Here is a 136,743-nt window from a genome sequence, read left to right as displayed (position 1 = left end):
GCATCACTGTGCGTTGTTCTGATTCACATTTGTGTCCGTCACCGAGGAAATGAGCATAACAGAATGGCTGTTTGGGATTTTTTCTCTTTACTTTTCTGTATAGTTAAAACAAGTGGACTTGATGGACATTACCTAAGACTAAAATAGGACAACTTTTGATCTGGATCCCTTGCACGTAGAGTGAAGATACCAACCCCTTTCTAAATCAATAACACACGACCGAGTCAGTCTGTTCCCTCAATCACAGATACTCCTAGTGTACAGTACACAACCCTGTGCACTTAAAACAAATCCCACGAATCCGTTGGTATATCCGTTGGATTGTGACCACATGAACACATGCAAACACCTAGTTGCGAGTACAGCAACATGCAATAAACATTGACAAAGTGCTCTGACTACATGTCCCAATCTACCCAGCTCTAAATTGGGTACCTCGTAAGGACGAAAGAGCCATAATGAACTCAGTGCGCCTAGTGGCAACAACAGTTGTATACTCCCCAGGAAGTTAAGATTGATAATACGATGTGACGTAGAGACTGACATCCAATGATCGAGGGAAACAAGTACCAGCATCTTGGGCAAGCACTAGTTGCGTGGATATGTGGGCTATATAAATATCCTATAACAAACACAAACAATAAAAAGCAATAACAGAAACTTCAGACAAATCTGAAAAAGCTTTTAAGAAGGATGCATCGAAATAGACCCCACAATCCCGTGTAGCTGGCGGCTGCCAGCTTCTAAGGTGACACCAAGACGCGGCCATGGTACTGCTGGGATATTGTTTACCGTTACATTATATGAACTGTGTCATTTGAATGAGCTGATGGATAAGATTGACAGGCCTAAACGGATTAACATGGCAAGTGATATACTGCATGTAACCTTTATTACCACACAGAATGACAGCATTAACTAAAATACACGCACAAGAATGGCGGGACCAGTTGTAAAATGCAGAACTATTTAAGATGCTTTCCCAAACTTACACCAGCTACAAGTATAGTGCATTTGCTAAAAGTATGAGATAGTTCCCATAAGCACAGGACACATGCTTGTCAATTTAATCATGTCACTGAAGCAATTTCAATTCCGAATTGACATGTTCTGAGTTTAAGGACTTGGTACCCAAATACCTTCCATCACGGTATAGTATTACAACTGTAATCTCACCATTGCTTTTCGGTTGTCTTCGGTGATGTTGGTGTAGTAACCCCATGCTGTTTCCTCTCCTCTGTAATACACCTGTTCACTCTCAGCGTTTTGACTCTCCAAAAACGCTTCCGCACGTGCAAGTTCCGAGGAGTTCTGCCCATTTACCCCGGGGGTGTACGTAATCTCCACGCCTAGCAGCGCAAGACACAAGAGATGTGCGCGCATGTCTGTGTGAGATGCAACTGACTTGAAAAGGGGGGCGTGTTGATATATATAGAGGATTAGGCTTTCCCTGTCATCGCCGAGGTCACAGGATATATCGTCCCAGCCAACTCTGACTCTCTTGCGACACTCGCACGTATTTCACCGGCAACATGATACTGTTAATTAGCTGGAGTTATGACTGATAAAAGTCTACTACCTGGCGAAAATGTCATATACATACCTGTATCGAGGTGTCACTGAAATGTTTTGTCTCCTTTATGAAGTGTATGTTGTGTAAGTTACACATGTTGTCATATACTTCTCTTTTATAGCTGTTAATGTTGTTGTATCTGTAGTTATTGTTGTGGTTGTAGCCGTTGTTACTGTTGTTCTTATCTCCGTCATAAATGTTGTGTGTTGTGAGTGGTCTTTTTTAAAATTCTCTGCTCAGCTTGTTGATAAGATTTTAAACATGTCGTTGATGTTGCTGTCTCTGTCAAGCATGTCGTTGGTGTTGTTTATGTTTTGCATGTTATTGATGTTGTTGTTTATGTTGTGCATATTACTGACGTTGCTCTTTCTGTTATGTATGTCGTTGATGCTGTTTACTCTGTCAAGTATGTCGTTGATGTTGTTTCTGTCATGCATGCTGATGTTGGTGTTTCTGTCATTCATGCTGGTGTTGTTTCTGTCATTCATGCTGATGTTGTTTCTGTCGTTCATGCTGATGTTGGTGTTTGTCATTCATGCTGATGTTTCTGTCGTTCATGCTGATGTTGTTTCTGTCATGCATGTTAACGTTGTTGTTTCTGTCATTCATGCTGATGTTTCTGTCGTTCATGCTGACGTTGGTGTTTCTGTCATTCATGCTGATGTTGTCTCTATCATGCATACTGATGTTGTTTCTGTCATTTATGCTGACTTTGTTGTTTCTGTCATTCATGCTGACGTTTCTGTCATTCATGCCGATGTTGTTTCTGTCATTCATGCTGACGTTGTTTCTATCACGCATGCTGATGTTGTTTCTGTCATTCATGCTGACGTCTGTTGTGTCAGTTTACAAACTCACAGACGACAGCATATTTTAGCCTAATAATACTTTAGCACTATAATAACATACAACTGCTAACCTCACGTTGTACACCGTTAATACTGTTATAAAAGGTGGCGGATTATTTACGTTGAATGCAGTGTGTCGTCTTGATAAAGCGTAATGCTCCACCTTGCATCTATCTCAGGAGGTTGTTTTATTGAAATACGTGACGGGTGAGTAATGGCATGTTGCTAATGAGCTTTGACCCAGATATCTCGAGTTTCGCAGTAGTCCTATCTATTCAGTTTCACATGGAGGCATTGTCTCCAAATGGTGGAATATGCCATGTACATCGTTTTAAGGGAGGATTTCACTGTGTCACCTGTATCCTGTTCGGATACCTATTAATGCTTTGCTGTATTTTCTGCTAATTGTTTTGAGGAAATGTCGAAAAATCTTTCTCAAACGCGTGTAAGGACTATTTAACAGAAAACCAAAGTTATGCTGGGAAGCACAACTACGTACTCACTGACCTTGCCCCTTTTAAAAACAATGCCAGCTATCTCGCCTTATATTTTAAGGATGAAGGTTTCATCCGATCATTTTCTTGCACATGACAATAAATAATTATTATTGACACTCAGGAATTGAAGTGACGCACTTATATACAAGAAACAATTCAATTCTTAAACTGAACTGACGGGGAAAAAGTGCTTACATTTAAAAATATCTTCTTTGCTGCTGTCGCAAAACAAATATCTTCATTTCATTGCAGGTTACGTAGAAGGAACTTTCAATGGACAAGGAAGTCGCTGACAAGATCAATTCACTCGCTCCTTTCGCAATCTCTAAGAAGGCTTCTCCGGGAGTACCATGAGTTGGTCACGTATGAACCAGAAGCCGGATAATGACAGTTGAACTGTGTTAACTCGGGGTATACCGTGCGTCAGTTACGGGTTGAATGACTAATTCCGTCGAAATTATCGTCTGTCTCTCACTTCAATGGGATACAAATTGGAACAAAACTGACTGAATATCACGTAGGATATACTGCCACACAATTTCTGCATTCGTGTAGACATTCCAGAAAGTTTTCTTACTTTCAAATTCCGTATAGAGAACAAATAAAAATATTGTCCTTAGTGAAGTCTAAGTTTACTGAAAGGGACAATTAGTTACGAATGAGACAGTTGCTGTACAGCTCGAGAAAACTGCTTCCTGACTGGCTAATATCGAATTTTGTTAGTGATTTCATTGGTCGGTCACATTCGTCAAAGGTTAGACGTAATTCCTCATGGGATGTCGTCTGATGTGTATTTAGAACTAAGATCTGTTGTTATCAATATTGAAAACACTAAATATCTTCATCATGACGGGAGCACTGGTATGTTTGCTCTTAAAACAATTGGTCGCGCGGAGACCATTCAATGGATCCATATGCAGCAGGCACAGTAAGACATGCATATCAGGGAACATTTCGTGAAATATTTGACATACATTTCACTGATTTTAATACACAATGACAATATTTACAAGTCGTCCAAGTGCCACTACTCACTCCTCCCGCTTAATCCCTCTGACATTAATCCCACTTCTTATGCGAAGAGTACCTCTCCACCTCAGTCATTACCTGACCAGGAAGGTAGCGGCCTGATTCGACACGGACACCTTACCTGCTGTTGGCGCGTTCACACGCCCTTTGTCGTATACATTGTCAAAGGGGGGTTACCGTCGATGTGACCTTTGTTTGGAGGAAAAGGAATTGCCATGCTGTCCCATAAGACACGCCTTCAGCTCGTTGGAGGGCGGTTTTTCCCCAAACCCATTTTAAACCTGTTTAAGCTGGGTTTTTTTCAGTGTTTGTTATTTAGGAATGAACAGCTAACACTTTCGCATTGTTCTTCGCGGCGTCTCTCTTGTGACTGACGTGACACTGGGAAGTTGGTTTAAGTACTGGTTAACCATTTTCGTTCGATGCGTATTTTATATGAGGCCTCGGTCCCGATCCACAAACGGTTCGTAACGTTACGTCAGATCGTAACTCCATACTCTACTTACGAATGACATGTATTTATTATCTATCATTTGCATTTGAACAAGATACGTTTCCTGATTAAGTAATCTTGTTTGAAGTTATGTCCCGTTTCCTGCATATTCCTCAGGTAGAATCGCTCAGCGGTTGATCGCTACGACTGTCTGCACGCGTTGTCTGTGTGTGATATGGTCACGTGGCTGTGTGCTCTACGTGAGACAATGTATCCTGTGAGCACGATTCTTAATTGCTGCTCTGCGTGTTACTTTGTGGGATCCCAATAAGATCATGTAGGAATGTTTCTCATCATGTCCTTCGCCTGTTCCAAACTGTATTACAATATGATGTGTCGTGGTTGGTTATTTACCTCCGCGCTCAACAATATTTCTGCTATTCGGGACCGTTTCTAAAGATTCGAGCTTCCAGTGTTCCACATCATGAGTTCAGATCTTAGCAAGTTGCTCCCACAAAGACAGCAAAATTGGCATTTACAACAGAACGACTTTAATCCCCATTTTCAAGAGACTTAACATGACGTACCAGTGTTATTATCGGCAAGTACTACTGTGAATGCTCAGAACGTAAAGGGGACGGAGGGGTAGCCAAGTGGTTAAAGCATTCGCTAGTCCCAGGTTCGATACCCATCATGGGTATAATGCGTGAATCCCATTCTTAATGTCCCTCACCTTGATATTCCTAGGATATTGCTAAAAGCGACGTAAAACCAAACCCACTCACTCAGACATGTAAATACTATGATGAGAGAGAGAAGGTGGGGGTGGGGTGGGGGTGGTAGTTTCTGTACGACAGAGGAGCTCTCTGAACGAGGCTAAGGTCACCTATAGATGTTCGTACCTGCGCACATGCGCTACGATATGACATTTCTTTAAGGCTAACATCCTTGTATTTCAAAGGCTAGGGGTGACTGTGAGCTGACTTGATCACATGTAGTCCTTTTGATGGTTTTCTTCAGAGACATGGTGAACATGTGAAGTAAAGGTTACACAAGGCGCAATACCAACATGTCAGTTTCATAACCACGCTGACAGGAACACATAAGATTCCATATGAGGCAATGTGGCATCGGTGTGACTCGGGTACTCCTAAACCCCCTTCACGTGCTCCTGTATCTATCCGTGTCGATTTGCAGGGAAGAGGCATGCATTATTAAGATAATGAAATACTCGGGATGCGTTGGGCGAGCTGTCAAAGGCGCCAGGCTACTAATCCAGCGACCATGGAGGTGCCGGGACCGAGCCTACCTGAGACCGGGTGTAAAAACCTTGGAGTCAACTTTGTGTGCAGACTCTTTCAGTGTTGTCACAACCCCTAGTGTGCAGTACACAACCTTGTGCAATTAGAAGAACCCACGAATCCGTTGGTAGATGACCAGATGGTGGCCACACGAATAGGTGCAAACACCTAGTTGCGGGTACAGCAACGTGCGGTAGACATGGACAAAGTACTGTGACTATCTGTCCCAGTCCATCCAAATGTGAATGGGTACCTCGTAAGGATGGGAAAGCCACATTAGGTAGGCTGCAAGAGTTGTATGGTCTCCAGGGAACTGAGATCGAAAATACCATGTGCCGTTGTGATGGGCATCCAATGATCGAGGGAAAAACAAAGCGCCCTTGAGCAGTTGAACTAACTGGATATCGGCGCTACACAAATATCAAGTCGTATCGCAGTCGTATCGTGTTCCGTCGTTGAATAAGATGGCTTGAAGACTGTATTAAACTATTTTGCTTTCTCATTCCCCGCTGTGTTGCATGTTTCTTAGGAAAACAATAGGCCGCGACTATTTTACGAATTGGACGTTTTTCAGAAAGCTGCTGACAATATTTGTAATAATTAGAATGAGTGAGTGAGGAAGACGGACTTCCAGAAATGGTTTCACGCACTGTGTCCATCCTGAGGATCAAACCCAGGAATTCAGCGTAACGAGTGGATGCGTTGATGGATATGATTTGATGAGTGAGTGATTGAATGTAACAAGTCGGGCTCTAAAAGAACCGACCCAAGACAAGATAAACCATAAGTCAGCATTATGAACATCACCAACACTGTCGACAACGACAACACGTAGTATCCCTGTCTCACGGACAACCAATTAACTTAAATCACCTTCCACGGCAAGCACCACACAACAAGGAACTAACAGTAACCCAAGTTAGCTTGACACGCGCACGTTGTAACCGCTTAACAATTTAAATGTCCCAGTCAAGGCTGCCAGTTTAATATCACATCTTTTATAACAGAAACACATGTCTTGCCAGTTTAATGCAACAGGTGGGCTGATAAACGATGAAATAATCCACGCACAATATCTTGAGGCAATCGGAACAAGCGAAGTGAGGAATGCATGGGTTGTTATTAGGTCGACATTGTCTTTCACTTTTGAAACCAACAGTGTCTGCATTATCAACACAAAATAAACAGAGTTAATAAATTTTCTTATCGGTGGTACATACGTTTTAGATTTATAATCAGCGACGTGTTGCCGTAAATATCCCGACTATCTGAGAAGACAGGGGGGTCATGCCTTAACGTTGTCTGTTTGTCTATGGAGAATGACGCAGTAGACAGTAGTTCGCTGTTCTCTTAGTTGGAAGAAAGTATCTTTATCACAGACAACAGACAAGCATTGCATTTTATTTGTAAAGCAATACTCGTAAGTTCTCAACTTGTCCCAGAGCCAGACTGATTAGAACGGAGGCCATCACCTGAGCCATTCTACTCTCTCTAGAGACGCTGAGTGAGTGAGTGAGTGCCGCATGGAACATTATTTCAGATTTATCACAGCGAGGCATCTTGGCGTGGGGTCTGGAGCCACGCGTGATGTCAGAGTCTGCTAGCATAGACAAAGTGTTGACAAGCCCTGAAAAGTAATCAAGGTTTATACAGTCTCAAAACGTAGAACAACCAATGACAGTGTAGTAGTAGTAGTAGCAGTAGTAGTAGTAGTAGTAGCAGTAGCAGCAGCAGCAGCAGCAGCAGCAGCAGCAGCAGCAGTAGTAGTAGTTCATAAAGATGGGTTATGCATCTTAGAGACTGGTAATCCGGTAAATGTTGCATGTCTCAGCTGTTTCTAACATGTTGAAGCCATGGTGCAAATGGCTGATATGGAAAGGAACACTACTCTAGTCCCCTACGCCTAGAGAGAAACGAGGAAATGAAGTTTTAATGGAGAGGGTGGGAGTAGGGGTGGGGTTTCACCTGTTGTGTTCTGGGGAGGTAGGGAGGTCATCCATTATGTACACATGTACTAGAGGAGTAAGGTTACCAATTTTGTACATAGAATATTAATACTTCATGCTTATAAAATATGGGAAAAGGAGGGGGTGTCATTGATTGCTAGCATAGACAAAGTGTTGACAAGCCCTGAAAAGTAATCAAGGTTTATACAGTCTCAAAACGTAGAACAACCAATGACAGTGTAGTAGTAGTAGTAGCAGTAGTAGTAGTAGTAGTAGTAGTAGTAGTAGCAGTAGCAGCAGCAGCAGCAGCAGCAGCAGTAGTAGTAGTTCATAAAGATGGGTTATGCATCTTAGAGACTGGTAATCCGGTAAATGTTGCATGTCTCAGCTGTTTCTAACATGTTGAAGCCATGGTGCAAATGGCTGATATGGAAAGGAACACTACTCTAGTCCCCTACGCCTAGAGAGAAACGAGGAAATGAAGTTTTAATGGAGAGGGTGGGAGTAGGGGTGGGGTTTCACCTGTTTTGTTCTGGGGAGGTAGGGAGGTCATCCATTATGTACACATGTACTAGAGGAGTAAGGTTACCAATTTTGTACATAGAATATTAATACTTCATGCTTATAAAATATGGGAAAAGGAGGGGGTGTCATTGATTCTGTACATGGCATGCAGGGGATGGGGTTGGCTGGGGTGGGGGTGGGATTGCACATAACATCAGCGATTGGTTTAACGGGTTAAATTTAGGTCCTCCGTCATCTACCTGGAATGCTGCTAAACAACAAACATATTATTATTATATGTCAATTTATGATACGGATGCTTGGACACTGTGGTAAATGAGTTCAGGCCAAAGCATAATAAGGAAAGTCGGCTCGGTAGGAGGCATCTAGATGGATCAGGTCGTCAGGCTCGGTGACCCAGCTGATGGGATTCCATCGTGTCCTAACTGCTCATGACATCGATCACTAAAATATCAGCAATCTGGCGAAAACCGTACACTGTGGACAGAATGGTATTATCTAACGCAACGCGCATACAAACCTTTCTAAGTGTGTTATTTCTATCGTACAAAGTAAATACCTTTGTGGAAGGGATGCGATGATTGAATAATATTATCCACCGCCGTCTCCTCTTCTGCATACGCTGACACAGTACGTCATGTCCCAACGTCATCAATTTTGCGTACTACGTCATATGGCATCATGTGCCGTCACACACTCCGGCGCAGCGATGACTTCGCATAACATCACTGCCACAGGCTAATTTGCATATCACGTGACCGGACTTTCCTCTTGTTTTTAAACAAATGGGCACATTCATTGATAAGCTGAGACTGGCATAAGGCAAGCGATTCGACGACATTTTCATAATGTTTTAAACTGTTATGTAAATATTTTGCTGCAACTGCGTCAGTAAGGTTTATGACAATACGTATTTATATTTCAAAACGGCTGCATTGTTTGTTATCCATTAGGCTTCGATAACAGCACGTGGAGCTTAAACAGCTTACAACAAACTTAAACAAAAGGTCGCTACGCAAATCGAAATAGTGTTGCAAGTTTTAGGATAATTTCTCCGTGAAACTGAACCATTTTCACAAAGATGTTCAATTAAATGTGTAGACTCATCAAAAATAAAACAGTTATGAAATTCGTACATTATGTTGACTGGACTGTGTAGTATGTGAGGAATCGTCACATCTTTCTGGCCTGTGGCAGAGATACTATGCTGGCTCGCCGCATGGAGCTCTGGGTATGAGAGTGGTGCCGTCAGCTTTCCGCCCGAAAGGCCGCCATCATATCTTTCTGTTGACGCTGTTCATCTTTCAGTTCATCCTTCAAGTTCCATCTGCTATTTCATCCTTTAAGTTTCGGTTACGTTGTTCGTCCTTCAAGATTCGACGGTGTATATTGTGTGCTAACATAATGAGAAAGTCATTATCTTTCTGTATTAAGACGTCGATGTTTTGTAATATTTGTCCACAAAATCAAATAAGGTTGTTATGGGTATTTAGGCTCAATCTCATTTGCTATGTTTTCAAGTGGATTTGCTGATTCATAGTGAAGTCTTTGATGCGGTTAATTATTTTTGCTATACGTAAAATGACGCGAAATGGCTGACCCTCTTAGTCATTTCAGCTATGTCACGACAGCCTTACAAAAACGGAAAAACAGGCTATCCAGTGATTGACAGTCTCGAGTGTCTGTATAGACTGGGTTGAACAAAACAATGGCCAATAGCACAAGCGTGTCGATGTTAACAGGCCACAGAAAGATTGGCCATCAGACATCTATTTCGGTTGACTGTTACAAGCATATGAACTGCGAACCTAGGCTTACTGAGGCCGGGAAGTCACGACCCTAATCTGGATACGCTGATGTTGTTTTGGCAAAATACCGTAAAAATGTACACAAAACAGTGACTTCTGGAGCACAGGTGTATTTGCAGCTTTGTGGTCATGGTCGGAGAAGAAACTGCACGTGGAGACGAGCGTAACATGAAAGGGCATCAAAGCAACTTCAAAGTGGCTGTAGGCACTGCCCTAACGGTATTGGAAAGGGGTTAATGAATTAATGATGTGAAGTGAAGTTGTTAATCTAGTTTTGATACGGAAATGTCAACAACCCCTCCAATACCTGGATCTTCCATCAACAAGTGCGCGTTGGGGAAAGATTTCTCTTCATACTTGACATTCGTAATATGTGTTATTTCTATCCGAAAGCAGCATGAAATATGTTGATATAACCACGCTGGTGGATAGGAGGTGTATAAACAGAATAAAGGACATTCTATCCTTACAAATGCGGTAGTTTAGTAATCAGGCCCCCCTTAGTAATTGAAGGAATTTCAGCAAATTTGAAGGAATTGCATCTCAAATGTAAACAAACGCAGCCCACTCGCGAAACAATTGCAGCGATATCGGTAGTTTAGCGGTAATAACAGAAACACATCGGCCCTATCGGAAGCAATGTCGGTAATACTGGAAACACGATCGGCCATCTTCGGAGATTTTTCGGTCGCGAGCGGAAACTCACGCAGCAAAACATGGCGTCGTTGGAAGAAGCGCCCGTCTCGGTGAGATTTGTTTTTAGTTTCTACGATTACATTGTTATACTTATCCATCTTTGACCACCCGTGTTGAATGCGTTTAGGTATGAGGTGTTGTCGGGGCAAAAGCTTATGTTTTTAGGAAAAGATTGTCACTGCAGAAGAGTGTCACAAGTCATGCCCCTGTAGTTTGTTTACATCTGAACATCGAAGTCGTGCCGATGATTACGAACGTGCGCCAGATATAACATCATTTTTTTTTTGTAAAATGTGTTTAAATTTGTCAATTGCACTTCGTAGCAAGAAAAATTATGGCTCATAAACTTCTTCATGGCGCACGTTCATGATGTTCGTAATCATCGGCACGACTTCGATGTTCAGATGTAAACAATCTCCAGGGGCATGACTTGTGACACTCTTCTGCAGTGACAATCTTTTCCTAAAAACATAAGCTTTTGCCCCGACAACACCTCATACCTAAACGCATTCAACGCGGGTGGTCAAAGATGGATAAGTATAACAATGTAATCGTAGTAACTAAAAACAAATCTCACCGAGACGGGCGCTTCTTCCAACGACGCCATGTTTTGCTGCGTGAGTTTCCGCTCGCGACCGAAAAATCTCCGAAGATGGCCGATCGTGTTTCCAGTATTACCGACATTGCTTCCGATAGGGCCGATGTGTTTCTGTTATTACCGCTAAACTACCGATATCGCTGCAATTGTTTCGCGAGTGGGCTGCGTTTGTTTACATTTGAGATGCAATTCCTTCAAATTTGCTGTAATTCCTTCAATTACTTAGGGGGGCCTGGTAATAACTATACACAGTTTTCGCGCGTTCACCGTAACGTAGATGACTGAACCTACTCGAGTGCCATTTTGACGTTGGTGTGATGAAACAACAAGGTGAGGTCTATGGAATCATGGATACACAATATCAAAGAAGTTGTGTATCCATGGAAATCTCGTTGTTTCAACGGAGAATTTCTAACGGAAAAGTTGGGGTTTTTTTCATTGGGGTGACAGCATATATTGTATATTTTACGACGCTTCTCTCGCACGAACATACGAACACACACGCATCACATGTACGTGACTTACTATTAGTGAGTTTGGTGGATCATTTAGCAATATCTCAGAAATATCACAGCAGACAACACCAGAAATGGGCACCACACACTCTACCCATGTGGGGAATCGAGCTCGCATGAAGGGCGTAGGCTTTAATGTTTTACCACAGTCAGTCAACACTTCAGTTACCATCTAACCTTGCAGATTTGTACAAAAACATAAAACAAATTGTTCAATTTAAAAGTACTATTTATTATCAACACAGACTTTATATACACATGTTAAATAAATAGTATACATGAACAACACTGATATCTTATCATACAAGGATGGTGAAGATGATGATAACAACAATGAGGATCATGACTTTCAATATATTCAGTGGGACTAAATCAAATCTTCTCTACAGAAATGTCGAATTAAGTCTATTCAACACAAACATTCCCTATTCATTCAATATCTTCTTTAACTAATGCCCAAATAAAATTCAAACTTCTTGGGTCACAAAAGGAAATATTTGAGATCCAGTTTACACATCAATGAGGTCTTTGAAATCAGTCTGTCAGATAAGTGTCGTATGAAAACGCTGAATCATGTTAATAATACATCAGGATTGATTCCCAAAACACACCTACAACAACAACACAAATACATCCTTCTGATCATGGCATGAAATAGCACTATGTAGCTCTGAGACTAGTTAAAACCTACAATGCATCTGTAGATTTATGATGCCACATGAGCCAGATTAAAAAACACTTTAACCGGGATCACCATAACATGTCTGAATTATATACTCAACCAACAAACATGCTCATCCTCACATACAGAAAGCACCTGTAACGGTGTGAACCTCCACATCCATCCACATCCATCTGTATAACATAGACATCAATACAATTTGTTTCACCCGGTAATTCTTCTAGTCTAGAAACAAGTACCAGGTTTCACAAATGGACTCACAGAAAGTATGCATGTTCATGTAAATATGTTTCAAATTAATCTTGCTATATTCAATCAGACTGACAAAGCAGGTAGCTAAAATGTCAAGGTCTCACAGCCAAACTTATACTTCACCTTTGCTTTTACATAAAAATAACAAACAACAGTAAATGTTTTATTGAAGATTTTAACCAATCACAATATTCGTAACTGTATTGAGTACATGGAGCACATTAATACCTCGTAAGACTGACGAAGCCAGTAACACGTTACATAGTGTGTAACCAGTGCATGCATATGTATCAGTTCTACAAAACAATACGAAATTAGACGAGTCAAGCATCACTTCAAGGCACACTAGTACTGAATATTGATCCTTCTGCTAGCTTTTGAAAATTTTACATTTGGTTCAACACTACTAATCAACATTTAATAGAGATGCTTACTTTCTGTCTTAGTTTCATTTCTCAATGTGTATACGTAGCATATGTAATTTGTATATCTCTAGCTAAAGTCACGTGTCACTCTGAAGTTACTAGTAGAAGCAAGACACAGTGGTCAGTTCTGTCTTATTTTCAAGGACCTGGATACCAATGACATCTTTCACTGAGTCATCTTATCATTATGGTTTAATTTCTAAATACTTATGATAGCTGTAGCATTAAGATCACTTTGTGTGCCAGGATTGGCCAGAATCAGCCAGGCTCCACTACCAGGTGATAATCACAGGTCCATTTAATGTCCTGTTGATCAGACACAACACATCTCCAGCAACAGCATGAACATCTACTGCAACTTCTTCTTGCCCTCCTGCTTGGCACAGTATTCCTTGTACTGTGAGTCGGTGCCAAATATCTTGTCCCACCATGTAAACGTTGAGCCATAGTTGCCAATGAAGTTCTTATGGTGGAAGTCGTGAAACTTGGCACCTGGCAAAGAGACATAGTAATTCTGTAATGACTATTGCCTAACACAGCTTTAACAATTTGCAGAAATTCATGTCTGTGGATGCATTAACACAGATGTGTAATGTCCTTTAACACCACACTCAATAACAACTGAAGTATAGCCAAGATGGCCGAAGTACTGACAATGACAATGACAATGACAATGACAATACTTTATTACCCCGAGGGGAATTCTTTTTACATTTGAAACTGAACACATAAGAGATTGTTAAAACATAAATAACTACATAAAGATTAAGATACGTAAAACGACAACAAAGACTGACAGTCAACAGTCATTTAAATGGCGGATACTTGATGGAATAAAAGAATTTTGAACTCTTTTAGTTTTAAAACGGGGCATTTGGTAACGCCGGCCTGAGGGTAAAAGATTGTATTCTTGGAATAACATGTGACTTGAATCTGATAAAATTCTCTCAGCGACATTAACAGCACGATCATTAAAGAGGGAACATAAAGATGAAACAGAAATTCCAGAAATCTTGGTTGCCATAAGAACAATTTTGTTAAGATGAGATTTGCTTTTGAGATTAAGAGAACCGTACCAACACTGAATTGAAAAGGTTAAAATACTCTCAACAAAACAACGATAAAACAACATTACTTTTTGGTTAACATTAAAAGATCTTTACACATAAAATGTAATCTTTGTTGGCACTTCTTGAAAATGAATTCAGTATTTGGGCCCCACTGAAGTTTGTCGTCAATAATCTAGTGATTGATAACATAAGCAATAATTCAGGGTAATATCCTGTGCAATGAAACATGTCACAAAACCTGACTCCCCTGTTTATTTCATTTATGACCATCATTGGTAGCAAGAACCAGGTCTATCCTGAAAGCTAGTGATAGTTCATGATGGTTCCTTCTTAATGACTCTGGCCTCTTGCAACCCCTTGTTATTATAATGTTAACTATCTCCAAGGTCTAACTTTCTTCACAGATAACAGAGCTTGTTCGGCTTGACCCGATCAAGTGCATACTTCTGCATTGCGTGACCCCGTCACAAATGGTTTGGGTCTACTATTGTGAAGGGGAGGGCCTCTATCAGTTGACTGTCAACATCAAGAAGAGCTGAGACAAGGTTGCCGTTTGAGATCAAAGTGTTAAGAAATAGTTAACAATGTCTTAAATTACTTTAAAAGAGTTTTATGAATGAATTCTTTGCATGAACGCAACATTAACAGCATTCTCTACTCCCTATTTAATAAAGTTAACTTTGCCTGCTGTTTGTGTCATTCAACCTCCCGGGCCATGCATATGTAGAGTAGCTCTTGTCAAGCTGAACAAGCTGTACTGATGTTTGCTCACCTGCGTAGAAGGGGAAGAGATGGAAAGGGTTGAGGTAGGGAAAGTAGTAGCCGCTATGGACGTCGATGGTCTCCATCAGTCTGACTGTCACCCATGCCCACATAAACACCATATGGTTGGTGAAGGTCAAGATGCCAATGAAGAACCCAAATCCAAGAACTGAAAAGGGACACAAATCGCATCTTTCATTCCTTTCATGATTCTGCAATGAAGCAGAGAGCAACACACCCCATCTTCATCAGTTTTATGGTTTTACCAGCTAAATCTGTAAATATTCAAGTCTTGACCACACCATCACATGATCAACATCATGAGTATTGATTTACACAGCTGAGATATGATAACATGTGTCAGTCAGCCTTACCAGTCTGTCCCGTAAGTTGCCACTTATGACAAACATGGTTTGTTGGAGATCCATTCCAGCCTGGATCTTTATGGGTAAATGTTGTTCTTCACTCTGTAAGTGCATTACAACAAAGAAGAGATATCTGCTCACCTCTTAAGGATGAGTTTAGTCCTGGTCAAAATAACATTGTCCGTGCTTGGCAACCCATGAATTCTTACAAAATACAGTGTCAGACTCCAACACAATTCCAGTTGTGTACTTACTGATTGTCTCCAGTGGGTGTGCATATTCAGCAGTCATTCCAAATGGAGTCTGGGGACAAAAAGGACATTCTCATGATGCCTAAATGAACCATGGTATTAGTCAAAAAACCCTTCCCCACCCCTCGACCCTCATCTACATAGGAACCAATGACCCCACCACAGATTCTGAATTTTGTTCCCTGCTATCACAAGCAATGGGATTCTGGGATTCCTTCCTATCCTAGGTCCCAAGGTTTCGCTAACACTGTGAGCAAGCTTGAAGCCATGCTTGCTGAGAAAGTATTACTGAATGTAAACTTCAAAACACCTAAACACAAAAGGTGAAGTTTTCAGTTTAATATAAGCAGACCCATATAACAGAAGGTCTCTGATATAAGTTACCATATTCCCCATGAAAAGCACCCTCAAATTTTAGAAAATTGACAGATGTAGCTTTGTCTCTTCCACACTTGCAAGGATCAGTGAGTTAATTACCACTCTTACCTGGAAGTAATGGTGGACTTTGTGGATGTACTTGTAAACCCTTCTGTCATGGAGAGCCCAGTGAAGGAAGAAATGCCAAGTGTCCTCTATGACAGCACAGCCGAAACAACGCAGCGCCAGATTCCACCTGAAGTACAACTCATGGCTCATTTCCACCATTCTGGGTAAGAATGTAGTCCCAGTCCTCCACAACTGGAGTATAAAAACACACTACCTGCATCGTCACTTAGCATGACTAAAATGTTTAAATGTTAATGACCAGCATGCCATAATGAGGACATTTGTAAATTCACTGGGTCATACAAAACTGTTCCGCCATTATGGTATGATGTCATACTAACTACATGATTAATATCATTTTCTTTCAAGAAGATGGCCTTCCAAATGCAGCTTTTCCTTGCCTGGTCCGGGTTACCATGGTTACCATCGTGTGACTTGCATAAAAACTTCAAACAATATCAGGTTGTTGGATGTTCTGCCTGCAGTTAACATGATTAGATTTACTAAAATAACTTTGTGTCCTGTACTGTGACCAAGTGTAACATCTGTACATACCATGGAGGCATGCTGTCCCAGTCATATGGAATGTTGAAGTACTCCGTGAAGAAGTATGTGCCACTCATCATGGGAAGCTGAAACCAATACACACAGTCTTGTACCAGTACACCACTATCGAATTAAGAACAACCCTATTCTACATCGACTTTCAGTTAACATGCACGTGTATGATAAGCTTGTCTGATGCATTAAACTGTATGTGTCTAACTGATTTCTAATTGTCAGTGTAAACAAATGACATGAACAGTTGCGAACTTTGTCTTCTCATATTCCGTCACTCATATTCAGGACTTACCTCGAGTTTGGGGGGCCCCTGGGACTTGTACTCTTAATTTTCAGGAGTCCTACACTATGAAAGGGGACCCCAGAAACTCAAATATTATCACTAACACTATGTTGTAACACTGTTGGACTTCAGTTACCATGTTGTATTGTGTATCATGATCATCACATTGTTACAATTAAACTGCAAAAGATACTATAACCCGGCTACTAGCAAACTTATTGTTACTTGATCAAAATGTTTACAAAACACATATGGACTTTTGAGTCCAAAAGTCTGTACATTACATGAATGCGCTTATCAATATCACTGCATCCGTTGTCAATTCTTACACATACAGGACACATGAATTCATCTCCTATAAATGCCTGTATGCCTTCTGATGCGGTCTTTGCTGAGGGGCTTGATAGGACTAACACTGGCAACTTTGCATTTTACTCAAGTATTTGGTGAATCAAACTATATACCTGCATGAATCAATTCAATGATCACCATCGCCAAAATCAAATATGCATCATTTTAATTCCTAAAAGATGTGTTTTACTTGAATATGAATGTTATTTATCAAAACAAGATGGAATGCATCCATGTCAAGTAGGATAGTTGTCAACACTTCTGCATATTTAATTTGGCAGTAATGGCCATATTTCAGAACTACTACTATTTAAGCTGTCAGCATAGTAAAACATGAAAACATATTCCTGCCTCCTACTTTGGGCCATGGAAATGACTGATATTGATGTATAATGTGATAAGGATAAGCAGCTCTACAAGTCTTTCTCCTTGACTTTACTAAACTTTACCTACATGTCAGATATTAGTTTTGCCATGTACTGATTACAGTAATAATTATGGAAACATTATTTTCTTTGTGTTTTCCGAAGGAACAGAAAAAGAACCCCAAATTCTGAAAAACTTCAAAAGAGCAAAAGGCACAACATGTATGTGAGGTTTGGTGAACCTAACACGTAAACTTTAAGAGATAACGAGAAAACGATCAAACACAAAACACCAAAAACATTCTGAAAAAACTTCATAGCAGCAAAAGGCACATCTATGGGTAATGATCAACATGTACATGAACTTTGGTGAACCTAGCATGTAAACTTTATGAGAGATGCTCTGGAAAAAGTTTCAGGACAGAATGAACGCATATACTAAGGCTGTTGTGATACACTCACATATTCGGTGAATCGAACCATAGCCCTTCTTGAATTCAATTCGTTATTCATGGTCACCAGAACTGAATATAAATGAATATTTACATTTTTTTTAATTGTGCATATTTTACTTGAGTCCTTATTAAAGTGAGATATGCAAGAATGGAATAAGTACTAGCCTTGCAGTAGTGCAAGTAATGTTAGTTTGCAAAGGCTGCACATGGTACTGTGGACTAGAACTGATAGTCTATTACATACTTAATTTGAGTGTCATGTCAGATCACTAGTTATCACTATGTCAACATGTCAACACACAGGGGTTCCATATTGTGCATCAACCAAATAACTACAATATTGTATTCGTGAATAATTATTCATATTAATTTTTTCTCTGAATAATACATCAACCGGAGACCTGTTATTATATTCATCAGCAAATATTAATATTTGTTACCTCCTGTTGGTGATATGTATCCTATTTGTATGAATATCAAACATATATTATTAGAGTCAGTCACTGAGGACACTCACCTGTATACAAAAATGACTGAACAAAATAAGCTTTAGACATGTCCACTGCTTGTCAAATGTCTCTGGTTTGTCCTGCAAAGAGAATAAAAGAGTACGTCAGAAGGGCATTTAAGAATAACAATGTGTTACCATGATTATTCCAACAGAAAGTTATCATACAGAAGATGTTGTGCATTTGTTATTCACATGATATTGCAACTTCACAATCCAGTAAATGTGATCAACGACTCACACTGTAAGGGTACATATTGGGGTGGGTGGGTGGGTGGGTGAGTGAGTGGGTGAGTGAGTGAGTGAGTGAGTGAGTGAGTGAGTGAGTGAGTGAGTGAGTGACAGGATGAACCCAACAGCCATGAGCCTGATACGTTCGTGATGAACCAAAATGTGGTGATGTATGGAAGGCACTTACTGACTGGATCTTGTATCTGTTCATGAAGGGAATAAACTGGAAGATAAATGCAGGTAGACACAAGCCAAAGTACACCACCTAAAAGAGACCATCAAAAGTGGGTGTTAACATTGATCTAACCAGATAATGCCAACCTAGAGCCTAAAACCAACACTCCAGGTAAAATATCTCACAGAGACTTAATTCACTACTTGTATCTGAAGTAAAACCTAATATTAGCAATATTTATCTTTGTACATAATAATAATGACAAGTTTTCACAGAAACATAAAACTCTTATATTTATGTGGAGGGTTTTCACTATTAAGTATAAAGATTAATGTTGCTAATATAGTTAAACATATGGAAAAAGTTCATTCCGTTCCCCTATACTCTCTCTTCCTAAGATTAGCAGAGGTAACACTAAGTGGTTCAGCCCCATATACTGTATTTAGTGACGTTTTTTTTTTAACTATTTTATTTATTTTGGGGAGTCCTCTAGTAATTGTTGTGTTACACTTCGGCGATATATGACTATGAGTTTATAAATATTATTTGAGATGAGGGAACGGGAACTGTTACCATAATGTAAAGCATTGAGATTAATATTGCTAATACAGATATTGTTGCTATTTTTGATAATGACTTTATCTGCTGTCAGATACGTGATCAGCGTGATACCATATAATCCATCTGCTTCAACCCAACTCAGTCGAGATCGCACGATCAAAATGACATTCTGTTTCTAATATAGAAAAATATCAGCATTTGGTTTGAAAATGTAACACTGAAGAAAAAAGACAACCCTATGATGTCATTACCTCGTGGACAAGCAGAGATCCCCATGTCGCGATTTGAAACTTTGTGTAGTTGTCAGTCATGTGCACCCATGCCGTTCTGAATGGGTCGCGGAGAGGATTGTTCGGCAAGTAATCAAAATATTCACTTCCCAAAGTCTCGTTTAACATTTTGAAGTGTAGGTAGCCGGCCGAGATGAAGTGTCAGGGTACCGATTGTCCACGATCGCTATAAACTGTTAATGAACCGTAATAGTGGCCAGTTCCTCTATATTTATCATGGTTGTCAGCTGATCAAGCCCTGATCAAGCAGCAGACAAGTGCGTAAACATAACGTCCACTGTGATTAGCTTGTCTTTATGGCATGAATATACAACGCCCTCTCTGATTGGTTCACTTCCGTGGTGCGATTTACTATCAGACTGCTGTTCGCTAACAGAAGAAGACTTTGCTAGGGTGGCCTGTGTTGATGTGTTATCGTGAATGTTTTACGTGACGAATGTTGGAAACAATATGGTGACAATTCACGAATATTCAACAAGCACGTCAGGAACTCCGTGAATACTCTGGTGCCACATGTGGAGTTGATGTTTTGGAACATGCAATTCATCTCTTAAATTAGATTAGTAAGCATGCATGCATCAAGATTTCTCTAAAAATGAATGTTTTCAAACAAATATCAACATTATTAGACATATATGATTTCATGTCAACTACAAATTACACCCAAAATCCACGTATTGGTATGAAATATTAGAATAAGTATTGGATTACGATGGTAACTATGTTATCAAACTTTCCCTGTTAATATATTTTCATGCTGGTAACATATCATAATGTCAAAAGAGGCACTAAGTTCACCTTTATGATATGACGAAAATCTCAGTGACAAATTAAACTTTCTTTGTCCTTAAACCATACTGACCATTATCACACACGTGGGAAAATGTTAAGTAAGCAACACTGTTTATGTTTAGCAATAGGTATGGTCACACAATCTGAATGGATAACGGCACATCACTGACGCCGATGAAGGGGTTGTTGTACCGACTTTTGATGGCCGTCCTCTGAACTCTTCCAGGGAGATCATCAATCCCAGACGTCATGGTTCGCAGAAAACGAGTAAGTTTAGTTTTACACCGAACTCAGCAATATCCCAGCTATATAGCGGAGGTCTGTAAATAGTCGAGTTTGGACCAGACAATCCTGTGATCAACAGTATGAGCATCGATCTGAGCAACTGGGAACCGATGACATATGTCCACCACGTCAGCGAGCCTGACCACCCGATCCCGTTAGTCGCCACTTACGACAAGCCTTTTATGGCAAGCATGGGCTGCCGAAGGCCTATTCTACCGCGGACCTTCACGGGTCCGCAGAATACGACACAGACATACAAACTGATGTACTGGAACATGCCCCATCAAAAATGGAACGCAATAGGTTAACGTCAAATTCATCGTCTTATGGAATACCGTCAATGGGGAGAAGGGTCAGGCGTTTACTGCAGATGGCGGAGGTTAGTTACACCAGGTATTGACATTTTTTGCCAGACTCCTGAAAAGAACCACAATTGTTAAGGTCCTACAATCACAGTTACCAGCACTACAAAGTGAGTCGTTCTTTTAGGGGTTGAGGTTTGCCATTTGATTATTGCTTAAGGGCCCAGTTATCCAGATAGTAAGTACACTTGTTTGGGGTAGCAACACCCTGCTATGTTCATCCACGTGACTTTCTGCAGAATGTAAAATCGTAGCTAATAAATAAATAAATAAAGTTCCAAAGATGTAATCTCTGTGTCGCATGCAGCCTGAAAACACTTATGGGCCGAAACTGTTTTGAGGATACCAACGGAATTTCGTTACATAAGGAATACACACAGGCATTTGCTGTGTACTTTGGTAAATAAGTGAAATAAGTTTTTTTTTACGTAAGACAATTTTCAGAATTCTCTACCAAAGAGAAGGTCATCGTTTTTTTTTGTTTACGAATTCAAATAAATCAACTGTGTGTTTTATTATCATAAATAATAAACCATTGTAGCTACCATAGCTACCAAAATTTACGTATGCTATTTGCTATCACAGCTCAACCAACACTCAAACTACCTAAATATAAAGCTTTGCAATCTTCCGTACTGAAACAAATGGCTTGCTACGTGCCTGTAGACATCATATTTTCATGTGACATGATTAAATATCGAGGTTAAAAACACAGAAATAGGATCAAACTGGATCAGTAAGCATACTATCCAAGCATCCGAAAAGAACTACACTGCTGGGATATTTGGTTACGATCAGACAAGGAATACCATGGATATTTTTAAATAATGGCATATGATGGGCATCCGGCCTCCTGACTGTTTAGGTGAAGAAATTCTGCTAATATGGACAGGAGCCCAGTTCCCTTGTCCGTCACGGTCGAAGGAGCGGGCCCTGACCAATTTGCGGTTTTGTTTCGTAATTTGACCGTTGGCGAGAAACATTATTCGCTCCGCATCAGTGCCCCTTTAACACTGCACTCGGCAATATTCCAGCTAGGTGGCGGCGGTCTGTATATAATCGTGTCTGGACCCATCCTCGATATCTCCAGGGTATAAGTTCCGATATGTCTCCACTATACCCTGGACGCATCTACGGCTCTGTCAGATAAATTTGTTACCTCCCTTGACTGTCTTTTGATCCACTCAGGTGTCTACGCTGGGAAGTTCAGCGAACCAATCACAACTCACTTTCGTTTTTTTGAATTATCTAACCGATTATACTTGGCAACACAAACCATGCAGAGGTTGTCTGGAAGAGGTAGAAGGCGTTCTTGCATATGCCGTTTTAAAGTTTCGGACCTGTCAATTTGTTTGTATGATTTCTCTAAAATGTGGGACGCACTGCGAGCAAACCTTCGCAGTTGCGACCGGTGCCTTTGTTGACACTGGCAAGCTCGGTTAACGGCGGCCTAGCTGATTGGCTACTGTGAGAGGGCGGAGCCAGCGAAGGGAGGTAATAAATTTATCGGGCAGAGCCGTAGATGCGTCCAGGGTTTAGTGGAGACTTATCGGAACGTATACCTTGGAGATATCGAGGATGGTCTGGACCAGACAATCGAGTGATCAACGATGTGGAAAAACTCGATCCAGTTAGTCGCCTTCTTTCTGATGAAAAAATATGCTTACGTAGATCTTAAAGGGTCTCAGCGGTTTCATCACTTGCATGGGGAGCACTCATCTCTTGGAACACACAACACCAAGGATTTTGCCTCATTATGCCCTGCAACGCGTTTTGCGGGGGTATTAAAACGCACCCCGTTCGTCCGTCCGTGCACAGTTATCTTTTCCGGAGCAGAACTTAAAAACCATTCAATATTTCTTCACCAAACCTGGCACATAGATAGATCTGGTGGTGTATTAGTGCCCTTTGATAGTTTGGATACTCTTAATAAAATATTTCCTGGCAACAAGTGTGACTTAGACTGAAATTGGAGGCAATGTGGGGGATATTGATGACTGTGCCTTCTTGTTTGTTTTCGAGAGTACTACCTTCACGTTACTAAAGTTCTTCTGAATCCCAAGTCTAATCGCTTCATTTTCACTGGCAAACCGGACCTGTAAAAGGGATTGGGTTCGGTTTGGGGCTGAGAAATACGGACGTTTCTGTCGCTTAGGATACCGGGTAGGCTCATGTATTTTGACTGTTTGTGATACATCTCTGCATACAGAAACGTACCAATTTGTAGTACCCAATTTTTGGTTAATCACATATATACACTACACCCTAGGATTTGATAGTCATATAGAAACTTGAACTTGTTAGTTCATTTATACTCTAAAGTAAATGCATGATTTTTTTATACTTAATGGGCACTTTGAAGGACATGTTAGAACATGCAGCGAAGCCACTGATTCAATATTTGTCCAGTTTGAGTCCAATGGAACCTTGTCAAAAACAGCAAAAACAAGGGAGCTGAAACACCGCAGCAATATGTTTGATTGAAAAGACCAAACACAACTGCTAGTACGTGTCAGTGCATGTGCAAGGCGGACTTCCCATGCAGCTTGTGGCAACGTTTCCTCTAAAAAAGGCTACAGACAGTAGCTGCATAGGGTGTTTCAGCGCCCTTGTTTTTTTCCCGTTTCAGAATCAGTTTCATATCACTCAAACTCAAAGAATATTAAGTCAGTTGTTTCGCTGGATGTTCTAAGATGTCCGATGAATGTCCATTAAGCATACAAACATTTGCATTTACCTTACAGTATAAACGACCTCTCCACGTCTGAGTTTATCCATTACACGACTAGCAAATGTTAGAGTGTTCCTATACTTTGTTTTCGTAGTATATATGCGATACCTGAAGTTGAATAGAATTGTGTTGTTCAGCATTATTCAATACACCAAAGCAACAATGGGAACCATTTCAACACATCGGTTCAACGCAACGGCTCCGGAAAACAGCTCTCATTTTCAGCTGCACTCTTAGAATCATAATCTGCGCCTAAGCTGTTGGGCAACCGTGGTTCTCGCTTATTTCCATCTGTACATACCAGTCAGGTCTCAGGTGTCGTATTAAAAACGCGGCTAATGCCGTCTGAGTATTAAATATTGAATAAACCGACGCCAGTACACGAAATCAGATCTAAATATCCTCTTTGTCTCGGTTTAAAGCAGATACGTAACAGTCACATGAAGGTCTGACCTGATGTCATGTCTCCATGATCTTTCTGTCTTTCCAGAAGCCTTTTAAACTAACATTACGCATTGATATTGGGAATAATTACAATCAAAATCACATATATTTCAAGCATTTGAGTTTCCTGTGTCATTCTTTATTATATTCAAAATGTTTTGAATGTAAGCTACGTACGTACTATAAGCAGTCTACACGTATGCAAGATGTAAAACTAGGTTTTAGGTCGCGTTCACGACGTCTTTGCCTACGTGCGTGCGGTTGTGAAAATGGATAACATGGATACCACACACAAAAACAGTGTACCATTCGGGACAAAGGTCGATCCATCAGGGACTACAAGTCTCAGGACATATATAACGCAAATCGTAACAAAGAGACCATTTGATCTTGCCGTTGGCGTCCTTTCAATTTATATCTCTACTGTTTCAGAAAACAACCGGTGTGTGTGTGTGTGTGTGTGCGTGCGTGCGTGCGTGCGTGCGTGTGTGTTGAACATTTCCACACTGAGTGAAAGACTGGCAATTTAGCTGAATAATAAAAAGCGTCGAAAAATAGTTCTATTTACTTCTTTGTTGTATCACTCTCACTCAGCAATATCACAGCTATATGATGGTCTGTAGCGTCCGAACCAGACAATCCAGTGATAAACACCATGTACACGGATCTAATCATTTGAGATATGATCACTTGTGTCAACTAAATCAGAGAGCCTGACAACCTGATCGCCTGAGATGCCTAAGACAACAAGTATAGGTTGCAGAAGGCAGAAGAGTCTGGTAAAACAGTTTGAACCTGACAAACGATAGATGCAGTGCTGCTTCTAACAGAATTTAAACAAAGGGAAATATATAACAGTCAAGAAATAAATTTTAATAATTCTTTGTAAACAATTTCAGTTCAGGAGTTCATCAACATAAACCATCTGTGGTTGTATCACCTTGAAATAAACTGCTGCAGTGTCAACAACTCAGTGCTCTCAGTTCATCTCATGAGCACAGGCTGTCATCTCACCTTGAAAATAGACATATCATTGTTGTGGTTAAAACGTCCTTAAGACTCCACAAGATATACGAAGACAGCAAATGTGGTATGTACCTATGTTGAACATGGCACTGGTGGCAAGCTACTAAGACTGAGAGGCCTTGGGTCCCTGACTGATCCTGTCACATCATGGAGTTAACCACCTCTAGATGGCCATTATTCTGTTGGCTTGTCGGTTGATTTCTGTTCCTGAGGCACAAGTCCTCGAATTGTCAAGTCATACACTACTTCTTCAGATTTCTTCAAATCATATTTCAGGGCATCAAATCTTTTACGCAAACTATCATTTTTCAAGTTCAAAAGTCTGAATCCTGAATCGAGTTCTCCCACAAATCGGGCAATTCTGACAGGCCTCCCATAATCTCCTGCAGTCACCGAGTTCACTGCTAGTCGAGACTGAAAGAGAGCAGTGAGTGTATGATGTAAAACAATGAAGAAAGTGGGAGAGTGTATGCTATCCAACATTTCCATCAGCAATATTCCAGCAGAATCACAATGCCCATCACAAAGTACATCTTTCTCTGCTACAAGAGATGCGAAGCTAAATCCCGAACCACAACCAAAGTAGCAGAAGGCAAGCCAATTTATCTTGGCATCATGATGCACCATAACTCAAATCACTGAATACATTCAGACTGATGTGACTACAGACCCTTAACCCCTTCTTCCACTCCAGGAACCCACCACTTCTCTGGCCAGCTCAACCAAGCAAAAGGTCAGTGTGGAAGCCCAGACGCCCTAACCCCCTTCTCCAAACGCAGGAACTTACCATTTCTCTGGCTAGCAGTAGCATGCCAAAGATCAGTGGGAAAGCCAGAGACCCCAACCCTCTTCTCCCTCCCCTGGAACTCACCAGTTCACTGGCCAGCTGTAGCAAGCCCATGAGGTAGTCGTCAAGGTCTATATGGAAACCATCACCTCGCTGCATTTTAACTGAAACAAGAATACTCAACTTGTGACACACAAAAACCTAATGCCTTGACTTGTCATGTTTCCCTTTATTTAATGTACCAACAAGCTGTGTATGAAACTCCTACTAATAGACAGGGAGCCCACAGGGCTGATAACTCAAAAATGTTGCTGGCCCTGCTAACATATTACCAGTCCTGTATTAAATGTAGGAAATTGAGATATGGCGTGAAAAGAAAGTAATTAAGGAATTACTTGTAATAAGGTTAACTTAATCGTGTGCAGAAGCAAATTTAATGAAACCATGACTTGATGGTCACTGTTTATTCATTAAGTGTTACTGCCATCAGAAAAAAGACCTTATTCATTGGCTGAAAGCGTTCTCTAGACCAGTCACGTTTAGTGTTGGATAAATGGGTAGGTTGATCCATGGAACTTTGATTGATCATGAACTATGCAGACATCATCTAGTTACCACAATTGTAAATCATTTCCGAAATATTTTCTGTAGTCAATGACATGGTAAAATACTTGGTAAATGGTCAGTGTAGCCTTGGAAAATGAATTGGCACACAGGGACAGCTATAAAATAAAGATGTAAGCCCGCCACATAACTAGCACGCAGCGGGCCGCGAGGCAGACGCTATTTCATACACTGTACAAGTACAAGCAGACAGAAAGCTAACAAACAAAAGAATTTGACAAGCAACTTTATTCATCAACAAGCATACAATATTTATGTTTATGTTGTCATTCATCAATAGATCCATGACTTTTGTTATCACAGCAGTGAATACCTGTAATAATGCTGATGCAGCCATATTATTAATTGTTATGTCAATGACAGGACTCACCTCCCAGCATGGCTGCAGAGTCCTCCCTGGATATCAGAGCTTCCTTCTCCAGATAGACAACATATGCTGAGAGACCAGTCAGCCTCTGACTCACAAATCTCCAATGGTCATGAAATCTGAAACAGGCAGGAAATCTATGCTCAAAAACACAGTCTAAGACATAAGCGACTGACTTATTGATCTAGCTGAAGCGTTGAAGCTATCTGTGCAAGGGTTGGAGACTAAACATGTAACTTACCACCACTAGATGCCTAGCCTTTGTTGTGACCAGTCACAATATGGCTGAAATAATACTTGTATGTGCCAACAATTTTTCCTTTAACAAGCCAAACTCTAACTGATGGTGCATGATTCAATGATGATATTAAAAGCAGAAATCTATCATTGTTATGCTAAGATGAGACAGTGAGTGAGGAAGCTGAGTATAATGCTGTTTTGAACAATACTCAACTTTTATAAAGTTTGTTACTTTGTTATGGAACAAAAGCCTGAAATGTTGCACATATGAAACTAGTGTTGGGAATCAGCAACAAAATCCACCATTGATTATCTGAAGACTTGTGGTGAACGATTACCAATAATAATCGAAAGAAATAAATTTTTAATGCAATCACCAATTTTGAGGTGTTTTCCTCAGGGTTTTTTTATGATTAATGTTTTTATAACCAATTCTGTCATGCAATGAAATGCAAGAAAGACACTGGAATTATAATCAAACAATACAAGCACTTACAGTTTTACAAAGCTTACAGTCATCTTTCATTAACTGATTACTTACTGATATATACCACAGTGATAAATTCAAAACTATGAATACAATGCACACAACTTTACGCTGTATGGTCATGAATATTCATCAAATTTTATGGTTAGTTTACTTCATACAAGTGTGTTAAACTAAAAAAACAAAATTCTGATTAAGAAAAATATTTTTTTACAAACGATAATTAAATTTAATCCTTCTTTGGAATTTTCATTATTTTTGATCATCGGAACACAACTTTCAAATTCATTGTATTGACTTACAACTGAGATTCCAATTCATAATCACAAATTTCTAGCATGACAAAGGGACATGTTGAGTATACAAACCGATAATACTGATCTTGAGGCACCTTCTTGGACAGCTTACTGAACTGTTCTCGAACACTTCCAAATCGCTCCCTTGCTTTTTCACATACTGCTGGGACTACATGGCAACAATTACATCAGAATTACTGACTACATCAACACATGAGTCACATTCCCATTTTGGATTTGTGAAGCATAAAAAAGAACACTCTTCAAATTCAGATGAGTAATAACAGAGACAAAAGGCATCATGAAATAATGATATCACATGAACTTACTTTATTCTTAGGCTTCAGTTAAAAGTGGGATTGTTACTATACATTTTGTCCTTATTACTTCAGGAACAGATATTAACTTAAAAAACACACAGGACTAGAAGGTTGCCAAAGGTTACAAGTCCATATAAATAAGATGACTTTTAACATCTCAATCTTTAATGTGCCATAACATACATTCCAATATTTAATACCCATATATCAACTTACACGTCCCTGTACTGACTTCCCAAAGCAGTTTCATGGAAAAGCCAATTTACAATGTATGTCAAAATGCAAAAGGGTATATAGAATCATAACTTCATTTGCTCTGAGTAATTTCTACCTGCCTAAGGCCTATGGGTTTTAATTTCCATCCTGATGGCACCATGTGTTACCTTATACCAGTCATTTTCAGCACCACCATGTTATCACATGATATATACAATCATATTATGATTGTCTGTCATGGCTTGCTTACATCAAATAATATGATCCACTGACACCTTGTTGAATAATTACACTTCTAACCTTCAGTATTATTACTGCTCCACAGTATAGCATGTCATATAACAAGAGGAATTTATTACCAGTTTTCTTCTGATCACAACACTTACTGCTTTTGATACCATCTTGTTGATGGACAGACTGTAATAAGGTCTGAATTTCTCTGGCTGTTTGTTCAATATCCTTTACTTGAGATCTGATGTCCTGTAAACAAATGCATTTATCAGTACCTAAAATGTAGTGCTTGTAGACATTGATTAATTGTGAATAATTCATATTAGTAAGAATACCCAAACATACCATGATGACATAACACAAGTTTTGAAATTTTTATCACAATGGGAACTGCGACTGACACACAAACCCAAACAGAACAAGTTACAGCAGATTATGTATAAGAATAACATATAAACAGATTAAAATTAACTGGGTTTTTTTTTTAGTCGCAAATATTTCAGTCAAAAAGCTTTTAACTATGCATCCCAAATGTAGAATTAATATTATAAGTGTCCATGCACTAACAAACTAAAATTAGTGGTTCCTTGGCATTCCGTTTGGAAAGATTTTGGACAGTAATCCCTTATTTTTTCAGCAAATTCAATTCCTACAGCTATAGGCCTATGTTTTTTATGTAAAAAAACCTAAACCTTAACCCCAACTATAATGTATAGAATACATTTCAAGTAGGGATTACAACTGGATGGTACCAAAGACCATATAACATATCTACTATATATCAGTGTGGTAAGAGTTCCTCCCATACCCCAATCAAACGCCAAAATTACGAACTGACATGAACCTGACCCTAAATATATATTCAACAAACTAGAACAGGTATAAAAAACCCAATCAATACACTTATTTCAGTGTTGAAATTTTGTACCGGGAAAGGGGGACATACTCTATGTGAAAAGAGACTGGCACGGGTGGAACTCTTTCCATGGACTTAACCAGATCTGACACCAAGACACTGTGAATTTACTCAGATGTATGGAACATAGAAACTTCTTATCAGACCATTCGATTGGCTAGAGGTAAATTTAGACCGTCCGTCAGAAATTTAGACCGTCCGTCAGAAATTTAGACCGTCTCGAGGTTTAGGACTGGCCTTGTTTCATACATTGTATACTTTGACTCAAACTGAACAGACGAGAAAGGTACAAAAGCTGGGAAAGTGCATGTGCACTGCCAATTCATACTATTTACTAAATCGAATTTTCAACTTCAGCAAACAATGAAACAATTCATGTAATTTGTGTCATGCCTCGCGAATTTCTTGCTCTTCGTTTATGTAATCTTGAAATGAAGAAAATATCTGTGAAGTTGCATCTTGTGTCATGATTCACCAGTTCAAGCTCTCGATAACAAACACCAAACAACGCTTCCGGAAAACCGGAAGTAAACTACATGTGCGTGACCGCTCCCGTAGAAGAAATGTTTTTGTTGTTATTGTCCTTATTGCATGCTTTTGTGGACGCAGTTATATTCAAATCATATTTCCTGAGAGGAGAAAAACTATGTATGTCATTTACTATTTGAAAGAATAAGTTGCAGGTGGATATTGAGTGCCGAGCGTTCAGCTGTGACTTCCGGTTTGATGAGCACCTGAATCAAAACGCAGAAATAATGGATTTGAAGTCACACAAAACGTCAAAGGATCGCCACACAAAGGTTTTTCGAAGATCAATATAACTGAAATTACTCTCAGTCAATCTGTCGCATTTGCCATAAACCCTAAATAGTGATACAGACATTATTGTTGTCACAATTACCATGGAAACATCTCTAGCAGACGCTAAAAGTTACAATGAAACTTCCATTGTAAGAAATGAATGAAATATGGGGCAATATATTCTCACGTCATGTTCACTTGTACATACTTTTTAGGTGACTACTTTCTAGACATTGAGGTGATCTTTCATTGCACGAAGTCAGTTCAATCTGGCCTATAACTGAAAACGCGTATATTATTCACCTTTCCCTGTATATCTGGCAGAAATAATAGCAAATACAAAACATTGTTTTAAGTTTTCCCAAGGTTAATTACTAATGCATCAGTGCAAGAACTTAAACCTACTTGCTTAGATATTGTCAGTAGTAATACATTGTGAAAAAAAACACTCATTTTGTTAAGAATATGAAAGACCTCTTGCTAAGATGTGACTTTGTGGAATGCATCCTAATGTATTCGGATGGCCTGAAGCCTAGCTCCCAAATAAACAACTTCAGATTTGCATAGTTCTTATTCTGGTAAAAGACACTGCAATATAGCTGCCATGTTACCAACTGTTCTATTATACATCACTCGGTCGAGTCTTAACTCATTCATCTACTTAACTTTGTAGAGTGGTAGTGACAGTCTTGCACTGACTGCTGTAGCACTACAAGATCACTGGTCAAGAATGCTGTCAATAGGTGTAACCCGAGGGCCCCGCAGTGTAGGGCTAGGTCCAGCAGCGAAGGCCAAGCAGAAGAAAGATGTCAGGCCAGTAATTGACACTGGAAGATGTAAGTCAGTGAAGATCTTTGATTGGCATTAGAAGTTGGAAGTGCATGTCATTGTTGTATATGCACAAAATGTCAACATTGCAGTATCTGTGCACAATATTGCAATGTCCATATCCTTTATGTGCAACATTGCCGCAACTACTGAACCTGATGAATGGCTTGACCAAACTACCAGTGGCATTGATAAGTATTCACTACTTTTTAGTTTCATTATGGAACTGATTTATTTTTGTAATATGCTGTGGTCAAACAGTTTCTTTGTTTGGACCTTGTACAGGTTTTCTTGTGTTTGGTCTGTATTTCTTAAGCATTATATAATGTAATTTTAAGGATCCTACATACTGTAACATGTTTGCTTACATTTGAATTACATTTGAAACTATGTCAGTTGTATACTTTAGTATAATATGCTGATAACTATGCTATCCACAAAAAAAGTTAATACATCTCATACCTTCAACAATTATCTGTTTTAGTTCGTCAAAAAGCGAAGAAACCCACTGAAGCAAAAGAGGAAGTGGAATATGTCTTAGATTCCAAACCTCCTCCACTGACCTTGGGTATGTTTCTATGAGTTTATGTTCACATCTTCTAGAATATTTCAAAGCCTTGTGTTGCAACACAGTTCACCATGTTAATTTCTCGTAACATAATCATGTGTTTTCCCCAAATAACCCCTAACTGCTGATGATTTTGTGTTCAAATTTTCTTACCCACTCATATTCAAGTTCATATGGTGTGATTTGTATACAGTGTGGTTCAGGGGACTGCCTGAGACAGACTAGTTGCTGACTTGAATGATGCATATTATCATATCCCATTCTAGTAGCTCAATTCATGCCATTCACAGGATTCTTTGGAGTGGACTTAATTATTCAGAGACTTTTGTAACATAGCAGGAATATTGCTACGTGTAGCATTATGCAACAAATATGTAGGGTACATCAGACATTGGTTTCGCCTAAGATGGAGGATAGTTGCTGTACTTATTTAAGCAATTAACTATCATTTTGTTGGGGCATTACTACCTGCATTGTGTAACGAGTGTAACTCATTCTATTGTTTGTTTACACTTTATGCCAGGGTTGTAGAGAATAGCAAGACATATCTCCAAATATCATACCATTTTTTTAATGATTTGTCAAATAACTGTAGTATTTTTTACTGATACGTGTTAACTCATTATGTCCTCAGCACAAAAGTTTGGTCTCGTTGATGCACCAGACCAGCCACTGTCAGAGGCTGAGTGGAAACAAGTCAAGGAGAAATCTAACAACCGAGATGACTCTCACCAGCCCTGTGTTATCTGTAAAGAGGACTTTGGACTTCAGGAGCAGGTGACTTTTACTTATCATTTCATTCAGTTAAGATTCACAGGGTTGTACGGAACATATAAATGTTAGTCCAGTACACACAGTGTAGAGAAGGGATGTCCTCACTTTGCCACCCCTATTGTTAATGATGTGTGATGCAGTTAACACGATGATTTGCATAAAATAGAAGTCTCCGGGGGTCATCAAATTATCAAACATCAAACTAAATTACATAAATATTAATTTACATGCTTTTTCAGTACATATGTTCTATGCATATGTTCAATATATATACACAGCTGTATAATATTATGGTTTAAGATTTTAAAATATTTCATATTGACACATTAGTCTTTATATCTATACTACTATTATATAAAAGAAAGTATACCAAATACTTGTGCTCTTAAAGGTCTAAATTTTGAACCTAGATCCAGGAAAAGCTCAGAAACACGTGACAAGGTAATGGCTATGTAATGACAAATTTCCCTTCTTGCGAATTGCCTCACTCAAATGATCATTTTCTGAAAAAGTAACATGCACATGCTCCACTAAATGCATGTGCAGAAAAACTGTGTAAAAGCAGCTGGTGACACAAGGGATTGTCACAGAATGAAATGCACACAAGAAAAATGCCATGCCAGCCAGACAGGGCAGACAGTAGGTAGGTCAGACCGCTGGTGACCATACCTCTGTAAGGACAGCTACATCTGGGTATTTGGGGCATCCACCACACGAACCACTTCATCCCAACAACAGCAATGGCAGCAACTGCACTTGAACATGGTATCAGTCGACAGACAGTATCACGACAAATGCGTGAACATGGCATTCAAACATGACGTCCATACACAGAAATCATCTATAACTTTGTTAAATGTTTGGTTGTATCTTTCAGGGCGATTTTGTTCACATGATCAGTGCTTCATTTTTGGCTCTAAAGAAATAATCAAAGCTCTCTGCACTATATCTTAGTAACACAGGACCCTCGTAATACCTGCAAGGACCCTGAAAAGTAATAATTATTGGTCCCCAGGACCCTGTGTTTTTGAGCTGGGGTAAAATCATAATTCAGTTGCAAGAACCTATACAGAAATTTAACAGGTTTTTGTCAGATTTGGCTTCTTCATAACCCTTGCTGAAAGATGGGTCAGATTTACTAAGCTGTGTCTGACAACTTAGACTGTTGTGAGACCATTTTCATGACATAGTAACCCTCACAAGGCATCACCATACATGGCTGTATTTCAATCCAGAGGTATGACAGATGATTCTGTATGAAATCACAGTGAATGAAATTAGTCCTGTTTGGCATGTAAATGATTAAAACCTACGACAAATACTGACAATCTGGAATTCAATTATCAATATCTCAGTTTATTTCAAATCTAAGATGTATTTCTGTATTTTGCAGGTTTTGCTTTCCTGCACCCATGTATTTCACCGAGTAAGTAGTTTAATAGCAGCATATTTTGTATGGTAAATATTAATGTTTACAAGCAATATTTATCATTCTTGTTGCTGTCTTGAATATTGTCATCAGTTTTAACCATGTAGTAAGTAAAAGTAAATTGTTTGTGTGCCATTTGTTGCACAACATCCCCTATAATGTTGCTACATGTGACTACAGAGTTCAGGTGATATGTGTTGGTGGAGAGATTGGGTAGCCTAGTGATGAAAGCATCTGTGCATCACACTGACGACCTGGGTTTGATTCCCAACATGGGTACCATATGTGAGGCCCATTTCATGTATCCCCTGGCACAGTATTGCTGGATTATTGCTAAAAGCAGCACAAAACCATACTCACTCAGGTGATATGTTCTATTGTGAACATTCTAGGCATGTCTACAAGCTTTTGAGAGGTTCACTGGTAAGAAGACCTGCCCCATGTGTCGGCGTGAGCAGTACCAGACTAGGCTCATACATGAAGGGGCCAAGCTTCACAGAGTCACCTGCGCAGTCAGGTGAGAACGTGCCAACAGTTATTTTTTTCAGTGGAATCATTTCAGTGTGTTGAACCAAATTCCACAAATATCATTATGTTAAATGTGTTACACAATTTGTGAAAAACATGAAGTTGATACAGTGTAATTAGACCATATTTTCAGCATTGTCACTCATAAAAGCAATATATAGTGAATTGTAATAGTTTATTTAGCAATAACTGAACTGTCACTTTGATGTTTGAAGGCATGTTGCTAACCAATGACTGTCATTTTGTCTTCAGGATTCAAGCGGCATGGCGAGGATATGTTGTTCGATGTTGGTATCATAAGCTGAGGGAGACACATCCACCAACTGATCCCAAACTCAGGAAAAAATTCTTCGAGGAGAAGGTACACAGAAAGCTGTTAAAAGCCCTTCCATGATGCTTGATCACCACCACTAAGATATTGGCACCATTACCCTTCAATATTGATTTGAATGCTGAAATACAACCTGCTCTACATTACAGTAATGAATTATTATAGTTAAAGTGCGAAGATGCTTTGTGAAAACTGTACTGTTTCATTTATTTGGGGATAGCACAGACTAACAGTACTTCTTTTTCTAAGATGCCAAGTTTATACTTACTGACAATTAACCTTAGACACAAAACAAATAAAAAACATGATTCTGTCACTGACTTCAATTGACAAACCTCTTCTGGACAAATTCGAATGTTGTTCTACCATTCCATTGATGTGACTCACTGACAGTCCACAGTTGATGTTCTCATTACTTTTGTAAACCACATGGTCCAGTACGAAGATTGCAGTTTTACTTCCACCATAAGTATAAACATTTGCAGATCCAGAGGAGGGGTTTAAACCCCCTTTTGAAAATTACTTATGATGACACTGAAGGTTCTGAAATGTGGATCTATGTGGATTAGTTGCACAGGAGACTGTGCAAGGCATTGATAACTGACATGCATTGTAACGTCCATTACCACAATGAAACAATTTTGATTATGAAGGGACAGACTAGAAACTGGCATAGTGATGTCAATTCAGTGTTATTTTATCACTAGTAACTATAGCACCTTTGAAAACTTAGCATCTTGGCAGGTTTTTGACAGTTCCAACTTTTCTACCCAGCTACCCCACCCCACATTACCCTTAATAACCTGGATACCTGTTATGTTAATTCCTGGCATCAAACTTGTAAGAAATGGCAATATATTCCTCAGGTTGGGGGGCTAAAAATCTTAACCATATCAATAATCATCTGCAATATGAGACTTATTTACCATGAATCACATATCCAAACAGGTAACCATAAATTAATGACTAAATCTGCAAAGTGAATACAACCTTTTAATCTTTTAATGAAATATAAAGATACTACATTGTTAATTTATTAGTCACATGGTCATAAAAGGTCCAGGTATTAAGACACTGTGGTAAACCCGGGGTCCAAGTCATTGCCCACCCATCTCGTATATCCGGGTTTACCATCCTAGCCCTATTTTCTCACAGTATTCATTCATCTCCTGGACCCATTCACAACTACACTCTTGTGTAAGTCTAGGTCAGGGAGTGGAGCCAGCACACAGGACCTATATTTTCAAAACATTTGCAGCCCAATAAACCTCTTATTAGCACCCATTCTTAATACATAGGCCTGTGATGATCAAAATTCTTTGGTCTAATGTTTCAGAAATATGATATCTGGATGATACTGTGAACCAGCAGTGCTCAATAATCTCCAGTGCCTTAGCAATGTGAAAGAATGTTGCAATAAAATACAGACTGTTATGTCAGTCAGTGTATTACTTTCAGTTATTCTGTGTGTTCTGCACAATGTTTACATGGGTTACTTGGTCCCTCTGTGCACATAGATACTCTCTTGTTTGACAGGAACCCATTAATATGGATAGTGTAACATGAAATGGTTCAATTTGATGTATGTATTATGTTGATAAATGCTTCTTGAGGGGAGATTTACATCAGATGTAGGATCGTGCATCTTCCAATCATCGAAGCAGCCTTAAAAGCACTGAATTAACTCCCTTGATTTGAGCCTCACTTTGAGCAGAAGTAGGTCACAGTGGGTTCAGTACACAAAAGATACAATGTTTGTTGTGTCCTAGCAAGGTTTGAACATGAGGTCAAAGAATGAGTTAATGCTACGAATTTCCTTTATGACAGTATAAATATATATGAGCTAGTTTGTTCACTATTATTTAATAATATTTATCAAAATGATTATTACAATCATGTTAGATAGTAAGGTTAGATTAATTTAATTAGAACATATGTTGATCATATGCAGATTTGAAAAACCTCAAAGATGTAAAAATTATTGTTATACATATTTGAAAGATGATCTGTTTCAGGGCACTCTGGTTTCTCTTCACCTCGCATAAATCTTTCGCCTTTTACTAAAGATTTCCGTGGGGAGGAACAACTCAATGAGTCTATAGACCTATTTTTTCAGCCCTACCTGGTAGGGTACATTTACTTAAACAAATAATTAGAAAACACTCAGAAACTACACACAGCGTGTAGTCTATAGTAGGATATTTCACTCTAATGATGAAAAACAGCAAAATATACCCTGCCATTTTCTGTGAAACAAATCTGCAAACTACACATACATTAACTCAAATGTTAGAACACAACAACAAACTATACACAACATGTAGTCTTTAGAAGGGTATTTCACTTCTAAGATGATAAATAACAGCAAAATGTACCCTGTCATTTTCTGTGAAACAAATGTGCAGAATACACACGAAGAAATGTGGACTGTTGTGTAAATTCAGTGTTAGCAGGTGGCTCATATAAAGATTATTTTCAGACTGATGGTCTTTACAGATCATGAAATCAACATATCCATAACATGTTTCACAGACTGTTATTCAAGGAGATTGTTGTATAAGTTGGTAACAGGACAGTTACTAAAACAGAGCACTTATTATGGTTCATGTGGGACTATTAACTGAATTCATGGCATTTACATATTCACAATAAATGAACCAATTTACACAAAATGGTGCTAAAATATATATGTTATATTTGTTGTAATTTATTTTATTTGTATTTCAGCCTACTCCAAACAGCTGAAAAACTTCATCATCACTAGCTTGAACCTAGTTTACAAATATTGATAATTTCAACTAAATTCAATAGCAGACAAGTCATGGAAACACTGGGGGGTAAAGTTCTCATGTGATTGAAGAAGCACACAAATTCAACTGTTTATTATTCTCCTTGTCTTCTCTAATAATTGTTTAAGTCACCACAAGGCTGATTCACTGCTCATGTGACTCCATATTATTGTTTTTGTTAGTGGAGAATGTGTTGCTTATTGTAATACTAATCTTTTCCAGCTGCAGACAATCACAGACCGAATGGTGCGATCATGTGACTTTAACATAGGAGACTTCCTGTCAGAGATTGACAGAAGTCTGAAAGCCAGTCGTGATGTTTTCCGCAACTTTGATGCAATGTTCACCCAGATCACAGAGGAGGAATGGGACAAGATACAGCTGAAGGTACAACTGGTGTATTTTCCATAATTAATGAATGTGCAGGGATGCTGATGATAATTTTTATAGAGAAGTATGTACCCTTCTATAAATGGCCCTTCCTAAAATGTATGGACAAAGTAAGTGATCCCCCTGCACGTCATGTACAAATCAATGCCATCCCCAACTCCCTTCCTATAACTTTTTTAACAGTTTAATGTACAAACTCCCTAGAATAAAAGGGGTGACCCCTCTGATGATCTTTAGAGTTATAGGATATATCATCACATTGATATCAGTTTATCTTCACTTATCAGTGATAGACAATGTATTTCATTTTCAATCGATTTCACTGCCAGTTACAAGCTATGAGCTAATGGCATTAATGGTCTCATACTATTATAAACAGTAAGTTTATGTTTTTGTACAGGCTGTCGAAAGGGGTCATGGTGACTGTCCTATCTGCCTGACATCACTCAAGACCAAAGGACTTACAGCTGAGATTCAAGAGGCCAAAAAAATAACACCAAAAACAAAATCTCTGAGAAAAAAAGAAAACCCATTACTGAAACTTCAAAGCTATTCCTTGTCAAAATCAAAACCAGGAAATATTCAAAACAGCTTGTGCATGAACAGTGTTGACAACCTGACTTCTCCTCGAGTGCCCAATCTTTCCCAGGCTGATCCTGAAACAAATCCTGAAGGTGACAGGAGCAGTCGAACCACAGTGTTGTTGTCCTGTTCCCACGTGTTCCATGAGACATGTCTGGACATGCTGGAGCACCTGGCGATGGGGGAGATCAAGAAGACATGTCCAGTGTGTCGTACAGCGTACCAGAAGAAAGTCATACATCTTGCATGACAATGGGCCAGTCGGGGTGGACAACTTGAACTAAGTCCACTTTTTATTTCAGACTAGTTATACCATTCTTTGAGGATCCTAGCTGTCAAGCCATACTTAAACTGAACAGCAAAAAAAATGCAACTCTGGTTTTATGTCAAGTTTTTAAATAGGAGACATACACATGAATGCTTACTTTTAAGAGGTTTCATTTTTTTCCAAACTTGTGTTACTTTTACTGTTCAGTATATTTCCAGGAATATTATTTGCTCTGTTGCCAAAGCAGCATAATATAAATACATGTATATACATACACAGTTTACAGAACAGTCAATATTGACTGTGTGATATTACCTGTCATGAGGGTTGCCATACAGACCTGTACCCTATCTACTTTATAGGGAACATGAGATGAGAACAGTACCCTGTGAGTTTATACATGTTGATTACTGAATGTGTGATATTTATTGTCAGATGACGGGTTGCAAAACAAAGTCTGTGTTTGATAAAATATGTCTTTCATTCTATTCCAGAACACCACAGATAGAGCAGTCACTAAGAAATCTCAATATGCAAGAACATCAGTAAAAAAAATATTATTTTATATGCTTAAATTCAACTACAGCTTTAATAAAGTGAAGGTTCTTAGACATATATTTTATTGCATGGTGTCTGTTGACCCATTATTCATCCAAAAAAAGGTTAATGTGTGCTGTTTCTCCTTACAGAACAAAGTCTGTGAAAGTGAAACTTTATATTGATGATCCCAGAATTTGTGTATGTGATTGTATTTGTGATATCCTGAACAAGGCCAGAAGGAATAAAGTGTGAATGAATGATCCAAACTATGTTATCTCTAAAATAGTCACAGAATTGATGAACTAGGTATGTCCTAGATCTTCACGAGTAGACACTGACAGGTCAGTTAATTATGTGTACTGAAATAAGATGGAAAGACTGTGTTATCAATATTTCATTACTTTCCAGGACTTGAACCGAAAGGAAAAACTACATGACTTGCCCGATAGGAAACATGAGCATGGCCTGTGAGCACAGCAGTCATTGGATATCAGATTTAATTGGGTTGCAACAGATGTATCAATACATAGTATCTAAAAGTATGGTAGAACTGCATTTCACAAAACAGATGGCTGTAAAAGATAAAAAACAATACATGATGGACAAAAGACATTGTGATAAACTCTGTTTATTATGTTTCAGGATGCATTAAATATGTATTAAATATATATCTTTGTTTTATTGGATTTTGCATCAGTTGCTATTATCATTTGTATCACATTATACATCACCCAGGGGCTTGTATCACTTAGAAACTTTAAAAGACATACAGGTGTATAGACCCTACCCTAGTACTATATACCTTTTATATAGTACTAGGGTGGGGTCCATACGCTTAGAAACGGCGTTCGAAAGACATATAGGTGTATAGATCCTACCCTAGTACTATATACCTTTTATATAGTACTAGGGTGGGGTCCATACGCTTAGAAACGGCGTTCGAAAGACATATAGGTGTATAGATCCTACCCTAGTACTATATACCTTTTATGTAGTACAAGGGTAGGGTCCATACACCTATATGTCTTTCGAACGCCGTTTCTAAGGGATACCAACCCCTGTGATACATCATATCTTTCATGTAAATATGTATGGAGTGGGTTCTGAATGATAGGCAACATACTGGCATACACAACCTCTACATGCTGATCCTCTCAGCTTGAGGATTATAGCCAAGGGAGCATTGGTCATACGCAACAAGTCAGCAGCTCATTTCAGGTTAGCAGTTCAGTAAAATACCTAGATTCTGAGAGCAGCTGACTTGTTCAGACTGTCACTATTCCTGGACTAACAATAGACAACTGGCTTCAGGGATGTCACTGTTGGAAAATCACATAGACACAAAATTGATCATGCATGCCTCTGAATTTGTCAACTTCAGCCACATTTTCATACTTTTATGTCAGTAATGACTCCAACACATGTATGTGTGAATATTGTGTTATACCTCAGTTAACAATATCCCAGCTACATCATGGCAACAAGGCGTCATCGTTCCTATAACCATTCGATCCTCATTCCACTCTAAACAGTAAGCATGGGATACTGACATCTGTGCTATACCACAGTCAAGGGTTTGAATCTTAGTTAACAGACTCTGTTGAAACCTCATGGTTCCATGATCAATGTTGGCAAAATCTTGAAGACCTTTTCAGTGTCTCTGGTGTAACTGTTTATCATCTTAAAACTGCTGGAAACCACACCTTGTGATCTGACTGCATTAGGTTTATGCAGGTTATTCCATGGAAACATCATTGAAAATGTTGTCTATTGCTTATGCAATACATGAAATAGTAGCTATGGTGACCTCATGAAAAATATTTTATTACTTGGCCTTTACTCCTTCTTATATATAACAAAAGTGTCTTAAAATATGGCAGGTCTTCAATGGACCCCAAGGCCAGAGTTATGGCAAGGGATAACTGTTGTACAGATAACACATCTGAACATTATCAGTAACACTTTCACAACCTATGGCATATGTAGGACATTCTCCACAACACTATACTATCAGACCACTTCACTGTCATGCCATCAAATAAACCACAATCAACAACAGCATCATCTGAACCCACAAAACAAACAAACAACATTTAACTATACAAAAAAACAAAGAATATGCAACAATGCTTTGTAAAAGCATAAGGTTTATTGATATATTTCTCTGCATTTTCAGATAAAGCCTTGAGATTATTTGTGAGTATTTAAGTACACTCATTCAAAGGACGGATAATTGATTAGGCATCAGGAAGGTCTTTACTCCATGGCATCAAAATGCATTTCTCAGGCTGGCAGGACATACTTACATACATATATATTGTTGTCAAATTTGGTTACACAAGGTTGAGGAAAAATATTGTCGTCTGTGTTACACATCAGGTTTACTTAAAGTATGTTTACTCTCTCTCAAGCTATACAAAACTGCTTGTGACAAGTGTATATTTGTATGGTGAGGCCTCAACAGAAGGGAGTATGCAATACATGTCTGTGGTAGGTACAAGATAGCAGTAGGACCTTGACAACTCTATTTTGAATTAAGTTCCTCAGAGTAAAGAACCTACCTCATCCCTCAACAAAATGGACATATAAATGGCAGCAACACAACCAAGTTGAAAAGCTCTGTAACAACTCTACACTATCACAGGAAACTTAGATATAAGTATACAAGTAAAAAAACCTGGGGCTACAAACACAAAAACCATAACTACTTCTCACACAATAACAAAGGACCAAACACATTCTACAGTAGAAAACATTATACAGTGCTAGGCAAGAATTTGATTTGAAGATATTGCGCTTTTTATGACAGCACTGCACTTTCAGGGCAACATTGCTTAAGGAGTAGGGGATGAAATATTATACAAAAAAAAACTGTCAGAAAATATCAATAACACTTTTAACACATATCATGCCCAAAGCAAAGTTCTGGAGTTCAAACATGCATTCAAATACCAGCATATTTCATACATATATTGACGTGTATGAGTAGTCAAAATCAAGATCATAAATGTTTGAGTTGAGTTTGACCAGAAACATAAAAATTCGATATCATGTGTTGCGTGTGCAACACATAGTATACACAGACTTCATGTTTGGCCTACAAGTTGTCTTATTTACATGGAAGAATGAAGAAACAGAGAAAGACAAAAGCACCTTCTTGATGTTAATTTAATGTCAGGAAGAGGCACTTTGGAATGGATGCTGACTGCACCTTAAAAAACTATCGATGTCATTTTGACATTTCTGTGTGAACATTCTATCTCAAGACTGAAGTAGTGGTAACCTCTTCAACATAAGGGACGGGAGACTATGTGCATCATGGTGGCCCACTACAGTAACACATTAATATTAGCTCCTGTTGCTTTTAGGGGCTGGCCCTTTGATATTCTGGGGGTGGGGTGTACTTGATTGGAACAGATTGAAAAAAACACCCTAATTTGTTCAAAATGATACTGAAAAGAAAAGATAATGTTTACTGGATAAGTTGTATTGCCTGAAGAAAGAACAGATTGTAAAACAGATTCTATAGCTCTTTCTTCTACAGAAAAGAGTTGTACAGTATAGAACTGATAAAAAAATACTTTCTCAAAACAAATCCCCTGATCCCTTCCAGAATGTTAAATTGTTCAATCCTTATATCATATTCCATTTAACACACTGAGGCTCCTGTTCTGCAGTTGGAAAATGTTGGTGTGCTGATTTTTATAATGCCTCCATTCGTGTTTTGACTGCAGAGTGTACGACCTCAAGGCTGTCCCTGTCAAGTTCCCGGACCAGTAACAGGACAGACTGCAGGATGTTAGCATTCTGCAACACATCACCATAAAACATGACATCATAAGGCTGACAACAATAATTAGAACAATTTGTTAGGTCAATGACTAATGTTTGTGTTTTACCAGAAGCAATAACAAATCATTTTTCAAATTCATTTTTAACTTGCTTTATTAGGACCAATCCCCAAGAGATTCTGGGATAGAGTTGGTCCTCAAAAACAAATTGATTGCATAGTCAAGCTCAGGGACTTGATTGATTGTTTCAAATCATATCCAGAGGTATTGATTATTATTCACAAGATAAATCACTTGATTATCTTGTGAAAACTTGATTACTTACCTACTACCTTCCTATGAACACACAATGCCAATTAAAAAGTGGTCAGATGTAACATATGTTGTACATGGATTACACTTTCTGTAAAGTACAGGTTCTAGTGATTCAGGTTGTGTCCCATTGGAATTTGGAGCCATACATTCACGCATCTACCGGTAATCGCCAGCAAAGCCTGTTGTCTAAGCCACTCATCCACCACAAGATATGGAGGTCTGACCATTTGAAGTTTAGATTACATACTGTATCCCTCTGACAAGTATATATTAGCATATAGAGCCATGTAGTATGTGTGACATTCAGGTTCAAGGTTTTACAGCAGCCTCCTGAGGAAGAACGCCTCAAGATGGTTTCAGACTGGCAAAAATCACTTCTCAAACACAAGCTGACATACACAAAAAGTTTGTGATTAAACTTGACAAAAACGTGTAGTTGTGTGGCTAGTCACAATACCAACACTTTATTGCAATAGATGTACGTAGAAAGAGTATGTTTCTGACAAAAGCAAGGCCTGAGCAGACTACTTACCCTGGATTTGGTGAGACTTGTAGAGGATGATCTTGGTGTGATTATCTTAGCTTTTGGTAATGGCTTCAGGCCTAGTTGCTCCCGAATTCGACTGAATAATAGGAAAAAACATTGAAATAAAATCCTGCATCTGAAGTGCATATGGCAGACACACAGCTAGTCTGCCTAACACACAATTCTCACTAACCAACATGAATACAAAGCACTGCATACAAACCTATCTATCTGAATGCATGAGGTTTCACACCACTTTTAGCAATATTCCAGCAATATCATGTGAGTCCATAAATGGGCTTCAAGCACTGTACTCATGTCAGGAATCAAACCTGGGTTTTCGTCATGACAAGCAAATGCTTTAACCACTTGGCTATCCCCAGGCTTTTACCCCTATACAGTGTTATTGGTAGTAGAGATTACAGGTCACTGACAGAAGATTAAGGACTTATCCACACTAGATCACCCTGGCAATACTGCTGAATACTGATGTGACAGAGCATTCTTCCCATGTTTCCCTGTGACAATAAAATTTAACAAATGATGTCATAGGGTCATAGACCTTCATATGAACTTTGTGGTACTGTTTTTGTAGATTTGGATAACAACAACAGAAAACTTTAAATTCAGAAAACATCTAAGCCTTTAACCTTGCATTCTAACACAGCAAGCAGTGGTTGTATATGAACTGCAACTGAGGTCTGATGATTGATTTAAGTTTTGTACCCTACCAGGTAGGGCTGAAAAAATAGGTCTATAAACTCATTGAGTTGTTCCTCCCCACGGAAATCTTTAGTAAAAGGCGAAAGATTTATGCGAGGTGAAGAGAAACCAGAGTACTGTACAAAGGTTATAGTAAATAATATGTATATCAATGTTAATTACACTACAATGGTTCTCTGAACTTGCATATAAAAAGTAATTGTGTTAACTAATTTCATTTTATATTTAATCTTAAAATGTTGATAATGATCATATTGAAATATATTATGTAACAAATGTGAAATAATTATTTTATATATTTATACAGTCATTTAGCAAGAATGCTGCATAACGTCATTGTTTGACCTCCTTTTAAACCCTGCCAGACCACGACCCCTTTGTGTGACTTCTGTTCACCCATGTGTGACCTACTTCTGCTCTTACAGTGACTCCAGACAAGAGAGGTAATTCAGTGAAATGATTTTAAGGCTGCATCCTTCACTTGACAATATATGTCCTACATTTGATATTTTACACTTTCCCCAAAACTCTGTTGGTACTTGTTCAATTGTCAGAAAATCACAAACAGTACAACTGTACATGTACATGCCAGTTTAACTATGCCAATAACCCGCATCATCTTATACTTAAACGCAACCAAAATATACTCAAGTAAATCATGACTATAACTAGCAGAATCAATAAGACTGACAGAAATAATGTTCCAGAGAAATAAATCTTGCTTCCTTGAAAGTGCTAAAATCAGAAAGGACAACCCACATGTGTGCAGCACAAGCCAAATTATCACAAGCGATTCAGACAAAATGTCTTGCTTAGCATAAATGTCTTCAACACTTTTTTCTAAAACTTACTATAAATTTACTTTCTCATAATAATGGTGAGTGAATTTGGTTTTATGCTGCTTCTAACAATATTCCAGCAATATCATGGTGGGAGGCATCAAAAATGGGCTTCACATGCTGTACCCTGTGGACAATCGAACATGGATCTTCAGCATGACAAGTGAACACATTAATGATGAGGCTATCCCACCTCCCATTCTGTTACACAACCAATGAATGGAATCATGTAAATCGCAACTGTTTGATGAGCCGAATCGATAAGACTGACAGAAGAAATGTTCCAGAAAGATAAACAATTCTATCCTGAAAGTGTCAAAGTGTGAAATGACACCACACTCACTTGTGGCACTACTGTGTGCAGCAAAAACATACTATCGCAGCCTTTCAGACAATTGTTGTTTGTTTGTTGCAAGTTTCTTTCCAACACTTCTCCTTGTTCTAATACTTAGAATCAACATTTATCTTTCTATAACAGAATATCTACTCACTTAGTTTCTTCCCAGCTGAGTGTGACTGCTTCCTCCTTGGCCTTGTCTCTTGATGATTCCCCACACTGAGCAACCTTTTGTGATGCTGCAGAGTTGACACTGTCTCGGGGTGAATCTGTGTCCTGAAGGTCCAGCCTTGTCGTAGTCACTTGGTCAACAGGCTTGTCTGTATCATTATAATCACCAGACTCTGTCTGTTGTGAGGCTGTCTCTGCAGCAGCAACCTCATCGACATGTGCTGCATCTCCACATGCATCACCATTCTCCAGCATTGAGTCCTTATCAACAGTTTCGCTTGGTCTTGATGCAGATTGCTGCACAGGTTGATCCGATAGAAGTGATTTGATTGGTTGAGTTGCAGGAGGGGTCAAAGGTAAGGTGTGAAGGTCCTCTCCTTCATCTAGTGCCTGGTTGACTTCCTCTTCTGTCACAGCTACATCAGACACAAACATAATTATATAAAAGGAAAGCTGTATCTAGGCATGTTCAAAAAGCAAAAACAAGTAACATACTTTTAACAAACTTTAATATAGCTAATGAAAGCAAAAAGGTAGTCAGAGTTCGAGTCTATATCCTACGACTATTCTGTTGATCAGCTGTTTATTTTGAATAACAATATTGACTTATATAGACTATATATGGGTTTGCTTGCAGTTTAAATACATGTACCTACCTTTGTTATCAAGTTTCTGTAAGTTTGGCAGAGTTTTCAAGACAGTCATGCGATAGTTGTCTCCTGTTGCACATGGATTCTCAGACAACCATAACACACGCAGTTTGGGTAACTTCTTTAAATATTTGATATCTGTTAGACTTTTTACATTATTTTTTCTAATGTACAATTCTTGAAGGTTTGGACAATGTGCAAAATCTTTCAATGTCTCGACTTCATTGACACTGAAAAGTAAAGATATATTGTACAAATTTAATGGTTGGTTGATTTGTTTGAAAAAGACAGATGTAATATAAGCATATTTTCATTTAAAAATTGGAATGAATACGATTCCTTTTCTACATTCTCATCTGTAACAACAATTTAATGTAGAATTAATCACATAACCATATAACTTTACTCATTTAATGATAAATGACAAAGCTCAACCATTGGAACCTTAACCTACAAAAACGCAATCAAACCACTATTAATATCTGAAGCCACTTTTAAAGTCTGAGAATTAAGATAATCTTTATACAGATCTGTGAAGTAAGGGCACGGCCCCAAAAATCATGAGCCATACATGCATTAAGAACAAGTAGATGTATTGAAATCAGGAAAAAGAAGCACCTCAAGCTGCAGACTTCCAGACTTGGCATCTGGCGGACAATACTGACATCTTTGATGCTAGAGCCCCTACAACAGAATCAACAGAATCATAACACAGTGTCCATCTTGTTGGTACAACTGTAACAACTGTCAGTAATCCTCCAAACCTGGCTTCACATCTTTCATGTAACTTACATTTGAAGCCATACTTCATGTAATGCCATAGAATATGCCCAGGTAATGTAGAAATGTTTTAATACCTGCTTACTAAATACATCCTACATTTACTCATTTTGTTAGGTGCCATTTTTTAGCAGCCATAGACACCAATCATGCAAACAAATACACTTCTTGGGGTATTCTCATTTATCTTATTGTTCTCACATTTCCATATGCATTTATTCTGAACTTTCTCCCCCAAATACAGAGTGAGCAGAATGAATTTGTTTCATGTCAAATTTTTGGACACAGGAATTTAAAACCAAAACAGTTATCTCACTACACTTCATCATTAATATTTGAAAGCCAGCTAGTGTTGGGTGATTGATCAAATAATCTATGGGCTCATAATCTATATTAATACAAAATGAAACATCAAATCAAACTTTAGGAACTAAATGTTATGTTTGTTTAATCAAGATGTAATCACCTGGTCCAGTTTGTATTCTGCAAAGAAACAGCCTATTCATATTTCTTAGTGTTGAAAGTTGGCGTTAACTTTCCTTTAAAGACAGTAACCATCTGAAATACTTATGAATAAAGGCATCTGATTAACATAAATCACTCCTTTTCATTTTGTATGTTGGGTTAGATTAAAGAAATTAATTTAACATGTGCCCTTTGGTGTGCATGTACATGAAATACTGTATACACTCAATCAACATTTATGTCTTATCTCCTTACAGGTGGCAGCTAATGAGTCCTTCATGTCGATGTTAGACAACCAAAGTAAGCCACAGATCAATACTGGCTAGTGAACAGCTATCACTGCATAACAGTTATCGCCAGTACATAAGTATCACATGTGTGCAGTTCCTGTCAAGTATAATTCTGGAATTTTTCCCCATGGTATTTGACAACGCTAAAGGACAGCAAAAGAAAATTCTTCGTGGCAAGTCATGTAAGAGAAACTTAAAGACCTATGTAATACCATGTTCAGTTTCACAAGTCATTAATTGTTTCATTCCCTATCAATCTACAGTAAAAGAAATACTCAAATAGTCACACAATCGATTACTTGAGATTATTGTATGATATATATACATATATTACTTCATGCATGGCATGAGAAATTCGAAATGGTGATAACTGTTACTGAAACATCAACTTATACTGCTGTGGTTCCCATCTGATGTGTTATATAAAAACATGTCAGCAGTAAATGGGCTGGACACATGGGCGAATAGCTAATTACGCATCATAAATAATTCTGTTTTACTGATTAAAAAAAGTGGAGTAGTTTTGCAAATATCACTAAAATATGGCGATAACTGTTCACTAGCCAATACTCTTTCACTACATCAAATACTACAGACCAATGTCATTTATATTTGGACACTTGACATAATTTCCACCGACTTATAAGGCCGTCTCCTATTCTCACGGTAAACACATTTTCTGCAGAGATCACTGATGCATGATACTCAGCAGTTGTTTACATCACTGACCAGTAACTAGGAAGTGCCCCAAGTCTGTGAATTATCAAAATGTTACAATGTAAAGAATATTTGTGAGTTTTAACCAACTTGGACAATCATAACTTTTCCCCACCCTTTCTGACAGGATTCCCCTGCTTTACAACTAATAACGTTACTTTCTCGTTATGTCGAGAGACTGGGAGACAACTCGAAATGTCAGCGGTGGATGACCATGTTTTTCATCGAGCTCAAGTGTGATAATACACCTGATGGATCAAGCAGTTGATAGATGCAGATGTTAGAGGGGGAATCTCTTCATTTAAAAACAACAAGCATACATATGAAAAGAACTGTTTGTATTACTTTTTCAGCCGATATCCACAAGTACCACGAGAATAGGAGACGTCAGCAGATATATGTTATTTCAGTTAAGTATAAATAATTTATCAGTCATAGATGAACAGTTATCACCATATTTTAGAGATATTTACAACCCTACTCTGCTGTCAGTTAAATGTTAACTGGCATGGGTCTGTAGTTCTGGTTGTTCTTACACTGAGTGTCTATATAGCACCGTCTGACCTATTCTCACTGGTTTCCTATTTTCTCGGTAAACACATTTTCTGCCGAGATCGCCAATGTGTGATTCTCGCGGTAAACACATTTTCTGCCGAGATCGCCAATGTGTGATTTTCTCTGTAAACACATTTTCTGCCGAGATTGCCAATGTGTGATTCTCGCGGTAAACACATTTTCTGCCGTGATCGCCAATGTGTGATTCTCGCGGTAAACACATTTTCTGCCGAGATCGCCAATGTGTGATTCTCGCGGTAAACACATTTTCTGCCGAGATCGCCAATGTGTGATTCTCGCGGTAAACACATTTTCTGCCGAGATCGCCAATGTGTGATACTTAAAGGGGCACTGATGCAGAGCGAATAATGCTTCTCGCCAACGGTCTAATTACGAAAGCAGACCGCAAATTGGTCAGCGCCCACTCCTTCGACCGTGACGGACAAAGGAACTGGGCTCCTGTCCATATTAGCAAAATTTCTTCACTTCAGTCAGGAGGCCGGATGCCCATCACATGCCATTTGTTTAAAAATATCCATGGTATTCCTTGTCTGATCGTAACCATATATCCCAGCAGTGTAGTTCTTTTCGGATGCTTGGATGGTATACTTACTGATCCAATTTAATCCTATTTCTGTGTTTTTAACCTCGATATTTAATCATGTTACATGAAAATATGATGTCTACAGGCACGTAGCAAGCCATTTGTTTCAGTACGGAAGATTGCAAAGCTTTATAGTTAGGTAGTTTTGAGTGTTGGTTCAGCTGTGATAGCAAATAGCATACGTAAATTTTGGTAGCTATGGTAGCTACAATGGTTTATTATTTATGATAATAAAACACACAGTTGATTTATTTGAATTCGTAAACAAAAAAACGATGACCTTGGCTTTGGTAGAGAAATCTGAAAATTGTCTTACGTAAAAAACACCTTATTTCACTTATTTACCAAAGTACACAGCAAATGCCTGTGTGTATTCCTTATGTAACGAAATTCCGTCGGTATCCTCAAAACAGTTTCGGCCCATAAGTGTTTTCAGGCTGCATGCGACACAGAGATTACATCTTCCTTGCTGTAACTCGCGCTTGATGGTGTAAACCTACACGTGTTATTTGTCATCATTCTCTGGATGGTCAATTCATGAATTCATAGCAGGTATAATTAGTAGCAACACCACTCGGTTACTCAACAAAGGTTCCCATTTGGCATTTCTCCTGTCTGGAGTAAATACTCAACATTATAAATTAAGGTCTGTAATGGCAAATGTATTGTATGTTATGTAATATGTGCATGTAAGTGATGCAAGAGGGTCTATCAGCTGAGTTACAAAAACAAACATCGATCAAAGGATTAACCGATAACACACTGATTGATTAATTACTTTTATCTTCTAGCGGATTTGTCAAAAGGCAGTGTGTGTAGATGACTACACCCTGTCGTAAAGTGTGAGTGCAAAAACAACATCCTCCCTTCAAAGAATTAACCACCCTTGCGTTGATTGATTGATTGCTCAATATTGGTCAATTAAATTACTTAGAATAGTGGACATCATACAATTAGTTGCCAGGTGTGCTATCTTGGGAGACCAATGAGAGGTTTATCTAGTTTTCACCAACGAAAGACGTGAAACGATGTGTTACTTTTTCGCAAATGAGACAGTTGTAAGACACGCGACACAGAGCAGGATTATTTACCAGCTGCAGATGAATGGAATACGATTTCTTTTACGTGGATATTGATGGATACATTCCTGAACAAGGTAGTAGCCTGACACTGTTGTTATAAAATTAGTCTGTTTTACATTCATTATTTGCATTTTGTTTTAATTTATTTGTTGTAGCATTCAGCAGAATCTGTATGACAGAAAACACACACTAGATCGCATATGTGTGTGAAATAGGATCCACATTGGCAATCTATACAATGTATAAATGTTGCTGTTATGTTAGAAATTTACTATGAGTATAAGCAAATCGTGTGTTCTTTTATTAATTTTCAGAATCATACAAATATGACAATAAACTAATTAGGGTTATGAGACAAAATATAGAGACGTACATTGGCTTCGTTATTTTTCCGTCCTAATAGTTTTTTACCATTTCTACCACTGGCAGATGATTAACCTTCAAAGTGTTTCATTTGTTTTCATAATACATTTGTAATGAAGTACAAATGACTTCACCTCAGTTGATCTGTCTATAATTAAACTATCAATTGCGCTTACGGACTGCGCAGCAGAGGTCACGAACCAGTCACGAATTCTGGGATATCATCCGGGTACTCACGGGAAAAAAACAATAACAAAAGTTTACACCAGTCCACGGAAATTGCTCCGCATCAGTGCCCCTTTAACGGGTGTTTACATCATTGACAGCTAACTAGGAAGTGCCCCAAGTCTGTGATTCATCAAAATGTTGCAACAGAACGAATATTCATGAGTTTTAACCAACAGGGGCTGTGGATACCAGATGGCAGGGAGGATGGACTCAAGACTGGGAGCTAGAGGTTCGTCGCTAGTGTCAGTACTGTCACTTGTTGCGGATTGACAGGAACGTTGAATGCATTTATAACATTCGGAATGCCAGTCCACTTACCAACAGTTAAGTTTGCATACGCTCTCAAGATCTGTGGCCCGGGTTCTTGCTAACGCCAATGCCTCAGTCAGTTTCCCTGTGTACTTTTCCGTAAGTGCCATAATGTGTGGTGAGAGGCACTGCAAGACTTGTCAAACGATAGACCGGAAGTTTACAGTGTTTTCCGCACCAATTTACAGGCCGAGGCAACTGCAAATGCTTTAAAATATGGAATTGTTACTGTTATTTATAACTATATGCTACAGAATATATACAATTTATTCCGTTCCGAAAATAATTGCTGCATTATATTGCGTTATTGCGTTCGATTCTGTGAATATGTTTATGAAACACCGGTGTTGCATAAACAAAATGCCCTATAAAATACTGACGTATTTCCTACCTACCCACCCTCATGGAAAGCCGTTTTCACATTTCTAAAGCAAATACAGATATCTTCAATTGTTCTAAAGATAACTGTATTTTATTTAAAGATATCAATAATTCTTTAAAGATATCTGTAAATAATTGAAGATGTGCTTAATTTATTTCACATATCCAATATAGAATTACTGATACCTCAAAATGTTATAGAGATATCAAGAACATATTTCGTGATGTCTTTAAATGCGTTAAAGATAGCTATAAAATAAGTACGATCATAGTGTACATAAATATATTAGAGATTAATTCAATATATATATATATATATATGTATGAGTGTGTGTGTATGTGTGTGTATATATATATATGTGTGTGTGTGTGTATATATATATATATATATGTATGTATATATATGTATATATATACACACATATACATACATACATACATACATACATACATACATACATACATACATACATACATACATACATACATACATACATACATACATACATACATACATACATACATACATACATACATACATATCACGGTAGTCTACGGTACTTTGTGTCACGGCCGAAAACTATGAATACAAAGGGCCATTTAGAAAGTGGTCAAATGTAACAAATGTCATATATGGGGTGCACTTTCTTAGTAAAGTACAGAATCTAGTGCTTTGGGTTGTGTCGCATCTGAGACTCAGTGGTGGAGTGTAACGAAATACACTGAGACTAAGTTTACTTAGACTGGTCAGTAATTGCCTTTGATAAATGCAAGTTCGACAACTGGGAGTCCACGGACAAAGTCCTTGGGCTTGAGTACCATTTGTCCGACTTTCATTTCTGTGGAAGCCGCGGTGGTTGAGCGGGTTTGGCGCCTGACCTTCTGTGCTGGCGATTAGGTGCCTGAGTCTGAGGGTTTAATTGGGGTCTAATCCCGGATGGGGCTCAATCCAACAAAAGTACTATAGTAATAATATATGTACTTTACTGAAAACGTGTAATCCCAAATATACCATAGGTTAAAACTGACCACTGTCTGAATGGCAATGTGTATTGATAGGTTTTACCATGACCAACAAAATTCGGGGTAAACCGGACCCTAGAATTGCGTAATTCTCTAAGCAAAAAATAATATTTTAAGTGATAATTTCTTTTTAAAACATTAAATAAACAACAGACTTGGATAATTTTAAAGCAAACCTAAAACCGTGCCTTTTTCCTATGCTTTACACGTGACTAAAATCTATCTTGTCTTCGATATGAGCATGCTGTCGAATGTGGTTTTAGAGGAATATAAATGGACTAATTATAATTTACTGTCCGTTTATCTAGACTTTCCTCTTTAAAGGATAGAATTACTATACATCCACGGGTTTAGAATTCGGTATATCCTTGGAGCAAGGCTAACAGGACCCTTACAGACATAATTCATGAGTCCGCAGAAACGAAGGCCATCTAGATGATGTTGTAGCCTGTACTGTAGGCTTTAATTATTATACTTCAATTAAGAGAAGTGTGTATATATTTCTTGTCACGGTTTTTTAACAGTGAATATTATTGTGCGTCCCAGGGAACACAGTGGGTTTTTGGTGGGTTTTGTTTATTTATGTATATTTATTTATTGTTTTGAGCGCCCATTCTATACATTTCTGCGTCGGGTAATCTCCTGCATGTCATATGACCTGGCTTGATCAGGTAAAACCAACAATGCATTGGACTGGAATTTCACAAAATTCAGTATGCTTATACTCTTTGATAGAAGAAACTGAGATTCATTTTACATCTATCTTAGAAGGTATGCATTCATGTATGGAGCAACGTTAAACGCACATCACTCATTCACTTCACTGAACAAGACCTACAAAACATAGATTGTGAATGCTGAATTCATACCGTCATACATGTGTGTAGGGCGGATGGTCCATGTTTGAAGGTACGTTTATTTTTTCCTGTCATTGAAATTAAGCGTGTAATTTTCTAAGGGTCCATTTATTAATATTTTCTAAACAAAAGCTGTTTATTCAGGCAAAGACATCACGGGGATTTTTCAGGATCCAGTCTCTTTAAAATATATCCTTTTTGGATTGGGTATCTCTCCGCCAACATACTTTTGTTTGTTCTCGTAGAATAAATACCACATTGAAATCGCTACCAAATGTTTACACAGAATAATTTAGTAGTCAATTTAACTTTTTCTCTCTGTACGAGAGGAGTCAAGATGTGTCTGTCAAATGAGATAATTTTGTATAAAGTGGGTTGGTGGTGAGCGGATAGTATTTCAATGGGCTCCTTTTCGGTTTACACCGGTCAAGCGCGGCCATTTTAAACCTTCATGGCGGTACTTCTTCGTGCTCGATGTTGTGATTATTGTTGCCCTGCCGATGATTCCCTTTGATCAATGAGAGAAAAGTCTCAAGGATGGCTAACAGCCAAACGATATTAGAAAATATTACCAAAGGGAATTTTGATGGTATTCTTGGAGACACAAAGGTAGTTCTCGGTAGATTTCTTATGCCATTAGTGATTTATCACTTCAGCCTAAGTTCAGGCAGTTCAACTTTCATGTGGAAAAGCCGTCTGGCTGTCACGATATACCTGTTAAAGACAAGAACAAAACTGCAGCCGTTTGGACGATTCATATATGTCTTTTGCCTTCTGATATTGGTTCCTTGATTATATTTTTGTGAAGCTGCTGCTTGAAGTTGTGCCTCGTTATGGATGATACGCCACTCAGATTGGTTTAGTGATATCATAATAGATCTATTGAATTAGACCAGAGTATCAGATATCACAACAGCCATGTACAAATATACATCATGAAAGTAGAGAAACATTTTCTGGAGAGATTTCCACCCACAATCCCTTTTGTTTGTGTTTTTTTGTTTCTCTTTTTGAATCAGAGACCATATACCGATCATTTTTAAAATAAAAATGTAAGAAGCCTAACCTAAAGCCTAAACCTTACTTTAAACATGTGAAACCTTAACTCCTCAAAATATATTAATAATGAGAAATGCGCTAATCTCCATGCAAACAAGCATGTTCAAAGTGCTAACACTCTGATAATTATTACCCCAGATAATTCAAGCAGCCTGTTAGGTGCTAGATGGTTATATTCACATGAATTTATCCAACTGGGTACCCATTTTAAAAATTAAGAGGTCAAGAAAAACTGTTATTAACTGAAGAGGTAACACAATTCCTTTCAATGAACCATCAGAGGTGAACTTTACTCTGTGACAGAGTTTGATTTTTTAACAAACCCACCTACAAGGTACATGAAACAGTCATGTTTTTTTGCCCAGTGTCTTTCTAAAATTATTGACATTGTTGAATCAGGTTACCTTTCCGGTGTAGTCTTCTGTGTCTGTTTGTGCATACATTTTGAAAAAAGATTAATTTTAATCATGCTCATGTTTACACGAAAATGGTAGAAAAAGTCACTTGTGGGTATTAGCAGTAATTGCTGATCAGTAATTAATTTGTGACAAAATGTGTCGAGTCATGTTGTGTTTTTTTGTATTGATTTATGTAATGTGATATATATTATGAGGGCAAGTCAAGCAAGTAGAAACATAAATTGTTTGTTTTTGGAACAATGAAAACAGTTGGCCTTTGATCATGTTGATTGAAGACTTTTGTTTAGCAAACAGTTGATTGAGAGTAACCATTGGTGATGGCTTTGACTCACATTCAAGAGAATGTTTGCATATTTCATAAAATGTTTTCCTGTAGTCCATTAAAGGTTGTTTCAACTTTAGTGTGAGGTGTTGATTATCATGATTATGTTAATGCATGTTGTTTGCTCTCATGATGTCACTTGTTTCTTTCTTATATCCAGTCTTTGGTATGTCCCAGCACTGAATCTATTTTTTCCATAACACTTGTGTTATAGGAATACCTGTCAAGTATACTTACGGCAAAGGGCAAAGCTAAAAATGGTGACTTGAAAGAGAAAGGAATGTTTGCAGTTAAATTTCTGCATTCTGCTGTTGCTGTTCTTGGAAATGATGTTCCTGAAAACCTCATCGCAGCGGTGCATGTTTGTTGTCACGGTTACGAGACTGCTAGGGACAGCATTAAATTACAAGATGAACTGACTGTACCAAAACTTTTGTACCATATCTTGAACAAGCTTGTGCAAGAGGTGAGCCAAAAGAAAAACATCTTACTGTGCATACAAAAGTCTTTATTACATTGCATCACGTTTATATATTTACTTTCATTCTACATGTTCTATGCTGCTAAATGTAACTCGAGAATTCTCTTTTTCCATTATTTACATGAAACATGTTGAGTTGTTGGTTTTTGACAAAAAAAATGTGTCTCTATTATTTTTATGAGGTATTTCCTCATGGTAACAGTAGCTTAGCTAAAAAGATATTTCCGTTTCCATTGCTGTAATATAATTAGTGTGTTTAATTTGCAGTCAGTTATGGTAATCAGGTATTTTTTATATTTTTGGATTATATCCATTTGTGAATGGTTGTAAAGTAACTCTTAACATAAGTCTGACAGTTGTTTATCAACCAATTTTTTTAAATGACAGAGTCACATGGACAACCTGCATCAACTTGGAGTGTTTCTGTACAGCTGCCTCCATGATGTGTCAGCTGAGACACCTGGTTTTAAACCCATCATAATGAACACCTACAGTCGGCTCTGGAATTCCTCTGTCAAACATGAAACTACCTGCAGCAGTTCAGACTCCCTTCTAATCACAACCCAGTTGAGGTTCCTTGCTATGAAATTCCTCTTCAAGAAGGAAGTAATTGAAGATTCAGATGTAGAAAAAATTGAAATAGCTCTTGGCAGGTACATCCATTTAGCAAACAAATTGAAATTGAAAAAGTCTGCAATTCAGACTGATTTGAGAGAAGTTTTATCCATTTTTGTCACCATGTTAGATAATGTTGTTACTTTTAATAAGGAAAAGTTTGGTTTGAGTGTTATTAAGTCAGTGATTCGCGCTGTGAAATATCTTTCCCAAAATAAGCTGTTGGTGGATGTACAACGCCTCCTGGAGGTGGTCAGTGAATCAGGGGAAGACAATGACAGGGTTGACAAAGGCTTGATTCAAATTGTGACCAGTATATTGACTGTGGTCAAACAGATGGACACCTTGCTACAAGAAGAATGCAGCAATGATGTCTCTTATGATGAGGTAGCCTCTGTGTTGATGTCTGCCAATGAGGGTTTGATGACAGCCACCGATGAATGTCAGGAAGATGGTGGTCATCAGTTGGTCATCCTGGAGTTGTGTCAGGTGCTGATGATGCAGCTCAAGTCTGTGCCTCTGACTGTCAATCTGTCTGTGGGTCTGATGGAGGCGGTGCGTATGACCATGACCTTGTATCTACACTTTCTCGAGTCAGAATGGCGGCTGATTGGGGATGCAGGAGCAGCCTCTACTGGACTGAAACGAGATCAGATTGAGAGGAACATGCTGGATGCTTTCCATGTCAAGTTCCAGATGTTTTACAAATTGTCTCAAGCTGTTACTGGTAAGAGTACTTAAGATTCACTTATGTACTAATTGTTACCCGCTGCAATGTCCTTTTCGGTGGTATTTAAATGCACCCCGTCCGTACATCCATCTGTGCACTGTTATCTTTTCTGGAGCAGAACTCTAAAACCGTTCAATATTTCTTCACCAAACTTGACACATAGATTGGTGTACTGGTGCCTTTTGATAGTTTTGGAATTCTGAATAAAATATTTTTGGCGTTTTTTGGCCAGGGCATATATCCATAGGGGCGGTGGGGTAGCTTAGTGGTACAAGCATTCACTCATCACACCAAAAACCCTTTACAAATCCCCACATGGGTACAATGTGTGAAGCCCACTTCTGGTATCCTGCCATGATGTTGCTGGAATGGTGCTTGAAGCGGCATAAAACCAAACTCATTCTCTCATTCTTAAGAGATGGAGATGTTGCTGAAGATCAATTCTAAACTGAATCTTCTCAGGGAGGTTCAAACACATCTATCCTGAATGTCTGCTGGAGATGATAGTATAATTGTCAACCCTCTTGTGTTTGTTGTTTTCAGATGATGAAGAGCTGGAGGCATTGTTAGATGAGTGTCTGGAAGCTGTTGGTCTCTATCTCAATGTGCTAGGAGTTGTGGAGTCAGATAAGACACACTTTGATGACAAATACTACTTTGGTATGTTGACACTATTTCAAAATTGAATTGATAATTATTTCAAGGAAATGTGAAAATGAAATGATTATTGATTATATGTCATGTGCATATCTTATGCAAACAGCATTTGCAAGACTTTGATTTGGCAAGTTGCTATCAGGGCTTGCTGCCTGACAGATCATTTAAACTGCGGGCCCGATACAAATTACAATAACAACAGGCGCTGGCGCTATATGCAAGACATGTTTAATAGTAACCTCATTTCAGAGTCCAGTTTCATAGAACATTCAGTGGGTCTCATGAATGCGATGTACATAGAGGAACAAAATTTATACAGCCTATTACATGTCACCGAAGAATGAATTATGATCACTGAATGGGCTACAACTGTTGTCACCCAGGGATCAGGGTTGTTGGGGTAGCCTAGTGGTTAAAGCATTTGGTCGTCATGCTGAAGACTCGGACTCAAATCCCCACATGGATGCAATGTGTGAAACCCATATCTAGTGTCCCCTGCTGTGATATTGCTTGAATATTGCTAAAAGTGGCATAAAACAAAACTTACTCCCTTCCAGACATGGTACAATCATACATTTGTGGGTTGCAGGCTACCTGATGGTGAAGTTTGGCCACTTCTGCTACAACCGCAGTCTGGACAAGCAAGCCACAGAGTTCTATCGCAATACTTGTCAACAACTCACGGAGTGGTGCTTCTCGGACACTGATAAGAAACAGGCTCGCATTGAAGAGGTAGGTTGATATTTGTTATCTGTTCTAAAAGTTTCTATACTGTCGAAGCCCTCTAAATCGGCACACATTGGAACCAGCAAAATTTGCCGATATAGTGAGTATGCCAGTTTATCAAACTTTTCTCTTTTCAACCTGACAATGATATTCCATGTGCTGTAAAATACAACTGAACAAATTTACCTCACCTTCTCAGGCATAATCCATAACCATATTCCACCATATTTAAGTGTAATCAACTTTGTTGTTAATGCACTTTCTGCTAATCTTCAAAACCATCTTGACATGGCAAGTGAGCGACAAATTGGGAGACACCAATTAATTTAATTTGCCAAGTGACACATGCCGTTCACCAGTTTACCTCACCTACTTATTCTTAACCACTGTACTTAACTGTAGTCCAATGTATTGTTCATACATGTTCAGCCATCAACAGGAGAGCCAAGATAACAGATGCTGGTTTTGTGAGCGTTAGCTACTGTACAAACAGCCAATTGGGTGGTCTTTATTGTGTCAAAGTACGGAGTAGGCTGATGCCGGATTAGAGGGAATTCAAATAATCGGTCAGAACATAATTCTAGTGACGATATTGAGAGCATGTCAGATCGGAAGGATGCCAGTTTTGAGGGTTCTACTGTATTATGATCAATCGACAAGGAAAGGCTTGATAGAAAACAGTTAAATACTGATGAAACATACATTTCTGCAGAAGTATAAAGAAACTTACAGACATGTCCTTACTTCTGAAAGAAACCTATTGGTTTTATGTGCTCCAGGAAACATGTCTTCTTGCGTTTCTTGGCTGATAATTTGAATTTAATGAAAAATTGTTTTTTAGAAATTTAATGTAATGAAAAATGATCGTTTTTGAATTTAATGAAAAGTGATTTGTAAACTTATCTTATCTCACAGTATGCACTTCATTCTGTTGCTTCAACACTGTGCTCCCAAGGCATCTCTTGTCGATTTGCCCAAGCACTCCATGCTACTCTGCTTATTAGACAGCTTCCTAGTTGTCAAGAAAAGCATGCAGCATACCCTACTATCTAACCACATGACCACCTTTGAATGATCATTCTCCTTCTTGTCACAAACCCAGTGTGGGTATGGTTTACATTACTCATCCTTTCGTCAACCATTCTAAGAGAAAAGCATCTTGGGGAAGACAGACCAGTCCAATAAGAGAGAAAAATGTCCTCTGTACATCAAGGTCTTTTCTTTGAGTGATCTGCATTCTTCCTGTGTTGATTTGTATGGGACAATGTAAATTGGATAATCGTTGTGATAAATGTAAGCATTATACCTTTAAGGCATTCGGGAACTACTCAAGGATCCCTTTGCTCATTTTGCTGAATGCTTCCTATTCTGCAAATAGGAGAGTTGTCTCCAGTGTTCCCATGCCTAGTTCATCCATTTAAATTTTTGCTGAAACCAACACTTTCATTGACCACAGTTCACCAGATCATATTTCACCAGACCGCACCTCTCAGTCCAATTTTCTCCAAACCATCAACCATCACTGAATTAGCATCAGTCGAACCAGCTTTCGCTGAAACGGCATTCGAAGAATTAGCATTCTCCAATCCATTTCCTGCAAACCATTTTTCTCTGAAACAGCATTCCATGAATCAGCTTTCACCGAACTGGTTTCTACAAACCAACTTTTGCCCAAACAACATTCTACAAATCAACATCAGGCAAAGCTCCACATAATTTACTCCTATTCCAGTTTATCTATGAGTAATTGCATGTTTTGAGGAGTAACTAGCATTTTATGTACTCCCACAAGTTGAACGTATTGAGTACTTTCAGTGTTTCAGCCAGAGCATCTTATCCTTATTGGGTAATTAACACCGATAAACATGTAAATGAAACAGCCTAAGTAAACTTAGTATCAGTGTATTTCATTACACTCCACCACTGAGTCTAACAAAACCTAGTAGAAGGTTGCGTCAGATAACCAGTTAAACAGATTTAACCAATCAGACAACGGCTACTATTTAGGAATCTGAGGGACTTTCAAAATATTCAGGTCACTGACACAGATCTCTCCACAAACACAAATCCGCATATAACACAATTATTTGACCTGCAGTATGTAAGCTTTGGGGTTTCTGTTGACATGGTTACCATTAGCTAATATTTCTGCAAGGTGACATCCTTGAATATTGTCCAAAACACTATTTTCAGCAACTGTTTACTCTGTTGTACATATGCCGTGTGCATCACCCGGAAGCGAGCATACGCTAAGCAGCATTCGGAATTGTTTGGTTCGAACCTTTTCGAAATAAAAAGTTCCAATGGTAAGTGCAAATGTGCACTGGCGAATGGACAGATCTGGAGCATGATTCTATATCATGATGTGGAAGGGTTCAACCATTCACTGGATTTTCTTCATATTCAGCACCAAGCTTCATTCAGTGAAAGCACAGGGCCCATTTGATTTTGCTGACCATCACATAATTTTCAAGGTCATGGTGACATTTTGAAGATTTCATTAACATTTTATTAATAACAAGCATGTTAACATGGTTAACATTGTCGGTAAGATATCTCAAGAACCATTCACTGGACTTTCTTCATATTTTTCATATTGAGGAAAGGTGCAAGACCCAATTGGTTTTTGTAACCTTCACATAATTTCCAATGTCACAGTGACACTTTGAAACGTTCAGCATATTTAACTGCATGTTAAGATTGTCAGCAAGATATCTCAAGAACAGCTCACAAGGCTACCCTTGAATGTTTTTTGATAAGCAATGTTTTTGCAATTTTTGCATATTTCATACACTAAGACATTCACTTGAACAACGACAGAGCAAGATATCCAGAGATGTTGATTGGTCATGTTTTTGTTGACATTTAACTTCATCTTGAAGTATTACTTTCAGGTTCGTTACTTTTTAGGCTTGATTTGATAAATTGTGGCAGGGGATTATGTCACCTTTGAGACAATGCTTGTTTTTGAAGCAGTAACATCAGTACAGTTTGTCACTCCAGAATTCCAGTGGATTTAATTGCATTCCCTGCTCCAAAGTTGCCAGATTCATCCCTTGACTAAGCTTATGTAAAGGAGTGAGGGTAATTTGATGTAGACTGGAACTGAACGTACCTTGTAAATCTTGGCAAGGTGAGGCCTCACTTGCTACGTTGCATCTTTTTATTCTCTGGAGGTTGTAGCTGAACTCCTGTCACTCGGAGGCACCCATCTCCCTGGGAGACATGCTTTGTAAGCTAAGGAGGAAAAGTCATCACAAGCTTAGGAGTTGCACTAGTTCTAACAGGCTTCCTTTGTGCATCTCTATCTATGGTTATTTCCAGTCTGCATAGTTTCTGCTGTTCACACTGTGAAGACCTAGTGCATTTGCATGCCAACGTCTGACCGTGGGATATGTGCATGCCGTGAGATAGGTAGTTTAAAAATTTGTACATTTTAAGTATAAATTGTATATTTATATACTTATCCTATCTCATGCAATGGATGCCCACCCAGCCTCCTTGCAGATTATTTTATGTTTCCAAGAACGAGAATGATGATTCAAAGGTCACGTGGGTAGATAGTGGACTGCATGCTTTTCTTCACAACTAGGATTAGTAGGAAGCTGTCTTAAAAGGAGGGTAGCATGGAGCGCTTTGACAAGAGAGGCCTCTGGAGAAAAGTTTGCATTGTTCCACTCAGTGTTAAAGGTCACATGCAACAAAAAAATCAAACATAATTAAAACACATTTATCACTTATTCATGACATATAATATACATTGCTGCTTTTAAAAAAACAAATAAACAAAATTATAGGCGTACAATCGCGATTCAAAAGTGCAATATTTTGTACTTGGCCTTACTTCCCCAGAAACGAAGCCCTCGGGAGACCAAACCCAGTCATAGTGGGTGGATGTGCACTCAAGTGTAACGACGGCTTCCAATTGGCTGTTTCATTTGCTGATATGCTGAGGGTTCTTTGTGTGTACAGAAAGATCATCTGTTTCATGGGCATTTTAGCAGTATAGCGTCACAAGAAAGTAAGAGTCTTTATGGATAACAACTTATTTTTGTGTACTTGATGCGTCGTTTCAGTATTGATTCATATACTGTTGTCAAACAAAATCACATACACCAAAAGAAGTCGTTATCCATGAAGAATGTATATAGAGATGTTGCATTTTGAAAACACATGTTCTCTGAATTTGCGTTCGATCCAATCAAAAATCATGTCAGTAGAGATGGTAAACTACTGCGTGGCTGGAATCTGTCCACATACAAAGCAGGACTTGAAACTGACAAGAGTTTGCACCAGTTTCTGTCAGATCCAGTCATGCGAAAAAAATTAATGTAGTTTGTTTGCAACCCACAGACGTAAAAACATGTCATGTGTATCACACGTGCCTAATTACATAATGCGGCAGAGACGGGACTCTGGTGCACGAGTCATAAATCAACTTATTTTCTTTATGTCATTTAGTCTGGTAGGTGTTAAGTTCAAATTGCACGTGGTCAATGATTGAAGCTGTGTTCTGCATGTTGTCTTTGGCAGACAGGCAGGCAGACATAAAGGTGTGAATAAACCAGACACTGAGCTTTCTCTGTGACAGAGACTGCTTACGACAATCAACAAGTTTTTTACGTAACGAATAGATAATTTAATTGTTTGTGTATACAACCAAGATTAGACTACTGCTCACAACCTCAGATGCTGGGCATGCATACTGTTTCAAGCTCCGCGAACCTATTCACTGCGCATGCGTTATGGACGCAGCGCAGCACAGCTGTTGAAACCAGTTTTCCCCCCAGCGCTTGGGGGAATTTAGTGAAACGTTTGAACTCCGATTTTGCTGGCTTTTTTTTTTCATCGCGTTTCTTTTTTCAACTTTATAGGTTGAATTGGCATATTTTATGATTTGTTTCCATAAGTGCATACCGAAAGGTACCAGAATCTGCAAAGTTGTGTTTTACGTTGTATGTGACCTTGAAGAAATTATGTTCTTCATACATCATGTTAGCAAGGGTATCAGTGCAACCATGTCAGATAACACCTGTGTTTATGTGGTGCTTGTAGTCGTCTCTGTGGAAGATCTACAACTGCCTGACAGAATGTTACCGACGCCGTGGGATGTGGAAGGAAGCCATGGAAACCATAGCGATGTACTTGCACATAGATGACAGTCACGTGAACACTCTGGTGCAGCTGTGGGTGCGCATCAAGCGGGATGCTTCCAGGGAGGGGCAGCAAGACTTTGTGGAAAAGTAAGGGTTTGTCAGACAGCTTGCTGAAAGGCCACAGAAGTTCAGTTTTAGTTTTTGGAAACAAATGTTGAAATATTTTAGAGAACAGTGTTACGTTATATTTTTCCTTATCCTGACTCATGCTTAATTGCTTACTCTCCTCTTCCTGGGCGAAGGTAGTGGAACACCTGAAATCCCTTGAAGTTTCCTTCTAAAAGAAGTGGACATAAAATCACACTCACCCAAGTATTGCCTCCCCTTTCCCGCTCACACGGTCAGCTGACCGCCTGATGAGGGCGGCTTGAGGCAACTTGGGTCTTGTACACCACATTTCATTCTTTCTATTTTTCTAGCTAAATTTGTGCTGTATATGGTTTTTGGCTTGTATGTAAGTGTTATATTTGTTATTATGATACAATTTGGTAATTATTGTGTCTATTTCTAACACATATTTAGTCAATGACGAAATTGTGTTTTCAGTGCAGATTACGGCTCTCTTTGGTTGACCCGCACGTACTTTGCCTGGCGTGTAAATCTTTATGTTCTGCTCACATTCATTGTGTATTTTGCATTGAATTGTCTGAAGCAGAATTTTTATTATATGTGCGCTCTAGAGACAAGCAGCGTCAGCTCGCATTACCCATGTCTTAATCTAGTGAGATAAAGTCGGGTAACCGATTAATTGTTGAAGCTGAGACTTATTCCAGCAAGAAGCCAGTTGTATCTCCAAGATCATGTCCAAGGTCGGGCGAGTCCCCTCCCAAGACTCAGAAGAGATCGTCTGTTGAGACAGGACCGTCTCAGACTAAGAAAATTAAGAAGTCGAAGTCGTCATCTGCTAGATCATCGCAGAATCATCTCTCGCAGATAAAGAAATCATTCGGGGAGGAGATAGTCCCTGTAGAAGAACGTCAGTATTTTGACGAGTCTCTGTTAATGATACGGAGTGAAGACACCAGGCATCGGACTTTGGCAACTAGATCGACGCTGACAGCATCTTTAACACTTCAGAGCGCATCTCATCTACAACAGACATCACAGATGTCAAATCTCATCTACAACAGACATCACAGATGTCAAATGCACTCACGAGCATCGTAGACAACTCTTCAACACAGTCGAATGCATTAATGCATTCCTATTTATAGAAAACTTAGACTCACGCAGTTGGGATCATCGGCGATCTATGAATTCATCTTTCATCAGTGTGAATTGTCACTGGAGGAAGTCTTATTTTCGGACTCGGAAATCACATCATGGATCACAGATGGTTTAAACCTGGCTTCTCCAACTAAGGGTACCAATGAGTTCAACACATACGTGATGAAGAATGATGACATTGATACAATGACATTGATACGATACTTCCTGTATCTACGATACCTAAGACTTTGTCTACAGCTTTCAAGACAGCAACCAAGTTTCAACAGCAATATGTGCCGCCTTTTAACGCATGTCGTTTCCCTCTTCATAATATGGAGCCATTCATCAGAGCACCGGAGGTTGACAAAGGCTAAAAAGTCAACAACCCAGCTCGTAATAGATTTTACAAGGTGGAAGACAAAAGATTGGTGCAACTGTACACTACTACGAGGCAAACCTTCTTTGGATTAGCTCGATCTATAGCCATCAACGAGACTCATCGCTAAGTTTAGCAATCCAGTAAACGAGGAAGAAGGATGATCCTGTCAGTACTCATTACACAGAGGAAGGATCAGCAATTTATGTCTGAGCATTTAGATTCTAGCACTGCTGGAATTAATCTGCTTCGTAGGCAGGGGCTCCTGTCTGCCACCTCATGGAGTGAGAACTTCACAAAGCCCTTGTATCAAACCCTATGGTCTGCACCTACAGTATTCGATGGAAGGGTTTAAGGGGTAGCAAGATCAGTTACTCAAGATTCAAGGGAAGTTATGATGATAAAATCCATCAACACTTTGACTTCTGTCCTTAAACAGACAAATCAGCGTTATACTAGCAAGTCCAAGTTTTCCAGGGTTCAAAGAGCAAAGGGAGAAATTGTCTTCTTCATTTCGTCGCCCCTATGGAGGAAATAAACGCCCTCATATATCAGGAAGATCGTCTAGGGACGGAGGAGGAAATAAACGCTGAAGATTGGGTTCAAAACGACTGGAGTCTTCTACCCCCAGCCTTTCCCATACAACCATCTCAAGTGGGTGGACATCTTCAATGCTACTGGGAAATTTGGGGAATCCTCAACGACAACTGTCATGAATATTCTACAAGACTGCTTCAAGATCCCGCTGGAGGATACAACACTGCTCACAAAACAACCAACTCCCATCATCTATGCAAACAATCAACTGGACAAGTTGACCGATGCTATATCAACACTGTTGCAGAAGGGAGCAGTAGAAGTAATACAGCCACAGAATCTAATGGCTGGATTTTATTCTCCAATTTTCCTAGTACCGAAGAAGAATTCCAGAGAGAAATTCCGTCTCATTTACAACATGGAGGAATTCAACACAAAGTTTCTACGAAGCCAGGAAGCCAGAACATTTCAAGATGGTACGTCTTCCTCAACTAAGACTCCTCATCAGACCAGCAGACTATCTAGCCAGTATAGATCTGCAAGATACATACCTACATATCCTGATACATTGAGAATCAAGAAAATATCTACACTTCCTTTTCAACGGTTAGCATTATCAATGTCCTACCGTTTGGAATATCTTCGACTAATGGCTGTTTACACTGGTAACCAAGCCCATTGTCAATTATCTACACCTCAGGGGGCTATGCAGTGCTTTTCATCTTGATGACGGGATACAAGCGCATCAACGGAAAAGTCAACTCCGACTACAATTAGACTTCACGATCAGGCTACCAACACATCTGGTTTGGTTAGTAAATCACCTAAAGTCAGAATTGGAACCTGTGTCCACTAGGCCTCCTCACATCACATCACATCACATCCCAAGATATGACCAAAAGAGGAAGACTGCAGTTGTGTCCCTTACATCGATTCTTGAATCTTTATCTCAACAACAGAGGACAGATTCCGCTCCCAGGCAGCCTGAAGCCTTTTCTGATGTGATGGACTCACCGATCGATTGTCTCCGCAGGAACCTATATGTTAGAGCCGGTATTCAACAACCACCTTTATGTAGATCCATCCCTACTAGGATGGGGATCTCATCTGGGAAACGCGGTAGCAGCAGGAATCTGGAACAAAGAGGAACAAGTTCTTCACATCAATCAGTTGGAAATGAAAGCCGTCATTCATGCCATCCACCACTGGTCAACAGCATTGAGAAACAAGTTATTAATGATCCACATGGACAACTCAACAGTAGTGTTTTAGGGATCAACAAGATCACTATCTCTGCTACGCCTAACATTTCAACTGTTCATCTTCAAGTAAAAGCATGTCACATACCAGGAGCCTACGCCATATCTCGTCCCCTACATACATCTGCAACAGAATGGATGCTGCATCGGGAAGCGTTTCAACTAATCCGTCAAACTTATGGATCCATTTGCAACGAGATTCAACAAACAGACAACAACCTTTGTGTCGCCAGTACCAGATCCCCTAGCCTGGGCAACAGACGCTCTCTGCATTCCATGGGAAGGACTAAACGCATACGCGTTTCCCCCTCCAGTACTGTTACCAAAAGTCATCACGAAAATCAGACATACAAACAAGTTACAACTGATTTTGGTTGCGCCTTACTGGCCAAAGAGAGATTGGTTTCCAAAACTTATAGAAGAGCTAGGACAACCAACACTACAATTACCAGAATGGAAGAATCTTCTCATTCATCCCCACACAAAACAAATACACTCCCAACCATCAGTATTCTGTCTTCACATATGGACCGTATTAAAACTTGTTTGAAACACAGAGGATAATCCAGTGAGAGCAGCGAAAGCAGTCACTTTAGCTTTACGGAAATCCACTCGCACACTTTATGACAAGTGGAAACAGTTTGAGACATACACTAGAAAAAAGGGATTTTCGGCAAACAAGGCATCTCATCCTCAAATAGCAAATCATTTATGCTATTTACATCAGTCTAAAGGTCTGAAGGGTGCTACATTAACTACGTATTTAGCTGCTTTCAGCTCAGTCATCACCATGGGAACAGGGACCAAACTGACTAAAGTAACAGAGCTCATTGCCTTATTACGTTCGTTCAAGTTGGAAGATCAACAACACAGATTTAGAGCTCCAGCGTGGGATCTAAATATTGTACTCCAACATCTCACAAGTGATGCATATGAACCACTTGATTAAACTTTAATTGAAATGTTGACTCAAAAGATGCTATTTTTACTTGCCTTGGCTACAGCTGCAAGAATATCAGAAATTCATGCTCTAGACTTTAATCAAAAGAGTTTCGACACAAGTCACCAGGAAACAGCTCATTTAGGTCTAAGATGGGATTTCATAGCAAAGAATCAACTGCCAGGTGAACCGGATAGACAGTTCCATATACCGGCTTTGTCTTCAATCTTAGGACCACATGATACACACGATTTATCATTATGTCCTGTGAGAGCATTGAAAATAAACATCGTGCGTACCAAGTCAAGAAGACAATGGTTCAAGCGCCTTTTTATCCCTATATCTACTGAGACACCCATGGAAGTATCCTGCAACACTATCTCAGTGTGGATCAGAGCTGTTATACTGAGAGCGTGTAAAGCAGCAGGATTAAACTTTCCATGAGCCTCTAACCCACATGAAGTCAGAGCTCTACCCTCAACACTAGGGCTACATGGTAATAACTGCTCGCTATCTGCTATTATGGAAGGCTGTTTTTGGAAGTCAAATACAGTATTCCATAACCATTATTTGCGAGACATGGCCATGGAGGACGTCACTGGCATTCATCAGTTTGGACCACTTGTTGTTGCTCAGCAACTAACAGTTCCCCGACAACTCTGACTTAACTCACCCGATTTATCACGTGACTTATGGAAGCCAGACGTTCTGCGGTGTATTTTGGTGGAAAGTCTATGTGCACGTCTTGAACAGACTAGCATAAGTGATTATGACCTTGCATTCATTATGAAGATAATTATACATGAAGAAAGGTCACAACTAGTTTCAATTGTTATATCGTGATTTGCATCAGAAACTAACAAGACACTAGCTATATTAGTGTCATCACGTACAAGTCAACAAAATCTTCTTTTTGACTGGATGTGATTCCCCTGACCCACTGCCATTTCTGTTGAATTCTGTAAGCAATTAAGCATGTGTCAGGATAAGGAAAAATATGTAATTTTCTGCATAAAATTGATATTTTATACTTATCCTGACTGATGGTGAAAGCCCTCCCTGCCACCCCTCACAGACACGAATTCTGAATTCTCGCATTCTCATGTGGGGCAACTACAGGAGAGAGTGAAGTAGCATGGCGGTCAGCTGACCATGTGTGCAGGAAAGGGGAGGTAATGCTTGGGTGTGCTTTTACATCCACTTCTTTTAGAAAGGAACTTCAAGGGATTTCAGGTGTTCCACCACCTTCGCCATGAAGAGGAGAGTAAGCAGTTAAGCATGAGTCAAGATAAGTATAAAATATCAATTTTATTCAGAAAATTACATATTGTTTCAAGTATTTACCCAAATACATGTTGACTGTTAACCATGAGAATGGTTTAGGGGCAGTTCAAGTTAATTGTTATAGCATGTGTGTTAAAGAGTTCATATTTATGTCTTCTGTTTAAGATCCTGACAAAAAGCCAGAGTTGCATTTCTCTTGCCATTCAGTTTATGTTACCATCTGAAACCTCTGTGTAATTTCTTGAGCACATTCTCACTTCACATGGAATCTTTTCTGAAAGTAAAGACTTTTTTATGTCATTGTTGGTAGCTGAACCTTTCTGACATCTTGACAAAACATTAGACCAAACATGAGAGATACCTAATGGAAAATTGCCTCTCTGACACAATGTCTTCAGCTCTAAATATGCTGTAAACGGTGCAACATCATTTTCATCCCAGGACAATGAAAGATGTGTTTGACACTGAGGGTGAGGAGAGACCGCCAACAGATGGTGACAAGATCCTCTGTCTCCTGCAGTCAGAACTAGAGGCCTTCAGGGGCATCAAGTAGGTAGATTACTCATTTTCACAAACCTAGTAAGTAAGGTGTAAGATGAATGACAAAATACAGCTTGAGATTAGTAACATGTTATATTGCAAATGATGAACAAATTTAGCATGTTACAGTGTACTTGTGATTCTTTGGAGTAGTGTATGTCTTTATAGTTGAGGGTTACACTCTGTAAGGCGACAAGAGAGACACAGTTCACTGTGCATAATTAAACCTTTCAGAGAAGCTTGGTCTGTTCCAACACTGACTCAATGTCAAGTTCATACACATACTCATTATTGTAACCAATGTTTCAATGTCTATGAACACACAGACACAGGGTTTTCTTCCTACAGGCTAGTAACTGAAATGCTGTACTAAGTCTGTTAATTTTCTGACAACAAATGTCCCAAGATGATTAAATCAGTGTTTAATAGGACCTAACTACTTTTGAAATATCATCAAGACTTTTTTTGCTGAAGTAATCATTGTCCAAGGAAATGAAATGATTGGAAACCCACTGTCTAAAACATCCATGTGTTTAGAAGAGTGATAAGATATGAGTGTGCATGCAGGAAGCGCTGGAACGAGGGGGAGGCGGTGGTGCTGAAGGACCTGGTGTCTGTGGTGGGGGACTCTAGCACAAAGGCTGGCTACCTTTTGTCTCTCGCCCAGATCATGTGGATCTCAGGGATAGAGACAGACAGGTGAGAGTAATGCAGCAGCAGACAACTGACTGGCTGAAGACATTTACCATATGATTATGTTCCTGAACATTTTTGCTATCTTATTACCAACTTTGAAAAGAATAAGTAGGACATTTTACATAACAATGAGGCATAGCATATGAAGCTATGTAAAACCCAGTGTGCTTAATCTGAAATTTAAAATATCCAATTACATGTCATTCTCATTCTTCATTTAGCTACAAATGTGATTCACAGGGATATTAGAAATTCAAATATACATTATCCATGTTATTTTTGAAAATAGCTGTAATTTTATGTTCACATCTTAATAACTAATACTCTTTATTCAGTGCAGATGATTGTATTACATCAATAAGCTCAAAAATTTCAGGTCTGTTAGAGAATGTGTGGATGATGTTCTGGACTTGTTGGGCAAGACAACAAGTTCTGAAGGCTACCTAACCCTTGCTCAAGGACATTTGTGGCGCTTCATCATCACACGGGAGGATTTGTGTAAACAGGTTTGTTCCTGACCCAATTTTATACTCCAGCCTTGTTACAGGTCTGGTATTGAGAAATGAGTGACTGACTGATGGTGTTCACTGAAACGATCAATATGCCAGGCGGTGCTATAACCAACTAGTGCAACAGGGGTGACACACCATCAAGGCTAACCTACTATATCACTACCGCCTGAATGTTACTGTCACCTTGTGTTTAGGTGCATTATTTTTGGCTCAAGGGACCTAGTCATGAGAATTTCTGGGGAATGTGTTAAGAAAGAAAACAAATGATTTTATGTCTCTTACATTTCTGAGAATCCATTGATGACATAAGGGGAATTCAGACAGACAGACGATGTAAGCAGGTGTGTTTTAGACTGATGTTCATAACCTGAGATATCTTAGACAGCCTAGTTAGAGTTCATCTCATATGAAACTGCACTTGTGTCCAGTACTTGCTGCCAGCTGGGGAGAGTGAGCCTGACCCGGGTGAGGAAGAACCCTCAGCCAGGAAGTCACTGAAGGAAGGGGTGAAAGAGGTGCCTGCACCAAGCAAGGTGTACACACTGCATCAGTGTGAGGTGGATGTGGCGGACATGGACCAGGCTGTAACTCTCATGATGCAGGGCATAGAAGCAGGCATCTCTGATACTTCACAGCTGGACTTGGCAGCTCTGACACAAAACCTTATCATGGCAGCATCTGTCTTCAGGCTTTTGCGAAAGGTAATACCATTATAATGTCCATGTTTGTATATGTTTAAAAGGAAATGTTGTTAAAGTGATCTCATGAATTTGTTTTTTTATGAAAAATGTGTAGTTATGTAAAATTGATTAATGAAAGAACATATAGATTGTCTGTCACAGATCTATTAGACTGACTGACTGAGTGAGTGAGTTACTTCAATGCGTTTTTAGCAATACTTCAGCAATATCATGACTGGGGAACACCGAAATGGGCTTCAGACATTGAACCCATGTTGGGAATCAAACCTGGGTCTTCAGCATGACAAATAAACACTTTAACCACCTGGCTACACCAAAGTCCAGATCTTCTGGCCTTGTACAGCTCCTCTAATAATAATAATAATGATAATAATAATTTATAGCGCGCCTGTTTCCAAAAAGTATTTGCTCAATGGCGCTGAAGGAGAGAGTAAGCAAAACCTATGAGAAGGGTAATGTAAACAGATGGGTTGTTAGGGCTTTTTTGAAAGAGCTCTACAGTTAATTTCTCTGATAGAACAATTATGAGTTCTCCGCATGTGAAACTTAGAAATTTCTTTATCAAAGCCTTTATAAATCTGGGGCTCCAGTACCTGGGACCTGTTCGACAAAGCAGTCCTACCACTAAACGATGTTATAGTACTGCACACATTTTGTAGACAGAGGTCCAGATTAGTCCTTTATAGACTTATTTGAGCATTTATCAATGTCAAACACAGATTATATTATGTTACATATGCAGGCACTGTACTGTACAGGTAGGAGTCGTTGTTATGTTGAACACTGTCTTGTGTGTTTCCACAGCCTGTACAAGAACTGCAGACACTGTGCATGGCACTTAGTGTATGTCCATCTACTGATGCCACCACGGCAGCACGGGTTCAACAGGAGATATCGCGGGTGTTGATGGAGAGTGGACAGTACCACATGGCAGAGATGCTGCTACCTGCTGTGGACACAACTGTTATGACCGAGGACTCCCATCAGAAGATTTTGTTGCAGCTCCTCAAGGAGAGAATAAATCTTCTCAATCAGAAGGTAAAAATCATCATAAGTCATTGATTGAATGAAAATCAGGCTTCTCGTTTCAATCAGTTTGACTTACAATTTTTTTTTATTTATTATTCTGTGCAGATTTTATGTTTGCACATACAGCTAGATTTTTCCATATGCTTATTATGCTTGCCTCCTCCTATCCAAACAGTGGAACACTTGAATCCCTTGAAGTTCCCTTCATCGAAGAGGACATGAAATCAAAGCTCACCTATGAGTAGCCTGTTGGCTATGTTGGATCAATGTTGGGCTTACAAAAGAGGTGCACATCTGAAACTAACGATGTCAGATAACATCCCAGAAAGTATCGAAGTTGGATCCTTATCACACAGGCTGTTACAAATGCCATGTTTGTATATGGCAGACAGATTACATGAAGTTATCCTGCTTGAAAAATATGGTGTCAACTTTGCAAGATTGCAGCTAGATACAGATCATTTTCATTTACATTATTCCTGTACAATGTACAGACATCAAGAGGACAGTTTGGCAGTCGTCACCAGCCTAAGATTGGACTGACAGTCTTTGATGAATAGTTGTTGCAGTGAAGATATCAACTCTACAGTAACTTTTTTGTGCATTACAACAAAGTATGGTTGTTCGAGAGGATTTCTTCTTTGTGGTTTCTACAGTCAACCAGTAACAACATTAAGGAAGTGTGGGAACCTCATCACATCATCTGTATATGATGGCAGTCGCATTATTTCAATAAAGAATAAAATGTGGAAGAACAGACTCAACTGCCAGGGTGACATTGATACGCGGTTTGGGGGTGGGGTGGGTGAGCTGGCTAGGGCACCAGGCTAGTGAACCAGGGAGGTTGAGGTGTCGGGATTGAGCCCACCTGTTACCGGGTGAAAAAACCTTGGAGTCAACACTGTGTTCAGACTCTTTCAGTGTTGTCAAAACCCCTAGTGTACAGTACATAACCCTGTGCACTTAAAAGAACCCACGAATCTGTTGGTATATGACCAGATGGTGGCCACATGAATACGTGCTAACACGTAGTTGCAGAGACAGCAACGTGCAGTGAACTTGGACAAAGTACTGTGACTATGTGTCCCAGTCCACACAGCTGTGAATGGGTACCTCGTTAGGATGAGAGAACCTCAACAAACTCAGTGCGCCAAGTGGCTGCAAGAGTTGAATACTCCCCGGCTAGTTGAGATTGAAATATTATGTGCTGTTCAGATTGACATCCAGTGATTGACGAAAAAATGCCATCGCCTTGAGCATGCACTAGTATGTGGATATGTGCGCTATATAAATATCCTATTTCATATCATATCATACTATGCTTTGAAGTTTTTTTCCAAGCACTTCCATTCAGCTTGTGTAACTCTTGGACAGGCTGTACAGTGAGATTACAGACAAGATCGAGTGTTGGCAGAAAAAATCAGTGACTGCACAAGGTTCCATGATGATCATTTGACTGCAACACCGGTGATGTCACTCGTCTGGCATCTAACTGCTCTGTTGTTGACAACGCCTTGATTGAAATTGGTATTTTATCCGTATCCTGACTCATGAGGTCAGTCCTCCCATCCTCCCCTCTCATTGCATTGTGGATTTCACTGTATGTCGGACTGCTTGATGCAGAGAGAGTGACAAGCATGGCCTCTCATGTGACCGATTTGTGTGACAATGCATAGGCTAAAGGGAGGCTACTCGTAGGTGAGTGTTGATTTTACATCCTCTTCAATGAAGGGAACTTCATGGGATTCAACTGTTCCACTATGTTTGGTTAGAAGAGGAGACAAGCATAATAAGCGTGAGTCAGGATAAGTACTAAATATCAATTTAATCCAGAAAATAATATTTTTTTGCCTTTTGCTAAATGACGTAAGTCGATAACACTCAAATGAGGTAGTTGCTGTGGTTTTGCGACACCAAAGTTCCTATCTATAACTCTGTATATCATATTTGCCTCAGTGGATTCATTTGCAGCCCTGATAATTAATATAGTACTATCGTCCCTTTCCCTGAGTAGATAGAACCAAGTCTGACGCGGATACTGAGTCTGACGGAGAATCTAGTGAAGGCCAACAGCAAGAGCTGGATGGCAACTCTCACAGAAGGTGTGGCCAAGAGACTGTTGTCCATGTTCCTCATCCAGCCGTTGCAGTCGGAGACCCAGGTGTCTGAGTACGCCCTTTCCCTGGCCCAGGAGGCGGTAAAACTCCACACAGCAGTTGTCCACTTCCTGATGGGCAGAGACATGGAGTCTGTCACCATTCTGTCTGGAAAGGGTATGACTGTAGACATACCCAAAGATGACCTTAAAATGTTAATGATTACCTTCCTGAAGCAAAAATCCACAATCAATACTGTTGGAATGCACAAACTACATGCACTGTATTTACCCTGCAATATTTAGCTGTTAACTAAATATCCCTTTCTGGTATATACTGTTTTGGGATTAGATGTCTTTTAAAAATTTTGTATATGATCATTAATTGGTAACTAACATGTTTTGGGGCAGCACTTAGTTGTCAGCTTAAGTTGTGGTTCTTGATAGTATTGACCTGTGCAGACATGAATTCCATATAAATGTATGTTATTTATGCGAGTCCAATGCTTGTTTTCTCAATGTAAGGTTTTACTACATCATTGCCACATGATCTTATTAACCTATGATTTTAGTAAGTTGTTGCTTTGATTGAGTAGTTTTATGTAACATGTTAGTGTTACATCATGTCTGCAGATCCACATGTACTGGACAAGTGGATGGTGGTGAGCGAACTCCTGGAGTCGATTCTTCATCTTTGTCATCTGTATCGGCATGTTGGAGATGTCAAGGATGCCAGAGGATACCTCAGGGAGGGTCTCAAGATCTCCAAGCGACTCTGTCTACCAAGATGGTAAATGCATCTTTGTGTTGTGGCGGTGTTGTCCTGAATTGCCAGAACACTAGTAGCTGGAGTGTTTTAGTTTAAATTTCACAGTAAGTTATTTTAATATCAGGTGCACATTTTGGGTCAGTGGGGTCACCTAGTGATTAGCATTTGCTCATCATGCCGAAGACCTGGGTTCGATTCCCCACATGGTTAAAATGGAAGCTCATTTCTGGTGTCCCCTGCTTTGATGTTCCTGGAATATTGCTAAAATAAAAGCGACATAAAACTAAACTCACTCACTCACTCACTCGGGCACAGTTGGCTCAGATACCTTGGGTGCTTCAATATGCTTTACGGAGCCTTGGACACACCGAATTGTTGGCTCATATGTCAGTGTTTCATGATTTATCAGCACCATAATCATCTTTAACAGTGATGTCAAAATGGCAAACATCTAACAGCTGTGTCACTTTATGCACATCAAATCACATGTAGTGATATAACTGGAACAATGTTCAAAGTGGCATTTAGACTCGCTCGCTCACTCACTCACTCAGTCACTCACTCACACACACTCAAGCACTCACTCAAGCACTCACTCAAGCTAGTGTTTGGTTTGCCTGTTGTTCTTTCAGTTATTACATTTCATGCACATTTCTTGTTTAGGACCACAGAGTTTCTGCTTGAACTTGGAAGAATTAACTCAATATCTAGCAATGAGAAGGAGTGTCTACGGCTGCTGAAGGAGACTTCTATGATACTTCGACAAGTCCCTGGTAATGAGGAAGTCAGTGTGCTTGATCAAAAGCACCAAAAAGTCAGCAGCAACAATAAAACTGCCACTGGTAAGAAACCTCGGGCAACACGTGGCAAGAGTGCATCAACAAACAAGAAGAATGATAAAGTGAAAGATGCGGAGCTTATTGATGATTGTTTTGGGTTTGAGAGTGTCCGAGATGCAGGAATTAAGAGACCCTCGGAGAGTGATGTCGCCTCCATTCTAGGGCCAATGAGCTCTCTGTCTTTGGATGTAGAGCTGCCTGGATTATTACCACATAACACAGACTGTTCCTGCTCCTTGTGTCAAGACATCATAGTACAAGGACTTGACCTCCTCTTCTCAGAAACTCTGGGTGAGTTCTATCAGTATTCAGGATCTCTTGAAAAGGGATGGGATGAACTCAAGAAAGTTGAATCCTCTAAGTCTGCCCTAGAGAGACTGACAGCTGATAACACAGCTATTATACACAAACATTTAAAATCAGCAGAATTGATCTCAAAGTCTAACAAGAAGTCATCCATACAGCTCCAACCAGTGCTATTGCCAAGTCTCCGACAGCTCAGTATTGAAACCTACTGTCTCCTAGCTCAAACAGCTTTGAAGAAATGTGAGTCAGAGACAGCGGACTTCCTGTCTCAGTCTGCCCTGAAGATGATCAACTCGGACACCAGTAAGGATCTGCTTCAGCAGAGTTTCCTCAAGGCCCAGCTGCAGCTGGTGCGGATACAAGCTCGCCTCCAGACTACGTCGGATGTCTTCGTGGCCAGCGACAAGGCACCGTCAGCCAAACCACCGCCAGCCAGAGCTCGGGCTCGCTCCACCAGACAGAAGAAATGTTCTGCCAGTAGGAGGGGCAAGTCAGAGATCGAAGAAGAAGGTACATTTCTGTCAAGTGATAGGACTTAATGTATTGTCATGTATTTACTGACTTGACTTCTTTTGCATTGAACATGTTGACTTTAATGTTGATTCCTTGTTTTCTCTAGTCTACTAGTTCATCGTTGAAAATTGTCATTTGAATGTTATGCAGCGTTTTTACATGTTCATTTCACAAGTTTGGGGTTAAAATCCTGAATTTGTCAGTCATAAATACCTGAGACAGTGTCCAGTTAGTGCTGCTAAATGTATTCAAAAGATTTCACTAATGAAGACCTGTTCACTGCAGTAGCCTATCCACAATCATGGTTTGATAATTCAGGCTACTGTATGCAAGATACAAGTGTATGTGTAGCATGATAGTAAAGCCTTCCTTGTATCATGTATTCAATTGTTAATAGATACAGATACACCTGCTGCTGTGGACCACCAGAACACCACTGTCAAGGACTCCTTGACCTCAGCCTTCACCAACATCTCTCACTTCCCATCTAGCGATGTGTACGGACACTTGTGTCGCATGTTAGCCTGCCAACATCTCAGCACAGATGAACTGAAGACAGCGTACTACCTCAATGAGGCAGTTTCCATTACGTTCAGGCATCAAGCTCTTGCAAATACTAGTCGCAAAATTAGGTAAATTCTTTGATTATTGATCCTCGATACCATATATCCTCAAGGAGGGTAATGACACGTATGTAACAGTATGGAGTAGTGGGTGGTAATAGCTGCTGACCAGAATGCTTATATGACTGGTCATCTGGAGTGATGAGGGTGACCTAACTGATTATGTACCTTTACACCTTTATGGTGCAAATAGTTGCACATTATTGACAATCCTGTGGCCTTACTCTACCACCATTGCTTTGATATGTAACTTATGTAACATTGTTCAAAAGAAGTGGTGATTGAACCAACAGTATACGTATGTTTAATCCACTCACAACGCTCAATGTGATAAGCAATATGTCCAATTTTGGCCATCAATCAATCCATTGGTGGCCATCTTGGATTTTAAAATGGCCACAGCACCATTTAATTATGTTCTGTCCATTATTCACTTTTATGTTCTCTCTATTTCTTGTGTGACTTATACATGAAAAGTATATATGCTGATAGGCTTTGCTAGTAAAACCCTTAAGAACCCCTAACACTGTTATTAACTATACACATGGTTAGAAGTTGATTATCATGTACTAAATTTGCACTTCTTACGTTTCATACCAGCTGTTTATGATAAATATCCATACATGGACTCCCACAGTTGATCATTATGAATGTTGTGATAACCCATTAGATTAACCATTTAACATGTTGATCAATGCTGTTATGAAAAGTTTGAGGATATATGCCGACAGTTTCAGAGGATGTGTTGATCAGAGATGACAAGGGCATGTAACTCTGTTACATTGATACTGTTTCTGTCACAACAGGAAGGTTGAGAAGGAGCTGGCTGTATGTGATGGGGAAGTGGGAACACTACGTGAAGACCTAGAGGACTTATGTCGAGTGCGGAGTCTGCTGGCATTCAACAAGGAAGTGTCACACTTCCAGCAGATGATGCAGCATATACCCACAGGTACAGAGTTCTCTCCCTTGACCAGAGATAGGGTTGTCATGCCAAAGGCTGATCAGTATGTCCTTCTTTTACGTTTGTGATTGGTCATTATTGAATATATTGGTCATTTTTAATATCATGCAGATAGATTCATTGCAGTATTAAACTGACCATGAACTTGTTTACTTTATTTATAAGTATATTTAATTCTCTGTACTTCAGTTTCAAGTAACAGTTTTCTTAAATTTTAAGCTTGATTTGTTAGCAGAAAATATAAAAATGTAATTAACACATTTGATAGGGGATTTGCCATGCTATTGTTTTTCCTAATTCTGACCTTGAAATGTTCATGTTGTACTTGTTTGTCTGTCAGACTGGACAGTGTGTCAAGTAACGCTTGCAAAGTCAACACCTGATACCAACCGCCTACTGCTGACTCGACTCACCTGTCACACTGATCCAATAACAGTGGAACTTCCAGGTTTTGAGTCTGTCCAGGTGTGTTTCATCAGCGTTATCTTGTTAATGTAAAATGCCCATGATTTCAACCACTGCTTTGTCTGATCCAGATTCATTTATCAACAAGCTACTGATCTATGAGATGGGAGAGTGTGTTAGTCGGTTTTTACGCGACTTTTGGCAATATTTCAGCATCATGATGGCGAGGGACACCAGAAATGTACTTCACACATTATACCCAGATCTATAATTGGAATAGCATTCATTGTTTCAATATATCCTAACGTTTGGATGTTTTGGGTTTTTTCACTGCATCATTTTTTCTAAAACTTATGTTGGAGGCTACTTTTAAGGGTGTGAAGGTGTTGATTCTTTTTACCCAGTATTTGTTGTCTTTCTCTAGTACTGTATCAGTTTCGACAACCATTACTCACAGAATGTATTTCGTGATCCTATGTTGTATTTGGTCTCAGATGTATGATTTGTGGATTTTCACTACTATATAATTCCGTATAACAGGGACGGAGTATACTGCCCGAGTTCAAGGCAATAATACAGACCAGCAGTGAGAGCATGAGGCTGACGGACAAGAATCAGTGGTGGCAGACTCGAAGGGACCTCAATGACAGAGTGCAGGTAGACAAATTCAACTTTCTGTCCTACCAGTGCACAGTGCACAGTGAACATTCTATCATGCAGCATTCTGTGTCGCCTGTATTGTTATGCAGGAGGCATTTTCTGTCTTAATACAACAAGAAAGATGTTCTAAAGTAACGACAATGCAGTAGAGTACTTTATGTTGTTTGTCTGTTTCAGTCTGTAGTAGATCTGATGGAAAAGTACTGGCTTGGGAAATGGGTGTCTCTACTACAAGGTCAGCTGTCCTTGGGTCAAAGGTCAAAAGTCAATGAAGTTCTTACACAGCTGCAGAAAGACATCAAAAAGTCATGCAAGATGGTAGTAGAACCACAAGTTCTAGAGGTATGTATAAAGGCACTTTCTTTAAGGAGCACAAGTTCAGTCAAGATCTATTTCAAAAGATGGGTTTGTCAGCACTCCATATTTGGTTGTTGGATTATGTCCATTATCATGCCCAAAAGATGTACAGCTGTTCATTTTTTATACAGTGTGGCAAAATTGTTTTGATGATCAAGTACTTAATTATTTATTGAGTTGATCCACAATAGCATAAAGCCTGAATGAACATGATTTGGTCAGACAAAATCCACTGTTTTTTGTGGACAAATGACAAAACATTTGAATTTTGCCATGGTGAGAGTAACAAACATTGCAGGATGATGTTGTATGTGTTGCAGCTGTTGCTGACCCTGTGTATCAGCCTCCCTGTAGACAACCACAGTGACATGGTCACCAAGATTGTGAAGGTCAGCAATGAGGCTACCCACAAACTCGCCACTGCTGTGTCCAAGTGCTGTGAAATTCTTGCCTCCGGTATGAACTCTCCGCCTTCCAGACAGCCGGTTCTACTCGTCCTAGATAAGGTACCCTATTTTATATGATAATGGTACTCTGATCCTTGCATCATGCCTTGCATCGTCATGTATTCGCCTTACTGCTATATCTCAACAGCACATTAGTAGTTGGTTCACAGACCCCTTCAGCAACCCATACCTGTGATAAGAATCAACTAACAGGGTATGTTGGTCAGTCTTACTGACTTGGTTGACACATGTTATAGTATTCCAAATGCTTAGGTCAGTGCTCATGCTGTTGATCACTGGGTTGTCTGGTCCAGACTCGATTATTTACACCATATAACTTGAATACTGCTGAGTGTGGTGTTAAACAGTTACCACCCCAACGGGTTTATACAGTCTGCCCTCATAGATGCAGACATGTTGTCTTTAGAACTATCACATTTCGCTATAGCAGCATGCTTCTTTAGATTCCCAACACTTATTTCAGTCTTAAGACGCCAGTCACCCGTAGGCACACACATACTATTTATCTGATGGAAATTCATTCAGACATTGAATCAACCTTCAAGAGTTACTTTTGTTTCATCAAGATGCTATGACAATAATGTAATAGTTCAAGTAAAATGTGTTAACCGTTCTGTACTTCCTGTAACTCTGTTGTGAAGTCCCATGTATCATGGGAAGGGTATCCAAACATACGACTTTGTGTACAGGATGTCCAGCACCTGCCATGGGAGAGTCTACCCAGCCTCCGCAGCCACCCAGTCACCAGGATCCCGTCTCTTTACCACCTCCACACACAGCTGTCGGCGGGACACATGTCAGAGTCACATGCCTGTGTCCGCGGAATTGATATTCAGAATGCCTTCTACATACTCAACCCTGACAACGACCTCATGTCAACACAGGAGTCCTTTGAAAACTTGTTTAAAGAGTAAGATATCTTTCATTTCCAAAGTGGAATTAAAAAAGTGGAATTAAAAAATTGTCTAAACAAAATGTTTCAAGAAAATTGGTATGTTTTGCAAATATTTTCAAGATTTGTTATGTATGTTGGACCAAGCAGGATTTTAATCAGTGTATTGTTGAGACAGTGTCTGAAACAGATGTAAAAATGACAACCGTCAGTTACCTTTCAGTTTTGAGGTCTTCAAGATCAAGTCACATTGATCCGAAGATGTTTTTCTCAGATATTTGTGATACTGCCTTTAGTGATTTATGGTTATTTTGTTATTTGATTCCAGGCCATCTGGATGGACAGGACTAATAGGAGAGAAGCCTACCCCTAGTCAGTTCAAGTCAGCTTTGACCGATCACGACCTCTTCATGTAAGTCTCTGTAAGGTGGTTGTGATATCTTTTAAAGTGGATAACTCCTACCATGAAAAACTTTTGCATTTACTAGTAGAAACTGGTTGTGATAATTGTTCATACAAAAGTGAATAAAGTTAGTGAAACTTTCATGCTTTGTCTGGTAATAGAAGAAAACAGCTCTTTAGAATATGTACTGACTCTAAACAGAAGACCCCTGGATACAAGTAATCTTATACTAATTTTGATTATGTGTAATTTGCTTGACTTTGAGGAGCAGACATAAGAAACTTTCAGTGTACATTGTTCACCATCATTGTGCTCCAACAATCTGGGTTTTCTGTGCCAGACTTGATTACTGCCCAATATATGTCTCAAGAATTGGTGATGGATTAAACAAATCGAAATAAAAAATATCCCAGTTCTTTAACAAGTCTGCAGAACACTTTACAGCCTACAGCCTACAGCCCTATCATGGCCTGTATTATTATTCCCCACCCAACGTTTAGCACAAAGTGAGGGATATATACTTTTCAAAAAAAGTAGGGGATAATGAACATTCGATTTTGGATAGAAAGTGCAAATGTTAAGAAACGTTTCAAGGACAGACATCTTATGAACACACCACCATTTCCCTCTAGAACCACCCCAAAACACAACACATAATATGCACATACACAACGCAATAGCCCCATACTCGTGCATGGGGTCCCATTCTTGATTTGGACGTTATTTGTACATAACTCAAAAGTACTGAGATCATAAATGTTGACGCTCATCTTGTATCACACGTTTTTTAGTGTTTGTTTCTAGTTGTTTGTTTTAAAATGAAAATCATATACATGCAAATTACATGCCATTCACTAATCATCTTTCAAAGGCGACTACATTCCAAATAACTATGGTTGTAAGGAAGTGCAAATGGTGATGCACTCTCAAAACATTCAATAATATCATATCAACATTGATTGGCTCCAATAAATCTAAATGTTTTTAATTGTAACTGAAAAAAATGAAGATCCCCTACTTTTTTTTAAGAGTATAGTATTAGGCTCCGTCTGTCCGCCCATACATACAAAATGGAATATGTAAAGATCAGTTGCCTACATTCTTTTCAAATTTGATACCTAGGTTCATCAGAGTATGAGAAAGGTGCTAATTGGTTTGGTGACCTTGACCATCATTTCAAGGTCACAAGGGGACCTAAGCGGTTTACAGTTGTCAGCAAGATATCTCTAGAACCTGTTGCTGGATTTCACACCAAGCTTTATGTAGGGATGGCATAGGGCCGAGTTGATTTTGATGACCTTCACACCATTTTCAAGGTCACACCGACACTTTTGAGGTTTCAGCATGTTCACCTGCTTGTTTAACTTGTCACCAAGATATCTCAAGAACCGGTCAATGGATGTACTTGATATTTGACGCCAAGCTTCATCTACAGGTGGTGTAGGGCCCAGTCAATTTTGGTGACCTTCAGATCACGTTAAAGGTCACTGTGACACTTTGAAGGTTTCAGCATGAAGTTTGATTTGATAATTTGCAGCAGCAGCAGATTATGTCACCTTAGTGAAAATGCTTGTTTTCCTTTAATGTAGGTGCCATCAGATTGACTTGTTATTGTGCTTACTTGACCAAACTTAATTCTAGGATTAATGATGAAGTTAAAGATCAAATAGAAGTCGACTAAACTAGCTTGGGGCTTAGGTTGTAGACAGCAACAGCAGCTAGGACAGACTGCTTGAACTGGTTTTTATTTCAGCTACTGTGGGCACGGCAGCGGCTGTAAGTACTACTCTGGCAGTGACCTGCAGCAGCTACGATGTCGGGCGGTGGCGGTGTTGATGGGATGCAGCAGTGGCTATCTTCAAACCCGTGGGATCCTGGAGGCCACAGGCATGATCAACAATTACTTCTTGGCAGGATGGTGAGCAGCTACAGCAACAAAACTTTTCATTGGAAATAACCCATACCTACAGTCCGTGACATCAACACAACTGATTCAAAATGACTCAAAAACGCTAGTCTTTATGAAAACATCCCAGACCAACTCTGTGATGCTTTTGCAGAATTTGAGTACAATTATCATTGAAATATTGACACAGTTCACTATTTGTTACAAGGTAGGATTGCAGTGAACCAGCCAGGTGTTCGAAAAGCATGTGCACAAGTGCCGATAAAGTTGTTGATTCATTAACCTGTGCTGTGTTGTGCCCATCCTTTCCTGCAAACCTGGCTGCCCCTTTCTCTGTACATGAAATGTCTGATCTGATGAACCTCTCTTATACTTCTCCTTTTTTAGCCCTGCCATCATTGCCAACTTGTGGGATGTGACCGACCGCGACATTGACAGGTTCCTTGGAGGCATTCTAACATCCTGGATGTCAGCAGAAGGAGAAGGCAGCTTACTGGAGGCCATTCCTGCTGCCCGGGAGCAGTGTCGACTGCCGTTTCTCATTGGAGCAGCCCCTGTTGTGTACGGCTTCCCTGTCAGCTTCAGAAGGTGATCTGCTTTACACAACCATTACTTGACTTTACTTGACTGAGGGAAACTTGACAAGAGCAGCCAATAGGGAAGGATATCCATCTAGAAAGTACTTGTCTACTTAGCTGCCCTTGCTATCAAGATATGGCTGATTTAAAAACCTAATTACATTGGCATTACTGGTACTGTTCAGTGAATGTCAACTTGGTGTGTCTGCACAGATGCTAAGGTAACAGGAGTGCTGGGAGGTAAGGGAGTCCTCTGACGTTAAGGGTTTGTTATACTGGTATTGGAATCGGGGAACCAATTTTATCTTTTGACTCTTGACTGTTAAGGCATATTTTTTTATAGTGCACTGAGTTCTTGTAGTTTGTGTTACGCTAATATTTAAAAAAAACTGCAGTGCCGCTTCAGGACTCCCTTATCTCATGTAACGAAAGTATAAAATTGCATGTAGTGTTGAATTTTGAAAGTAATTTAAAAGGAATTTAAGATGGAATTATATTGCACAAAAATTTCAAGCTCAGGAGTATATGAGAATAGTAATTTATTCAGTGCTGTTTACAATTTACATACAGCTTGATTAGAGGTATGAATGCACAGCATAGTGTTGTCAGTCCCTAGTATACTGACTGAATTCATGTGAAATGACTTTTACATATTTTAGATGATAATCATTACTGTAGTTGGTTACCAGTATTAGGCAGGAGCTGATGCAGATTCTGCCAGACCGGAGTGAATGATCATGGTATCAGTGGTCTTTTGTGTTGTATTATTCCTTGAATAAACTTTGAATACATACTAGTAAGCAGAGCTCTGTTATGTGTAATCATCGGATTAGACTTTCTGACATCACCAGAATCTTCAATAAATCATGATTTATCAATTGCCTATGACCATTGGATTTATAATGAATTCTGCCTCTCTACAATGAAGTGATGGGGCCCCGGTATCCAAGCTGGACCTAAGTTTGATCTGGTTAACATGGTGTGATATCTTACTGATCACAGGTCATTGTTTGGACAAGACTGATCATACTCATAACCAACCACACAATTTACCCTAAATATTCTCAAAGGCTAAGAGAAAGTTACCATGTGCTGTTCCTTGCATTAACACAACAACTGAGTCAAAAAGATGTTTTTTGGAGGACTGAAAAAGAATTGTGGTCCATCATGCAACTTTAACAAATGGGAAAGTGCATGTGTTCCTACACTCATGTGTGGTGTCGCATGTTTTCACATCCAGGTAGATGTGACTATCAGTGGGTTAACAACTATTGCAATTTAGCATGTATAGTTTGGAAGATCTGCTCTGGACAAATGACGTCCTCATCATCTCTCTTAGTCACAGCCTAAGTCATGTTTCCATGGAAACTGCAAAAAATAAAATTCATATCTGGATCTAATCCCCAAAAGACACATATAGGGATCATGCTTGTTCTGGAGATCTGTGCCGGACAAGATGACATCCTTACAGTCACAACCAAAGTCATGTTTCCATGGAAAGCAGAGGAAACAAAATTCATATCTGGGTCTTATGTCCAAAAGGCACATTTAGGGATCATGCTTGATGTTTACCAAGTTTGGTAGAGCAGTCACAAATAGTTTAGGAGATATGCTCCAGACAAAGTATGCCGACACGGACGGATGGTATGGCATACGGACAGACAGAACCCATTTCTATATCGATCAAAATTTAGTTGTTGCAGGTGCTACAAAAGAGAGTGATATCTCTTTCACACCACTTACAGCAATATTCCAGCATTTACGGGGACAAAAAACAAAAACAGATCTTCAGACCCATCATCGCTTTTCAACTTCACAAACAAATCCTCTGCTTTCAGAACAAACTTTTATCCAATTACTTCATCAGGAATATTTAGTAAATTGACAAATAATGTACATACATCGATAAGAATCAACCAACCACGAGACATTAATGTCACTGAAGTTGCTCTAACTTCTAGCAAATGATATCGGTTCATTTGGGAAAAAAAACAAACTCCAATGCAGACATACACTTGTGGCCTGCTGATGTTGACCTATATTATTGTAATTGAAAGGATGTTGCATTATGTATGTTTGGTCTGTTTACAGATGTATTTCAGCGTCTGAGGGGTCTTGATACTGCATGTAAATAAAAAAGTGATTCATAGTAAATGATGTTTCTCCCTGTTTAGTTTACGTGGAGCTCACAGTGCTGATTTATAATTTCACAAACACAGGCAACCATCGATTTTTTTATTCATTTGTATATTCACACGGTTTCACATCTTTGTACTGTACACAATAAATACATTATAAACAAAGTAACAAATGAACAAGTTGTTCGCTTTAAGCACATTGCAAAATCAGGAAAGACAACATTTCATACTCTGATGTACAAGAACAAATCACCTATATTGTCACATAACGAAAGACTTCCACTCCCTGGATGCGTGGAACAGGTCGTCAACGACAACAGCTGATGTAGCACATCATCGACAGCTATCACCCACAGAAACAAGCACATTACAGGAAAAGTGTGAAAAATGTTGCCATATACGCCTCTGCTTTTATCAACTGACATCATCTTGTCACGTTTTTTCACAAACAGTAGTTTCTTCTTATCTCCATGTTAGGATCTTATTCCATAACCAACACAGACTCCCCATGTATCCTACAGTGTGCTTACAATGCCTACCTGACATGTCAACAAGTAGATCTGCTAAGACTTACTGTGAAATACGGTGAGAAGAGAAGTTTACAACTGAAAGGGTGTTGATTTAAGACCACTATTTACATTTCATCTGTTAAATCATCTCACGTCAACTTCATGTAGGATGAGGCGCCTAGTGATTTTTCTGTTTACATCGCTCTCAGCTATATTCCACCTACAGGTTGTTCAGCTAAACCTGATCAAGTGAATACTAACAGTTTGTGTGACCGTGTCACAACTGGTTGGGTCTATTATTGTGAAGAGGTGCACCTTTGTCAGGTGATTGTTAACATGTCCGAACAGTCAAGACAAGGTCAGTGTTTGCCATCTCAGTGTCGAGAAATTGTCAGCGAAGTGCTAACTTTCTTTAAACAGTTAGCTGCAGATGGTTTGATGTTTCCTACTCAGACTTTTAGGCAGCAAGCTCCCCTATTTAATGAAGTTACCTCGACCAGCCGTTTGTTCCGTTTGACCCCTCTGGTCATGCATATGTAGAGTAGCTTAGGTTAAGCTGAACAACCTGTATATGCTGGCGGTGTGTAAATAATCGCATATGGACCAGACACTCCCGTGATCAACATCATGAGCACTGACCTAAGCAATTTGGATACAATGACACATGCAAACCAAGTCAGTGATCTTGACCACCCAATCCCATTGATTGCCGCTTATGACAAGCAAGGCTACACATTTTACTTGGAAGACTCCTTTGTCCTTAAGAGGCTGCAGGGGGTCGGACATCCGTTAGACCTTTTAATCATGACTCATTATATATAGTTCCAACAAGAGGCTGTTTAACCAACCAGAGTAAAGCTGATGTCTGTTGCTAAGCTCTTATTCACTGCCACATAAACCAAACATCAAATGACATGATTAAAACATTTCCCACAGCTGTTCCCTGAAACTCCCTGTATGTTAACAATGCCACAGGTATATTAGGGACGACACAGTAATAATAATAATACAACCAAACGTCTCTGCCAACACCCTTAAACTGCAATAGTTTCACAATACTCTAAACAGAATGTGTTTCCATCCATCACAAGATTAAATCTGACATGTCACAGAAGAGCGCAACTTGATCTTTATCGTCACATTGGCAATATTTCAGCCATATTGTGACGAGGTGAAGAATGTAGTTTCAAGGTTTGATGAAAGAGAAGCCCTTTTGTAGTAGCACTCTCACTGGATGTCTGTACACAGTATCTCTTCTATATACACAATTCTCAATGGCAGTACCTTACACTGAGAGAAGAATTCAAGGGAAGATCTTTGCTGTTTTGTCTGTAGTTTTATACCACAAAGTGATACGTTGTCCCATGTTTGCAGCTTGATACCACTGACAGCAAAATTTAGTTATATAATTTTGGCATGTGTTTTATTTCCTGTTAAACACCACACTCAGCACTATTCCAGCTGTGTAACTGTTAAACACCACACTCAGCACTAATCCATCTGTGTAACTGCATCCTGTAAGTAATTCATTCTGATTAGCACCAAGCAACACCCTTGTGGGATGGTAACATGCAATAAACCAAGGCGCCAAGCATGACCAGCACAGCCCAATTTGCCCTAACAAGCCTTGACTGTGGAGGACCTTACCCAGAATCTACGTGAAGAAGTGAACAAAGTACTGTCGTCATGAAACATCCTTTGGTTGAACACAGTTGTAATGATGGTTCATGTCCCATAAAACAGTCTGAGGCTGACCACTGTTGCTTTGTCCAAATCTTTAACAGATTTAAAAGCATAGACCAAAGATGACTTTATAGAAGGGGGCCCTGAAGAAAGCTGTTAATATAGCACTGCTAAGACACAGTAAAGCATGTCGCTAGGCCTAAATGAAAAAAGTGAAATTTTACTCGGGCATCGGCGCATCACTTTTATTTGTTCGCGTAACAATTTTTTATTGCCATTTTAAGAAAATAATTTTGACTTGGCTGCGTCCCGATCATATATTTGTCCATGATAAGAATGAGTGTCTAAAGGAACGAGTGTGACTGAATCCATAACTCATTAACACATGCTAAACTTCCCATGCTGTATTTCAGAGAGAAAAAAAGAACAATTTGTTTCTTCCGCATCACTGTTTCTTCTATCAAAATTTTTTAAAAAGCTCCTACCAACCTCGTCACTTTTGAAAAAAGGTGCCTGAAAAACATTTATTTTTTTCTATGCAGCCTAAGATGTCTTAGTATATGGAGGATGTGAGCAAGATCTCAGCGCTTTGACAGTAAGTCTGTGAAATAATCTGATACTGATCTGGTGATCTGGATCAATGTGACCCCAACACCACATATGGCAAACAAAAGGAATCCTCAAAAGCACACTAATTTCAAATTCAAACTTTGGATACTCAACGTTTTTTCAGAGCCTCATTTGTGTAATACAAAGAAATGAACTATGGATTAGCTGAAGAAACAGGTCCAGGTGATTGTTCCAGCAGACTAAGTAACAAGACCTGTGCATGCAACTCCACATTCACGTTTGGCACATCCGCACAGTCTAGTTGCTCACAATACAGACTTACAACACTAACACGTCTCTGCCCTGAGATGTGAGATGATGTCACGGTGTACATCACGTGACTGATCAAGTATCTGAACGACATGCAGCACAGGACTTCCCACAGACCATCTGCACCTGCTTGGAACTGGAAACAGGCCTGTCAACAACCAACTGGCTAATACACACTACACTGTTGACAGAGTTAACATATACCCATGGCAGGGCCCAGCTGTTAACTCTTGTGCCCTGAGCGAGTACTGTCATCATCACGGTGCAATGGATGTATCCATCGCTGCTGACACTCAGCTGAAGTCGTAAAGGTTAGCTGATGAACTAGTGTTGCTTCCTCCATTATTGCCGGAAGATTTACCAGTTTTTCTCTTTTTATTTCCTCCTGACTTTGAAGAACTTTTCTGTGACCTTTTCCTAGACCCTGTACCTGCAATTATACAATCAACATGGTCAGTTCATTACCACCTTCTTCCAAGTACCTAATGTCACTGGTGTGTGATTCTGCTGGCATTATGCAACAATATTGTGGTAACATTAATGTTTTCTGGTAATGACAGGATTTGACAACCATAAACACTAAAATGACACTTGTGCTTGAAAGAAAAACATGACACGGTGAAGACATGACATCATTATTATATTTGTGTACACTCATACATATGATTCAAATTGAAACATGGCGATGTGCAAGTGGGGAAGAGATATGCCATATGTGCAGGAGACGACTGAGGGGAGGAGATATGCCATGTGTGCAGGAGACGACTGAGGGGAGGAGATATGCCATGTGTGCAGGAGATGACTGAGGGGAGGAGATATGCCATGTGTGCAGGAGACGACTGAGGGGAGGAGATATGCCATGTGTGCAGGAGACGACTGAGGGGAGGAGATATGCCATATGTGCTGGAGACGACTGTGGGGAGGAGATATGCCATGTGTGCAGGAGATGACTGAGGGAAGGAGATATGCCATGTGTGCTGGAGACGACTGAGGGGAGGAGATATGCCATGTGTGCAGGAGACGACTGAGGGGAGGATGTATGCCATGTGTGCAGGAGACGACCGAGGGAAGGAGATATGCCATGTGTGCAGGAGACGACTGAGGGGAGGAGATATGCCATATGTGCTGGAGACGACTGTGGGGAGGAGATATGCCATGTGTGCAGGAGACGACCGAGGGAAGGAGATATGCCATGTGTGCAGGAGACGACTGTGGGGAGGAGATATGCCATGTGTGCAGGAGACGACCGAGGGAAGGAGATATGCCATGTGTGCAGGAGACGACTGAGGGGAGGAGATATGCCATGTGTGCAGGAGACGACTGAGGGGAGGAGATATGCCATGTGTGCAGGAGACGACTGAGGGGAGGAGATATGCCATGTGTGCAGGAGACGACCGAGGGAAGGAGATATGCCATGTGTGCAGGAGACGACTGAGGGGAGGAGATATGCCATGTGTGCAGGAGACGACTGAGGGGAGGATGTATGCCATGTGTGCAGGAGACGACCGAGGGAAGGAGATATGCCATGTGTGCAGGAGACGACTGAGGGGAGGAGATATGCCATGTGTGCAGGAGACGACTGAGGGGAGATGTCAGTATGTACAATCCACCTACTGTTGTTTGTGGAGGTAGAGTCAGCAGGTGAGGAGTTAGAGGAAGCCTCCCATTGAAGGGTTTCGCGCAGCGCCTGGTTCTCTGCGTCGTCGATGCTATCAATGTCAACATGAACGTCCTCACCTTCAAGGGATGACCTGACAACCAAACCAACAATGTAGAAACTATGATGGTAAGTATGGTTCCAAAATATATGCACTGACATCAGAGAAAAAAGTGAGTGAGTGAGTGAGTGAGTTCTATGCTGGTATTAGCAATATTCCAGCAATATCAGGGCAGGAACAATATGATAATAATAATGTTAAGCATAGATTTCATATCTTTGGTCATAAATCAACAGTATAGACCAAGTGTAGATTTGTGTCATTAAAGATGTATGAGACACTTTCCTTCAAGGGGGATAACTCACGTACACTTCACTAGATACACACACAGTTGACATGAACACCATGACATTCTGTCATCATTTCTGAAATCACAATTTATCTCTCAATTTTATCTCATACCATCCTGTGATTAAATGTTCCGGAAAATGATACATACCCCTGTCGCAGTAGCAACTGGCGGACTTTACTCCTCTGATCGTCTGTATGTTGAGGACATCGACTGGATCTGACAGAAAACCAGAGCTATGAACTGATGTACCACAATGACATCAGTTAGTTTCATTACCCTGACATAGTGTATTATGAATCAAGTCTCTGAAAACAGTAGTTTGTGCAATACCTCTGTGTTCTCATTTCTTTCCATCAGGAAACAGTAGATATGGAATAAGTCTCAAGTATGTGAAAACAAGTGAATCATTTCTTTTAATCGGCTGTAGGTAACATTAAAGCAAAATCATGACAGGGTTTTAAAGCCATTTTGGAACAGCTCTGGAGTCGTATCAAGACTTGAATACATAAAGTGGTAGGAATACATGTCTGCAACACTATCATGTTATTCCAACACAAAAGCTGTCCAAACACAGAAACACTACGAATTTAATTGGGCCAATTTGGGGTTATCCATGACCAAGTTCCTAGCTTCATGGTGCACCTAGGGGACACAACCCTGCCCTGCACTGAATTAGATGACCAGGCATCAGCATTACCCCTCAAATTCATAAATTACCTGTGAGTATTGTTTTATTCCGCTACTTAGCAAAAATTCACAGCGGGTAACACTAGAAATGGTTCTCACACACTATACCCATGAGGTCAATCGAACCTGGATCTTCAGCGTAACGAGGCTACACAACCACCCATGAAATCATCAGCTAGTGCTGCTACTTCTGTTACCCCTTTATGGGTCCTATCCCTTCAGGCTGCTATGTATATCTTATTCCCTTCTAAATGGATAAACACAAACCTTGTACACATCTTCTTAGTGTGTTCTGAGATTACCCCGCATGTCTAGAAGGAAACAATATCTAATATTAGTCATCATTAAACATTTGGCAAACACATCCAACCTGTAAGTTCCTGCAGTAACGTTATCCTCGAAGCACATGACCAAAATATGACATGCGACTTGCTGCTCCAGTCACGGAGAATAAGTCTCTTGTTACATATAGCAATATCATCTACTGGTTCCAATACTATATTTATACTTGTGTATATGTTTGCTTCATCTCTGATGGTGACAATTTTGCTGTGAATCCACAATGCCATATAGAAAGATAATTTTGCTTCAGTCAGAATGTACTAAACATCTAAAAACAATAAAATATTTTTAGAAAATATAGAATACAAAGATGCATTAATTTTACAATGAATCTTACAACAATGGACATGAAATTTAAGCAAGTTATTGATATTGGTTTCTAATGTCACACACAACAGTACTCCAGCTACATGACAGCATCCTGAAACATCTTGATGTGGACCAGACTGTCCAGTGACAGACATTCCGGACAATGATCCCTGCCCTAAGGTACAATGACATACTATCAACCATGTCAGACAGTCTGACAAACAGAACCTCATGTGACCTGAACGGGCTGCAAAGGACACGGATCACTACAAGTCAGTTGTACACTAAGCATCAACTGTGAAGGAAATTTTCAACTTACATGTAAAAGAAGTGACTTTCTTTCCTCTGCAGACAAAAATGGATACATTATTACTGTGTGTGTGTTATCAATATTCCAGCAATATCATAGCGGGGTACACTAAAAATGGACTTCACCCGCTGTAAACACTGTACTCAATTATAGGGCCTGTGTATTTGGTGTGAACAACAAACGCTTTAACCACTAGGCTACACAACCGTCCTAACATTACTGGTTTAACATATATATGACAAACAGTTATTCACAATACATACTATCACAATATTTACAGGTACAAACACTTTTCAGATGAACGGTATACTATTTTCATGTTCAGTGAGGCATTATTTGGACGTTTTACAGAACTCTTACCTATTGTCATACTTTCATAGTTGAGTGAGTTGGATTCAGGAGTTCCTATGCTTTCTGTATTGGAATCACCTGAAAATACGAAGATCAATGTCTACACAGCCCTGCAAGCATGGATACAAATTTTAGTACAGGAGTGTGCATCTTGTGATTTTTCAGTTCAGCAATAAGTCCTCCTTGTTGAAAATATCTCACCACATGAATTAGACAGTTGTGCCGTACCTTCACTGTCAATAAACTTGACCTGTAAACCCGCGTGTTTCCATCAGTTTATATAGTATGATTTAAAGGATTGCAGCACACAAGAAGTCAAACATATCTACAAGGTGAAGAAGAACCCGGCCACTGGGCGGCTGCCTCTGGACCACAATGATTTGAGAATCTTACACGAGGTCAAGGCCATCTTCCAAGCACACATACAGAGCACACAAAGTGAACTATCGTTATATCCAGATAAAACATACCTCCATTTTTCACCTTGCCAACCTGGGATTTATTCCTGCGAGGAGAGTTGACACTTTTTTCCTTTTTACTTGGTTTCTTTGCTGAAAAACACACACCATGCAGTGAAGATTGTCAAAGTTTACATGACGTATATTACAAAGTAATTAATAAATCTGAAATACACAGTGGGTTTAGTTTTAGCAATGTTCCAGCAAAATTGCAGCTGGGGATGCCAGAAATGAGACGGTATTCTTTACAGGACAGCATTCTTTAAAGAGTACTAACAACATGGTCAAGGGTCAGTAAACATGCTGGTTTTCCTCACATTTCTTGGCTGATTCTATGTATGTCCAGTCATTGTCATTGTCGTCATCACCACTGTCATCACCGCTGTCTCGCTTGGTACTGTTGTTGGCAATACTAAAAGGACAAAATTATTCAGCGAGTTAAAACAATCTGTATCTGTTTCTCTTTCTCTCACAGATCATGAGAGAGTAACATTACATGACATAGTGGAATCTAGCTAAAGAAGGTGGTAATGATTGATCACACATGGCACATGCATTAGTCTGTTTAACAGCTGACTTCATTCAAATAAAGGTGAAAATATAACTATGAATAGTGTATTTACATGAACTTAATGAGAAAATGAACTTCTTCCCGGGCCATTTTCAGTTTTGTTTCATTATTTACTTTCAGCTCATAACCTGTCCTCACCGTCGACTGGCGATACGAGAGCTATTACGGCCCATCCCCATACACTTCTCCAGATGGGGTGCAAAGCGTGATGCCGCCAGATGGCGCTGGCAGTTGGGACACACACATTCAAACTGCTTCTTTGTTGGCACCTGACCAAACACGTCCACTCCTGGCCGATCAACTATTTCTGAAAGAGAAAGAAAATAATCTATATCAATACAGCAGATGATGAAAGAATTAAGTACAAAATTCTAACAGTTTGTATACAGTTGGGACTATGGCCCTTCATACAATAAACATTTATTTTTGAAACGATCGGTAATAATTCTTCAAAGGCGAGCGAGCAAGTTTAGTTTTATGCCGCCCTCAGCAATATTCCTGCTATGTGGTGACGGTCAATTCTTCAGAGGCAAAAGTAACGGTTCTAATGCCAATGAAAAGGTTTTTCACCAGACACATTTATTAAAAACATATGCCACAGAATTTTACATTGAATCGGAAATGTTACATACCATGATCTTTATGTGCCCTGAAAACATAGAGGTAAAAATATAATGGCTGAGATTACCATAGACATCCTAATAAATTCTGTGTAAAATGGTATAATAAACAAGGCTTTCTTCCAAACTTACATATTCGCAATAAAGAAAGTCTTTGGACATTACATTCTATGAGACAAAAGTAAGGTAGTCTTTTTAAATACATGCAATATATGAGCATACTCAAAACAAAAGTACATGTACTTTCTTCCACTGTATTCAAACATTACTGTTGAAGCATATCTCTGATCACTACGGTAACCCATCATGGCTAGAATGATTTACCACAGTGAGGCATCCCATATGCTCAGGTATGATTCGTGTTTCTTAAACTGACAGCTACTATAGAAGTACAAAGTTCAATTTCCCTCAAAGAAGGCAGTTCAAGCTCTGGACATTCAAGACCCACAAATGTGTTGTCTGAAGTTTCAATGTGATCTACTGTGTACGTACTGGGGATCAGTGTCAGACAGAAATATGGTGCCCCTCTTTGTTGCCCGATGCACCTCAAAACACAGACCCAAAGTCACCTCATCGATCAGATCCAGCATCACGTCATTCATGGCTGCCTAAACATACAAGAAAAACAAATGTTACAATTACCTTTAAAATGTCATATTAACCTAAAAATATACAAAAAAAAGAACTCTCAGACACTACGTTTTGGGAAATCCACACCAGCCAGCTAGCCCCAAATTGCCAATCTGTGCTGAAGACATGAATACAGGTACCAGTCCAAAGATGATGTCCTTATTTAAAGTTCCAACTCAGTTCCATTTCTGAATGCTTTAGGTTTGCTCCAAATTTGAACTGAATTGAAGTGACATAAACAGACTGTAACAAAGATATTTGTCTCATCCATGCAGGACTGGCAACAAACAAAAAACCAGAGAAACAATTTTTTAAGTGGTTCATATGATACATGCTATTTCTTTCAAAGAAAAAAAAAGTATAAATGCTGATTATTGCTTGTAATATTTTGGTCATAGCCACTACAGCTCTGGACTTGCCTGTGAATTATAAGACATTGACTCCAGACCCGACAAAATGCAGTGATTGATGATATGCACATGTTGGGGTATAGTAAGACACAATCAAGTATAGTCACCAGATGTGACCACCAGATCGCCAAGTACCTATATTGACCTTGAAAGGCCACACATTCCAAGGACCTAAATATACAATAACTTTGTAGCATGAATTAGATGGATGGAACAATTACGGTCCTACGACTGTAGCGTTCTTGAACACTGACTACGCACTTTCAATAGCATACGTGCAGAAATTCAACGGCGCCTTTCGTTAAACGTTAACCGCTAGTCTATCCCACCATACCTGGATGGAAGAAAATGAAAAACGGGTCGTTATTTGTTATGTTTTGTACGACAATGTGTCAGCCTGGCTACGCTGATCTACAAGGGGCACCAAGATGCGGTTTAACTCCGAGTTCGAACTGGTGGCAGGTCTTCGACTGGTCTAAACAGGTAATGATAATGAGATACGCTACTTCTGATAGAGATTGACTTATTCAATGCATGATATTTATTTCCAGCCAAAACCTACTAAGTCCGATTATTGCTCATAATATTTTAGTCGCCGCACTTGCGACGAATATTGTTTGACAACAAACAGTGAAACAATGCCGGTTGAGACTGACAGCGGCTGCAACACGCCGTGGCGTGTCTCATGCGAAACCCATTAAAGCAATGTGAAGTTTTGTAACAATATTCCGACCTGTAACATTTCGTCTTCGTCTAGAAAGGGCAAATCGGCTTCGACCATCGCCTGACTTCGCAAAATCACCAAGCATCAGTGAACGTGCGAGACTGATAAACGGAAGTTGTCAAAAAGTGAAATGCGCCAATCGACGAATCAACTGCATTCTTCGAATAAACTTAGAGTAGCTTCCCCTTGACCGTAAATGGCGGGAAAATGAGTGTGGCGATTTAAATATGGAACCATGAAAACATCTTAAACATGAATTCAAGCCAATATAACAACACTCAGCCTCATATATGAAGTGCATGAGCGTAGATCTAACTGCCATCCATTATAAGCTAAAGAGCAGTTTCATACACATAGAAATAAGGTGTAGGCCTATATTTGTTAATCGTAAGTAAATGTTGTTGCCGTAGGAAATCATGAGGAAAGAAACACTGAGATTATGGATCTTTTATAATCTATATACAAGAGACGTCTACATTCCATGAACAAAATCAATGTCTAATAACTTGCGGTTGGGGCTGATATGCATGCATATACACTTTATAAATAACATATTATGATGGGGATCGGTGGTGGGTAGCCCGGGATTCCCCTAAAATTAGTCGGCCGCTAGGACTTCACATGTTTCGCATTACGCAATACAGCAGATCTACAGCTCTTGAATACACGATTCCCGTATTCAGCCAATAACGCAAAAAATGAACTAAAAAAATTAAAATAAAATAAAAACCAAATATCAAAAAAGAAAAACATGCAAAATGTATCATTGCCAATAGGTACTTATGAATAGCGTTGTCCTGCTTTTTAGTTATCCAAATTCTTCGTGAGTATCTGTGAACCAGTGCCTCAAAGAGGGTTATGTTGCGTATTTCAAGCTAACCTTCAGTTCATTCGGGTGTGTGGAAATGTATCAATACATTCACACTCTGTACATATTCCTCATCTCCATTCACTGGTTCAACTGCCGCGTGGGTAAGTGATTGCCTGACAAAGGTCCCGTTGGACCAAAGACCCAAAGACAAAAGCCCCAGGCATCTCAAACAAAAGACCCACATTATAATATATACCAAACAATTCAGTTGTAACACGATTTCTTTACTTTCTAACATTAGACATCAACATACCGAGAACCTGTCACACCTTAACCCAATCTTATAGTCTGTCGTACAGACCCTGAAGTATATATATCCAAGAAAGCCCACGCAAGTCTAGAAAATGTGGCAAGTCTAGATTTCCTCAGCTTGAAGAAAGTGTCAGGGCTCCATTTCATTATATTATTTTCTTTCACTATGAACGTTTTTTCAGTAAAATATGTTCATTTCAGGGACTAGCTGTTAGTCTACCAATCTTACAGTGTGTCTAACATTCTCAAGGAACAGTTTTTACTCTGTGTTTTAACACAGCTTCTTTGTTGCTGGGTTGGGGTCATTCACATTGTACATGCAACTCCATAAAAATCATCATCACACCCACTAGCCATAAATTATAAAAGCTGCCTAAAGGGAGTGATTAGGATTTAGGTGTGCATGTGGCATTTCATCAAGAGAACAATTTGCAAGATAACAGGGCACCACATCTTCATTTTACTCTCTAAAAACTGGAACCGTTACTTGTGGGGGAAACAACAGCCCCGAATGGCTACACGAGTGAGTGAGGTTTGTTTTACGCCACACTCAGCAATATTCCAGCTATAAATAATGGAGTTTGGACCAGATAATCCAGTGATCAAACAGCATGACCATTGATCTGCGCAAATGGGAACCGATGACATGTGTCACCCAAATCAGCGACCCTGACCACCCGATCTCGTTAGTCGCCTCTTCCGACAAGCATGTTCGCCTTTTATGGCAAGCATGGGATATGCTGAAGACCTATTCTACCCCGGGACCTTCATGGATTGCTGAGGACCTATTCTACCCCGGGTAGACCTTCACGGGTTGCTATTCTACTTCACGGGTTGCTGAAGATCCATTCTTCACGGGTAAATGGATCTGCGACTGCTGATGGTTGAAAAATAATCACTGTCACTCCTTAGAAACAATTGTTTTGAATTTATACATAAAACATGTTATCAGTATATGTAATGAGTTTCGCAGTGTATCTGTGATGCAACATGTGATTTACACATCACAGTGCGCTAAGAAGGACGATAAAATGTCTTCAATAGCCATATGTAATCTCAGCTAATACTATTGGCTACTAAATAATTCTGCTTACATACTTATGAATTGCTGTGAAATAGTCATGGTAACAGGTGTTTTCGGAAACGCAATTAAATTCTGCCCAATACCAGAGGCAAATGTGAGTAACGCACAAAAGGATGTGATACACAGCTACACACATAGATAAAAGAAAAATATAATGCCAATGCATTATGTGAATACCATCAGTATTTGTGATTCGGGTCACTCAGCACCTCTGTCTTGTCCCTTATAACGCGTCAGAAATACAGTTTGTGGGAATGCACTATTAAAGAAACGCCAAGAGGAGCAGCATAACTAGTTGATAAGCTCCAAAACTATGGAAAGTAGTACGAACATGTCTCGGAAGCCGCGGTGGTTGAGCGGCTACATCGGCTGGTTCTGAGGGTGTAGGTTCGAATCCTGAATGAAACTCAATATAACAAAAGTGCTATAATCTGTACTATACCGAGAAAGTGTATTCATTATAAATGCATTATAAAGGTCTGGACAAGCAGAAGCTTTTATTTCTTGAACACACGTTGCGCTGATCACACCTGGAATTTTCCGAATCTCTGTTCGAGCAAATAAACTGCTTACGTCAATTCACACGGCACTTGTGATCCAATCCATCATGGTTGCCACATGAGAACCTATGTGAATACTGTTTGGTTTGGGTTGCTTGACGCCGCAGTATTCCAGCCATGTAGCACTACGCCAACACGGGACACAAACGTGTGCATGTGCGTGTGTGTGCATGCGTTCGTGTCTGCGTCAATGTTCGTGCCTTAAAAGAAGAGCTAACGTATTACTATTTAATCTTTAATTTATTATGTCGGCGATTCATTTATGGATGTAACGAACTAATATTATTGGTATCACTCGACATCGATATCACACATGCGATTTGTAGAATTCAATAAATTCACAAATTCGATGTTCAGATGGCAACATATTTAGCATATCAGTAATGTAAAGGAGGTGTGATACAACAATTAGAACTATTGTCTATTCAAGGTCTTCAATACCTCATCTATACTTTTGAACAATAATCACTTCATCATTATCACCAGACTTTCATGCCTGGGTTATCCATGTACAGAGTGAGGTTGTTTGTTGTTTTACAGATTAGGATAGAATGCAGCAGAGAGGGTTCGGGTGATCCTGGCACAGTCAGGCTGGTAAAGCTCATCATCAGCTCCGGACCCTCGCCCCCTCTATACGCAGCCCAGACAGCGAATGGGACTTCTCCCAGGAAACACTGCCTAGTCGAACCCACCAAGAACTTTTCGGAGAATATGAAAGTTCCCCAACACTGCAGCCTTCTGCATTACCGAGATTGTCAGAAGGACTGTGGAGAACCCGGGCATTCTCCTGGGCCCCGTTTCTCAAAACCCTCGTAAGCCCAAGATCTCGTAACTTTTCTCGTAGCATTTGCATCTCCTATGTTACAGTATGCCAGGTACAAATGCTGCGAGAAATGTTACGAGATCTTAGGCTAACGAGAGTTTTGTGAAACGGGCCCCTGATCTGCGCCAAGAGATCAGGAGGTACCAAACCAAGGGGAGCCTGATGACAGTGTACTTGGGATGTAAGCGAGACATTTCAAAGGCGACGTCCGCATATTTATCGTGCTTTTCCTGAATCTTGCCAATCACAATGCTGCCAAAAGGGACAGAAAATTCAATGATATAAATAATGTCACTGGCTTTATAAAAGAGGACAAGATCAGGTTTGTTGGTTGGAATTCGTCTCAGGCTGTATATTGACTTATTCCAGAGATGTTTGAAATCATCATTTTCCAGAACGCCCTGAACATGTTCAGGGTCGTGCAATGGATGGACCTCGGGGTCAAAGCCACTGGCATAGCGGAGACGATAGTTAAAGCAGCGAGCCATGCCATCATGTCTTTTAAGATATGCTGTTTGTGCAAAGGAAGGGCATCCACTGACAAGGTGTTGGACAGTCTCTGTAAATTCCTTGCTTTCATCATGAGTCTTGACGTGCATCACCAGTGGACCATCCGATAAATAAATATGTGCAAAAGTACACAATAAAATTCTATCACGAAGAGCCTCCACATTAATCAAACCCCGACCTCCTGAACTGATTGGCATATATAAATGATTAAGAGAGGAACGAGGGTGGTGTGCTCTGTTACCAGACATGATCCTTCTGGTCAGGCGGTCAAGACTCTGGATGTCTTGTTTTGTCCAATCAACTACACCAAAGGAATAGGAGAGGACTGGCACAGCTAACTTGTTGGTGGCTTTGACCTTGTTTCGAGCACTGAGCTCGGAGCTCCAAATTTTCTTTCATCGAGATTTATACTCGGCCCGAAGTCTTTCTTGAATCTGGGCATTCTGGAGCTTGTCTCGAACTTGCATTCCAAGATAGGTGTAGGCCTGAGCTTCCACAAGATGCTCAGTAACTCTACCTATCCATCCCCCCCCCCCCCCCCCCCCCCCCCCCCCACCTTGTAACTTGACCGATCCATCATTAGTTACCTTGTCACGTTTCAAATGAAGAGTTTTACATTTGTCGAATCCAAAAGTCATGCCAATACCATTAGAGGACTCGACAAGGAGAACCTGGTTTTTTTTCAAGTTGGTACCTCCTTTGCCAAGGAGTTCTATGTAATCCATGTAGAGGAGATGAGTAAGAGGTGTTGGGGATCTGTGCTGAGGAGGTCCGGGATGGTAACCCTCCTCCCTATTGTAATTATTACTGGATATTTGCATAGTACACATTTTCACGCACCATGCATGCTCAAGGCGTCGGTATTGTTTTCCCTCGATCATTTGATGTTAATCTCAACAGCACATCTTATCAATTTCACCTACCCGGGGATCATACAACTCTTGCTGTCAGAAGGCTCGCCGAGTAATTGAGGCTTTCTGATCCTCACAAGGTGCCCATTCATAGCTATGTGGACTGGACACATAGCCACAGTTTTTTTGTTCAGGTTTTCTGCACATTGCTGTATCCGCAACTAGGTGTTTGCACATATTCATGTGGCCACCTTCTGGTCATGTATCAACGGATTCGTGGGATCTCTTAAGTGCAAAGGGTTGTGTACTGTACACTACGGATTCTAACAACACTGATGGAGTCTGCATAAAGTTGACTCCAAGGTTTTTACATCCGGTGACAGGTGGACTCGATCCCGGCACTAGCCTGGCGCATAGACAGCTCGCCCACCACGATTATCGGAACACACACCACTTTTCAGGCGATATGCCGGGGTCTGTACGTAACAATATGTCGAGTGAAAGAAGCAAGTCAAACTGCGCAGCTGTGATACAACAAACCAAGTCGGCATGCTTGACCTCAGATTCCGCCCGTCTCCTCTTACAAACAAGGTAAGCTACAGAATATGAGTGAGTTTAGTTCTACGCCGCTTTTAGCAACATTCCAGCAACATCACGGCTGGGACATCAGAAATGGGCTTCACACATTGTACCCATGTGGGGAATCAAACCCGGGTCTTCAGGGTGACAAGAAGGGAACGCCTTAACCACTCGGCTACCCGCCGTCCTTAGCTTGCTGACGTTACCCGGATCATGGTGTACTGCGTCCGGTATACGGGAATCCATTACTTTCATTAACCAAAGTGAACTATTGATATCATAAAGTGTTAGATATCAAAGAATACACTTTTATATGTTATGCCGTTTTATTGATATTTTGAATTTACGATTTACTAAATATTGGAAAACTTTAAAAAAAACCAATGTTCCAGCTGTATGACGGATGATTGTACAGAATCGAGTCTGGGCCAGACACTCCAGTGATAAACGTCATGAACATCGAACTACGTAGTTGCTATACGGTGACATGTGTCAACCCAGTCAGTGACTCTGGCCATCCGTTAGTCACCTCTTGCGACAGGCATGGTTTGCTAAAGACGATTTCTAACCCAGATCTTGAATATACTTTGCAAATCGATCACAGCATTTTCGACAGATTGAGATGACTTCGTTCGGTATACATTTGACGAAAGACAAATATATGTTTGTCACAAATGAAAGTATCAAGAAACTCAAATATATCATTATAATGTCAGTGAAACAATGTGTCATGATTATTCGCTCGTGGTGTAAACCATGTATAGACTGACCTCGGATAGTTCATAAATACATTTCATTATCTTGGGTGTAGAACTGTGCCGTGAATTTCTGAATGCGATATTACCCAAGTCTGAGACGTATTCAAACGACAAATGTCCTTCTTCAAATTTACATCTGCGAAAAGTATATTCCGACTTTAATTAGCTGCAAACATCTCGCCTACAAACTGAAGCAGATACAAACGTATAACATATTGATAAAATCGACTCTAGTTAACAACTGCAGCAATGTGAGGGAATACTATTTACATACACTTAAAACGATGACATCTGCTGTTATGAGGTAGTGGTATACGTTGAGCAAATGTTTTATCTGTTACTTATAGAATTAGTGTTGGGCAGTGATGTGTTGTAATAGAACCCGAACAAGATTAAGACAGCGCTCTAATGTACGGGACAAGAATATAGCGAGCCAATCTTTTCGTGTAAGCGCGATTGGTTGGAAAGCTCATATTTATATACAGCATTGAGTATTGAGGGCTTACCCAACCTTTTTAGCAACTATCATGGGCTTTTTAAACTAATAGTAGCTACGTTCATACTCGACCCTCTTATGCTGAGAACATTTTGAGTTGAGGTAGAATTTTCTAGCAACTTCGTTTTGAGTATCTAAGACGAGCAGGCTGTTGCCTCTGATCTCACATTACATGGAGTACAGCATTGTGTATGGTTATCATATCCTTCCATGCCCAATTGCAAGTTGGTTACTGTTGGTGAGAGGCGAATATTACCATTTATATCCTTATAACCATAATCACTGCTCTTGTATCATACTGTCAATAAGCCTGTTCTGCCATGCAATTCTGTACTGCTATAGTTATACCTTTGTATTGATTTGCACTGATTTGTGAAAGTGAATTTTACAATACAATTGCTAATTACATCACATTTCTTTCTTTGTTGGTTTCACTTGATTCCCCGTTAACCTTTAAGTTTCAGTTTGAAACAAGCGACACCTGTGTCAAAATAGTGCTAGAGCCACCACGTCCACGCACCTTCGTGCAATTGGGGGTCGGCCTTAGGATCAGAGGGCTTGTTGGCAGGAGGGACCATGGTTTTCCTGTACTCTTCAAGTCTTGCCAGCAACGACTGAACCTGGTCTGGGTTCGTGGAAGCTATGTTGTGGAATTCGCACGGGTCGCTGGGAATGTGAAACACACATGGCGACACTTCCGGTTGACAGTTCGTTTCGGCATCCACCGGTTTCTTGCCGCAATTGACTTTCACGGGATTCTCGTTTGTATTGAACACTTTCACGAATTCACTTCCAGAGGGATGTTCGATCTTGGTGTCCTTTCCTTCTGGTGGCGGGTACCAAGAATCGTCTCGACCTCCTGAGATATCTCCCATAACAAGTTTATACTCCCCAACTCTAATCGATGAAAAGTTCTGTATGGGATCAATGTTATGTAAGATTTCATTTCTAACAGCAGCGCCATTGTTCGACAACATTTCCCACAGATTGTAGCCATCTTGGTTCCTGAGCTTGCTGACGTCACCACCGGCAGCGTGGTAGAGGGTTGGCAGCCAATCAGTGATGTGCATCATGTTCTCCTGGACGTACCCGGATGTAGAGAGGAGAGGGCTGTAGATGAAACCATTTCCCCGCACCCCTCCTTCCCACATGGTGTTCTTGCAGCCCCTGGTGAAATGCATAGACATACGTGACAGCGTATTGGTTTCTGGCCACTTTCATCTAACCTCGAAGTTAAACTTGTCTGATATATTTATATATTTTAGGTCCCCAAACCTCAAACTTTAAATTACAGAAGGCTCTGGGAGTCTCAAACCTAAAAATTTAGTACCTTGAAAATTTCCCGTTGTACGGTTGGCTAAATCACAAGTTCAAGGACTTGATGTTTCATCGCTGAAATCAACTGAATGACCGGAATCTGAGAGGTCAAACCTCATCCACACAAAATGCTTTTCTCAGAAAGTGTTCAAATGTAAATGTCATGTTTCGGGTCATATTTTCCGAGTTACGTGGGCAATCTGGTAATTTGGGGATCATTGCTGAATGTGGGATTCTAACCCGTACTCTCAGGGAAAGGTACCACATCACCAGCACACCTAGCCAGCGACTCTGTGTGTGATATGTTGATTTCCTTTCACTTATATAAGCAATCGTATGCTCACAAGACACCACTGTCAATAAAGTGTCATGATCGGCCACAAATGAACTTTACCGGCTACACTGAGGTAATGAAGTGATCACGCACCTAAGCGGCCAGTTGCATGCCGCATTGTTATCGTAACCATTGGTTGGTCCGCCGTTGTCAGTCGTGAAGACGATGATGGAGTTGTTCAACATCCCCGTCTGCTGCAACGTCGTCGTCACGTTAGCAACAGCTTCATCCAGCGCCGACACCACTCCTGAAGCAACCAGTTAATACATGTGTACATATTCTGCAATTATTGGTATTGTCAACAACGGTCATGAATGAGATTGCTTCATTACATTGTGAGAAGACTTGCGAAGACGGTTTTATAAGATGGACAAGACGATAAACCTGAAGAAAGACATACCACCATTCGACAACTGACAATGTATGGCGGTACTCTCCTTATGGGAAAAGTAAACACTTTGGTTCGAAAACATACGATCCAACGATAGGCGAAGTCTTCTCGGTGAGGTATTAGACCCATTTGTTGCTAAAAGACTCCAAACGCGTGTTTACTGTTAGAAGTACAACAAAAAGTGATATTTTACCAGCAAAGAGTTTCCTCTGTGTATCCTTAATGTCTGGGAACCTGTCAACATATTTCTGTGGTGCTTGAATGGAGTCGCCTCCGGGATTCCCAGCATGCACGGCTTGAAAGGCCAGATACAGGAACAGCGGCTGCGCATACAACAGACGAGTATTAAAACATACTGGTATACATGATATAAATAGTACCATCTTCACTGCTTTTATAATGTTTTATATCAACCACCAACTGCAAGCTTGGCGTATTGTATTATACTTATGATGCCCTCCTGTTTTTGACAGACAGTAAGTAACACCAGACTGGTATCAGTGGTGTGCGTGAACACCCGGCGCCACTTGAACATGATGTTATATTATACTCAAGATGTCATCTTATATGTACAAACAGGAAGTGACAACAGACTGGTATCCATGCTGTGCGTGAACAACACCGGGTGTTACACTGCCAAAATTCAAAACATTGTAGAGATTGTACTGTACACACATGAAGTAAAATTAATTCTGAAATATCTACAACGTATCCTTTTCGGTGTTACATTTGATGTTTCCTCCTACGGTGAGACATGGCAGCGAATATATGTACATCACATTATGCTTACTTCAAGGCTAACATAATCGCCATTAAATAGTCTCTCACATTATAAATTCGTCCCCACCTTGGACTGGTTATGAGCTTTTATGACGTCCCTGGCCTCTGACGCAAACAGTGTTGTGGAATACACCTCATCATCATTACGCACCAAGTCCAGGTTCCGGCGGAAGTCCAGCCCCCACATGTTCTGAAACACAGGTCCAGTGACACAAACCATTTAGACCAAAATTAAAGTTTGTCTTCCATAGCTACAGGCGGTGGAGTAGCTTAGTCGTTAAACGTTGGCTCGTCACGCCGAGGGTTCGATTCCCCACATTGGCACAATGTACGAAGCTCATTTGATATTGCTGGAGTATTGCTCAATGAAGCGTAAAACCATACTCACTCTTCCACAGGCGACACGTCATAATTTGAAACATGTGAAACCTAAGGGCAATGGCAGCATGGCACAGAATGTACGTATTACATATGATCTTATATTACAAGTGGCTACTCTATGTGATATGCTGTATACAACAGCCCACTGGAGATTAAGCGTGAGTGAGTATGGTTTTACGCCGCTTTTAGCTATATGACGGCGAGGACACCAGGAATGGGCTTCACACAATAACCAGCCAGCCAACTACAGAGAATGATTCTCATTTAGCACTACATTACACATGAGCAGTAAGTAGATATAACAGCAGTCCTAAGTACAAACCGGGCCCTTGCTTGTGTGGTCAAAGTAGTCTTCCTTCCCCGTGTAGTAGCCAAAGTGGGATTCGAACCCTCGCATAGTTGGAACGTGTTTTTGGGTGAAGAAGCCCAAGTGCCACTGCAACAAGCATTGAGAGCGCTGGTTAAGCTGTACATAGGGAATACACTGTTGCAAATTTTAATTTTTGTTTGTTTGCTTGGTTGATTTCTTTTTTTGGGGTGGGGGGTGGGTTGGGTTTTGTTTGTTTGTTTTGTTTTGTATTTTATGTTTCAAGTGGAGCCTATGTTGCTGTTCAATTCTGATTAATGACGAAAGCTCTGAAAATAAATGTCTCAGACCAGCGGTTGAATGGCAGACAGATCAACCAGATCACTCAAGTCTGTATCTGCCTACTACCAAACTGAATAACCGAAATAATGATTTACTGTGGACTCAGTTCTCTGTACATTCGAGTTTGCGTAATTGAATCACAAATCATTTAACTCTACAACAAAACATAAAATATCCCAATGAACGTATCAGCGACGGAATGAATACTGAAAATAGAGCAGGTACCTTTAGTAAAATATTGTTCAAATTTTCAAACTTAAATTAAAATAGCTAAATTTGACTGACTTTGACCTTTTTTATCACACCGCTATTTGCCCTGACTGTATCGACCAATGGTATCACTGCCCTAATGCTAATCAGTGTTTATTTAGCTCACCTTGCCAACGATGTGGGAGGAGTATCCCAGCTCGTTGAGATACTGTGGCATGATGGTCTCGTTCAAAGACAGGCCATACGGAGTAGCCTCCCCTATCACCCCGTGTTGAAGACCTGCGGACATGTGAAGAGTTGAGTCACCTTTACAGTTAACATCATATAGGAAGTAAGAGGTAACCTTCAGCACAACAGATCGTATTGAAAATACGTCAATATTTGTATTTGTATTTAACTATTTAAGGCGCCCGTGGAACACGGATCAAGATATGCGGTCAAAGCAAGTCAAAGGCTCCAGTATACAGCTTCTCGGTAGTTTCACGCGTGTTGGTTCAACAATTTTCCAGCGATATGGAGGCGGTCAGTGAGTAATCGGCTCGGACAAGACAAACCAGTGATAAACATCATGTGCATCCGTGATGCCATGTGACAATCAGGTCAGCGAGCCTGACCATCCGATCCCGTTAGTCGCCTCTTACGACAAGCATGAGTTGCCGAAGACAATTAATTCTAACCCGGATCTTCACGTGTACTTTTAGCAATAAACAATATTTTTGGTGACAGATGGAACTATTGTTCTTGTGGGAAGACCTGGGTTAGAACTGTACATCAATGAACAATTTTCACATACACATGGGTGTGTGTGTCTATCTTTACCTGTGTGTTGGGGTGTCCATCTCACCTGTGTGTATAGGGAGTCCATCTCACCATCTCACCTCGGTGAATGGGGTGTCCATCTCACCTGTGTGTATGGGGTGTCCATCTCACCTGTGTGTTGGGGTGTCTATCTTCACCTGTGTTTATGGGGTGTCTATTTAATCTGTGTGTATGGGGTGTCCATCTCTCCTGTATGTTGGGTTGTCCATCTCACCTGTGTGTACGGGGTGTCCACCTCACCCGTGTGTATGGGGTGCCTACCTTCACCTGTATGTTGGGGTGTCCATCTCACCTGTGTCTATGGGGTGTCCATCTCACCTGTGTGTGTGGGGTGTGTGTGTCTATCTTCACCTGTATGTTGGGGTGTCCATCTCACCTGTGTGTATGGGGTGTCCATCTCACCTGTGTGTTGGGGTGTCCATCTCACCTGTGTGTATGGGGTGTCTGCCGGTCATGATGGCGCTTCTAGTTGGGGTACATATAGGTGACACGTAGTAGTTGTTGAGGAGGATGCCATTATAGGCAAGTTTGTCCAGAAATGGTGTCCTGATCTTAGAACCATGGAAGCCAACATCACCCCAGCCCTGGAATTATTGTGAGCTATTCTATACTCATCAACAAAGAGCGAGATGGTATTTTTACTCCTCTGATCCAGACAGATCAATAGTGTTAAATTATCCAAGTCCTGCATCTACAGTACGTCATAACACGGAATAACGCTAGTAGACCGTTTTCAGCATTCTTTAACTCAAACTGTACTGTGTTCATCAGCACAGAGCATGGAGGTATTTTAATCCCTTGCCTACAAAAACCCACGCATGACAGATCACTGATGTTAAATTATGCATGCACTTTATCAGCTGTCATAACATGAAGCTAGAGTTAGTCAAAATATTTTATCAGTCTTCAAATCATTTCTAAATGGTATTGTGTAATCATTCAAATCATTAATGTTCGTTATTTGATTTTGCTTTTATGACAGAATACAACAGTTTTCTTTGCTGTGAAACAACACTTCACAACATTTGTTACTGATCAACTGAAACTCACATCGATCACATAGTTAAATATACCATATTCCATGCGTGAGTCACGGATTGTAGATATACTTACCAGCCTGCATATATATTGATTTGATTATACATACCAGGTCATCCGCTACAATGAAGATAATATTTGGGGGTTTCGCCTGTGACGTCACACACAGGACCAGCAGCACAGTGATAAACACGGGCTTCATTTTCCGCTTGAGTCACGGGTGATTCGTTTTGACTTTAGTAGAATATAGTCAGCGTCGCACCATGTAATCTACAACAAACAATATCGTATAGTAACCATGGAAAAGTTACAAATATTTGACTGCTGGTTGAAACAGTCAACGAAGAGCGGAACAAATTACCTATAATTAGATCTTTTTTCACCTTGTCACATGATCTGGAAACGCCTACAAAGAGACAAAGTACGAGAGCCTGTCAACAAAGCGCGCTTGCTTCAGTTTTCGATGATAATGTCACGATAACTTACTTTACGTCCAGGTTAACCCCCAGTTACGTATACATATCGACTACAGCACATCTCACCACGAAGGCTGACCGTAAGTTTTGAACAAGCCGTCGGCGCGCAGCGATCTGTGCAGGCGTTAATTCAGCTTGTTGACATATGTTTTAAAGGGAAACAACTCTTCACACCTCCACGATCTTCGTTTGTTTAATGGCTAGAGTGAATGTCCGATGCATGCACGAACTGTTCCAAACTGCGCATGTTAAATTCACATAGCAAAACATTTTTTCCGTTACTTGTGGAAAAGACTTTTTTTCAAACATATCATTCCTCGTTCGTTGTCATCGTTGACGTATTTGGGCAGAACCATGGTGGTAGAATTCACACGATATCAGACACTAAAAATTTCTTATATTGCAAGGTTTGGGTTCCAATGATCCGCTTCAAATGAACTATTTACACAAACTTTGATTTTGCTGTTATTGTAGTACAGTCAAGGCAAAAGTTTGTTAGCGAACTGAAGATTAGTAGCGATTAGGAATGTACATAGATTATGCTTAGGTGGGTTGCCCGACCAAGCAAGAGTGGTGTCTCTCTTCATGGCCAAGTGTAACTGTCGCAAATAATCTGTTTGACAAAGACTGAGTCAAAAGTAGTAGTATTTTATCCAATTTCACCCCGGATACAATTATCGTACCCCAGTGATTTCTTCTTCTGAAACAAATAGATTTGGGTAAGTGGGAAGACCCCAAAAGAGCATTCTGGCGTTGTGTTGGGACAACATAAGACAAAAGAAATACATTGTACAGCATTTACACACACACACACACACACACACACACACACACACACACACAATCTTCACAGGGTTAGATGCAGCATGCCGCTTTTAGCAATACTCCAACAATATCACGGCAGGGGACACCAGAAATAAGCTTCAAACAATGTTTCCATGTGGGGAATCGGACCGGGGTCTTCGGCTGTCAAACACTAAGCTGTTCCAGTGCCCCGAACAGAAAAATGAATGGTTGCGTGTACCGGAAGCAGCCTATGAGTGATTTGAATTCACAATCGAAGGAGCGCTGGCTGAATGGGTTAGACGGCTGACTTTGTGTGCCGGTAAATATGTGCCTGACTCTGAGAGTGAGGGTTCGAATTCCGGATGGGACTCAGCCCGGCAAAATACACAATAATGCACGATAATCGGTACTTTACTGAGAAAGTGTAATCCCAAATATAACATGGGTTACATAAGAACGATCTTCATGTGAATCACGGTTCAAATTCACGTTGTCATAATAGAAAACTCATCTCCATAGATGTTGATTCCTTCAAAATGCTTCTATTACGAACCCGTTCAGAGACCGCCGGATCTACGGATGCGAACTAGCCACCACCAGGGAGGATCAGTCCGTAAGGACTTCCCGTATGATACAAATGGCTGCAATGCAGCTTCTCACAACGGTGTTGAGACTGGTGCTAGAACACTAGAACATTCCTGCAACTTATCTTCCACACTGTATGTATGCTGGACTGGGTTTGGCTGACCCACACACATACCCACAGGTAGTCGTAAATATCACCACTGTACTATTGAACCCATTACTTTCGAGTAACTAATGTGAGTGAGTATGGTTTTACAACTCTTTAAGCAAAATTCTAGCACTATTAGGGAGGGGGGTGGGGACACCAGAAACAGGCTTCACACATTGTACCAATGGAATTGAACTTCGGCGTAACAAATAAAGGCAGGTCCTTTTTCATCCACTTTTTCATCCAAAGGCATAGATCTACAACTGTGTTCGTTGTGGAGATCCTTTTGTCCGTGGTCTCGTAAGGTCAAGCTTCCAATAAAACTAAGCTCTTGAATTAGCGGCTCTTTTTATGCAAAACTTCTTGATGAACATATTCATACCAAAACATTAACATCTGCCACTGAAACATAGAATAAAACATGTCAATATCAGACATTTTAATTTCCAGGGGCGGTGGGGTAGCCTATGGTTAAAGCGTTCGCTCGTCACGCCGAAGACCCGGGTTCGATTCCCCATATGGGTACAATGTGTGAGGCCCATTTTCTGGTGTCCCCCGCCGTGATATCGCTGAAATATTGCTAAAAGCGGTGTAAAACCAAACTCACTCACTCACTCATTTTAATTTCAACAGTAAAACAACCGGTCAGAAACTCGTTCTAAAGGCATACACGCACTGCTCTTGGGTGTTTCTGGTAAGTGTATGGCTAAAGTCATGAGAATCTGACATCACCTATGTCTCCCAGCAAGTCTTCCATTTATAAATGTTAAGGTACGAGCTAAATATCATCATTGACATTAAATATATCACAATTAAACACCAACAAAGGCCATTTGATACATACACTATTTACATTTTACAGGTTTTCTTCGAGCGATTGAATCTGAAATTTGTGTCCATTACAGTGTCTTAGAGCCACCATGTCCACGCACCCCCGTGAAGTCGGGGGTCGGCCCTAGGATCAGGGTCTTTGTTGGCAGGAGGGACCATGGTTTTCCTGTACTCTTCAAGTCTGGCCAGCAACGACTGAACCTGGTCTGGGTTCGTGGAAGCTATGTTGTGGAATTCGCACGGGTCGCTGGGAATGTGAAACAAACATGGCGACACTTCCGGTTGACAGTTCGTTTCGGCATCCACCGGTTTCTTGCCGCAATTGACGTTCACTGGACTATCGTTTGTATTAAACACTTTCACGAATTCACTTCCAGAGGTTTGTTTGATCTTGGTGTCCTTTCCTTCTGGTGGCGGGTACCAAGAATCATCTTTACCTCCTGAGATATCTCCCATAACAAGTTTATACTCCCCAACTCTAATCGATGAAAAGTTCTGTATGGGATCAATTTTATGTAAGATTTCGTTTCTAACACCAGCACCATTGTTAGATAACATATCCCACAGATTGTAGCCATCTTGGTTCCTGAGCTTGCTGACGTCACCTCCTGCAGCGTGGTAGAGAGTTGGCAGCCAATCAGTGATGTGCATCATGTTCTCCTGGACGTACCCGGATGTAGAAAGTAGAGGGCTGTAGATGAAACCATTTCCCCGCACCCCTCCTTCCCACATGGTGTTCTTGCAGCCCCTGGTGAAATACATAGACATACGTGACAGCGTATTGGTACAGATTAGACCACGAGAATTTAATGTTTAATCACTAAAATCACCAACTTAATGATTAAACATTTGAATCCTAGTCGTCTAAACTCTTCAAACCATAAATAATACGTTTGTTACAGAAACATAAAAGGCAAATGTAACGAATGTTTCGTTTGGGATAACATTTTGTCAGTTAAACATAAAATCTGGTTGAGTTGCATCTGTGATTCTAACCCATGCCAGAGACCATATAATATTATATGGTCTCTGCCCATGCTCCAAAGGTGATGCTTGAAATTTCCTGCACACAACGTCAGCGATCTAACCCACGCGCCTGTCGATGTTTCCACAGCAAAGAAAGTATGTTTTATGACCGTCTAGATCACGTACTATGTTCCCTTCCAATACGCCTCCGCATGAATCTGAATGTAAATGTTCTTTGCAACCCCACTCGAGTACTATACTACTCAAAAGAAGATAAAGAATAACCGATACGCTTTCATATCAGTTTTGTTTATCTGTCACAAATAACTTTCTTCTACATCTCTATAGTATGAGATATCGAGGTTTGTTATCTAATTTCGTCAGACCAGTATGCGCCCTCGTTTAAACCGGATCCTTTCGTCCCACTTTCAAACCAGGAAACAATCTCTAAATGGCATGAAACTGTATGGGGTGAAACAACCCGGGTGAAACAGCCTCGGGTAAAACTGTGCTGGGGTGAAATGACGCGTTATCGTGTGCGCATGTTTGTGTGTGTCTGTCATGTGCTACTTTCTTACACTGTTTCTTTGGCACTCACATGCCCACACATTCGCGACCATATATATATACGGATTTGAAAATAAAGCAGAATGATCTAAATATCAGATAACTTCTCACATAAATGTGTGACACCACTGTCACTAATACGTCTCGAAAGAAAGTAAATATCATGACCGATCTCAAATGAACGTGACGGGCTACGAACTAAAAAAGTTGCAACACACCTAAGCGGCCAGTTGCATGCCGCATTGTGGTCGTAGCCATTGGTTGGTCCGCCGTTGTCGGTCGTGAAGACGATGATGGAGTTGTTCAGCATCCCCGTCTGCTGCAACGTCGTCGTCACGTTACCAACAGCTTCATCCAGCGCCGACACCACTCCTGAAGCAACCAGTTAGTACATGAATAGATATTCTTCAATCATTGGTATCCCCGTTAATAACGTCCATGATGGACATCTTATTAATGAACTTGAAGAAGGCCCAGTAGACTAGCGCCGTCAGGCTATAAGAATGACGCCGTAGTTGACCCTGTCGTTGCTACATGTGTATTCGCTTTTTTTTGTCCGACACAATAAAAAACGACCCGTGAAGGGGTAGAATAGGCCTTCAGCAACTATGCTTGTCGTAAGAGGCGACTAACAGGAGCCGGTGGTCAGACTCGCTGACTTGGATGACACATTTCATCGGTTCCCAATTGTGCAGATCGATGCTCATGTTGTGGATCACTGGATTATCTGGTCCAGACTCGATTATTTACTGACCTCCGCCATATAGCTGGAATATTGCGGCGTAAAACTAAATTCACTCACTCACTCAATAAAAAAAACTTTCGCTATCATTCTATACCCCAAAATAACTATAAAACATCTCATAAACATATCAGTTTTTTGTCCTAAACACAAACCATGATCCAAAAACTGACAACGTCTTCACGAGGCTAATTGTTATTGGCCAAGTAAGTACTTCTTTACCAAAACCTACACTCGAACGATAAGTGCAATCTGCCTTGTACTGACCTTAACCCTTTAACCCAATTGTTACCACAATATATGAACACTGTTAGAAGTACAACAAAAAGTGATATTTTACCAGCAAAGAGTTTCCTCTGTGTATCCTTAATGTCTGGGAATCTGTCAACATATTTCTGTGGTGCTTGAATGGAGTCTCCGCTGGGATTCCCAGAATGCACTGCTTGAAAGGCCAGATACAGGAACAGCGGCTGCGCATACAACAGACATGGAGTAATAAAACTGACTGGTATACATGATATAAATAGTACCATCTTCACTGCTTTTATGATGTCTTATATCAACCACCAACTGCAAGCTTGGCGTATTGTATAATACTTATGATGCCCTCCTCTTTTTGACAGACAGGAAGTAACATCAGACAGGTATGCATGGTGTGCGTGAACACCCGGTGCCACTGATCAAATTCATTGTCGAGATTGTACTGTTCATGTATGAAGTAAAATCAATTCTGAAAAATATTATGTATATTGTATGCTTGTCAGTGTTTACTTCATCGTCTTCTACTGTGTAGTATTATGCTTCATCTATTCAAGGCTAACATAGTCTCTCACATTATAAATCCGTCCCCACCTTGGACTGGTTATGAGCCTTTATGACGTCACTGGCCTCTGATGCAAACAGTGTTGTGGAATACTCCTCATCATCATTACGCACCAAGTCCAGGTTCCGGCGGAAGTCCAGCCCCCACATGTTCTGAAACACAGGCACAGTGACAGAAACAATTCAGACCAAATGTTAATGCTGAAAATTCATCCGAAATCTGAAACAAATGAAACTTGAGAGTAATCGCCACATGGCATTGATTGGAAGTGCTGCATACATTACATCATAAGTGGGCACTTTTTGCTTTAGAAAATACTGTATACAAAAGCCCATGAGAGATTTAGCAAGTTACGTACACAACGGCTTTCAGCTTATTGCAGGGGTCTATAAATACCGTACTAATAAGAGCCTAGGCGCTTATAATCCAGCAAAACTCTCAAACCCAGAGCTCATTAGGAGAGGCTTTCCGCCGGCGCTTATTAGAGACCTGGCGGTTAAGGTTTCAACGGAAATAAATATATATTCTCCATTGGTAAGTTATTTGCAAACTCCCTTGTAAACATGTGGCACACCCAGTGCTTATTTGAGATAAGGCGCTTATTAGAGGAAATGTGGTAATTAAGCACCCGGGTATTTTTGAAATAATGGGCCAGTCACAGAGACTGATTCTCCTGTGCGCATCAGCAGTAAGAAGATATGAAAAACGCAACCCTGAGAACAAACCCTCGAAATGCTTGTGTGGTCAAAGTAGTCTTCCTTCCCCGTGTAGTACCCAAAGTGGGATTCGAACCCGCGCATAGTTGGAACGTGGTTTTGGGTGAAGAAGCCCAAGTGCCACTGCAACAAACATTGTGGAGTACTGGTTAGACTGTATGTACACAGGGGAATACATCATGGCATTTGTCAATATTTCACGTGGAGCCTTGTTGTTAAAGGCAGCACACATTCATTGCTTAATGTCCTGTATCTCAAACTGTCTAGACCAGCAGTGGAAGACTCAGAGAGCGTCCAATCTACCAGACCACCAAAGTCTGCGATCTGAACCTTAGTCGCCCCTTACAACAATCACCAGAAGTTTGTCTGGGGATTTACCTCTTTGTACATTCGAGGATACATGTCATTGACTCACAAATCATTAACCTCTCAGCTAACACACCTACAGCAAAACATGAAATATCACTCTGTTTTCAGTATTCACTCCGTGCTCGGACCCTCAAGCTGATATCAAATATCTAAATTTGACTGACCTTGAACCTCGTGTATGGCAACACATTTACGCCCTGACAGTACCAACGAATGGTATCACTGCCCTTGTACTAGTCAGTGTTTAGCTCACCTTACCAATCTTCAAATCTTCAAACGTAAATTAAAATAGCTAAATTTGACTGACTTTGACCTTTTTTATCACACCGCTATTTGCCCTGACTGCATCGACCAATGGTATCACTGCCCTAATGCTAATCAGTGTTTATTTAGCTCACCTTGCCAACGATGTGGGAAGAGTATCCCAGCTCGTTGAGATACTGTGGCATGATGGTCTCGTTCAGAGACAGGCCATACGGAGTAGACCCGCCTATCACCCCGTGTTGAAGACCTGCAGATACAACACATATGATCAGTAAAGCTACCGTCTCAACAAAACCGTCAAGGGAGTCAGTGGTGAAATCAAAAACAACAGTTCGTAACTTTGAGTTGTGTCGATGATATCTTGGTTGGACGGTGATTGATGCGACGTAAAATCTTTACCTTTATCTTTGGTGATGCCGATTTTGCATCACAGGTTTTCTTATAGTTTTGTCATAGGTAATGGATGGAAATAGTATAACGGAATCTCTGTATTACGGATTATCTGCCTTTGTGAATGCTACAAGTCGGGGATAGCACTTACCAGTAACTTTGGTACTTTCTCTTTGTTTCTTGGCAGGTTATGTCTTAACATTCCACATCTTGGGCCGGGTTCGTGCATTTGTCTGTATGGGGTGCCTATCTCATCTGTGTATATAGGATGTTTATCTCACCAGTGTAGATGGGGTGTCTGTTTCACCAGTGCGTATGGGGTGTCTCACCTGCGCGTATGGGTGTCTATCTTCACCTGTGAAAATGAGAGGCTCATCACCCGTGTGTGGGGGGTGTCTATCTTTAGCTGTGTGTTGGGGTGTCCATCTCACCTGTGTGTATGGGGTGTCTATCTCATCTGTGTGTTGGGGTGTCCATCTCACCTGTGTGAACGGGGTGTCCATCTCACCAGTGCGTATGGGGTGTCTCACCTGCGCGTATGGGTGTCTATCTTCACCTGTGAAAATGAGAGGCTCATCACCCGTGTGTGGGGGGTGTCTATCTTTAGCTGTGTGTTGGGGTGTCCATCTCACCTGTGTGTATGGGGTGTCTATCTCATCTGTGTGTTGGGGTGTCCATCTCACCTGTGTGTATGGGGTGTCTATCTCATCTGTGTGTTGGGGTGTCCATCTCACCTGTGTGTATGGGGTGTCTGCCGGTCATGATGGCGCTTCTAGTCGGGGTACAAATAGGTGACACGTAGTAGTTGTTGAGGAGGATGCCATTATAGGCAAGTTTGTCCAAATGGGGCGTCCTGATCTTAGAACCATGGAAGCTGACGTCACCCCAGCCCTGGAATTATTGTGGGCTATTTTGTGTTTAGCAAGAAAGCAAGATGGTAATTTTACTCCTCTGATCATTAAAGACCACTGATGTTTAAATTATCCAAATCCTTCATCTATAGTTACGACATAGGGCTAACGTTAGTAGACATTCTATAACTCATTTATTATTTCCCTTCGTATGACAGAATATAAGTTTCATGTTAATGATCACCTTCCTGTAAGAGAAAAATCGATCACTCGGTGTTGAATATAACATGAACGTCAGTCACGGGTTGTAGACATACTTTTCAACCTGCTGATATTGATTATACATACCAGGTCATCCGCTACAATGAAGATAATGTTTGGAGGCTTCGCCTGTGACGTCACACACAGGACCAGCGGCACAATGATAAACACAGGCTTCATTTTCCGCTGGAGAGCCACGTGTAATATTCGCTTGACCACAATAAAATATAGTCAGTGTCGTACCGTGCTATCTATAACAAACAATATCTTATGGTTACCATGGAAAAGTTACGAAATTTGACTAAAGCTTGATGACGTTAAGGAAGAGCGTAACCAATTACCTGTAATTCGATCTTTTTCACCTCGTCACATGATCAAGACACGTCTGGTAAAAGACACAGCGTCAGCTTGTCAACAAAGCGATCTTTGCTTCAGTGTCCGTCTGATAATGCGGCGATAACTTACTTTATGTCCTGGCCAACAACCGTTACGAATGCAAGTCGACTACAACGCATTCAGTCACGAGGGTAGTTTTGCTCCAAGGCTGTACTGAATGCTGAGCGCAAGGATGTATGGTAACTGTATCTTTTAAAGAGGCAAGTCTAGATAGGCAGACACTATATAATATAAGGAGCCGGGTCTGTTATTTATTATACTTTGATGAATTATCATTTAAACTATTAATTTTTTCCCTTAAAGTCTTTTGCAAGTCTACCATGAAGGCTGATGATTAGAACAAACAAGCCTTCTTCGCGCCGTGAGCAGTGCAGGCGTTGACGCTTTCAGGCACAGGAGTTCGAATCAATGGACAAAAAATCTAAAATATGAACTATAAAATCTAGATTTGTGGCAGAGTGTATTGTTTTAATATGTTATAATTAAGACATTTGAAATTTGAACGAAACCGGCGAAGAATTGAATAGTTTAGAAAAGACTACCTCAACACTCATTACATAAAATATTCAAGGGGTGACATTCACGACGCTAAAAACCTCAACGAAAACGGGACACTCCGACAGTTTTCACTTGCTCTTCAATCAAGCCATACGTGTTTCACCCCCAAATCACGTGTTGAGCTTGTGGGTCATGTTAAGTTTGGTGGTATGCTCCTGATCACAATCATATAGGTTTTGTAACTGAAAACGCAGTTAATTATTCATTCTAATGGCATTTTTCTAATTTAACCTTATTAAAAGAACATAGATTATTTCAAAAGGAGGAATACTTACAATGATTGTACCAGTTGCGTAACCATGTCTTAGGAAGGCCGTCATCTAAAGTTTAGGGAGAGTTCATTAAAGGCCCAAAGTCATGAGAATCTGACATCACCCATGTCTCCCAGCAAACCTGCTATTTGTACATTTTCAGGAACGAACAAAACATCATTTATATAAAATATATCCCAATTTAAAATCATAATAAAAAAAGGTTCAGCTACGGTTAAAGTTATAGCCAGCACACAACAAAGGCCCTCTTCATACATATGCTTCTGATTTTACATGCGTTACTAAAGCGATTTGAATCTGAAACTTTAGTCCACTACAGTGTCTTAGAGCCACCATGTCCACGCACCCCGTGGAGTCGGGGGTCGGCCTTGGGATCATGGTTTTTGCTGTACTCTTCAAGTCTGGCCAGCAACGACTGAACCTGATCTGGGCTCTTGGATATTTCATACACCTTTCTATTCAGTGTATGCCAAACGTCACGAGAATCTGACTTTACCCATGTCTGCCAGCAGATCTGCTAGCATTTATAAATTTTCAGGCACGAACAAAATATCATCATTTATATAAAATATGCCACAATTTAGAATAATCATAAAAAGGTTCAGCTACGATTAAAATTATAACCCTTGACGATCCTGGATAGAATAGGTCTTCAGCAATCCATGCTTGCCACAAAGGGCGACTTTGCTTGTCACTAGAGGCCAATAACAGGATCGGGTGTCAGGCTCGATAGCTTGGTTGACACATGTCATCGGTTCCCAGTTGCGCAGATCGATGCTCATGGTGTTGATCACTGGATTGTCTGGTCCAGACACGATAATTTTCAGACCGCCGCCATATAGCTGAAATGTTCGGAATATTTTTAACTGTGGTGTGCACCTAATATCACTCACTCATTAAACTTACATTTAACACCAAGGGAGGTCTTTTTCATACGTACATTATTTACATTAATTATGACTTAAAATCATCATAAGAAATCACCCATTCACAGGTTCGATAAAAACATATTTAATATCATCTTTTTCATAAGGTATTTCACGAGTTTGGATTGAAGCTATAACTTGTGTCCGTTAGAGTGCCTTAGAGCCACCATGTCCACGCACCCCCGTGGAGTCGGGGGTCGGCCCTAGGATCAGGATCTTTGTTGGCAGGAGGGACCATGGTTTCCCTGTACTCTTCAAGTCTGGCCAGCAACGACTGAACCTGGTCTGGGTTCGTGGAAGCTATGTTGTGGAATTCGCACGGGTCGCTGGGAATGTGAAACAAACATGGCGACACTTCCGGTTGACAGTTCGTTTCGGCATCAGCCGGTTTCTTGCCGCAATTAACTTGCACTGGATGGTTATGCTTATAGAGTACTTTCACGAATTCACTTCCAGAGGTTTGTTTAATCTTGGTGTCCTTTCCTTCTGGTGGCGGGTACCAAGAATCGTCTTTACCTCCTGAGATATCTCCCATAACAAGTTTATACTCCCCAACTCTAATCGATGAAAAGTTCTGTATGGGATCAATGTTATGTAAGATTTCATTTCTAACACCAGCACCATTGTTCGACAACATTTCCCACAGATTGTAGCCATCTTGGTTCCTGAGCTTGTTGACGTCACCACCGGCAGCGTGGTAGAGGGTTGGCAGCCAATCAGTGATGTGCATCATGTTCTCCTGGACGTACCCGGATGTAGAAAGTAGAGGGCTGTAGACGAAGCCATTTCCCCTCACTCCCCCTTCCCATACCGTGGCTTTGCAGCCTCTGGGGAAATACGCAGAACTAACAGTACGTCAGATCAGAAACCTTGAAAGAACGTCGTAAATGTGATACCTGCCGTCACTTTATGATGACACTGTATCATTTCAAAAAAAAAAGAAATTATATTTGGATCAGTATAAACCAGAAAACTCTTCCCCCTGATTTAAGTGACACATGCACTCAGAAGGAATACTATGTATTACTGAATAGTAGTCACAGGGGCCACGAATCTTTCACATGATTATAACTAAACTGTTATACAATGACTCCATACACTATATCGCGTTAATCTCAGTGATGCGGTGCCCCCAGTAATGTGGTGCCCATTGACCACAAATAAATTATTCTTGACTAGATGGGATGTAGAATGTACTGCATATCTGCACGTGGCAGAACTGTTGACGAACCGAGCACCATACTGTTGTCACTGAAGCGTGTTCTTGTTCAGAAAGCTTTGACAAACGTTGATACACATACCTAAGCGGCCAGTTGCTTGCGGCATTGTGGTCAAACCCATTGGTAGGACCGCCGTTGTCGGTGGTAAAGACGATGATGGTGTTATTCATCATCCCCGTCTGCTGCAACGTCGCCGTGACGTTACCCACGGCTTCATCCAGTGCCGACACCATGCCTGAAGCAATCACAGTATAAACATTACAAGGAAGAACGGGCAATGCGGACACGAGTTCTTACAAAGATCGCACATTTAATGTGAGGGATTACACTTTCTCTGTAAGATGTTGGGTTAGCTAGTGATTATGTGCCTCAATCTCATGGTATGGATTCAAATCCCGAATGCAACATTAAAGTACTAGAATCTGTACTTTACTGACAAAGTGCAATCCTAAATATAACATGTCTTACATTTGATCACTTTCTAAATACCACAGTCTATTCAGAAAGTCGCACCGAATGGAATGTACAAGGTTAGCCTATTCTCGTTATCGTGGAGGCGCATTAACACGTTACGCAATGGTCAAGACTGGCGTCTTCTTGTTGCTGCGAGCTTGTTTAAAACGCAAAAATCATCACTATTCCAGTTAGTATAATGCAGTCTGGACCGGTCTGGACCAGACAATCCAGTAACTGAAATCATGAGCATCTACAAAACTGGGACGTGATTGCAAGGATTGTTAATGAACCCGCTCTTACCACCAGCACGATCGTTTCTATCGCTGATCTTCAAGGGAATATGACAACTGTTGAAGTTGTGAGATCATCGGAGGCAAGACCCGTGTCTTGCAATGTTCAGAACAAGATGCCTGAGGTCCGTTGGCATGGAAATCGGTCAAATCTACTACATTACGTCAACTTTAGCATCAAACGCGTTGATTTGCACAGTAAATCGGTGAAAAGCTTTCTGACCTTTCTAAAACTTAAATATACTTTTTATCACCAAACATTTTCCTCGATACGTCACGATTTCAGGAAACTGTTCGTACATGCTATAGATGTATGTTAGATATTTACTGTAACCCGCTGTCTCACTCTTGTCACCGGCAGAAGACTAACCTATATATATGTAGTCGGCTTTGAATAACAGAAATTAAAATACATTTTACCGGCAAACATTCTCCTCGGTACGTCACTGAAATCTTTGTATCTGTCGATGTATGTCTGTGGTGCTGCAATAATATCTTCTCCTCCGTAGTTCCCAGCATGCACTGCTTGGAAGGCAAGATAGAGGAACAGCGCCTGCGCATGAACAGTAGAACAGACTTGTAAACGCGAACACTGAGTTACACTGCAATAGTATAGACTGTGCACAATCACTGTGAGACTGTGCTTCAGAAACATGAAATAAAAGTAAGTGGAAAAATATTTTTATATATTCATAATTTTCGCTTCTTTTATCCTATTAGCCCGTCTTTCAAAGTTAGGGATACGCCGAATATGCTTTTTACATCCTTATATCCTTATTCATATACTGTTGTATGCGGCAGGCAGGATGTGAACACCAGATTGGTACACATGTGACAGGCAGGATGTTAACACTAGTCTAGTATACATGTGACAGACATGATGTGAACACAACCCTGGTACACATGTGACAGACAGGATGGGAACACCAGACTGGTACACATGTGACAGACAGGATGGGAACACCAGACTAGTATACATGGGACAGACAGGATGGGAACACCAGACTAGTATACATGTGACAGAGGGTGTGAACACCAGTCTAGTATACATGTGACAGGCAGGATGTGAACACCATCGTGGTACGCATGTGGCAGGCAGGATGTGAACATCAGACTGGTACACATGAGACAGACAGGATGGGAACACGAGACTAGTATACATGGGACAGACAGGATTTAAACACCAGACTGGTACACATGGCATGCGTGAACACCATTTCCACAATTTAGTAATTATTACTTGATATCGTCAGATAGCCTCCCGCACACACCTTTGATTGGTTATGAGCTTTAATGACGTCACTGGCCTCTGACGCAAACAGTGTTGTGGAGTATTGTTCATCATCATCATGCACCACGTCCAGGTTCCGGCGGAAGTCCAGCCCCCACATGTCCTGAAACACAACCCCAGCAACTCTCTCAACAGCTAATCAAATAATGGAACAGATAAACCTGTGACTACAAGCACGAGTAACACCCTGTACCACGGGTACCCGATGGCACCACTCAACCAAATGAGAGTGCTTGACCATCCGATCTGCAAAGTATTCAAAAACACGATTACTAATTAAATAATTAACCTGTGTTCAAAAACATAGCAATGCGTACTTTATTTGCCTACTTTTGAACTGATATATCTACTACAGAGGCTACATAAATACGAGGGGATGTCAATAAGTTTTGAGACTTGAGCATTTTTCATACCCAGGTGTCACAGCCTATGGTACGACATTGAACCTTGGGGTGTAGCTGATGTGATATATAAGTTTTGGTATCCTACTCTCAGAAGTTATTGAACAGCTCACATTGACAGAAAGAGACCCCTCCTCGCGGCAGTGAAAATGAATAAAATTGAGTATAGAGCAGTAATTATGTTTTTAGTTCTTGAAGGAAACTCGGCGAAGAACATTGAAGAAAGGCTTTCAGCAGTTTATGGGAAGTCTTCCCCTTCATCTGCTACCATCAAACGATAGGTCAATGAATTTAAGCATGGTAGAGAGAGTCTTGAAGATGACCCCCATCCAGGTCGCCCAACAACAGGCACTAGTCAGGAAAACATTGACAGAGTGCATAGACTTGTGCTGGAAAATCGTCGAATCACACTCCACGAGTTAGAGGAGACCACAGGCATTTCACACGGATCCATCGAGACAATTCTTCACGAACATCTCGTCATGTCTAAGGTGTGCGCAAGATGGGTGCCAAGAATGCTTACAGATGACATGAAGCAAACAAGGGTCACCATAAGCAACTCCATGCTAACCAGATACAACAAGAATCCAGAAGATTTTCACTCTAGGCTAGTAACCAGTGATGAAACCTGGATCCACCACTATGATCCTGAGAGCAAACAAGAATCCATGGAATGGAAACATGTCACTTCTCCCAGGACCAAAAAGTTCAAAGCCTCCAGATCAGTGCAGAAGGTAATGTCGACAGTCTTCTGGGATAGCAAAGGCGTCATCCACATACAATGTAGATTACTTCACAAAAGGAAGAACAATGAATGGATAATATTACGCTAACTTGTTGAGGCAAGTGCGACAGTCAATCAAGGAGAAGCGCCGGGGCAAGGTCAGACGTGGTATTATTCTTCTAAATCAAGACAATGCTCCAGTACATTCCAGTGCATCCCCCCTACTCTCCAGACCTGGCACCAAGTGATTACCATCTGCTCCTAAATCTCAAGAAACCCTTGCGTGGTCGTAGATTTCAGGATGATAATGAGCTTATTGCTGCTACTGAGGCTTGGTTTGAGGACCAAAATGGCGCCTTCTACAGAGATGGCATCAGCGACTGGCAGAAAAGATGGAACAAGTTTCTTGACTCACAAGGGGACTATGTTGAAAAATAACCAATATTTTGCGTTTTTCTATGCAAGGCTCAAACCTTATTGACATCCCCTCGTATGAGTAGACTGTCAACACTATTGAGTTCGAGGTGACGATGTACTCATACAACGATGATATACAACTGAGATGATACTCGTCGCTGTCAACTCGTACTCAGATGTAACATATACAGTTCTACATATCTGAAAACAGATCTCGTTGGTAGGCCTAAATAACTGTTAGAAAACACATCATGTGTAGAGTTACTACTCACCCCTGGACCCTCGCTTGTGTGGTCGAAGTAGTCTTCCTTCCCCGTGTAGTAGCCAAAGTGGGAATCGAACCCGCGCATAGTTGGAATGTAATCCTTTTTGAAGAAGCCCAAGTGCCACTGAAAAATGCATTGTAGTGTAGAGTAAAGTTGTATTAGAATGTGTATATGACAGGAAACACATGATTACACACACGCTCTCATACCACTGGAATCGCTTGAATCCCTGTTCCTTTATGAGCCTGTTCGTGTCTGAACCAGACAGTTCAGTGACATACATCTACACAATTGTGATACGATGTATCAAACAGGTCTGCCTATCAGATCCCGTTAGTCGTTCCTGACGACAAAATAATCGCAGCCACTCGCGTTTAGACATGGAATGAATCAAGTAATTAAAATGATTGCCGTGCTAAAATTTTGTTACAGTTGACAAGTGTAATAGTTTGAACAGAAATATGTAATTAACTGAACTTTCCATTTTTTAAAAAAAAAAACATTATTATTTTTGACGGTACCAACCAGTGGGAGCACTGTCCTTGAGCTGGTCAGTGTTTAGCTCACCTTACCAACGATGTGGGAAGAGTATCCCAGCTCGTTGAGATACTGTGGCATGATGGTCTCGTTCAGAGACAGGCCATACGGGGTAGTCTCCTTGATAACCTTGTGTTGCAGACCTGCACATAGACTAACGATTAGTTTCTGGAAATATATAACGTTGACAGAAAGAAAATAGACTATACATTGAAAATGAAACCCACCGCAGTGAAACTGAAAATAACATGGCTCAGGGAATGGAGACAGACACATACTGGGGCGTTCGGGTAACCTGGTGGTGAAAGTGTTCGCTAGTCAAGCTGAGGACCAGGGTTCGATTCCCCAAATAGATACAATGAGTGGAACGTGTTTCTGGTGTCCCAGTCGTGATATTGCTGGCATGTTGATAAAAGCGGCGTAAAACTAAACTCACTCATTCATCTTTCACTCACTCCTAGATCCAAAGAACCATGGACCTTGATCCAGCAGTTAGTGAAGGTTTTCCGACATGCAGCCCCTGGAGACAAGCGTCATGCGATGAGCGTCATGCCCAAGACCAGTGTTCGAATCCCTTCAACGCGTGAAGCCATTTTCTAGTGCATCAGTATTGCTAAAAGCAATATAAAACTACATTTACTCACTTATTCACCTGAAAAATGGCTGCCGTCACTCACGTTAGTCTATTGGGTCGAGGTTTCATATGTTTCCGCTCACCCGTGGAAGGGACCGTCGTTCTTATCTGTGTGTATAAAATGTGCATAACCTGTGTCCCCAATCCTGTGTGTAGGGGATGTCCATTTCACCTGTGTTTATGGGATATCTGACTCACCCGTGTGTCCACCTAGCCTGTGTGTGGGAGATGCCCATCTCACCTGTGTGCATGGGATGTCTGACTCACCCGTGTGTCCCCCTAGTCTGTGTGTGGGATATGTCCATCTCACCTGTGTGTATGGGATATCTGACTCATCCGTGTGTCCCCTTGCCTGTGTGTTGGGGTGTTCATCTCACCTGTGTGTATAGGGTGTCTGCCTGTCATGATGGCGCTTCTCGTCGGGGTACAGAGTGGAGACACGTAGTAGTTGTTGAGAATGACGCCATTGTATGCAAGCTTGTCCAAATGGGGCGTCCTGATCTTAGAACCATGGAAGCTGACGTCACCCCAGCCCTGGAATTATTGAATGCTTTACTATCCTAGTACCTATAAACAACTCCGATACACATATACACATAAGGAGTAATAAACTGTTCATGTCCCTGCCATAAAACAACGCTAACCACCGTCAGTCCGAAAGATTTATCATTCATTAAAGGAAATATTCATGTTTTTGTTAAACAAGCATAAGATAACGTACAATATTGATGGTTTATGTTACGTAACAGCAATACAGGTATATTAACAAGCCTGCACTTATTGATTATACTTACCAGATCATCAGCAACAATGAAGATAATGTTTGGGGGCTTTGCCTGTGACGTCACACACACCAGCAGTAGCACAATAATCAAAGCCGGCTTCATTGTCCAGTTGATTATTCTGAAGAAGCTTCGTTTGACTACGATAGAATATCTCAGACCATTTAACCCTAAACAAAGAGTAACGTACGGTTACCTACAGGAATGATGCACGATGCGACTTGAGTAACGCGACTGAAATTATCTAAAATACGACTTTTTTCCTGTCGTCACGTGACCAAGATACGACCGCCATTGATAAGATATAAACCATGTGCAATGGTCATTGTGTTCAAGTTCATCGCTGAATAATACTGACACAACACGTCACGATCTTTAAGAATCAGACAACACAATTCTTGTTTATAATATATTCCACGTTCGCATTAGTGTGCAGTAATGTTTATTGCACAGGGAAAATGAAAATAAGTCATGCATCATTCAAAGTCAGGTGTAAGATTACTTTCCAATGCTAAACAAGTGTCTGAAGTGACAGATATATTCTTTACTGGCAAGGGGCGTAACCAAGGGGGTAAGGGGTAGTCGAGTGGTTAACTTGTTACGTCGAAGACCCTGATTCCATTCCCACATTGGTGCAAGCCATTTCTGGTGTCCCCCGCCATGATATTACTAGAATATTGCTATAAGCAGCGTAAAACCAAGCTTATTCACTCATTTACACCTATTTGGTAAATAGTGTATCGTTGAATAAATGACACAACGCAACGATAGAGAAACATTTTTATTCATCATTATTAAACATGTCTGCCGATAATATTTGGTATGCTGATCAAGCCTTGTTCATCCGCCAGCCATGGTCCCCATGCCCCACCATGAAGGGCGGGATTGGCCCGGGGGTCTATCGGTTTGTTGGAGGGCGGAACCATCGTTTTCCTATACTCATCTATCCTGTCCAACAGAGCCTGCACTTCCGCCGGATGTGACGCAGCAATGTTGTGGAACTCACACGGATCGCTTGGAATGTGGAACAAGCATGGAGCTACCTCGGGTTTACAGTTGAACTCAGCATCCAGCGGTTTAGGTCCGCATTTCACTTCAATAGGCTGACCGACGACAGCGATGTTGTCAGAGGCAGGGTTGCCGCTGAGGAACCGGTTTATGTCGACTGCATCAGCTTCCGGTGGTGGATACCACGAGTCATATTTACCGCCCGAGATATGCCCATCTATCAGCTTGAACTCGCCCACTCTTATAGCTGAAAAGTTTGCTGTTGGATCGATGTTGTGTATAATCTCATATCTCACTGCCGGACCTTTCGTTGACAACATTTCCCACAGATTGTAGCCATCTTGGTTCCTAAGTTTGTTGACGTCACCTCCGGCTGCGTGGTAGAGAGTTGGCAGCCAGTCAGTGATGTGCATCATGTTCTCCTGGACATACCCGGATGTAGAAAGTAGAGGGCTGTAGATGAAGCCATTTCCCCGCACCCCTCCTTCCCACATGGTGTTCTTGCAGCCCCTGGAAAATGAGAATGTGACAAAGAATGGTCAGCTTTCATAATGACAAGCATCCCAATCATGTTCGCTGGTTTTAAAGTCGTCCCTGAAATTATATCCTTTTGATAAACTGGAGCCTCGTTAGGCTTTGAGATTCAAAGGTTTTGGCAATACAGAAATCCAAGGAGTTGATATTAGACTTTACTGAGGATAAGGTGTCCTGCACACTGACCCATCCAGTTTGAGAAGCATTTGGTGATGCGAAGAACACAATGTGGCCATGAGGTTACGCGTATTTAACGTTATACCCATGTCTCATGTTCTCAATATTTAATACCTGAGTGGCCAGTTACAAGCAGCGCTCCTGTCGTAACCGTTGGTGGGCCCGCCGTTGTCTGTAGTGAAGATGATGATGGAGTTGTTTAACATCCCTGTCTCCTCCAGTGTCTGGAAGACGCTGGCGACGGAATCATCCAGTGCTGACGTCATGCCTGCAACATCCCCGTGTGTCAAACAACATCGTAAGCAACCTGTTGATAAAGGTTCGTATTCCGCCATAAATAACGAAGCATCATAAGGTTACTATACATAGATGGATAGAAAACAGGCTAACTATTCTCGAAACGTTCGTAGCCCTACGAACTTCTTAAGTCCATTCTTAACACATTGGCTACGATCAATGTTAAGAATTCTTAGGGCTACGAACGTTTCGAGAATAACGGTATCTCCTTGTTTGCAGACAGGCATATATCATATTTATCTTCAGAATCCCGACATCAGTCCCCTAAACTTACCTCTGATATATTTTTGTGTTAAAATGCCGGTCACTCATATTCTGAACACAGTAGACTAAAATTACCAGCAAAGGTCTTCCTTGGAACGTCTTCGATGTCAGGGAATCTCTCGACATATTTCTGAGGTGCCTGGACCGGATCGCCATTGTAGTTCCCAGCATGCACTGCTTGGTGTGCCAGCCACAGGAAAAGAGGCTACAGAAACCGGAACTGACATCATTGATTACCAAACGAAATGAGAAGCGAACGTTGTGAGATTTTCAAATGAGACATGAGGAAATGTGACAGATGTAGAACAGGCTATACAACTGATCTGACAGTACATTAATGCTCAAAATGTCAGAAGCTAGTTCGTCCAGTCTTAATTTTCTGGTGTGTTGTTAGAGTATATAACCTTATCGGGCACTCTGACTAAAAGAACCTCAACATACGACAACACTGCTCTTAAAATATATGCCACAAATTCGAAGTAAATGTTTAAAGCAACAGTAAACATTCCGGCTTTAGTTTTGCTGTAGTAACTGGTATGGTCAGTTATACTTTTTTGAAAGATGCTATGTTTTCCACTTTTCCTATCACACAGGCGACGTTTTGCATCTGCAAATTAGGCATCTATCAATAGCTGTATTCCACCACATCCATACTACGTGAATATGTAACAGGTGATTTTACCCCTCTTTTAGCATCATTTAAGCAATATCGCGACTCGAAACATCAAGTATTGGCTTTGTGACCATATCAGAAATAGCACAATTAACCACTCGGTTTCATCGCGGCCCATGCAAGAATGGTCTGGGGTATAATGTAATCAATAACTATGACGGAGTTGGTACACTTGCATGCTTCGCAATTACCAGTGTTCAACACAAGCACAAGAAGAATCTACAGGTATACAAAAAAACAAAACACTGTTACATCCTTTCCTGATGGTCCTACCTGTGATGTATTGTGGAGTCGGAGAATCGCGTTTGCTTCCTGTGTGTACAGCTCGGTGGAGTATACTTCACCATAACCCCGTTCTATTGCCTGGTTCCGCCGGAAGTCGTAACCCCAATATCCCTGGGGATAAAGTTTAAAATATTTGACAAAATAACCTTTTGATAAATTTCATGACAATATTTGCACTGACCATGAACTTTATATTTCTGTCAGGGTAGAAAATAATAGAACTATAAATGCATGAATGCATATGAACCCTCATCATCGATATCTCCAGGGTATAAGTTCCGAAAAGTCTCCACTATACCCTGGATGCATCTACGGCTCAGCCCGATAAATTTATTACCTCCCTGGGCTGGCTTTTTATCCAATCAGGTGTCTACGCTGGGAAGTTGAACCAATCACAATTCACTTTCGCTTTTTAAATTATCTAACCGATTAAACTTGGCAAACCATGCAGATGTTCTCTGAAATAGGTAGATGGGGTTCATGCATATATATTTTAAAAGTGTCGAACCTATAAATTTGTCTGTATGATTTCCCCAAATTGTGAGTCCCCCAGAATGTGGGGGATTAACGTCTCAGTGAATACTGCAGTTTTCTTGTTTCACTGAATGATACGTTAAAGTAGATCGAGTACGGAAAACGCCAAATTGTGAGTCGCACGGCGAGCAAACCTTCGCAGTTGCGACTGCTATCTTTGTTGACACGGCGGCCTAGCTGATTGTCTACTGTGAGAATGCGGACCCAGCAAAGGGAGGTAATATAATTATCGGGCCGATCCGTAGATCCGTCCAGGGTATAGTGGAGACTTATCGGAACGAATACCCTAGAGATATCGAGGATGATAAACCCTGTGGAAAAACGAAACATGACTTTGATGATGTTTTAGGATGGATATTTAATAATCACCCAAACACCATTACGCTAATTATGCAACATGAGAAATTACGTAATACTTATGGATGCCACCTGTTGCTGGTATGACTTTTCAAACTGAAAGCAACTTCCCTTTCATTGCAATTGAGGCAAACTTTCAGGGTATGCTGAAATAATAGGCTTGTCCCTAGCAAACATCGAGTAGTATATATTAGATATGATGTAGGTATTACCCCCCATCCGTCCTCGGCGGAGTGGTCGTAGTAATCCTCGTGGCCGAGGAAGAAGCCGAAGAAGGAATCGAAACCTCTCCTAGTGGGGGTGTGGTTCTCTGTATAATGACCCAGGTGCCACTACACATGTAAAAAACCGTTTTGTTACAGTGAATAGATTGAGACATTAACTTGCACCAGAGACCATATAATAGATTATAATAATCTATTATATGGTCTCTGCTTGCACGCTGGGGCATGGTAAACACCCCTTACCTCCGAAACAGCAGTTGCCGGTAGTCCCGTTTCTATGGATACCCTCAGTCTATTTCACAGTCCCTGAACCATATTATTTGCCCTCCCTGCTAAAGCCTTAAATGAAGCAAGTCTATTTTTCACCAGGTTCAAACTCTGGTCTCCCTGGGGCTCCTTTTCAATTTAAATGGGTTTATTTGGTACTATCAAAATTGTATACATTCACAGACTAAGATTTAGCAGGGATACCCTTTGCCTGGTCATCGTGTTAGTCCGCACTAATGTTTGCTGGTCTTCAGCAAAAGGGCTTGTCGAAAGAGTTGACTAACGGGATTGGTTGACACGCATCATAGACTGATAATTTACAGACCGACGCCATATAACTGAAATATTACTGAGAGTGACGTTAAACGACAAAACGAAGGAAATGAAAAAGTACTGTCAGATTTAGGCTTCTAGTATGGTATTAAAAGTGGTTGAGATTAATTTGACAACATGTTAAAAGATCATGATGTGGAACTGCAGTGACAGTCATTGGTTTATGCATTGCCTAAGACAATAATCACACAATTATCATTGTTTATATCCATCAAACGCCGTAGAGACGATGCGTCGCCCATACCTTCCCCACTATGTGAGTGGCGTACCCGAGCTCCTTCAGATACTGTGGCATGATGGTCTCGTTCAAAGACAGGCCGTACGGAGAGGCACCAATGATCACGCCATGCTGCATGCCTGTGTCAGAATGTGGGGGATTAACGTCTCAGTGAATACTGCAGTTTTCTTGTTTCACTGAATGATACGTTAAAGCAGATCGAGTACGGAAAACGCCATCGCTTTTATCTTGTATAAACTCTTCTTCCGGATACGGCATTTATCTTTGACCCATATGAAAACATACCTGAATGGGATAAATTACTCGTATATCTGACTATTATCTGTTGTATGGGGGTGCCTCCCAGTAAGTACTCTACCCCAACCCCACCCCCCTCCACCCCCACCCAGTAGTTACTGTCTCTGCCCCTCCCCCTCACCTGTATGTATGGGGTGCCTCCCAGTAAGTATGGCAGTACGGGTAGGACTGCAGATAGGGGACACGTAGTAGTTGTTCAGGATGATGCCTTTGTACGCCAGGGAATCGATGAACGGAGTTTTGATTTCCGATCCATGGAAGCTGGTGTCATGCCACCCCTTGAAGCAACAACAGCATCAACAACAACAACAACAACAACAAAAGCATCATCAACAACAACAACCGATCCAGATACGTAACGAAATATACGACTTCATTTATGGCAACTTCGTGTTTGTTGCCTGAGCAACGTTGCAACTTATATACGTACACGTTATCAAAGTAACCGCGGTACCCAGTAGTAGCATAATGGCGGATGAGGTCAGGTGGAGAGTGGGGATAACACACAGTACAAGTCATGAAGTGAATTTTCAAGGATTAAATTGTACATAGGCTTACTGAGTGCTGCATGAGTATAGCATTCGAGATAACCGCCGACCCGGAGGCCCAGCGCTAGTTGTCGCTGTATCGGACCGGCAGTTTTAAACATTTGCAACCATGGCCTTCAGTAATGTATTATGTGGCAATGTATTTTCAGAAAGCTGATGTCATTCCTGCTGATTTCATTCAGGGCCTGTACATATTACAGCCTGCGGGCCCTGACGGTCAGATGTGAAATTTAAGCTTTGCAAATACTGAGTGAACAGTCGATATGAAAGTGTATCCCTTGATTACATCTACATGATCCATCTACATGATCCATCTACATGATCCAGACTTAGGGGTACGTCTACACTGACCAAGGCCACGTCACTTTGATAACCTATTCTCATTTACGTTTCATTTTATTCAAGATTACGACAAGCATGTCTGGTATCAACGTGATGTCAAACCTTGACAGGTGACCTGGATATCATATCTGATGGCCTAGTCTGTAGTCCCTATTCATCATTATATTGGAGATAAAGGACGAGTTTCACTATCGCTATGTGATAGTTTCATTGCAGGCCATTGAGCTCGATTCCATTCCACCGTGCCATTATCGTAATACAAATGTTCTCAATGAAGCAAGTCTAGATTTTCTCTGAGTGTTTCCCACCTCACTAGGGCTCCTTTTCAATTCTTTACGTGCCCCAACATACATGTATACATTTTCAATGACTACATGTATGTCTAGGTTCTCTTCAAGATCTATGAGAAAAACTTATCACTGGTTGACCCAGATTTGTGACAGTTTTTCACTTGCTCCCATATCACTGCAACTGTTGACAAAATTCGCTGACCAGAAAACACAATAATACTACACACTGGGTTTAACACACTGGTGTAGCAGTAGGTAGATCGTCACGACATGGACCAGAGCCGACACCCGATTCCATGTATTCCTCACTCTGACCTTGCGGTGTTTCTGAAACCATGGCGACCCCACTCGTTCCACTTACCATGTCATCAGCGACAATGAAAATGATATGAGGACGCGTTGATTGTAGTGCTACATGCTGGATGACTGTTAGCAGACACAGGGACAACACCTCAAACCACGTCATCATGTATGGTGCCGTGTAAGGTTCCTGTGGCCTGGTAGTGATTTCTCGGACAGGGATTACTTAACGTTTCTCCCTGGCATGACCTCAAGCTCATATCTTTCCAAATCTGTCGTTATCTGTATTAGAATTTACGTCAGACTTACTATGCATAGGATAATCTGTCAATTTATGTATAATTATATTCCGATTGCCTGCCAGCAGACGAAAGTTACAAATCATCCTGATACACACTGCTTTGAACATATAAATTTGCATTGTGATTATTCCTTCCCATGGGTTCAGTGTGATTGCTAAATGGAATAATAACAGCTTCGAAGTGACCAAATATAACAGGTGTAGCAGATCATTTAGACAAAGAGCTTTCTGAACCTTTAGAACTGACCTGAGATGGATAGATATTTTAGTTATCTGTATGAATCAGGGAGGGCATAGGTCGAGTTATGTACATAGATAGTATCTCAGTCTTCAGGTAAAACGCGGTAACGGCTTGGGGTCACTGGATGGG

The 136,743-nt window shown here is 40.3% G+C and overlaps 10 protein-coding genes and 2 non-coding genes across 16 annotated transcripts; 3 read left to right on the top strand and 9 right to left on the bottom strand.

Moving 5' to 3' along the window:
* Nucleotides 1–11,980: 11,980 nt before the first annotated feature.
* Nucleotides 11,981–20,111, bottom strand: LOC137299173 (methylsterol monooxygenase 1-like). Its single transcript, XM_067831729.1, has 8 exons — nt 19,804–20,111; nt 19,004–19,081; nt 18,595–18,666; nt 16,618–16,694; nt 16,063–16,189; nt 15,580–15,628; nt 14,971–15,129; nt 11,981–13,620 (listed from the first exon to the last, which is right to left on the bottom strand). The coding sequence occupies exons 1-8, from the start codon at nt 19,948–19,950 to the stop codon at nt 13,478–13,480; spliced, it is 852 nt and encodes a 283-aa protein (XP_067687830.1). The 5' UTR covers nt 19,951–20,111; the 3' UTR covers nt 11,981–13,477.
* Nucleotides 20,112–25,308: 5,197 nt separating this feature from the next.
* On the bottom strand, nt 25,309–30,506 carry LOC137297931 (translin-like). Its single transcript, XM_067829923.1, has 6 exons — nt 30,360–30,506; nt 29,206–29,299; nt 28,356–28,452; nt 27,264–27,379; nt 26,354–26,433; nt 25,309–25,896 (listed from the first exon to the last, which is right to left on the bottom strand). The coding sequence occupies exons 1-6, from the start codon at nt 30,432–30,434 to the stop codon at nt 25,657–25,659; spliced, it is 702 nt and encodes a 233-aa protein (XP_067686024.1). The 5' UTR covers nt 30,435–30,506; the 3' UTR covers nt 25,309–25,656.
* Nucleotides 30,507–30,675: 169 nt separating this feature from the next.
* On the top strand, nt 30,676–40,060 carry LOC137298508 (RING finger protein 32-like). Its single transcript, XM_067830801.1, has 9 exons — nt 30,676–30,766; nt 31,441–31,603; nt 32,080–32,163; nt 32,798–32,940; nt 34,331–34,363; nt 34,759–34,883; nt 35,147–35,255; nt 38,237–38,401; nt 38,805–40,060. The coding sequence occupies exons 1-9, from the start codon at nt 30,722–30,724 to the stop codon at nt 39,234–39,236; spliced, it is 1,299 nt and encodes a 432-aa protein (XP_067686902.1). The 5' UTR covers nt 30,676–30,721; the 3' UTR covers nt 39,237–40,060.
* LOC137254960 (U5 spliceosomal RNA) lies at nt 37,242–37,357 on the top strand. The gene has a single exon (XR_010954318.1). It is a non-coding gene; the product is annotated as a U5 spliceosomal RNA (small nuclear RNA).
* Nucleotides 40,061–41,921: 1,861 nt separating the features above from the next.
* On the bottom strand, nt 41,922–52,710 carry LOC137298103 (cilia- and flagella-associated protein 410-like). Its single transcript, XM_067830181.1, has 6 exons — nt 52,549–52,710; nt 47,765–47,830; nt 47,153–47,376; nt 46,480–46,912; nt 44,433–44,523; nt 41,922–43,601 (listed from the first exon to the last, which is right to left on the bottom strand). Exons 1-6 carry the CDS (start codon nt 52,647–52,649, stop codon nt 43,497–43,499), a joined length of 1,020 nt encoding a protein of 339 aa, XP_067686282.1. The 5' UTR covers nt 52,650–52,710; the 3' UTR covers nt 41,922–43,496.
* On the bottom strand, nt 45,151–45,266 carry LOC137254948 (U5 spliceosomal RNA). The gene has a single exon (XR_010954307.1). It is a non-coding gene; the product is annotated as a U5 spliceosomal RNA (small nuclear RNA).
* A 2,496-nt stretch (nt 52,711–55,206) lies between the features above and the next one.
* LOC137299167 (separin-like) lies at nt 55,207–86,625 on the top strand. The gene is made up of 24 exons (XM_067831720.1): nt 55,207–55,409; nt 56,815–57,066; nt 57,469–58,423; nt 58,970–59,086; nt 59,673–59,815; nt 64,865–65,052; nt 71,012–71,119; nt 71,678–71,809; nt 72,183–72,312; nt 72,747–73,019; nt 73,824–74,057; nt 76,063–76,321; nt 76,777–76,933; nt 77,576–78,567; nt 78,968–79,202; nt 80,000–80,145; nt 80,498–80,622; nt 81,103–81,219; nt 81,400–81,564; nt 81,900–82,085; nt 82,736–82,956; nt 83,267–83,350; nt 85,095–85,259; nt 85,635–86,625. The coding sequence occupies exons 1-24, from the start codon at nt 55,338–55,340 to the stop codon at nt 85,837–85,839; spliced, it is 5,661 nt and encodes a 1,886-aa protein (XP_067687821.1). The 5' UTR covers nt 55,207–55,337; the 3' UTR covers nt 85,840–86,625.
* A 3,253-nt stretch (nt 86,626–89,878) lies between these two features.
* LOC137299172 (ataxin-7-like protein 3) lies at nt 89,879–98,571 on the bottom strand. Its single transcript, XM_067831728.1, has 12 exons — nt 98,466–98,571; nt 97,185–97,300; nt 96,705–96,721; nt 96,211–96,379; nt 95,819–95,913; nt 95,514–95,594; nt 95,053–95,121; nt 94,702–94,727; nt 93,999–94,042; nt 93,192–93,260; nt 92,649–92,785; nt 89,879–91,464 (listed from the first exon to the last, which is right to left on the bottom strand). The coding sequence occupies exons 1-12, from the start codon at nt 98,511–98,513 to the stop codon at nt 91,328–91,330; spliced, it is 1,008 nt and encodes a 335-aa protein (XP_067687829.1). The 5' UTR covers nt 98,514–98,571; the 3' UTR covers nt 89,879–91,327.
* A 5,722-nt stretch (nt 98,572–104,293) lies between these two features.
* On the bottom strand, nt 104,294–111,807 carry LOC137299169 (arylsulfatase B-like). Of its 4 annotated transcripts, none has more exons than XM_067831722.1 (9): nt 111,646–111,807; nt 111,269–111,429; nt 110,549–110,705; nt 109,469–109,581; nt 108,766–108,879; nt 108,130–108,252; nt 107,476–107,605; nt 106,985–107,138; nt 104,294–106,407 (listed from the first exon to the last, which is right to left on the bottom strand). In XM_067831722.1, exons 2-9 carry the CDS (start codon nt 111,359–111,361, stop codon nt 105,738–105,740), a joined length of 1,554 nt encoding a protein of 517 aa, XP_067687823.1. In that variant the 5' UTR covers nt 111,362–111,429; nt 111,646–111,807; the 3' UTR covers nt 104,294–105,737. The 4 variants fall into 4 exon arrangements, with proteins under 4 accessions (XP_067687823.1, XP_067687824.1, XP_067687826.1 ...); XM_067831723.1 differs by having other exon boundaries at nt 111,702–111,800; XM_067831725.1 differs by having other exon boundaries at nt 111,715–111,774.
* A 2,179-nt stretch (nt 111,808–113,986) lies between these two features.
* On the bottom strand, nt 113,987–121,925 carry LOC137299171 (arylsulfatase B-like). 2 transcript variants are annotated; one of them, XM_067831727.1, is made up of 9 exons: nt 121,164–121,925; nt 120,022–120,185; nt 119,557–119,713; nt 118,567–118,679; nt 117,809–117,922; nt 117,113–117,235; nt 116,601–116,730; nt 115,737–115,890; nt 113,987–114,733 (listed from the first exon to the last, which is right to left on the bottom strand). In XM_067831727.1, exons 2-9 carry the CDS (start codon nt 120,112–120,114, stop codon nt 114,064–114,066), a joined length of 1,554 nt encoding a protein of 517 aa, XP_067687828.1. In that variant the 5' UTR covers nt 120,115–120,185; nt 121,164–121,925; the 3' UTR covers nt 113,987–114,063. The 2 variants fall into 2 exon arrangements, with proteins under 2 accessions (XP_067687828.1, XP_067687827.1); XM_067831726.1 differs by lacking the exon at nt 121,164–121,925 and adding an exon at nt 120,276–120,508.
* A 230-nt stretch (nt 121,926–122,155) lies between these two features.
* LOC137299168 (arylsulfatase B-like) lies at nt 122,156–129,367 on the bottom strand. The gene is made up of 8 exons (XM_067831721.1): nt 129,117–129,367; nt 128,700–128,856; nt 127,719–127,831; nt 127,158–127,274; nt 125,324–125,446; nt 124,473–124,605; nt 123,388–123,541; nt 122,156–122,913 (listed from the first exon to the last, which is right to left on the bottom strand). The coding sequence occupies exons 1-8, from the start codon at nt 129,207–129,209 to the stop codon at nt 122,244–122,246; spliced, it is 1,560 nt and encodes a 519-aa protein (XP_067687822.1). The 5' UTR covers nt 129,210–129,367; the 3' UTR covers nt 122,156–122,243.
* A 505-nt stretch (nt 129,368–129,872) lies between these two features.
* LOC137298097 (arylsulfatase B-like) lies at nt 129,873–136,349 on the bottom strand. The gene is made up of 8 exons (XM_067830174.1): nt 136,134–136,349; nt 134,714–134,870; nt 134,302–134,414; nt 133,446–133,565; nt 132,331–132,453; nt 131,460–131,589; nt 130,938–131,091; nt 129,873–130,622 (listed from the first exon to the last, which is right to left on the bottom strand). Exons 1-8 carry the CDS (start codon nt 136,239–136,241, stop codon nt 129,899–129,901), a joined length of 1,629 nt encoding a protein of 542 aa, XP_067686275.1. The 5' UTR covers nt 136,242–136,349; the 3' UTR covers nt 129,873–129,898.
* Nucleotides 136,350–136,743: the final 394 nt, after the last annotated feature.

This window comes from Haliotis asinina, chromosome 10 (assembly GCF_037392515.1).
Source record: "Haliotis asinina isolate JCU_RB_2024 chromosome 10, JCU_Hal_asi_v2, whole genome shotgun sequence".
NCBI classification, from domain to species: Eukaryota; Metazoa; Mollusca; class Gastropoda; order Lepetellida; family Haliotidae; genus Haliotis; species Haliotis asinina.
This window is presented reverse-complemented; position numbering and strand designations above follow the sequence as displayed.

Bases quoted from the DNA above. Each gene is read 5' to 3' on its own strand.
- LOC137299169 (XM_067831722.1), bottom strand. From the start codon at position 111,361: ATGAAGCCCGTGTTTATCACTGTGCTGCTGGTCCTGTGTGTGACGTCA. The intron at 109,582-110,548 runs GTGAGATGGACA...ACATGTCCGCAG, and splicing joins CAGACACCCCATACACACAG to GTCTTCAACACGGGGTGATA. The intron at 107,606-108,129 runs GTGGGGACGAAT...TTGTATGCGCAG, and splicing joins AAGCTCATAACCAGTCCAAG to CCGCTGTTCCTGTATCTGGC.
- LOC137298103 (XM_067830181.1), bottom strand. From the start codon at position 52,649: ATGGCACTTACGGAAAAGTACACAGGGAAACTGACTGAGGCATTGGCG. The intron at 46,913-47,152 runs GTAGGTACATGT...TGTCTGATGTAG, and splicing joins ACAGAAACTTGATAACAAAG to CTGTGACAGAAGAGGAAGTC. The intron at 43,602-44,432 runs GTAAGTAGTCTG...GATGTGTTGCAG, and splicing joins CAAGTCTCACCAAATCCAGG to AATGCTAACATCCTGCAGTC.
- LOC137299172 (XM_067831728.1), bottom strand. From the start codon at position 98,513: ATGGTCGAAGCCGATTTGCCCTTTCTAGACGAAGACGAAATGTTACAG. The intron at 93,261-93,998 runs GTTTGTGTTTAT...GTTTTCTGTCAG, and splicing joins ACTAAGAAGATGTGTACAAG to ATCCAGTCGATGTCCTCAAC. The intron at 92,786-93,191 runs GTATGTATCATT...TTTGGTTGTCAG, and splicing joins CAGTTGCTACTGCGACAGGG to GTCATCCCTTGAAGGTGAGG.
- LOC137298508 (XM_067830801.1), top strand. From the start codon at position 30,722: ATGGATTTGAAGTCACACAAAACGTCAAAGGATCGCCACACAAAG. The intron at 32,164-32,797 runs GTATGTTTCTAT...TTATGTCCTCAG, and splicing joins ACCTCCTCCACTGACCTTGG to CACAAAAGTTTGGTCTCGTT. The intron at 35,256-38,236 runs GTACACAGAAAG...AATCTTTTCCAG, and splicing joins AAAAATTCTTCGAGGAGAAG to CTGCAGACAATCACAGACCG.
- LOC137299173 (XM_067831729.1), bottom strand. From the start codon at position 19,950: ATGTTAAACGAGACTTTGGGAAGTGAATATTTTGATTACTTGCCGAAC. The intron at 18,667-19,003 runs GTAAGTGCCTTC...TTCTCTTTGCAG, and splicing joins ACAGATACAAGATCCAGTCA to GACAAACCAGAGACATTTGA. The intron at 16,695-18,594 runs GTGAGTGTCCTC...TATTGGTTTCAG, and splicing joins TCAGTCATTTTTGTATACAG to CTTCCCATGATGAGTGGCAC.
- LOC137297931 (XM_067829923.1), bottom strand. From the start codon at position 30,434: ATGACACAAGATGCAACTTCACAGATATTTTCTTCATTTCAAGATTAC. The intron at 26,434-27,263 runs GTGAGTCCTGTC...TTCTTGTTTCAG, and splicing joins CTCTGCAGCCATGCTGGGAG to TTAAAATGCAGCGAGGTGAT. The intron at 25,897-26,353 runs GTGAGTTCCAGG...GCTCTCTTTCAG, and splicing joins TACAGCTGGCCAGTGAACTG to TCTCGACTAGCAGTGAACTC.
- LOC137299171 (XM_067831727.1), bottom strand. From the start codon at position 120,114: ATGAAGCCTGTGTTTATCATTGTGCCGCTGGTCCTGTGTGTGACGTCA. The intron at 119,714-120,021 runs GTATGTATAATC...CAATAATTCCAG, and splicing joins TCATTGTAGCGGATGACCTG to GGCTGGGGTGACGTCAGCTT. The intron at 114,734-115,736 runs GTGTGTTGCAAC...GTATTTCACCAG, and splicing joins GCATGCAACTGGCCGCTTAG to GGGCTGCAAGAACACCATGT.
- LOC137299168 (XM_067831721.1), bottom strand. From the start codon at position 129,209: ATGAAGCCGGCTTTGATTATTGTGCTACTGCTGGTGTGTGTGACGTCA. The intron at 128,857-129,116 runs GTAAGTATAATC...CAATAATTCCAG, and splicing joins TCATTGTTGCTGATGATCTG to GGCTGGGGTGACGTCAGCTT. The intron at 123,542-124,472 runs GTAAAATGTATT...TGATTGCTTCAG, and splicing joins ACCGAGGAGAATGTTTGCCG to GCATGGTGTCGGCACTGGAT.
- LOC137298097 (XM_067830174.1), bottom strand. From the start codon at position 136,241: ATGATGACGTGGTTTGAGGTGTTGTCCCTGTGTCTGCTAACAGTCATC. The intron at 134,415-134,713 runs GTGAGGGGGAGG...ATTCTGACACAG, and splicing joins GAGGCACCCCATACATACAG to GCATGCAGCATGGCGTGATC. The intron at 131,590-132,330 runs GTAGGACCATCA...CGGTTTCTGTAG, and splicing joins GACTCCACAATACATCACAG to CCTCTTTTCCTGTGGCTGGC.
- LOC137299167 (XM_067831720.1), top strand. From the start codon at position 55,338: ATGGCTAACAGCCAAACGATATTAGAAAATATTACCAAAGGGAATTTT. The intron at 55,410-56,814 runs GTAGTTCTCGGT...CTTGTGTTATAG, and splicing joins GTATTCTTGGAGACACAAAG to GAATACCTGTCAAGTATACT. The intron at 65,053-71,011 runs GTAAGGGTTTGT...TTTTCATCCCAG, and splicing joins CAGCAAGACTTTGTGGAAAA to GACAATGAAAGATGTGTTTG.